This window comes from Fundulus heteroclitus, unplaced genomic scaffold, assembly GCF_011125445.2.
Source record: "Fundulus heteroclitus isolate FHET01 unplaced genomic scaffold, MU-UCD_Fhet_4.1 scaffold_58, whole genome shotgun sequence".
In the NCBI taxonomy this organism is placed as follows: Eukaryota; Metazoa; Chordata; class Actinopteri; order Cyprinodontiformes; family Fundulidae; genus Fundulus; species Fundulus heteroclitus.
Genome location: NW_023397011.1, coordinates 1574887 through 1719065, shown reverse-complemented (window position 1 = coordinate 1719065; position 144179 = coordinate 1574887). Strand labels below are relative to the sequence as shown.

The window sequence follows — 144179 nt, the reverse complement described above, 5'->3', positions numbered from 1 at the left end:
TTGTGGAAATTTCATTAATCCAGTTAATTAAATTTTGGTTTACTGGTACTCTTCCATGAGAGTGCTATGACTCTTTTGGCAAGTTATTATTTTTCTGGAAACACGACGTCTATCAGGATATAGACCTTTAAAAGTTTAGAGTCAAGAGCTAATTTTATACCCAGAATAGCCTCCAAAGCTTGTTTAATCTCCCTCAAGAACTGTTGAACCCTATTGCATTTCTTGACACAGTGAAAGAATGTCCTCTTCTCCTCTCCACATCTGATACACAAATCGGGGATGACACCATTATACTTATCAAGCTTTTCTGGTGTCACATATGTCCTCATTTGCCAATTATAGTGCAGTACTTTGAGGCGTGTATTGTTAGTTTGTGTTTTAACACAAAACTCTCCCCAAATCTTCGGAGGACAAGTTCTCCTGTAATCTTCTTTCCAGGCTTTAAATTTCCTTAAAGACGATTCGGAGGATCGCTCCGCTAACATGCTATATCATTTGGAGATAATTCCTTTTCCTATGGGATCTTTCATTTCGATTTCCAAAGTGGATAGCGGGGTGATTGACACACACTGATTTTGAGATAATCTTGTAAAGTTTTTCACCTATTGATATTTAAAGTAATTTTTACTTGGGATATCATACTTGGCAATCAGCTCTTCAAAAGACATTAAAAAGCCACCCTTTGATTCCATGAAATCTTCTATTTTCTTTTTTACTTTTTCAGCCCATTTCCTGAAACCAGGGTCTGCCCTGCCAGGAGGGAAAAATTGTTACCCCGTATCAGGCTGAAACATGACAAAAAGCAGGTTTCGCCTAAATCTCTTAACCTGATACCAAATGAATATCATATTTATGACTATAGGATTTTTTGTCCTTTTTTTCAGCATTTTTTCTTTTATTGAGTATATGTACTGCGGGAGAGGCAAAGTGACAAAGCAGTTTTCAATACTCATCCAAGGTGGGAGAGACTTGTCTGTAAAATAATGCATCATGGTCCTGAATTGAGCTGCCCAATAGTACCAGAGTGGATTGGGGCATCCGAGGCCTCTTCTATCATACAGAAGATACAAAAGTGATAAACGTAGCCTCAGCAGCCTATTATTCCACAAGAAACGTATGAAGATATTATTTAGGAATGGAAATACATCGGAATGGGGATATTCTGAAATAAATACAGAAGTTAGATAAGATAAGATAGGGCTTTATTGATCTCACAGTGGATAAATTTACTTAATATAGCATTATATTTAATTTAAGAACATTAATTCTTGCTATGCCCTGCGATAGATTGGCGACCTGTCCAGAGTGTACCCCGCCTCTCGCCCATTGACAGCTGGAGATAGGCACCAGCACCACTTGCGACCCGAATAGGGATAAGTGTGTTGGTAAATAGATGGATGGATAATTCTTGCAATAAGCAATAAGGGCAAGTGGTTCCATCTATCAGTGGTGTGAGGAACACTTTCTGACTCTTAATGTCCAAAAAACACAAGAACTGATCTTTGACCCTAGAGCGGTTGGAGACCACTCTCCATTGGTCATCCATAATCAATTAATTGCCCAAGCAGATTCATATAAATATCTTGGATTAATAATCGACAGTAAATTATCATGGATTGCTCAAGTTGATTATGTCTGCAACAGGGTCCAGCAGCGGCTACATTTTCTGCGCAGGCTGAGGGCCTTTGGTGTCAGTCAGAAAGTCATGCTGCTCTTTTACCGTGCTGTTATAGAGAGCATCGTTAGGTATGGCATTTCTGCCTGGTTTTGTAACCTGTCTGTCCAAATGAAGGCCAAACTTACCTGTCTGACCCAAAGAGCAATGAAGTTGATGGGAGTCAAGTAACACCCCTCACTTCAGACCATCTTCAATGATACAATAACCAGACAGGCCCAGAAAATCATGTCAGACCCCACTCATATTCTTTATTCAGAATATCAGTTCCCTCCATCAGGTCGACGTCTTAGAGTCCCTGCCTGTAGATTAAACCACTATAAGAACTCATTTGTTCTGCTTTCCATTAAAACAACAAATAGCATTAAGCAGTAAATTGTGGAATAGGCAACGGTATTCAACATTTAAACTGACATGCTCTTTTTTTTGTATTTATTATCTCTTAAAACTGATTTTTTTTAAAGAACAGTTTTTATACATCTTTACTTATTTATTATCATCATTGTTATTATTTTTTTTGAATTTTTTTTCCCCTTCAAATTTTTATTGTGAATATAATGTAACATGCTTCTTTATGTATCTATTTATTGTCTTATAATGGAATTTTTATAGTAGTGTTTTATGTGTGAATGCAGTGTGACGCATAGTTTGGACTATGTAGCAGCCAGAGTCTGTAACCCAAATCAAATTTCCTTTGGGACAATAAAGTTAATCTAAATCTAAATCTAATCTAAATCTAAATCTATCTATAGAGGAAAAGTTGAGTTTGCCATTGGGTTATAATTAACCCGAACACTGTCATTTATATAAGGCACTATTCTAATCCCCAAATATGTAAAACCTTCTAAATTTTGAATTGGAAAGGATTCTCTGTACTGTTTCTTTCTTCTAAATTAAGTAACATTAATGAGGATTTATCTTTATTGACTTTATATCCTGATATCCTTCCAAATGTGTTTATTAAGTCTAACAAGGCTAGGATAGAACTTTCCTGTTTTTCCAAAAAGAGAATGACATCATCAGCAAATAAGGCAATTTTGTGTTCGTTGGCCTATTGTCAAACCAGTTATGTTTTTGTGAGACTGCACCGCCATGGCCAACAGCTTAATTGCTAAAATAAATAATAAAGGGACAAGGGGCACCCCTGCCTACATCCTCACTTGATTTTAAATGATTTAGATACAACTCCATTTGTTAATATTTCAGCATAGGGCTCATTATACAAAAGTTTAATCCACCGACAGAAATAATCCCCACAGCCAAATCTTTTTAATATTTCAAATAAATTGGACCATTCAACTCTATCAAAGGCCTTATCAGCACCCAATGACAACAAAGCAGTGCCTGGTTTTTCTTCCAGACTGTGAAGAATGTCCATCATTTGTCTCACATTGTGAAATCCCTGTCTACCTACAATAAACACATTCTGGTCACAAGAAATTATGTCAGGTAATATATTCTTTAATGTTCGAGCCTGAATTTTGCAAAGTATCTTTAAGTCCGCATTAAGACGGACTGAGATTTTCACATTTGTTACACCTTTCAGTAGGTTTGGGTGATAAAAATTATCAGCGCTTCTCTTAATGAAGCAGGGAGAATTCCCCTTTCAAATGAGTCGGAGTACACGTCAGAGGGGCTAGCAATTTAGCTTTAAATTTTTTATAGAATATTGTTGGCAGTCCATCTGGGCCTGTGGCTTTACTTGATTTCAAGTGATTTATTGCTGTAGATATTTCCTCCCTAGATATAGCCGCACCAAGTTTTGCACTCATTCATTCTGGAATCGTGGTTATTTGGAGGTTATCTAAGAACATATCCTGCTCTTGCTCCTGTTATGTCAGAGCAGTATAATTTTTCAAAACATACCTTAAAAGCTTCATGGATTTCTAAAGGGTCAGTAAAAATCTGTTGTTCACCATTTTCAACTAATGTAATACTTTTTTTATTTTATAGGTGTTTGAGGTGCCAGGCTAATAGTTTTCCGGGCTTTTCCCCTTGATCATAAAATTCCTGCTTAAGACGCAAACGCTGTGAACCTGCTCTAGAGGCAGAAAGTTTGTTATACTGTGTTCTTAATAACAAAGTTTTTGATGGATGTTTGGACATTGTTTTTGATAATATTCCCTCTCAAGCAGTTCAATCTCTGCTACCAACTCTTTTTTTCTGGTAGGTTTGTTTTTCCCTATAACTTGTAAAGCTAATTATCTGAGCTCTTAGGTAGGCCTTAAAGGCTTCCCACCTTGAAGAGGGTGGTGTTTCATCTGTATTGGTTTCGAAAAAGATGTTAATGTGATTATCTATGAAAGATATGAATTCTGAATCTAGGAGCCATTTTTGTTTAAATGTCCACCTAGGAGGGTCTCTCCTTAGTCTTGAGTCTTCATATATTAATGAATTTAGTGCATGGTCAGAAATTAAGATGCTATCATATTGATAGTACTTTATTTTATGTCTCAGATTGGTAGAAAATAACAAGTCATGAATACATGAATATGATTTATGTGTATTTGAATAACAGTATTTTAAGCTCTTGAGATTCATATCCCTCCAGATGTCCATTAAATTAGGTTCCTTCATAAAGTATTTAACTGTTTGTCTAGTTTAAGAATGAGAGTTGTCAGTACCTGAGCTTCTATCCAATACTGGGTTGATTGTGCTGTTAAAATCTCCTGCTATAATATAGCTACCAGACAGAGATGAGATTGTAAGAAAGAGATTCTGGAAAAACTTTGGGTCAACAATGTTTGGAGCATAAATATTTATCAGGTTTATTTTCTCTGTGATCAGTGTGCCCTGTAGAATAATATACCTCCCAGCCTAATCTTAAACAACCTTTGTAACATGATTTATGAATCAAGATCATAACCCCTCTAGCCTGAGAAGTAAAGGGTGCTGAATATATACTGCCCTGCTACCTCCTCCCAATCCTCATCTCTTGACCAGACAACAGATGAGTTTCCTGAAATAGCATGATCTCAGAAAGTGTACATTTCACCATAGTCATTATATGTTTGGTATGTCTGGTGGGTTAATTCCTAACCCAACAGACATACCATGTAACATGAAATGGGCTTCCCAATGTTTTCAACTTATTTACAGGCAAAGAAACCAAAAGCACCTGGATGTTAAAAACTACATCCATAACCATAACCATGAACTATTCTCTACTACATACCCTCCCTCCCCCTGAATATACTGGTACCTATCTAACACCTATCAGCTTCTAAGTGTTAGATAGGTGTTAGATAGGTGTACTGATCCCAGGCTGAACTTATCCATTTAATACGTTATTAAATGTATTCAAAGACTTTGGCTAATAATATTTGTACTAGCTGTGGCACTGCATGAAAAGTGTGATTTTCGTCACTATGCGGCACTGTAGATTGTTGTGGAAGTTCAGGTTAACGGCTGTTCACGGTAATTTGCAGTCAACACCGAAAACTGCCATGAATTGTCATAAATTGACGTGGCAGTTGTCCCCCCATGACCCCCCCTCCTCCTAATTCTAGGGGAGGCTTTAACATGTAAATGAAAATGCTGTGAGCTATACAAACGCAAATCAGTGTTGCAGGGGGAGGTTTCGCCTTTAGCAAGACAGAGCCACATTTCACAGACTTGATGCACAGAAGAAGTGATGTGATGGCATTGTCAGAAATCTTGAAGGTTGATTGCCATGACAAAAGCATCATGGCCTAAAGTTTCATCAACAAGTCTCCTGGTTTTTCACTTGTGGACTGATCACTTCGTAAAATGTGTTATTTAGTTAGAAGTTATAAATTTACTGAAGGCTGTGGCTGGAAATAATTGGGGTGCAGATAGACAATCATTATTAAACATATATAAGGCTCTCATGAGATCAATAATACATTATGGCAGTTTTATTTATGGAGCAGCAGCTAAAACAACATTACAAAGAATAGTAAGATTGCAAAGTAGGGCTTTACGTATATGCACAGGAGCAGTGAAAACAACACCTATCAACGCTCTTTTAGTAGAGACTGGGGAAACTCCACTGGAATTCAGAAGAATTAAATTAGGTTTAGTATATTGGATGAAAATTAAAAGTAGTATGGATGAAAATGTAACTTCAACAATTTTACAAACTTGTTGGGAATAAAAGGACATGCCAAGAATGGTGTCTTAAAGGATAATTGGGAAATAAAGGAAATATAAAGGATATTTATAGATTAAGGAAAGCATTATTTATTTATTATTTATTATCTTCAGAATACAAAATTAACAAATAGAATTTAATAGATGTAAAACAGTGTTGCTACACACTCATTGACAGTAGGTGGCGGTATGCACCTTAAAGTTGCTTGCGATCCGCCATGATAGAAGAGAAGAAGAAGACGAAGAAGAAGACGAAGAAGAAGACTTTTTTTTTACTTTTAACAAAACTTTAATTACAAAAGGCCAAACAATTAAACAATTGAGTTAAAACCAAGTCATTTACATAAAATTCTTACATAAGAAGCTTGTTAAATTGAAGTTCTTTTCTTTCAGACACTTCACATAAAATCTTTTTAAAACCCCACAACTGCATAAAATCATACCTCTCAACTTTTATCAAAAGTTAGGAGTGAGATTATGCTAATTTGGGGGCGGGACTTGTTTGGGGGCGGGGCTAACCGGACCCTGGAAAAGCCGGTGGAGTCATCTCCATCTCATTTTTATCCCACCAGACAATGAAGTAGACATGTATTACTTGTGTTAAAAAGAGGAAGAGACATATTAATACTTAATAATAATAATAATACTTAATTAATTGTTCAGTTAATGGATTAAAACATAAATAATACACAATTGTTCAAATAATACTGAATAAAATTAAGTAGATTTTAATTATTGACCGAATTATTATACTGTTACACATTCATCTATGGGTTGTTTATCATTGTAAATCTATATAACCTGATTGGTGAATCAGGCTGAGTTTCATCAAGCCTTTATGGTCAACAATTTCCTCTCAGCAGCAACACTGAAGCACACAGAGGTTCCCGCTGCGTCTTTACGCACGATCCAGCTGCTGATGTCTCCCTCTTTTCAGCTCAATGCACTTCTAGACTGTTACAGTTTATAACCATTATCACCTTTCACAGCGACAGGTTTCTCAGTCAGTCGCCGCGCTGACCAGACAAATCTCTATTGACCAGCGGCGAACCCAAACCTCTCCATAGTTTTCCACAGGAAGCCGTGTTCGACGCGATCAAACGCCTTTTCTTGATCTAATGCGATCAAGCCCGTTCTTAAACCCAATGAACCGGAGACCTCCAAAACATCCCGAATTAGGTAGACGTTATCTACCATGGACCTGCCGGGGACGCAGTAGGTCTGGTCCCGGTGGATGACCTGCTCCATAGCTTCTCTCAGCCGCGTTGCCAAGGCTTTGGAGAGGATCTTGTAGTCGGTGCAGAGGAGAGACACAGGGCGCCAGTTCTTAATGTCTTGCAGGTTCCCTTTCTTGGGCAGGAGGGTGATGACTGCCCTGCGGCACGAAAGTGGGAGTGAACCAGCGGCCAAACTCTCATTATAGACCTCCAGTAGGTCTTCTGCCAGGATGTCCCAGTAGGCTTTGAAAAACTCTACTGTAAGACCATCGATGCCTGGGGCCTTCTGGCCCTGCATATTCATGAGGGCTGTATGGAGCTCTTGTACCCCCAGGGGGCGCTCCAGCTGTAGGTTGGTCTCCTCAGAGACCTGGGGCAGCCCACCACAGAACTCCCCAAACAGCTAATCATTCTCCTTATACTCACTCTCAAACAGAGAGGAGTAAAACTCAACAGCCCTCCTCCTGATCTGGCCCGGTTCACTCACCTGCTGCCCTGTGTCAGATAGTAAGGAATGGATCACCTTCCTCTGCCCGCGTTTCCAAGCTGAAGAAGAAGCTAGAGGGAGCATCCATCTCTGTGATGTTCTGAACCCGAGACCTGACCAACACACCTTGGACTTTAGACTCCAGCAGGTTGGCTAAAACTAGCCTTTTGGATTTGAGAGCTTCAATATGTTCTCGATTTCCTGTGGACTCACTTAAATGTTCTAGTTCCACTATATTCATCTCCAGATCTCTGATAGATCTGGTGACGTCACGAGTGACATTAAGAGTATGCTGTTGACAAAGTTGTTTTATTTGAACTTTTCCATGGTCCCACCACTTCTAATTGATTTCTCGGTAAAACAACTCATATAATCATGTCAAGGTTGTAACAGTCAGTTTAATCGGCAGCTGTTTACAAAATTGTAAAATAAAAATAAATAAACGAGGTCTTCTTACGCTGTTTTGTTTTATTTTACAATTTTGTAAACAGTTGCCGATTAAACTGAATGTTACAACCTCGACATGATTATAGGACTTCTTTTACCGAGAAATCAACTAGAAGCGCCGGGAAAACCTGCTGCAAAGCGCGCTCCCGACACGGGGGAAACAGATTTTCACGGGGGAACAGAATTGCGCACAACACCGGATTTCTCTGAACTCTGTGTGAAGCTGCAGTCCCGGTTAGAGGCGACGCCGAAGTACAGAGCCACGCGCAGTAGGCGTCTGCACATCGGACCTGCCTCGGAGAAAATGCTGCCAGCATTTACCTACAACCCCGAGGAGGCAAACGGACAGTTCACGGAGTTGTAGTTTTTGGATACACATGTGTGGGCAGATCCTCGCGTTGTATATAGTTGTTTGTTTTAATAAAGCTCTTTCTTTGCATAAACATCTTCCTGGCAAATGTTCATTTCCTGTATAAATTCATTCATGTCTTTGATGGTAGCCTAATAATAGTGTAGTAGTGTAGGATAACATGAATATACAGCATAATATGAATATATATATATACATATATATATATATATATATATATATATATATATATATATAAAAATATATATATATATATATATATATATATATATATATATATATATGAATAAATATATATGAATATGTATGCCAAAAAAACACGAGTAAGAACATTCAAGCCTGGCCTGGCCACGTGTGGTTTTGCTGCCAATCACGAGCGATTTTACTTGTTTGAAAATAGTGGTTTCAGCCAATACTGAGTAGGTTATTCAAGCCAGACCTGGCCAGCCGCGCGGGTTCGCTGCATTCATATGCTAATTAGGGCCATTAGTACATCTGATCGCTCTCCACATACGTCAGAGTCCGGTTCCGACAATTTGTGGCACTGACAAACGGCAACAAGCGCGGGTTGCAATTTGTCGTTAACTGCCAAAAATGAGGGAGATCTGCGGTAGTTTACGGGGACGAAAATCTCACTTTTCGTGCAGTGTGGGCACCTTATCCACCAGAACTTAAACATATAGGTAAATGATTTAAACTTTTTTGTTTTTACTTGATTTAAGGCTAAGTGATCCCTATCAAAGCAATGCAGTGTGATGATGTATTCATTGTCTCACCCAGGTCCACTTTCTGCTTTCAGAGTCCTTACAAAGTTCTCTGCTTCTGCTGGTTGGTTAAAGATGCGAGACTGACCATTGTATGTCACAAGCAGCCGTATCGTATGGCACAAAGTTGGTGTCTTACACCATCAGACTCTGTTTTTTGTGCACACTGGTTGCAAGGTCCTTGTAGAATCTCACTGGATGGTTCTTGAATAGAAGTTGTCCTTATTGCGGTTGTTTTAACTATATAACGACTGTGTTTTTTAAGAACTTCATGATAAGTCTTTGGTACTGTGGTTTTTGATTTTTTTTTAGGTTTTTAACGGCACTAGTGACTCGTTTTTTGTACAGTGGGCTGACAGGAAAGGAGGTATGAGAGAGGGGAGAGACATGCTGCAAAGGACCATAGGTCAGAGTTGAACCCGCATCGAGGGCTTAGCCCTCCGTACATGGGTTGTGCTCGCTAACCACTGCACCACCAAAGCACGCCTGATTGGACTTTTCTGACCAACCCAGTGCACTCGTTCCAGTGTCAGAGAGGTGTGTAACGATGGCTGGTTCAGAGCCTCCAGCAGCCACTTTTCCAGGAAGGCACACGCGTCCTCTCCCTCCGCTCTCTCGGGTAAATTAAGCAGTCTTAGATCATCGTAATCTGGCTTCCAAGTCCAGTACTTTCACCTCAAGATTTTTATTTTTATTTTCGAGGGCCTGAACCCTAGACTGGTGATACTATCCTCTGCTGTAGATTTCCAGACCTCTGCCTCACCGACCCACTCAGCGCACTCATTAATATGTTTTTTTACACTGTCTATTGCTGACAGAATGCCATCTAGTCTGGAGGACAAATCACACTTCAAACTTGCAATTGCAGCCAGTATTGCGTCTGAACCAGCTACAACCGTCTTTTCCTACTCATTCATCTCACAGTTTTCCTCCTCCATTGCCTGGTCTGCACTTGGATTAGCCTCATTATTGTCACCGCTAGCTTCAGCGCTCACCTTAAAAGTTAAGTTGGATAACTTCGACTGAGTCGGTTTCCTAGTATTTCTACTGGACTTCCTTTGTGAGAGAGGCATCATTGGTATCTTGAGACGTTCAATATCTCGAGTAATATAACAAGTATTTTCCTGGATTTTACAGAAGCACATCTTCTCAGCAAGCCGCCATTACCGGAACCCCACACATAACATTTAGCCCTGTTCTCAAGGGAGAACTCCTGGAGGAAAACCACAGAACAGAACAAGTTCTTATAACAAGCCTGCAGTTGGCACACTGTGGATTGGCTTCCGATCGCCATCTCATTGGAATGCTGGCTAATAGGAAAACTGTGCATCACGTTCTCATGTAGTGCAGCAAGTTTAATGAGCATTTGGGATTTAAATCAGTGTCAATTAAAATATTTTTTGATCCAGCTTTATTCAAGCAAGATGTGTAAAAAAAATCTTATGAGCTTTGCTTTTGATACAGGAAATCTGATTTGTCAGGAAGCTGATGATTCACTGATAGATGGAGTGTCATGATTTGTTTGATGAACCCGAACACAGCCACACACAGAGCTTAGTTAAAGAGTTTTTTATTGAAGGTTGAGGGTTGTGGAGGATGTGACCAATAGTTCATAACAGGCTGGAGCAGGTGAGTGGTGATGGCAGGAGCAGGTGGACGTGCAGGAGCTGGAGAGCTGCGGGTGCTGTGCTGTTGAGCGAGGCAGACACTGGGAGTCAGGAAACATGCAGAACAGACGAAGGAGTGCTGAGGTCCAGAAGGAGCAGGTAGCTCAACGGAGTGAGTCCTCAGAGCGCTGTGGTAGAGGAACAGCCAGCAGCACAGCAGAGGGAGAGTTCTTGGAGTGCAGGGGTTGCAACAGAAACAGCAGCACAGCAGAGAGAGTTACCGGCAGGCGGGCAGGCAGACGAAAGAAAAACTGGCAGGACGAGGACTGAATGAAGAGAGCAGAGGTGAGCAATAATGTGCAGGAATGAGCGGCACGATCCAACAGGGAAGAGCTGACTGAAGGGAGCTTATATAGGGAGAATGACAGGTGTGCTGAGTTCTGGCTTGATTGGGGATATCAGAATCGGAATCAGAATCAGAAAAAAAGTTTATTGCCAAGTACGTTTGCACTTACAAGGAATTTGACTTGGTGTTGAAGGTGCAGACAGGATAAAATAAAACAGAATATAAATATACAGAGCTATATAGACACAGACTGTGCGTTAATGTAACGCAGAAGCTTGTAAGTCCTGGGCGGGGGAGAGAGGCAGTGTCCAGTGTCATGGGCCTTGTTGATAAGGCTGGTAGCTGGGAAGAAATCGTTCTTGTGGCGTGAGGTTTTGGTCCTGATGGACCGCAGCCTCCTTCCAGAGGGAAGTGACTGAAATAGTGTGTGACTGGGGTGCGAGGGATCAGCCACAATCTTCCCAGCACGCCTCAGAGTCCTGGAGGCGTACAGGTCCTGGAGAGATGGAAGATTGCAGCCAATCACCTTCTCTGCAGACCGGATGACACGCTGCAGTCTGCCCTTGTCCTTGGCGGTGGCACCAGCGTACCAGATGGTGATGGAGGAGGTGAGGATGGACTCAATGATGGAGGAGTAGAAGTGCACCGGTATAGTAGGTGTACAGGGGTTGTAGATCAGTGGAGCATGGAATCAGGAATTCTATGGAAGGAGAACGGTGCCAAAAAATTTCCATGGTGCAGCAGGCAGAGTTGCACCATGACATGGAGGCCAATAATGTTAGCTGGGTGAGCTTCTGGTGGAGAATGACTGGGTTGATGGTGTTGACACGCCCGCTGACAGGGGGGGGACAAACGGGTCAGTTGTCCCGGGCCCAGGACGGGGGGGGGGGGGGGGGGGGGGCAAAACTGACACTGACTGACCATTAAAATCAGTGTCAGTCAGCGTGCAGCAGCTTCACAACGTCTCCGCGTCTGTGTAAAGGCACTCTGCTCCCCCTCCCCTCTCCTACATGGCTCAGCGCCGCCAGACAATCAGCACGCAGGCTCAGCCTGGCCCGCCCACTCTGCTGTCTCTCACAAACAACCGCGGTGCTGCTGATCAGATTCGGAGAGAGAGAGAGACCGCAAGAGTGGAGGAACTTGAAGCGGGAAAGAAGTGCCGTTTTGCTCTATTTTAATACCGTAAATTAAATCAAGCTGTATGTTTTGTAAAAAGCCGCTTATATTCAGTGGAAACACAACAAACTGAAACGTGAAAAACCATGAGCAAGAAAACGTCGAGCAACAAACGGAGAGAGGAGACAAAACTTCTCTCATTGCCCGACAGACCCACAGACTGACGTCACTGACTGAGGCGTTTCAGTCCTCCAGAACATCCAGGTAGATCAGAGCAGCAGTTCATATTAACTTTCAAAGTAGATATTATCTATCCCACACAGAAAATTTAGTTAAGACCTTGAAATAACCCAGTACATATATCCTATTAAAAAGTGTTATTTAAGATAACATTAGCTAATCCTTTATTTATCCCAAAACGGAGAAATTTATAGGATTAAAGCAATAGGCAGGTGCACACAACACAGAGAAAATTACATAAGGATTGAAAGATATAAGAGGTGAATTAGGAAACAAAACACTATGAATAAAACATTATTATTATTATTATTTAATTGTAATGATAAAATAAAAATCACAAAACCCGAAAGGTCAACAGTTTCATGTTACATCAAGCTTAGGGACTGGCTAATATACAGCAGGTGAAAAAAAGCCATATTATGGCTGCAGTGCTGTTCTCTTATGAAGAAAAGATCAACCAGTACACTAAATTCAATAGATAGGTTGAAAATATCCAGTATAAAATACAGAGATTTCCAGGGCATGAAGTATACAGTTAAGTTGACTTTTTTGTGGTGTGTGTGCGTGCGTGCGTGAGTGTTGGCGGCAGGTGTAGAGGGGGGGCCCAAAAAGACTGCGTTGTCCCGGGCCCTGGGAAAGCTGTCAGCTGGCCTGGGTGTTGAAGGCAGAGCTATTTTCAGGTTAAATTTTTTTGTTCTTTTAAACAAACTTTATGGCCCCAATATAGCTCCACAGAGCTGAAGTCCACAAACAGGGGCTCAATCCAAATACCCTTAGATCAAGGACCGATTTCACATTCAACATCCATGAGCATTTCCATCACGTAATGACATGGGAGTTGAAGGCTGTCGGAATTCAGCACAGCGGGCATTTTTGTTGGTTTCTGCACGGTCACTGGATATTTTTTGGTTAGCAGCCTGCGGTGTGACTGAAGACAGCAATGCTTTATTGTGTTAAATTAAGTCATAAAAGAGTAATGTCGTCTCCACCTGCATGAGCAGCCCCCGACCCCATGCAAAACTCGTTCATACACTGGCTTGGTTGAACATCCGTCTTGATGTACACCAAATCCTCATGTTTGTGTATCAGCACACATCCGACGGGATTAGTTTTCCCCATGGACCACATATGATTTGTAATAATTGCGGAGATTCTCTGTGTTGTTAATCCCGTGCGAATCGGCCATGTCAGTAATTTGTAAAGTAAAATTCCCCCTACTATACCTACTATATCTTGCTGAACTCCGAGGTCATGTGATAAAATAGGCATCTCTGTGATTTGGACATAAATGGGCTTGATCCAATACGTGAATATGCAGTTTTTTTGTTTGTTTCTTGGGCGCATTTTTATTTGTGTTTGGTGAAGAATGGAGGCTGCATTGGAGTGTCTAGAAAACCCTGGGTCACAGGCCAGCAAAACCCTATCGAAAACAAGCCCAGTAAGCAACCTGCCACACAGTAATACAGAGCCCCTTTCTATGTTGTATAAATGCATGCATTTAATCTTGAATTCCTACTCACTGCGACTTTTCCTGTCCATAAAATTATCGGGTTGTGGGGGGGTGGGTATGTATGGGGACAGACATTAACCGACTCTCACTGTCTGTAAAATGCAACAACGGTGCAACAGACAGGAGAAGGGGTTCAGTTAGAGAAAAATCAAAAAAACAAACCCAAATAAGTGACTGCACATTAAAACCAGCCCGAAAATCACGACTCACGAAATCTACTGCTGACTTTAGAAAGAAAGAGAGCCAGCCCAGAGACGCCTATAAGAGGAGTGTTGCACTGCACTGCTTCTATTACACAGCCGCCATTAGCAGCAGAAATGTCCGTAAATTTCAGCAAATCTCAGGCGTCGGTTATCCCGTGCAAATGCGCTACATAAAAATATGAAGTAGGGGGGTAACTTATCTACTACATAGGGTGTTTAACCCCTGCAAATAGGGCTTTTGTCGCTATGCAAGTACTGATAAGCTTCAGAGCTTTTCAGGTTGTATAGTGTTCCTGTCTACGGACTCAAAGTACAAAACTATTTATCCTTGTTGTAACATAAGGCCATTTGTCATATTATCCTCCCAGATCAATATTGTAGCAGGGTAGATGTTTTATAAACCACCTTTCATGAGAACTAAATGACAATGCACCTGTTTTAGAGCCATCACCATCGAATGTAAATAAACACTGAAGTTACTTAAATGGAAATGACTAGCAGAATTAGCTGAATTGCGGAAGTAAAACCCAAAATACCCTTGAAACTTGTCTATAGCTTGTCTTGTAATGTTCTTCAAGTTCCTAAAGACTGAAACAGAATTGTTGGATGAGGAGTTGTATTTAACATATCTTCTCTTGGCTCTTCTGGTCTCCAATTTGTTGAGATTGTTCCTTGCCTGGCTATTCAGTGCCCTGTCTGTATCTTTTGTGCATATTTTAACATTATGTCTTGTTTTGTGTATGTGTTTTATGAGTGAATCTGTGTGAATTCTGAGCAGATGTCTTACCAAAATAATGACAAAGATTCTTGATTCTTTAAAGCTGTGGAACAGTCATCTAAAGTGTATTCATCCCAAGTGGGACGAAGCTGGTGTCCTCACAGACATTTTTAACACCTCACTGGATCAAGCCACAGTGCCAGCATGCTTTAAATCTGCCTCCATCATTCCGGTGCCATAGAAACCTCCCATCATGATGAAGTGCTTTGAAAGGCTGGTAAAAGAACCTATCATCTCCATCATGGCCATAACTGAACTTTATGGCCATTTCGGATCATTATTTTGCACTGCCAACATTGCTGAACTTTTATAATCCATTTGAATATAAAAGTACACAACTAAACGTTTACTGCATTTTTGCACCATTATTATTTTGCACTATAAACATAGTGGCAGATTCTTCTGCACACTTTTTGTTTTTTAAAAAACGTCTTTTCTCCTGCACTGTTACATTCTTATCACTGCTTCACTTTATATTGTAATGTTATTTTATTTCAATTGCAATCTCATTACATTGTCATAGACTGTATGGAACGAATTTTTGTTTTGTATGCACTCTGTACATGCAAAATGACAATAAAGTTTGCCTAAGTCTAAGTCTCAGCCACCACCCACTTTCCTATCAGCTCAGCCCCCAGTTAAATAGCCCACCTCAACTCCACCTGCTGCCAGTAATTACGTTCAACTCTGGTCACCTGTTCACCAGCCTACTTGCCTCAGCCAACTCATCCCTGTCAGAACGTTTCTTCTCTTCTCGTCCGGTGAGATGTACCTGCCTCTACCAGATCCTGTGTGCTCAGCCAGCTGGACTCTTTAGTTAAAAGTGCCTGTGTCTACATGCTGCAGTTCTGCCCGGTTTCCCTGTTAGTCTCGGCCGCTTGATCTGCCCATTCTGGTGGTTACCCGATCTACATTGCCTGTTCTGGTTTTTCACTACCTACACCTACACCTACCTGGTCTCCTGCTCATCCCTGCCTGCCTGCACCTTCAGCCAAAATTCATCTGCCTAGTCTGGCTCTGTTTGCCTGCCTCACCTGCCATTACTCATCATCTTCACATTCAACTTTTTAAACGTAACTCTGTGTCCCGCTGAATATTGGGTTCACCAGCTTCATTCATAACAAATATCCTTGGTAAAATGTTTGTTTCTATGCAATGTGCATTATGACTTTGCCTTGTACAATCTCTCTCAACAACCCATAATCGGACTGTGCACATCATAGCCTATAGGTTTACTTTTACATAAGATACATAAATCTTGGCAGAACTGTTCCTCTACGTCTGTGATACGCTCACATAACGCCAGTGTGCGTTCTCATTCCTTGTTAGTTTCCGCTTGCTGGCTGCGCACTCCTGGTGTTTCTGTGTCCAGTTAGTTTCGAGTTTAGCTTTGGTGTTAGCCATTAATTGTAGCTCCACTGCTCTCACTGTATACTTAACCGTGAGAGCGGTTAACATGTTTATGAGAACAAGAAGGCCTCAGTAAAAAGATTTTTTTTTTTTACGCAATCCCCCTGAGGGCGAGAAGAGCAAGGTAAGACGGTGTTGCGCATGCGCAGTTATTCAAAAAGAGACTCCAGGAAACTTCTGGAAAAAATGCAGATTCTACTTTAAATTATCTCACATTAAGAGACGTTTTGAGTTACGAATCAGTTGTTGTGCAGAGGTTAGAATTATCACACAATAATTTTTTCAGTAATGTGTTGATCATCCCATATCTGGCAATGCTGGCCAGGATGGAACGTTTGGTCAGTGACTCATTTGACAAAAAAGGGCCAATTAAATGGATCAAATTAATTTGTGTCTTCATTCTGGCTACAATGAAACCCCAAAAACATAATGAGAGATTTTAAAAATACTTTTGGATGAGAGGTGAAACGTCTTCCAGAAAATAGAGAGGTCCAATTGCCTTGTATTGAGCCACTTATGAGTAGACAGTTTAGAGCTACTTTGAGTGCTAACTTAAAGCAGGTTTTATGTCTTCAGCCACTGAATTCTTGACACACATAAAAACTGTAAACATCCCATTCAGTTTGACTTAAAAAAAAACATATTACTTCATCTCTATAGATGAAAGAAGGATAAGGCAATCAAATTAAAAAGCAACCAGTGTGTAAATTACCCAAAACAGAATGCTGAAACTATAAGGATCTTATGCTTGGGGCCGATCAGTCTATAATGTCTATCAAAGAACTCGGAAAAAAATTATAAATGATACCCACTTGTTGGTCAAAATAACGGAAAGTTGTGCATGTAAAGGCCCATTCATACCCTATGTTTGGCCTACACGTCCGTATTTCTGTCCGTACGTTCTATCCGTTGACTCCTTCATACCTCCGTCCGTTGAGGTGCGCAATAACCAATATTTCCTCTAGGCGGCAGTGCTGGGCGCCAATGATTCGTCACTGATCAAACATGGCGACGGTCCAAGACATGATTTTGTTGTATTTGCTCCGTAAGTAAACTTTTTGTTTGTCCCTGTGCCCCGGCCACGACACATCATATGTGTGGGTAGTTGCGGACAAGCTCCGCAAGTCGTTCCTCGAATCCCGCCATTGTTTTAAAGCCCAGAATTCTAACCGTCTTCGTGATTTTGTTGACATTTTGTACTACAAACTCAATAGCGCCCCCACCGTTTCCGGTAGTATTGCTCTGTATTGATCCGTTTCGTCCGTAATCGTAAGCTCCCAATTTTCGTGTCAAAATACGGACGAAATCGACGGTTAGAACGTATGAAACACTCCACACGTATCCGTATCCGTCTTTTACGTGAGGTATGAATGGGCCTTAACAGGTTGATTTTTAAAGGGGTTAATTCAATTCAGTTTGTACAATTCCTTGCATTAAAACTAAATCCAGCTTTGGTCTAATGTGGAACAGATTACTGGATCAATGTGTGCTTCTGTGCTTTTTTTTCTGTCTTGTTGTGTCTCTGCTCTTTCTTCTGTAACTCCCAGTCGGTCGAGGCAGATGACCGTTCATACTGAGCCCGGTTTTGCTGGAGGTTTTTCCTTCCTGCTAATGGGTGATTTTTCTTTCCACTGTCGCTTCATGCTTGCTCAGTATGAGAGATTGCTGCAAAGCCATGGACAATGCAGACAACGCTTCTCCAGGAGTGAATGCTGCTTGTCGGGACTTTGAAGCAATCAACTGGTTCCCTAATATAGAAAATTTTTGACCAATCTGTATAATATGATTGATTTTGACTTTGTAAAGTGCCTTGAGATGACATGTTTCATGAATTGGCACTATATAAATAAAATTGAATCGAACTGATTTACATTACAGCAATTTTAAGGCCTTTTTTGTTGTTGTTCCTAAACTGTAAACATTACCTTCTAAAAAATAAAATACAATAACATTTTGTTTAGACCAAGGAAAACCGCTGTTTCTGAATCCATGCTCGTGGTTGACCAGTTTACCCATAGACATATATAAAGAGTAGACCCCGCATCGACCGCTCTCGCCTATAGGCGCGGACGAGATTTAGGGGCGCCATCTTGGGGCGGTCGAGAACTCTGCTCAGTGTAATGTGTTAACCAGGTGCAGAATCAATTTAAGTCAACTATACTTGCTGATTATCGAACTAATTTTCACGTTGTTTTTTTTCTGAAAACTTTAAAGCTATAGCTATTATAACAAATGGTTCAGTGCAGTTAAATGTTCTTAGTGTGGTTAAAAGTAATTGAATATTCTGACAGAATTTATGTATGCTGCAAAACACAGCCACTCATACACTTTAATAATTTTTTGTTATTACTATATACAAAAACATACATATATATACACACACACACACACATACATATATATACACACACACACACACATATATATATATATATATATATATATATATATATATATATATATATATACGTTCCAAAAAGAACCAGTGGTAGGCGAAATCCGTGAAGTAGTAACCTTTATTTTATTTACAGTTATTATACAATGAAATACTCCATAGTACATTGAAACCAAAGAACAAAACCTTTTTACAGGCCCAAGTATTTGTTTAACAAATAAAAGTACTGTATAAACGTTTTTTTTTTTTTTTTTTTTTTTTTTTTTTTTTTTTTTTTTTTTTTTTTTTTTTTTTTACAAATAACTACTGTGCTGTAAAATACTAATTTGATCATCAATACGAACTGAATGCTTCAAATTGCGGAGATCAGCACCGCCCCACCGCGACCCGAGTCATTGTATTAGAACGGGAGAAAATGAAAAATGATTATGAAAAAAATACAAAGTACAGTAAGACAAATAGTGACTCACATGTATTTCACTGCTCTTCTCACTGAGCCGCTTCATCCCGACTCCGCTCTGTAGCGTTTGTTTTTTTCTTCTAAAGCCCGCGGAGTATGGAGGACCAAGTCTTCCATAGCTAAAAATAAATACAGAAATAAATAAATGCTCAATAAATAAATATGCATACAATTATGTGCCACCAAAATATAATAAACAAATAAATGTAGGTAGAAAATAAATTATACAGTAAGACAAAATGTATATATCTCCTTTAATTAGCCACTTTATTTATTAATTACTTTTTTTAAGTATTTATTTATGTGCATGTTATAATATTTTTTTCTGTTTTATTCTTTCTTTGTATTTTTTTTGCCCTATTTATTTCTCCGATGCTATTTATTTCTGCCTGTCCTTTTTACATTTCTGTTTGTCCTTTTTACATTTCTGTCTGTCCTTTTTACATTTCTGTTTGTTGTTTTTACATTTCTGTCTGTCCTTTTTACATTTCTGTTTGTCGTTTTTACATTTCTGTCTGTACTTTTTACATTTCTGTTTCTCGTTTTTACATTTCTGTCTGTCCTTTTTACATTTCTGTTTGCCGTTTTTACATTTCTGTCTCTCCTTTTTACATTTCTGCCTGTCCCTTTTACATTTCTGTATGCATTTCTGCCTCATTATGCAAATGAGGAGGGGCTGTGTCTTAAGGGCTCAACTTCTTCCCATTGGTTGGTTAGCATTTTTACTGCATCGGTCAATCTACATGGCTTTTCCCCGCACTAAAGAATTGTTTAGTAATTTCAAACTCAGCAGGCAGACGTTCAGTGTCCGACCTCTTAAGGAAAGCTGCTAATAGACTGGAAGAATTAGAATGCTGTACGTTTGGGATCTGAAATGTTTTTCGGTGGTTTCAGATTCGGCTTTCCAGATCAATAACTCATCGGCGGATGATTTATTCTACAAAACAGACACCTCTCCGCAACCACCGCAAGGCAGACACTGAGCTACAACCGTAGTTTCCTCAAAACGAGTCTTAGTCTGTGGGCCAGAATCTGTGGGACGTCTCCTTAAAAAGTTTCGTATGAACTGTCAGACGGCAACTTTCTTGCACTTGGACAAGTTGCTACACATAGCAGTGATCTCAAAACACCAATGTTCCCACGTTTTCACTTGCACATTAATAAGTTATTGCTGATAAAAAATCTAAACGGTTGCGCTCCGGTCCGAGAGGTCACGTGATTCGATTTTTGCTGCTCAGCCAATCAGATCGCTGTATTGTCAGCAGAGTGCGTTCAATGTGTAAGGTCTTTTAAACATTTGTTTCCGGGACTTCCTGTTCCGCTGTTGAGGGGATGGCAGCCTAACACGTCTAGCTCCCGAAAGGTTTTATAATTTAACCCCAAAAAACCTTGATTTTGTCAATCCTGGTGGGTACTTTTAAAAACAATGAAAAAGGGGGTTACTACTAGAAGAGGACTAAGCATGGCTCTGGCAGAAGAAAACCCAAACGGGAGCCACAGCAGAAGTAGCTCTCCAGAACATGCAAACCCAAGTGAGGAACAGCGCGCCGAAGCTAGCTTGAGTAGCATTCTCAGCGAAATCCGTGCATTTAGGAGAGACAACGGGGCGCAACTCCACGACATAAAACAGGAATTAAAGAGGGCAAACGACAGACTGGAAGAAGTGGAGGGAAGAATAAATGAAACGGAGACCGTGCTTCAAGCAACATCGACGTTGGTCAAACGGCTAACCCTGCGCCAGGCAAGTTTGGAAGCGAGGCTGATTGACCAGGAGGCTCGAGCACGGAGAAACAACTTGCGGATATACGGAATACCCGAAAACAAAGAAGGCTCTGATATGGCTGCCTTCTTGGAGGAGATGCTAAAAACTTCGCTCAATCTACCGCATGACCATGACCTAAAAATTGAACGTGCTCACCGAGCTCTGGCCCCGAAACCCACCGGTTCACAGGCAAGACCTCGCTCTATTGTGGCCCGGTTTGGCAGCTGGCGGATCAAAGAGGATGTAATAAAGAGAGCATGGCAGAAAAAGGAAGTGTTCTGCGACAACATTCGTTTCTACGTCGACCATGATTTCCCCCCTGAAGTGCTGAAGAAGCGCGGCGAATACACCGAGGCCAAAAAAGTGTTGAAAGCAAAACGAATAAAGTTCCAGACGCCGTACCCTGCGAAGATGCGGATCTTTTATGATGACGGGACCCGGTTATTCGAGAATGCTGCGGAAGCTACGAGAGATATGTCGGTGCGGGGGCTCCCAGTTACGGTGGTAAAGACCTCCCCCACGCCGGACCAAGAGGAGATCCAGCTCCTGTCCACCTGGCAGATGGCGGGGAGGCGGAGAGACCAGCTCGGCAGTCAGGATCACGCCGCTGAGGAAGGCAGTGCGCAACGTAAACATCAAAACTCCCACTTTAAAGACAGACTCAAGGAGTTCAGAAGACAGCCCCCCCAAGACCAGATAAGCCTTATTTGCAACATTTAGCTTACACCTCATATACCCATTTCACAGCAAAAGCCCGCCATAACAAATCTGCCTCACCTGGTCCAGATTTATGTCTCAACTCTGTCTAAACTTCTATTTCTCATTTACTGCTTAATTAGATGAGCGGGACTTGTTGGGCCAGTCATCCTCGATTTCACTCACTTATTTTCTTTATTATTTACTTTATTTGGACTCTGGCTGAAGTCCGGCCACATTTTAGGGCCCCACCATCACAACGTGGGATGTTCCCTTTTGAGGACCTTGACTTTTCAGGGTCCCGCAGGGCTTCTTGGAGGCGAGCCCCTGCACCGGAAGCAGTGGTTCTGAACTGCTCCGGTGATGTTCTGTTTCAGACTGTTCTACATTGTTCTCTGTTCGTGTTTGTCGGGAAGGATAGGTTTAGTATTCTGTGTCCAGGTTTACTAGGAGAGATTTGTGGGTGTGTAATGATAAGTCATTACAGTAATAGACAATGAACAGGCAAACCCTTAAAGTGATTTCTTTTAATGTAAATGGGGTTTTAAATCCAGTTAAGAGGAGACAGATATTAACAAAAATGAAAAGGGAGAATGCACAGATTGTGCTACTACAAGAGACACATCTCACTCCTCTGGAGCATGAAAAACTTAAAAGTATGGGCTTTTCAAGAGTATATTATTCATCTTATAAATCAGGCCACAGGAGAGGTGTAGCAACCTTGATTTCACAACGCATACCATTTGAACAGGTCTCAGAGATCTCTGATAAAGAAGGGAGATATGTAATAGTCTCAGGGAAAATACATGATAAAGTTATAACAATTTGTAATGTTTATGCCCCCCCTGGAAGTAATTTTGCTTTCTATAGAAACATATTTGACTTGGTTATAAAGGACACTGGGGTTGTCATATGTGGGGGTGACTTTAATATCCGTCTCAATCCAAAACAAGATTCGTCCAAAAACCTAGCAACTACGCTGTTGCATAAGAAAATTAATGCCTTAATGACAGAACTTGGTATTTTAGATTTGTGGAGAGATTTTTATCCGACCGGCCGGGACTATACCTTTTATTCACATCCACATGATGTTTATTCCAGGATAGATTATTTTTTTATACTGAAGAGAGATCGTCATCGAATTCGCGATTGTGATATTGGAAGCATTGACCTATCGGACCACGCTCCCCTCTCCTGCACTGTAGACATTATCGATAACCCGGGTAGAACTTTATGGAGGTTGAATACAGGTATCTTAAATAATCCAAGATTTAAAACGCAAGTAAAAGAGGAAATAAAAAGGTTTCTTGAAGAAAATGAAAATGGCGAGGTTGATTCAGCAACAGTATGGGATACTTTAAAAGCTGTTATGCGAGGGAGAATAATATCATTCTGTGCCTATGAAAAGAAACAAAAACAATTACGATTAATAGATCTTAATAAAACACTGAAAAATCTTGAGACACAACATAAAAGAGATCAAAAACCTGAAACACTAAGTAAAATAAAAACAGTTAGAGAAGAAATAAATCTAATATACACACAGGAAATTGATAAAAAGATGATACTCACAAGACAAACTTATTATGAGTCTGGAGCTAAATCACTTAAAATCCTGTCAAGAAAATTACAAAAACAACGAACAGACAGCACAATTTACAAAATAAGGGATATGGACTCTAAAACTGTACAATATAAACAAGAGGATATACAAAAAACTTTCAGGAAATACTACAAGCGGTTGTATACACAACCCCAATTAGCAGGTGAACAGCAAATTGATGACTTTTTAAAATCTCTCAAATTACCATCTATAACGCAAGAGCAAAACAAATTATTAACAGCCCCTATTACTGAGATGGAGTTAACTAAGGCCATCTCCAACCTAAAAACAAACAAATCACCTGGCCCAGATGGCTACTGTTCAGAGTGGTATAAGGCATTTAAAGCTGAACTAATGCCAACCCTTCTCCAAGCTTGTAACACAACATTAACAGATGCTAAAATGCCTCGCTCTTGGAGTGAGGCGGTGATTTCCATTATCCCTAAGGAGGGAAAAAATAAATTAGAGTGTAGTTCTTACAGGCCAATCTCAGTGCTGAACGTGGACTACAAACTTTACGCAACTATCCTCGCCAGGAGACTGGACAAAGTTCTTCCTCATCTTATACACAACGATCAGACTGGATTTATTTCACAAAGACAGACTCATGACAACATTAGGCGATCTTTACACATATTACATCATATCCAAAACAATAATATTGAAGCCTGTTTAGTTAGTGTGGATGCCGAGAAGGCCTTTGATTCGGTAAGCTGGCCTTTCTTATATAAAGTCTTGGAAAGATTTGGCCTGGATAACATTTTTATTAAAGGGATCGGTACATTATATAACAAACCATCGGCTCGGATAAAAATAAATGGATACCTCTCTGACAGCATAACACTGGAACGGGGTTCGAGACAGGGATGTCCAATTTCACCCCTGTTATTTGCACTTTACATAGAGCCCCTAGCCTTATGGATAAGACAGACTCAGAATATTAAAGGCATCTGCATTAATGGAGAAGACCATAAGGTGGCGCTATATGCAGACGATGTACTGGTTTATTTAAGTAATCCTCAAGATTCGCTCCCCAAATTAATGTCAGTCCTAGAAAACTTTGGTAACTACTCAGGATATAAATTAAATGTACAAAAGACACAAATTTTGACTATTAACTATAAACCCACAAAGCAACTTAGAGAGAAATACCATTTTAATTGGGACCAAAAGTCATTGAAATATCTTGGAATAAACTTGCCAAAAATAATTCGAACATTAGCAGAGATAAATTACGGCCCCCTTTTGGTGAAAATTAAAGACGACATACACAGATGGAACTCAATTTCTTTTCTTAGTCTTAGTCACAGAATTGATTCTGTAAGAATGAATATTCTCCCGCGATATCTCTACTTATTTCAGGCACTCCCTGTGGAAATTCCCCCAAAACAATTCTCTGAACTACATAAGATTATCTCTAGATTTATTTGGTAGGGTAAAAAACCCAGGGTTAGACTTAAGACCTTGCAACTTCCAAAAGAGCAAGGGGGAATGTCACTACCTAATTTTAAAGATTACTTTTATGCAGCTCAGATTCGCCCCCTAGTTAACCTGTGTAATCCATCCTTTCAAGCTAGATGGAAAAATATAGAACTCTTAAGTCAAACTGACCCCCCAATACAAGCAGTACTAGCTCATAAACACCTTGGAGGACTAATAGATAATGTACAGAATCCATGGATTAAAGTGCAGTTAAAGATTTGGAAGATGATAAAGGATGAGTATAAGCTAAATGACAGGTTACAAGTAATTCAATGGTGTGCCTATGATCCGGAATTCAGGGCTAATGCAATAGATAAAGGATTCAAATCGTGGATTTCGAAAGGGATAACGACATACTATTCTCTTACAGAAAAGGGACAATTTAAAAGTTTTGATAGATTGAGGGAAGATCATAATCTGGACCGAACTGAATTTTTTAGGCTCCTCCAGGTGCGTAGTCGCTTTGAACATATCAGAAAAGAAACAGACCTCAATGACCCCATATTAAATTTTTTTATTGATGCTTATCAAGGAAAATCAAACAAGGGCGTCATCTCCAGAATTTATAAAGGTCTATTGTCCAAAAAAACTCACAATACAGATTATGTTAGGAGAAAGTGGGAGAGGGAGGGTAACCTGACAATATCTAAGGAGGATTGGCTTGACGTCTGCCAATCCCAGTGGAAATGCACCAGCTCTCATTCATGGCGCGAGTTTGGTTGGAAGTGTATGATCCGATTCTTTCTTACACCAAAACAAGACACATTTCACTGGAGGGGAAGCTGTGTGTTGGAGGCAATGCGGACACCTGGAAGGCAATCACTGGCATATCTTTTGGGAATGCCCAGTGATCAAACCCTTTTGGACAGAGCTTCATAAAGTATTAAGTGGTATATTTAACACCAATCTACCTATGCAATTTTCTACATTATTTTTAGGAAATTTTGATTTACAGGTCAGGAAAGCTGATGAATACTTATTTGATATTTTGATAACGGCTGGTAAAAAAACACTCACAAGACGTTGGTCCACCCCCAACCCACCCACAATACAGGAGTGGATAAGTATTGTAAATGACATTTACCTTATGGAAAGGATCACCTACTCCCTTCGACTTCAAAAAACCATATTCACTAAGAGGTGGGCCAAATGGGTTAAATATGCTGGTCTTGAACAGACAGAAGCACGGAATAGGTGAACATGTAAGGCCGTTATTTATTTTATCTTACTTGAATGCTTAGTTGTATTTAAGGCATACTGTATCTTACACACTTTATTTCAAAACTGCTTTGTAGACATTTTATTTATTTACTTTTTTCTGCTTTTTCATGTAGACCTAACCTTCCCAGTGTGTTCAGTTGGTTGTAATTTATTCAACTTGGTATATTCTTGTAAAAAAAAATAAAAAAAAAAATAAATAAAAATTGTGAGTGCCAGTAGTAACATTGTACATCCCATCAAAGAATCTACCCTGTATTGAAATGCTCACTTAATAAAAATAAAAAATGTAAAAAAAAAAAAATAAACATTTGTTTCCAGAGGAAGAAAGCCCAATAATAGTATTTTCTGGCGCCAGTTGGCAAAGATCTTGATGGCAAGGAAAAAGAAATAGCCCAGACCATCCATCATCCATTTTCTAACACGCTTATCCCTGCTGGGTTCGGACCGGTGCCGATCTCCAGCTGTCAATGGGCGAGAGGCGGGGTATAAACTGGACAGGTCGCCAGTCTATCGCTGGGCAGAAATAGCCCAGACTTTTGCTCATTTTGCTGTGATATCACCAAGACCTGCTGCGCTAGGATAGCACAGCCAAACGACTTATCCCCGGCAGAATTTGGATCCCCTGCGTCGGGAGCGCATTCAGCTGGAAGAATAAATCCAGTCAACTCTGCCTCATCTCCAACCGGCGTGGAAATGAAGATGTTTTACTTTTCTTAACGAAATATAGCAATGGTGTCGTTACATTATCGTTCAGTTAGTGGGTTAAAACTGAAAATGTAACACTTGTTAGTACGATCGTAAGGGATTGCTATGTCGGTTAAAACTCGATTGATCACTCAATATAACACGTTATGAGAAAGAAAACGGCTCTGTGGTCATTTCCACATGTGTCACAAAAATATTAGCTTTGTTATTAGATTGTCGCATGTCTGTCTGCTTAAAAAAGACGAACTTGTTCGTCTTTTTTCTTTTTCTTTTTTGGTAGCTAGACCCGCATGAATAGATCATATAAAGCGGATTTCACGTGTGATCAAATAAACACTGAATAAAGGTACAGCCAAAATTATCAGATTTAATAAGATTTTAATTCAACCAAGAACCATATAGAGATATTAACTATATTAAGAAAACGAGATATGTCGATTTTAAAAACAGAACAATGTATTAGGAGTTTAAAAAATCAATTTCATTTTATTAGAATGTGATGTTTAAAAATATTTAGACTTCACAAAGCTGAAGGTTAAAACTTTTATTGATTTCAAACACTCTCCCGACGCAGGGGATCCAAATTCTGCCGGGGATAAGTCGTTTGCCTGTGCTATCCTAGCGCAGCAGGTCTTGGTGATATCACAGCAAAATGAGCAAAAGTCTGGGCTATTTCTGCCCTGCGATGGACTGGCGACCTGTCCAGTTTATACCCCGCCTCTCGCCCATTGACAGCTGGAGATCGGCACCGGTCCGAACCCAGCAGGGATAAACGTGTTAGAAAATGGATGATGGATGGTCTGGGCTATTTCTTTTCCCTTGCCATCAAGATCTTTGCCACCTGGCGCCAGAAAATGCTATCATTGGGCTTTCTTCGCCTGGAAACAAATGTTTAAAAGACCTTACACATTGAACGCACTCAGCTGACAATACAGCGATCTGATTGGCTGAGCAGCAAAAATCGAATCACGTGACCTCTCGGACCGGAGCGCAACCGTTTAGATTTTTTATCAGCAATAACTTATTAATGTGCAAGTGAAAACGTGGGAACATTGGTGTTTTGAGATCACTGCTATGTGTAGCAACTTTTCTCGGTGGAAGAAAGTTGCCGTCTGACAGTTCATACGAAACTTTTTAAGGAGACGTCCCACAGATTCTGGCCCACGGACTAAGACTCGTTTTGAGGAAACTACGGTTGTAGCTCAGTGTCTGCCTTGCGGTGGTTGCGGAGAGGTGTCTGTTTTGTAGAATAAATCATCCGCCGATGAGTTATTGATCTGGAAAGCCGAATCTGAAACCACCGAAAAACATTTCAGATCCCAAATGTACAGCGTTCTAATTCTTCCAGTCTATTAGCAGCTTTCCTTAAGAGGTCGGCCACTGAACGTCTGCCTGCTGAGTTTGAAATTACTAAACAATTCTTTAGTGCTTGGAAAAGCCATGTAGATTGACCGATGCAGTAAAAATGCTAACCAACCAATGGGAAGAAGTGGAGCCCTTAAGACACAGCCCATCCTCATTTGCATAATGAGGCAGAAATGCATACAGAAATGTAAAAGGGACAGGCAGAAATGTAAAAAGGAGAGACAGAAATGTAAAAACGGCAAACAGAAATGTAAAAAGGACAGACAGAAATGTAAAAACGAGAAACAGAAATGTAAAAAGGACAGGCAGAAATGTAAAAAGGACAAACAGAAATGTAAAAACAACAAACAGAAATGTAAAAAGGACAGGCAGAAATGTAAAAAGGACAAACAGAAATGTAAAAAGGACAGGCAGAAATAAATAGCATCGGAGAAATAAATAGGGCAAAAAAATACAAAGAAAGAATAAAACAGACAAAAATATTATAACATGCACATAAATAAATACTTCAAAAAATAAGTAATTAATAAATAAAGTGGCTAATTAAAGGAGATATATACATTTTGTCTTACTGTATAATTTATTTTCTACCTACATTTATTTGTTTATTATATTTTTGGTGGCACATAATTGTATGCATATTTATTTATTGAGCATTTATTTATTTCTGTATTTATTTTTAATTATGGAAGACTTGGTCCTCCATACGCGGTGCAGGTGTGTGTTTTAGGGAGAAAAAACATAGTTATCGGTAGTTGTTGTTCTTCTGGGCAAAAAGAATCTTATAAACTGACATGCTGGTGAAGATTCTCATTTTTGGAATAAACCGACATGCCACCATTATGTTTGAGAACTGTAATGAACGGCTCATCAATGCAAATCCATGAAGCAGCGAGACCGTGAAAGGGGAACCGCGATATAGCGAGGGTTCAATATATGAAGAGTTCATTTGCAAAAACAGATAACTCCGTTTTTAGCCAAATAAACTAAAATGTAAGTGTGTGTGTGTGTGTGTGTGTGTGTGTGTGTGTATGTGTAGGGGGGGGGGGGGTCCTTTTAATGAAGGTGTATTTTTGAGATGCCATTATTTTGTTATGTCGCTCTTACCTGATCAAATTCATCAGGTAGGTTAGTTTGACTGGTATCACCTTAACTAAATAATAAAAAGTATGTTTTTTTAATTTATAAAAACGGAGTTATCTGTTTTTGCAAATTAACTCTCTCTCTCTCTCTCTCTCTCTCTCTCTCTCTCTCTCTCTCTCTCTCTCTCTCTCTCTCTCTCTCTCTCTATATATATATATATATATATATATATATATATATATATATATATATATATACTGTTTATTCACTAATGTCTAACAAAGCTCTGATGCCTTCACGGAGCAGATGCGGTTTTGGAGAGACTAAGTCACAAAGACTTGGACGTGTAGACCTGTATCTCTCTGCCTAATTTTAGAAAAATCACATTCTAATCAAAAATATAAACGATATCTGTTCATCTTACTTGTGAAAAGTTATTCCTCGAGCCCTGACGTAAATAGTCCCTCGATTTAAACAAAAATGAGCCGCACAGTGCTGAGGCATCATTAGTGTGTTCAGCTTGAATCAGCAGGTTAGGGTAGCAAGTCGACCGCACCAAGATGGCTGTCGTAATTCCTGCGCAGCGACAGTCAATGCGGGGTCTACTCTTATATTATGTCTATGAGTTTACCTTTCACTCCCGGTTTCTCATGGTCCCATTGGGTTGACGCCTGTTTTGTGGGCGGAGGTTTGTTTACGCACTCGCCGGGGCGGGACTGTTGTGTCCAACAGGAAAACTACAGAAAGGCGAGTATCTCACCGAAAAGCTCCGATCTTTTATGAACTGATTGATCAGAAACGCTCTTTGCTCAGGCGTTGTGTATATCAGGACAATAGCTAGACTTACATGCGTTCAAATTAGTTTGTTCCCACTAGAGCAAAAGGCCATCTCCTCCCGGACAACTGTTCAAAGTTAACAAGCTAACAGTTAGCTTCGTGTGATTGTCTGATACTTCCGTAAAGAACACACTTCAGAAACGTTATTGAAAGTTAAATTCGCATTCAAGGTTGGTTAGAACCTTTTACTAAAATATTAGCTGATGATCCAGCTGTCCTTCACGACAGAGGCAAAGTCGTCAGGAAGCTCTAATTCAAAGAAAGATAGCTAACTTACACTTTCTGTTGCGCCAGACGGTTTCATGTTGTTACAACCATAGACATAATATAAGAGTAGACCCCGCATTGACGGTCGCGGGGCAGCAATTACGGCCGCCATCTTGGGACGGTCAACCTGCTACCCTAACCTGCTGATTCAAGCTGAACACACTAATGATACCTCAGCACTGTGCGGCGTATTTTTGTTTAAATCGACGGACTATTGACGTCAGGGCTCGAGGGATAACTTTTCAAAAGATATTGTTTATATTAGAATGTGATTCTTCTAATATTAGATAGAGAGATACAGGTCTACATGTCCAAGTTTTTGTGACTTAGTCTCTCCAAAACTGCATCGACTCCGTGAGGGCATCAGAGCTATAGACATTGGGGAATAATTATATATATATATATATATATATATATATATATATATATATATATATATATATATATATATATATATATAAATATATATATATATATATATATATATATATATATATATATATATATATATATATATATATATATATATATATAGAGAGAGAGAGAGAGAGAGATTATTTTGTTATGGCATGGCTCATGGACCATAACAAATCAAAGGGAAGCCCCTAAATGGGATTTATTTAACTGGTTGGAGAGGAGAGGGAAAGAGAGATGTAGGTGGCAGAGAGAGAGAGAGAGAGAGAAAGAATGAGCTGAGCTCCTCCGAGCTGATCTGAGCTGCTCCCAGCTGGGGTTGATCATCTGGTGCTTGGGCTGGAGTGGAGCTTGGGCTGTCAGGTGAGGAAGTTTGTGGCCGTCAGTCTGGCCAGCTGCCTCCACTTCCAATCAGCACCAATTAGAAGCTCTACACAGGTACTGTAGGATATATATTTAAGTCAAGACGTAAACGTTCGTTTCGTAATAATATACGTACATGTACAATGTATGCAAACCCTCTGACATGAGTCTGTGAAAAGGATTAATAAGACAAAACCACCAAAATAATCCTTTGTGAACAATGTTTTTTTTATGAATTAAATGCTTATTGTGGAATCGTAGTAATTTTCCGACTTTTAATTTAAATGCATGTACTGGGTTAGGCAGGGAAATCTATTGGCCAGCCCCACCAAGATTTCTTTTCACCAGCCGCCACTGAGGTACTATATGAAAATGGTGAAATATATGAAAAAGCTGAAGATAGCTGAAGGTTATTTGAACATTTTAAAGGTTGAATGCTATACAGCAGGGGTCACTAATTAAAAATCAGTGGGGTCCGAATTAAGAAAATCAACAACCAGTAAAGGTCCGGAAACATTTTTAATTAAAATCCGTTACTTTAAACAGCATTTAACACTGAACTAAAATGCAGGTGTTTATGCATCCATGTTATACATTTACTTTTTAAATAACAAAAAATAACAAAAAAAGAAAGTTTTTCCATTTTAAAATCTACAGTGCTTTTTGAACTAGAGAACAATCTTTCGCAGTTTGATATATTGATAATTTCCTGACTTTTCACATCTTTAATAAAACACGTAAGGCTGAAGCAAGCGGATATGTTTGGGAAAAGGAGCTGTGCTTCATTTCGTAATGTCGCTTGATGTTGCTGCTTTTGATGAGAGCGACTGTCTCAGAACAAATGAGACAGGTTTTGTGCTCCCACCTGGCAAGACGAACAGGTACGCGTCAGTCCATTCTTCCTTAATAGACCTGTTTTCTGTGTCTACTTTCCTAATCTTTGAGCACGACATTTCCCTTTTCTTTCACCAGTTCACCGCTTTTTTCCAGCAGTCCAAACTTTCCCTGCTCTCTTTTTCTCTTCGTCACTTTTTTTCCTCCGCCCGGCTTTCCTCAGGTTTGCCTGCTGTGTCTAAAAATACCTAGCAACAGCAACCCTGACTGACACAGCTCATTGGCTAATTTGCGTCACGTGCAGCCTGGTGCCAGGTGTTTCTTCTTCTTCTTCTTCTTCTTCTTCTTCTTCTTCTTCTTCTGTCTACGTTCGGACGTACAGTGTTAGCACTCCGGTCGCGTCCAAACGTTGCGCCGTACACATATCGTGAGCGGTGAACTTTTAAACCCCGCGGTTCCGTCGCACAGTTTGAGATGTATATAAGTACCACGACTGAAAAACTCGTACAGTGTATGCCCGGCTTAACAGGAGAAGCGGCGCAAGTGAAGTTAGATACTGTCGACAACATGCAGTAATTTACAAATGTTTTAAATCAGGTTGGGTCCGGATTAGCTAGCAGGTGGGTCCGGATCCGGACCGCGGTCCGCTAATCCGTAACCTCTGCTATACAGCATTCTCACTTATTACGTTCCTTCAGGTCTTGATTATTATTCCGTACGTTTTTCGGCATCTAACTACTCCTGCATACTTCAACCGATTTAAACAATTTTCGTATCAAAACGTTCAGCTCGTTCACGACATTACTGCTGTGTCTTTTGGTAATTATAACTTTTATAATATTTAAAATATTCAACTTTTTGTGAGTTTTTGCTCTCATTGAAAATGAATGGAGAATCCTTCAAATTCTTCAAATTTTTCAGCTTTTTCACAGCTTACTGCTTCAGCCTACTTTCAGCTAGAAACACCATTCAACTTTTAAAATGTTCAAATAACCTTCAGCTATATTCAGCTACTTCAGCTTTTTCATATCTTTTCCCATTTTCATATAGTACCTCCTTAAAATAATTTTGGCATTTCAAGAAATTCAGAGAAATGAATGCGTTGCTATGGTTGCTAGGGAGTTTATTTAGAGTGGCCTAAATGAACGATTCTATAGATTTTCCTTCTCTGAACAACTTCTTCCCACTCACTTAATTTTCACTCTATTCACATAAATTATACATCAAAACGTAGGAATTTTTGTCTGGGTTCTTGAAATGTAACCATCATCGATGTAGCATTTATAGATTTTTCGCAAATCACCCCAGAGCACCACGAAGCCGGAAAGCTCTCTATTGATTTTCTATGGAGATGTGGTGAAAAATCACACCTGACATTTCCAAGCGACACATGTTTTCACATCGTCGCAACTCCTAAACAGTTTTATGTACAGGCATGAGACTTTCACACATTCATGTCCAGACCCTTCTGGCGCTCACAAAAAAGGAATTTTGTCGATGAATGTTACGGTTTTGCCGCAGGAACAATTTGTTCGGGAGTAGCGTTTTGGGAAAATGCTAAAACAGGATCAAACTTCCATCTCCCCAAATAAGGCACTTTTCTACATCGTCGCTACTCCTAAACCGTTTCATGTACAGGCATCACACTTTCACACATTCATGTCTCGACCCTTCTGGCACTCACTAAAAAAGAATTTTGTCGATAACTTTTACGGTTTTGCTGCAGGAACAATTTGTTTGGGAGTAGCGAATGTGCAACATCCTGAAAACGCTTTGGAGCTTCATTCTTCCACATCATCCACTTTTTTACATCATCGCTGTGCCTACACCGATTTTTGTACAAACATAAAAATGAGCTCCATAGTCCTCAAAAGCCTGCTGATACTCACAGTGAAATAATTATTTTAATATCTCTTATACTTTTTCAGCTAGAGCGATTTGTTCGGGAACCTTTTTAGAGGATTTCTGAAATTCCATAAAAATCCCCTTTATATCATAATTTTTTACGCCTAAATTAAAATATTTTTTAGCAAATACCGATAGTTTGTCTTGTTCTCCTATCCGTTACGAAATAAACGCTGAAAAAATTACGTCTCTACCATTTACGGATCAGGAGATATAAAGTGTTGTGCGAGGCAAAGTTCTCCTTATAATCCAATGGGACTTATTTTGAGCAAAGTGTCTGTACTTCAGTAGAATGGCCCGCTGCAGGTGTCAGCGAGTTTCCATGATGACAACGGAACTCTGAGGGCCAGAGGGACAGGCTGCATTGGGATAGAATGGCAACTTTTGACATCCAGTGCAGTGTCTGTGATTAATGTAGGAATCTGAAATTCGCACAGTCACTTCCCCTTGACATTTTAAAATTTTCAAGTGACTTTCAGCCATGTGTCACTTTTCTGCCCCATTTTGGATTTCACATGCTTTCCTATTGGGCCTTTGCTTCCAACAGGACCTGGCATGATAACCAGACACGACCCAATGGCGTACCGCGAGCGAGCTATTTTTAGAAACGTAACGTCACGATGACGTCACATCACGTGGTACGCAGTAGGGCAAGCTTGCATAGTCCGCCGCTGTGTCGCTGTAAAAGATACGTGCGTTACCCTTGGTTTTACTCGGTAAACGACTGCTTTTTCCAAATCTAAAACCATGTTTTTTAAACATTGTTGCTATGGAACGTGCAACAGCGACTCGAGGTACGCTGATCGGCCGCATATGAAGGATGTTTTCTTCAAGACTGCCAAGGAGAAATGTGTGCGCTGGGTACACCGGTGCGGTCGCCCTACACAACAGTTCAACCCGGAAAAAGTTACCAAATTCACGTACATATGTAGCAAGCATTTTCTTGGAGGAAAGGGCCCAACCGAAGAACATCCTGACCCAGTTCCAGCGACATCAAGTAGTGAACAGGTAAGAGTATTTTGGTGGCCTACATGTTAATAATGAAGCGCCTGCTACCATGATAGCATATAGGCTATCATGGTAGCAGGCGCTAACATGATACCCTGCTACCAGGGTAGCTTACTCAAAAACATTTCAAATAAGACAAACATTAAACATATACCGATCCCTGGACGGTGATTACAAACAAAAAAAACGGGCGATGACGCCATGATCGCCGCGCAGGAAAAAAAACAACAAAGCTTTCCGTTTGATCAACTCGGCCCGTTTTCCGTTTTTTTTAAGCCCTCGACACTCAAGCCATCGTTTGAGCTGAAGGTTGGTGTGTTCTTCGACAGTGCGACCAGTAAACAGTGCGCCTGGAACATCGTCTTGGGAAAGTTTAACGGCTGTAAAGTCAGTCATATCGCTGGTTCTGTTGTGCGTGTAATAGCTGGTTGCTACAGGCGTTCTCTACCTGTATGTCCTACCTAAGCGGCAAAAGGGGCGTTGCTCTTGAGTCGGTGACGTCACGTGCGCGGTACGCCATTGGCCAATACAGCACCACCCACCTGTGGGAAAGAGCACTACACACCATTTTGGTAAAATGTTGAGTTCTGGGCCCAGATTTGGTAAGGCTGAGTTGCTAAAGGAGGCCAATCTGACCCATGAACTTTGGTCACGTTTGGTGACATTAAGTATTGGCACCCCTATTTGAGGCACTTCCCAGTACAGGATTTGGACCAAACTAACAGAGTACAATCACCCGGTGATACTGAACACAACCATGTTAGCGGCTAACTGTTAGCATGTTGCTAACCGGATGTAGCTCTAGGAAGCTCGTACAAACTTCTGCTTCACAGAGTCTGTACTTCATTTAGAGAGAAAGCTCCACAAGAAATTTGGCCTACGTCGCATAAAGCATCTCCAAGCTATGAGGTGTCAAACATCCAATGCTTTTCAATGGGGGACCAAGGCCCTTATGTTCCCAGAAATGAATGCCCACATATGGCTACAGTATAGCTCAGATGGAAAGTGCAGGCTTTTCATGCAAGAGGTCATCGGATCGAATCCCGGTGTGGGAGACTTAGAGTTTTAGATTATAATCCCCACAGTGTGTATAACAAAACATGTGTGCTGATCCCAAGATGGAACTGCGCTGGCAGCAGCCAGTCACATCGGCGGTATCCCTTCTTTTCCTACTTTCTCCTTTTTATTGTGTTTTCTGGATTGCTTGTATATTATTTAATACCGGATCGGGTATTCTGAGCCTAGATGCCCTGAAGAAACAAACTTTTTGAACTCTAGTGATTATATTTTTGTTACTTTCGGCACATTTCGATGCCGCAAGTGGAGATCCCTTTGTCCGCAACTCCGAGCGTCCCTTGATCTACACGAGGAACCAGCTTCTCGGACTACGTGACTCCTCGCGCTGCGGCCCTGTTCATCACCACGCTGAGAAACTACACATCCCCGCAGAAATACGGAGGAGGCGGAGAGGATGTTGGGGCGGGAGGACGAAGCGGAGGAAAGGTTATTTACCATCGGTTGTCACGGGAAACGTTAGATCTTTACGGAACAAGACCGAGGAACTCACAGCACTAAACCGTTTCCAAAGTAAGTACAGAGATGCTAGCATTATGTGCTTCACGGAGACGTGGTTAGATGGATCTGTCCCGGACTCAGTGATCTCCCTGGACGGCTTTAAACTTATCCGCGCGGACAGAACTTTTGCGGGGAGCGGAAAAAAGAGAGGGGGAGGGCTGGCGGTGTTTGTGAATGAGAGGTGGTGTAGCGCGGCGCATGTTCACGTGAAGCATCAGATATGCTGCTCGGATGTTGAACTTCTCGCAGTGAGTTTGAGACCTTATTACTTGCCGAGAGAGTTCAGTCCTGTGATCATGCTCTGTGTTTACATCCCTCCCTCCGCGGACGCCGCCGCCGCGTGTGAGCGGATCCACGCCGCTGTAAACAATCTGCAAACACAGCACCCCCGCTCTCTACTGCTGATCACAGGGGACTTCAACCATGCCTCCCTCTGCTCCACCCTCCCCACGCTCACCCAGTACGTCACGTGTAAAACAAGGGACAATAAAACGCTGGACCTTTTTTATGCTAACGTTAAGGACACCTACACCTCCGCCCCCCTCCCCCCTCTGGGACGCTCAGACCACAACCTCGTCTACCTGCTCCCCCATTAAATTCCACTGGTGAGGAGACAAAAAGCACAGAAGAAGTCAGTGAAAGTTTGGTCAGACGAAGCCAGTGAGAAGCTGAGGGACTGTTTCAGAACCACAGACTGGAGCATGTTCCAAAGCTCTCATGGAGATGACATCAACAGCCTGACTGAATGCATCACTGACTACATGAACTTCTGTGTGGAGAGCATCGTGCCAACACGACGGCTACGATGCTTTCCAAACAACCCCCGCTGGGTGACCCCTGAGCTGAAAGTCCTCCTGAACCAGAAGAAGAGGGCTTTCTACTCAGGGGACAGACAGGAGCAGCGTAGAGTCCAGCGGGAGCTCCAGTGGAAGATCAGGGCAGCAAAGAAGGATTATGGGAAGAAGATGGAGGAGCAGCTGGCGCAGAACAATGTCAGGGATGTGTGGAGAGGTCTGAAGAACATCTCCGGCTTCGGGCAGAGGACCAGCAGGGCTGCAGACGGTGACACCAAGTCTGCAGATGAGTTGAACACATTCTTCACTCCGTTCGACTCCCCCCACACTGGCCCCCTCCCTGCCGTCAACTCTCCACACGTCTCCAATCACCAGCCCTCCAGAGACCTACCATCCCCCCCACCGCCACTCCTATCAACGACTGACCTATCCACACCTTCAGCCCTATCTTCCTCCCCCCTCACAGTGACACCAATATAGGTCAGCTGATGAAGTTGAAACAGAGGAAAGCCTCAGGACCGGACGGCATCCACCCCAGGCTGCTGAGGACCTGTGCAGCTGAGGACCTCACAGGAGCTCTGTGAGGTCCTCAGCTACATCTACAACCTGAGCCTCAGCCTGGGGGTGGTGCCCACCCTGTGGAAGACCTCCTGTGTGGTACCGGTTCCCAAAACACCGCACGCCAAAGAACCGGCCCACTTCAGACCAGTTACTCTGACCTCCCACCTGATGAAGACCATGGAGCGCCTCATCCTAGCTCACCTGCGCACTGTGGTGAGCCCCACCCTGGACTTGCTGCAGTTTGCCTACCAGCCAACATCAGAGTAGAGGATGCCATCATCTACTTGCTGTAACGGGCGCTCGCCCACCTGGAGACCACTGGGAGCGCTGTGAGAGTCATGTTCTTTGACTTCTCCAGCGCTTTCAACACCATCAGACCGGTGCTGCTGAGGGGGAAGCTGGAGGACGCTGGGGTGGACAAACATCTAGCTGACTGGACCATGGACTACCTCACTAACCGCCCTCAGTACGTGCGGCTGCACAGCTGTCAGTCAGGGGTGGCACTCTGCAGCACCGGGGCCCCCCAGGGCACCGTTCTGTCTCTGTTTCTTTTCACCCTCTACACCTCGGACTTCACCTACAACACGGACAGCTGCCACCTTCAGAAGTTCTCTGATGACTTGGCCATTGTGGGCTGTGTGTCTGAAGGGAACGAGCTGGAGTACCGGTCGGTCATCATGGACTTTGTGGACTGGTGTGAGAAAAACCATCTGTGCTTAAACACCAGTAAGACCAAGGAGATGGTGATCGACTTCAGGAGAAGACCCCCACCTCACTCACCTGTGAACATCCAGGGGCAGGACATAGAAACTGTGGAGAGTTTCAAATACCTGGGTGTTCACGTCAACAATAAGCTGGACTGGACTCACAACACAGACGCCCTGTATAAGAAGGGCCAGAGCCGGCTCCACCTCCTCAGGAGGCTGAGGTCCTTTGGAGTGAGCAGGCCTCTGCTAAAAAACTTTCTATGACTCTGTGGTGGCCTCAGCCCTCCTCTACGCTGTCGTCTGCTGGGCTCCTGGCAGCACAGAGCGGGACAGAAAGAGGCTGAACAAGCTGGTGAGGAAGGCCACTTCTGTCCTGGGCTGCTCTCTGGACTCTGTGGAGGAAGTAGCTGAGAGGAGGGTGTTGTCCAAGTTCACATCCATCATGGACAACACCTTCCACCCCCTGCACCAGACTGTAGAGGAGCTGAGCAGCTCCTTTAGTGCAAGACTTAGACATCCTGGCTGTAAAAAGGAGCGCTACCGCAGGTCATTCATTCCTGCTGCTACCAGATTATACAATGCTACACTGTAACTGCAGCATTGTAAAATCTGACCGGTGCAATAACTAATGTGCAATAAAATAATTAATACACTGTCCTACAACCCGTGCAATAATCCTGATGTAGTGACTTCTGCTGCTATCAACACCTGAACATAAGTCAGTACATATGTATGTATGTATGTACAAATGTATACAATGTATATGCACATATATACGGGTAGGTACGTATGTATGTAAGCGCATAGATATATGTATATATTTAAGTATATAGATATGTTTATATATATATATATGTAGACCACTAAGAATGTAAATGAGACATCCTATGCCCATTCCTATTTCCTTTTTTGTATTTTTTTGGTATTCTTTTTGATCCGTTGTATATATGAAAATTCACTGTATATAACTGAATGCACCTTCCCTACTATGCACCTTCTTGTATGAGCCGATGTGACGAGTGAATTTCTCCATTGTGAGATCAATAAAGACTATCTTATCTTATTTTTGTTATGATATTTTTCTGGGATGAACCCGGACAAGGCACGCACACACAGAGTCAGTTCTTATGAGTGAGTTTTATTGAATGGTGTGGAAGATGGATGATGAGACCAGAGTCTTTCAGCAGACGGAGGTGTAGGGTGTAGAAGCTGGCCGGCAGGAGGAGTGTGGAGAGACTGACCGGGAGGAACTCTGGAGCCGAACACTGGAGAGCAGAACATCTGAGCCGAGTGCTGGAGAGCAGAACATCTGAGCCGAGTGCTGGAGAGCAGAGCATCAGAGCAGAGCACTGGAGAGCAACACATCTGAGCAGAGCACTGGAGAGCAGAACGTCTGAACCGTGCAGTGGAGAGCCGAACATCAGAGCCGTGTATTGGAGGGCAGAACGTCTGAGCCGTGCAGTGGAGAGCTGAACATCAGAGCCGTGCACTGGAGGGCAGAACATCAGAGCCGTGCAGTGGAGAGCTGAACATCAGAGCCTTGCACTGGAGAGCAGAACGTCTGAGCCGTGCAGTGGAGAGCTGAACATCGGAGCCGTGTTCTGGAGAGCAGAACGTCTCGGAGCCGTGTTCTGAAGAAAACAAACTGACGGAAAGTCTATGGGCTGACTGTAGCAAAAACCAGGTTGACAGGAGTCTTCAAGCTGACGGTAACAAAACGGCGCAGACAAGGATACTGGCAGAGACTGAGCGGGAGTGAACGCTATGGACCGGCGACGGGAACAGAAAGAGGTGAGTCTTATAAAGTGGTGGAAACAGGTGGAAGCAGTTGCGGGTTAATTGCAGCCTGTCAGGCTGCGCAGGAACAAGAGAGAGGGAGAGAGGCTCAGCATGCAGCCAATAAGCTGCATCCTGACAGTACACCCCCCCCCCCCCCAAGGCCGGACACCGGACGGCCCAGAATCCCCCACGCCGGGCGGGTGGAGGGGGCCCAGGAAGGCGGGCAAGCGTCGAAACCGAACACTGAGGGACCAAAGAGCCAGCAAACACGAGGAACCAAAAGGGGCCAGAGAACACCGGGAACCAAAGGGGCCAGAGAACACCGGAACCAAAGGGGCCAGAGAACACCGGAACCAAAGGGGCCAGAGGACACCGGGGAACCAAGGAACTAGAGAACACTGGGGAACCAAGGAACTAGAGAACAGCGGGGAATCAAGGAGCCAAAGAACACGGGGGAACCAAGGAGCTAGAGAACACTGATGTGCCAAAGCACAACCAGGGCGCGGCACATCAGGGAAAGGCACGAACGCTTGACTGCTCCGGGGGAAAGGGCGAGCGCTTGACAGCGCCGGGGGAAAGAGCGAGCGCAACACAGCGCCAAAGGGAAGGAACGGGCGCAACACAGTGCCAAAGGGAAGGATCGGGCGTACACAACGCCAAAAGGGAAGGATCGGGCGTACACAACGCCAAAAGGGAAGGATCGGGCGTATGGAAACGCCAAAAGGGAAGGATCGGGCGTATGGAAACGCCAAAAAGGATCGGGCGTATGGAAACGCCAAGGGGAAGGATCGGGCGTATGGAAACGCCAAGGGGAAGGAACGGGCGTATGGAAACGCCAAGGGGAAGGAACGGGCGTATGGAAACGCCAAAGGGAAGAACGGGCGTACTTAACGCCAAAGAGAAGGAACGGGCACAGACAGCGACTTAAGCACCGGAGGAAGATGGATGATGAGACCAGAGTCTTTCAACATACGGAGGTGTAGGGTGTAGAAGCTGGCCGGCAGGAGGAGTGTGGAGAGACTGACCGGGAGGAACTCTGGAGCCGAACACTAGAGAGCAGAACATCTGAGCCGAGTGCTGGAGAGCAGAACATCTGAGCCGAGTACTGGAGAGCAGAGCATCAGAGCCGAGCACTGGAGAGCAACACATCTGAGCAGAGCACCGGAGAGCAGAACGTCTGAACCGTGCAGTGGAGAGCCGAACATCAGAGCCGTGTACTGGAGGGCAGAACGTCTGAGCCGTGCAGTGGAGAGCTGAACATCAGAGCCGTGCACTGGAGGGCAGAACATCAGAGCCGTGCAGTGGAGAGCTGAACATCAGAGCCTTGCACTGGAGAGCAGAACGTCTGAGCCGTGCAGTGGAGAGCTGAACATCGGAGCCGTGTTCTGGAGAGCAGAACGTCTCGGAGCCGTGTTCTGAAGAAAACAAACTGACGGAAAGTCTATGGGCTGACTGTAACAAAAACCAGGTTGACAGGAGTCTTCAAGCTGACGGTAACAAAACGGCGCAGACAAGGATACTGGCAGAGACTGAGCGGGAGTGAACGCTATGGACCGGCGACAGGAACAGAAAGAGGTGAGTCTTATAAAGTGGTGGAAACAGGTGGAAGCAGTTGCGGGTTAATTGCAGCCTACCAGGTGAAACCGATCAGGCTGCGCAGGAACAAGAGAGAGGGAGAGAGGCTCAGCATGCAGCCAATAAGCTGCATCCTGACAATTTTATGAAGTACTTTTTTGTACCACCCACCATTTTGAGTTACCATGGCAACGTTATAAACAACATATTTTCTCCCTATTTGAGGCACATCCCAGTACAGGATTTTGACCAAACTGACAGAGTACAATCTCCCGGTGATATTGAACACAACCATGCTAGCGGCTAATGGTTAGCATGTTGCTAACTGGAAGTAGCTTTAGGAAGGTCCTACCAACTTCTGCTTAGCCAGCGTTCTTCTGCCTTTACAGACAGAGGGCTAGAGTTGTGAGGGAGTTTCCATGACAACACTGCTAGCCAGAGGCTCCTAAGAGGTCCATTGACTTAACATGGCACTTTTCAACGGCCGCTGCGGAGATGTTAAGACCGTAGGAAGCTGAAATTTGCAGTGTTACTTATTGTTGCTATTTTTGACGGTACCACGAGGCAGGCGCCTTGCTAAATTTCTTCAGAAATTTTCTAGTTGTTCTTAATCTTCAAATTCTTAAATTTTTTTTTATTTTTCAAATTTTTAAAATTCCTTCAAATTTCTTCAAAATTTTCAAATTCTTCAAACTTGTCAAATTCAAATTTTTCAAATTACTTCAAATTTTCTGAAAATTTTCAAATATTTCAAATTCTTCAAATTTTTCAAATTCCTTCAAATTTTTTCAAATTCTCCAAATTACTTCAAATGTTTCAAATTCTTCGAATTTTTCAATTTCCTTCAAATTTTTCAAATTTCTTTAAATTTTTCAAATTCTTGAATTTTTTCAAATTCTTCAAATTTTTCAAATTCATTCAAATATTTTCAAATTTTTCAAATTCATTCAAATTTTTTTCAAATTTTTTTCAAATTTTCAAATTTTTCAAATTTCTTTAAATATTTCAAATTCTCCAAATTTCTTCAAATTCTTCAAAATTTTCAAATTCCTTCAAATATTTAAATTCTCCAAATTTATTAAAAATTTTTAAATTCTTTAAATTTCTTCCAATATTTCAAACCTCAATTTTATTAAAATTTTTCAAATTCTTCAAATTCCTAATTTTTTTCAAATTCTTCAAGTCTAATTTCAATGTTTTCTGCATCTTCTGCTCAATCATTCTGCAGATTAGCATTCTCACTCGATGTTACGCAGGAACAGCTTTTTCTAGTTATTATTATTATTCCGTCGGCGTCTACTCCCGCATACTTCAACCAATTTCAACAATTTTGGTGTCAAAACGTTCGGCTCGTTCCCGGCATGCCTGCTATGACTCATGGTTATGCTAACTTTTATACTTTTTAAAATATTTCACTTTTTGTGCGTTTTTGGTTGCTCCCATTGAAATCAATGCAAATTCCTTCAACTTCTAAGTTCTTCAAATCCTTCAAATTCCTTCAAATTCTTCACATTCTTCAAATAATTTATAGGGCTGGGCAAGTTAACGCGTTAAGTTCGCGTTAATTCATTAGACTATTAACGGCGATATTTACTTTAATGCGTGTTAACACATGTTGCTCACATGCTTTTATTTTGTGAAGGTCTGTTGCTGCGGTGTAGAGGTTTGAATCAGAACAGTAGGTGGCGATAATGCGGCAATTACCTCGCCGTCAGCCCAGCCGCGGATTCAAAGAGGAAGAAAGGTGCTGGCCGGAAAAAAACAAAGCCGACATGGGGAAGGCGGTGTTTCCCGCAGAAATTTGCTTAGGCGAGGCGGTGAGTTGGCTGCCGGAACAAGTTTTGTGCGGAGCGGAGCGGGGTCTGCATCGACGTCGTCGGTGAAGTCGCTTCTCGCTTCAAAGTATCCATGTATTTTTGCCTGTTTTTCCCCTGCCATTCACTATATGCACGCGAGAAAGCAACAACAAAAACTGCGTGTTAACGTCAAATAAACATGAAAGCATATCGAGTTAGCAAGCATTTCAGTTTAAAGTTCTTCCAGCAACGAATATGACAGAAACAAGTTAGTTGAAACCACTGCCAAGTTAAACTTTGGTATTGAACATAAAATGGTAATGCTGCTCCCTGCGGTTACCTCAGAAATTGCCTGTTTTTGGTAGATTTTTCCACCATAAATTGTCAGTAGCAATAAGCTTTAATTTATTATTATTGCTATTTTTTGTTTTACATGTTTAAGTTGAGCTTTACACTAAATATGTGTTACTGATAAGTGTTACAAATGTTACAACACTTTTATTGATATGGCAGCAGAACATTAAAATAAAAGTGCTCTTTTACACTACTTTTGAATTAATTCTTGGAGTTTGTAAATACAATGCGATTAATCATGATTAATCAGGCAAATTATGCGATTAATCGCGATTAAATATTTTAATCGTTGCCCAGCCCTAATAATTTAAATACTTAAAATATTTCAAATTCTTCAAATATTTCAAATTTTTGTCATTTTTGAAACTGTTCAGGTAGTCCAAACTGTTCGAAGTCTTCAGATGTTGACCATATTTCTATGTCTACTGTTTAGTACAGTGGTTAAAATGCCTGCCTTTCACTCTGAGGCGCTAGGTTCGAATTCCCGTTATGATAATAATTTTTTTTTCAACCAATTTCAACAATTTTGGTATCAAAATGTTCGGCTCGCTTCTGGCATGCCTGCTATATCTCATGGTTATGCTACCTTTTACACTTTTTAAAATATTTCACTTTTTGTGCAATTTTTTTTTGGCTGTTCCCATTGAAATCAATGCAAATTGCTTCAAATTGCTTCAAATTCTTCACATTCTTCAAATTCTTCACATTCTTCCTATACTTCCAATTCTTCTAATTGTTCCTAATCTTCAAATTCTTCAAATCCTTCTGTCATGGTTGAGTTTTGGTTTGGCTTTGTTTTTCTGTTATTTTCATTTTGTCATCTTTTTTGGGTTAGGTTTGACTTTATTTATTGTTAGTTTTCATTGTCATCAGTTGTTTTCTGTCATCTTCACTTCACCTCCTCAGCAGTCAGTCACACCTGTTAACATTTACTAGTTAATTAGTCAGACTCTTGTTCCACCTGTTAAGTGCTCTATTTAAACCTCCCTCTGCCTTCAGTTCAGCACTGGGTCGTCTTCTGCTATCCACCACTCCATGCCAGTCCCTCTGTAAGTCTTTTTATTCTGCTGTTCGTTCCTGGAGAAGCTCTGCTCTTTGTCCAGGTGTCTTCGGTGAATTTCTAATCTGACAAGCTGCTCTGGAGAAGCTCTGCTCTGTGCCCTGGTGTCTCCTGTGAACGGCTAACCTGACTAGCTGCTCCGGAAAAGCTCTGCTCTGTGCCCTGGTGTCTCCTGAGAACTGCTAACCTGTCAAGCTGCTGTGGTGAAGCTCTGCTCTGTGTCCTGGTGTCTCCTGAGAACTGCTAACCTGTCAAGCTGCTCTGGTGAAGCTCTGCTCTGTGTCCTGGTGTCTCCTGATAACTGCTAACCTGACTAGCCGCCCTGAGTCCTGGTGTTGCTATGAGGCCTGCTAGCCGAGCAGCACCTAGTGATTGTGGACTCTCTCTCTCCGGGCCGTCAGCTCCCGCCATCACCTACATCCCTGACCTTCTGCAGCCCCGAACCTCCGGTCTTCATCATCCGCCATTCAGCACACTTGCTTTAAATAAAAACTCTTAAACTTTAGTCCCATGTGCGCTTCCTGAGTTCTTCGGTAAACAAATCATGACACCTTAAAATTTTTGAAAATTGAAAAAAATTTCAAATTTCTTCAAATTTTTAAAAATTTTCAAATTCTTAAATGTTTTTCAAAGTTTTTCAAATTCTCCAAATTCCTTCAAACAAATTTCAAAATTTTCAAATTCCTTCAGTTTTTGAAAATTTTCAGATTCTTCAAATGTTTTAAATTCTTCAAATTTTTGAAATTCTTCAAATTCTTATTTTTCTTCAAATCTGATTTCAATGTTTTTTGCATCTTCTGCTCAATCATTCTGCAGACTAGCATTCTCACTCGCTGTTACGCAGGAACAGCTTTTTCTAGTTATTCCGTACGTTTTTTGACTTCTAACTAGTTCCGCATTTTTCAACTGATTTCAACCATTCTGGTATCAAAACGTTCAGCTCCTTCAGGACATTACTGCTGTGACTTTTGGTAATTATAACTTTTATAATACTTAAAATATTCAACTTTTTGTGAGTTTTTGCTCTCATTGAAAATTAATGGAGAATCCTTCAATTTTTTCTAATTCTAATTGTTCAAATGGTTCAGATTTTTCCAAATTTTGAAAAATTTTCAAATTCCTTCTAATTCTTCTGATACAATTGATATTAATACTACTACTACAACAGATACTACTCCTACAACAGATCCTACTCCTACTGATACTAATACTACTACTGCTGCTGATACTACTACAACTGTGACTACTACTGATCCTACTGATACTACTATTACTACTACTGATACTACTACTACTACTACTACTACTACTACTGATACTACTACTAATACTACTGCTGCTACTACTACTGATACTACTAATACTACTACTACTATTACTACTGATACTAATACTACTGATGCTACTACTACTACTTCTACTACTATTGATACTACTACTATTGATACTATTACTACTACTTCTACTACTATTGATAATACTACTACAACTACAGGGCAGTAAAAAGTAGCCGGTCAACGGCAGCAAATCGCCGTCTATAGCAGCTTTTGCCGCCGCCTACATTTCCCCGATTATACATCCCAAAAATCACCTTTGCATCTGTGTCCACTGAGAGCAACATTAACGAGTGATTGGGTTCCTTGTTCCAACCAAGATGCTACTTTTCCGATCAAAACACAGACTGGTGTTATGCCGAAAAGTGCATGCCTGCCGAGATAATGCATCCCCTGTCGCGGGAGCGCGCCTCGCTCTGTACAACTGAATATCGACGAAGAAAACAGATTAAAATGTGACCAACGCAGTTACTTGTTCTTAAATGAATGATATCAAAACGTTTTATTAAACCTCTTGTGGGAAAAAAACTGTTGTTATTTTCCCACCGCGAGAGGCGGGGTTCACCCTGGACAGGTCGCCAGTCTGTCGCAGGGCTACGGGTGTTATGAACAACGTTAAATCCAAAGTTTTTATCCGAGGTACGGCTGATTTATTTGTTGTGGTCTCTTGTCATTCACACACAGCAATAAACCGTGAGAGCCGACGTGAGTTTAGAAGCTTTGTCTTAAGCGAAAGCTCAAACGTGCATCTACACAGCACAGCGTTCATAGACCAGTGTGATGCCTTCGCGAGTGTCAGAAAGCTATAGTGCATTCAGGAGCATGGGACATTTCAAACTTACAAAGAAAGAGGCATAAAACGGAATAGAACTTAACTCATACAGTGATGTATTTATCCAGAAACAGTGTAGGCTTTCTTACAATACTGAATGCTCTATAATTGTATTTCTGATATTTTTTAATTATGCACATCTGTTAGCTTTTTATTCTGAAAAATCTATAATATTACATATAATATAATATTACAGCAGCAAATTATCAAAGTTTTTCAGGGGATGCATTTTGTGTTCGTCTCTAGAATCCTCACCGATGATATGATATCGTGTGTGATGAGTGCAAGTGAAATTAAACTGAGATAAGAGATTTCGAAAGAGCGATATGACTGAAATAATTTCAACATGTAAATTCAATTTCAAATTCCAACCCTGTATTTTTATCATAAAAATTTGACTTTGTTCGTGAAGAAATGTTACGGTTGTTTTTAGAACAGAACTGTAATAATAATAAGATGAATAGACCTCACTTAATCTGATCTGTGTTATGTGGTGCTAGTAATTCAAATGAAACTAATTTTATGCAAATGGGGATTACCTTACCTTTTTAAAACATGATGATAACATCATGTGAAAAAATGTTTTAAGAATAATAATAAAAAACAAAGGTTGTTTTTGAAGAATTGATCATTCACATTTTTTGCCTTTTATTCAATTTGAAACATGCACTCTGACTCTATTGTTTAAATAAATCACCTGTCTTGAAAGCTTCCAAAATACGTCAGGGAGACTCTATTTTTCAAAATTCTCCCCTCCGGGGCATAAGGGCACCCTCCTACCTGATAGTGTGTGGTCTGCTACTGTAAAAAAGTTCCCTGCAACTGCTACTACTGATACTACTACTTCTACTACTACTACTGATACTACTACTAATAATAATAATAATACAGGGGTTAAAGTTCTCCGTCGCTGCGACGGATTTCCGTCATTTGGAAAATTAGCACAAATTGTTCCGTCTACACTTTTTATTCAAGGTTTTAAACTGAAGCTGCTCTCAACCAATGAAACCTGGCAAAGCTGGGACATTAGCCAATCAGAAAGAGAGTAGGGCAGGTCTTTGCAAAGCGAGCATTGCCAGACTGAGCTTCATCTGTGCTCATCATTATAACTTTTGGAAGAACATCTCAAACTGGCCACAGATGCATGAATGAAAGTAGCGGTGGTCAAAGGTTTTCTTTGTGTTTACGCAAACCAGCAGGTCAGCAAGTTCAGCGGATAGAACATCTAACAACTTCCATCGGTAAGGGGGCTGTCGCTGCTCCTGCAGTTAATTAATGAATTATTTCCACCTGTGGCCATGTCACCTTTCAGCGTTTATTGCCTGGCTTCCAGCAATTTGGCTGATAAATGCGGTGACCAACCAGGGACCTCCTCATTATTTGCTGTTATGTTTTATTTAACATTTGAAGAGTAAAGCGTTAGCTCAGGCTAATTTAGCATGACACGCTTTTTTTGAAGAAGGGTCGGAATATAAAATAATTTCCTGCATTCGACTGGGTCCGTTAAGGAAAAAGTAATAAAATAAAATAAACTAGAAAAGGCTGTTCCTGCGAAACAGCAGTGAGAATGCTAATCTGCAGAATGCTTGAGCAGAAGATGCAGAAAACATTGAAATCAGATTTGAAGAATTTGAAAAAGTTTGAAGAATTGAAAGAAATAGAAGAATTTGAAGGATTTTGAAGTTTGAAAAATTTGAAGAAATTTGAAGAATTTTAAAAATTTGAAGAATTTGAAACATTTGAAGAAATTTGAAGAATTTGAAAAATTTGAAGAATTTGAAACATTTGAAGAAATTTGGAGAATTTGAAAAAGTTTGAAGGAATTTGAAAAATTTGAAGAATTTGAAGAAATTTGAAATATTTGAAAATTTTCAAAAAATTTGAAGGAATTTGAAAAATTTGAAGAATTTGACAAACTTGAAGAAATTTGGAGAATTTGAACAAATTTGAAGGAATTTGAAAAATTGAAGAATTTGAAGATTAAGAACATCTAAAAAATTCTGAAGAAATTTAGCAAGGCGCCTGCCTCGTGGTACCGTCAAAAATACTAACGGGGAGTAACACTGCAAATTTCTGCTTCCTACGGTCTTCACAGCACCCACAGTGCCCTTCGAAAGGTGCCATGTTAAGTCAATGGACCTCCTAGAAGCCTCTGGCTAAAAGGGTTGTCATGGAGACTCTCTATTTGTAGCCCTCTATTTGTCTGTAAAGGCAGAACAACCCCGGCTAAGCAGAAGTTGGTAGGACCTTTCTAAAGCTACTTCTGGTTAGCAACATGCTAACCGTTAGCCGCTAGCATGGTTGTGTTCAGTATCACCGGGTGATTGTACTCTGTCAGTTTGGTCCAAATCCTGTACTGGGAAGTGCCTCAAAAAGGGGTGCCAATACTTAATGTCACCAAACGTGACCAAAGTTCATGGGTCAGATTGGCCTCCTTTAGCAACTCAGCCTCACCACATTTTGGCCCAGAACTCAACATTTGACCAAAATGGTCAGTAGTGCCATTTCCCACAGGTGGGTGGTGCTGTATTGGCCAATTGGGTTGTGTCTGGGCATCATGCCAGGTCCTGTTGGAAGCAAAGGCCCAATAGGAAAGCATGTGAAATCCAAAATGGGACAGAAAAGTGACATATCGCTGAAAGTCACTTGAAAATTTTAAAATGTCAAGAGGAAGTGACTGTGCGAATTTCAGATTGCTACATTACTCACAGCAACTGCAGTGAGTGTTGAAAGTTGCCATTCTATCCGAATAGAGCCTCTCCCTCTGGCCCTCAGAATTCCATCGTCATGGAAACTCACTGACACACCTGCAGCTGCCCGTCTACAGAAGTGCAGACACTTACCGTTAGAGTCTGCCTATTGGGCTATAATGGAGAACTTTGCCTCGCGCAACGCTCCATATCTCCTGATCCGTATATGGTAGAGACGGAATTTTTTCAGCGTTTAGTTCGTAACGGATAGGAGAACAAGAAAAACTATCGGTTTTTGCTAGAAATATTCTAATTTAGGTGTAAAAAATTATGATATAAAGGGGATTTTTAAGGATTTTAAGAAATCCTACGAAAACGGTCCCGAACAAATCGCTGTAGCTGAAAAAGTATAAGAGATATCAAAATAATTCTTTCACTGTGAGTATCAGCAGGCTTTTGAGGACTATGGAGCTCATTTTTATGTTTGTACAAAAATCGGTGTAGGCACAGCGTCGATGTAAAAAAGTGGATGATGTGGAAGAATGAAGCTCCAAAGCGTTTTAAGCATTTTGCACATTCGCTACTCCCGAACAAATTGTTCCTGTGGAAAAACCGTAACAGGTATCCACAAAATTCCTTTTGTGTGAGTGCCAGAAGGGTTTGGACATTCATGTGTGAAAGTCTCATGCCTGTACATAAAACGGTTTAGGAGTAGCGACAATGTAGAAAAGTGTCTCATTTGCGGGGATGAAAGTTTGATCCTGTTTCAGCATTTTTCCAAAACGCTATTCCCGAACAAATTGGTTCTTCGGCAAAACCGTAACATTTATCGACACAATTCCTTTTTTGTGAGCGCCAGAAGGGTCTGGACATGAAAGTGTGAAAGTCTCATGCCTGTACATAAAACGGTTTAGGAGTAGGGACGATGTAAAAACATGTGTCGCTTGGGAATGTCAGGTGTGATTTTTCACCACACCTCCATAGAAAATCAATGGAGAGCTTTTAGGTTTCGTGGTGCTCTGGGGAGATTTGCAAAAAATCTATAGATCCCACACCAATGATGGTTACATTTCTAGAATCCAGACAAAAATTCCTACGTTTTGATGTATAATTTATGTGGATAGGTTGAAAATTGAGCGAGTGAGAAGAAGTTGTTCGGAGAAGAAGAATTTGTTGAATTTCTAGAGTGCGCACTCTACCAACTGCCACTTGACGACCATAGCAAAGCATGTTATTTGCTGAATTTCTTGAAAAGCCAAAATTATTTTAAGGAGGTACTATATGAAAATGGTAAAAGATATGAAAAAGCTGAAATATACCATAATAGCCAAAAGATATCACTACGTTTTAAAAGTTGAATGGCGTTTATAGGTGAAAGTAGGCTGAAGCAGTAAGATGACAAAAAGTTGAAATATTTGAAGAATTTGAAGGATTTTCCATTCATTTTCAATGAGAGCAAAAAACGCACAAAAAGTTAAATATTTTAAATATTATAAAAGTTATAATTACAAAAAGACATAGCTGTAATGTCGTGAACGAGCTGAACGTTTTGATACGAAAATTGTTTAAATCGGTTGAAGTATGCAGGAGTAGTTAGATGCCAAAAAACGTACGGAATAATAATCAAGACCTGAAGGAACTTAATAAGTGAGAATTCTGTATAGCATTCTCACTGATAAAGAAAAACAGGAAAACAATAAGTGAGAATGCTGTATAGCATTCTCACTGATAACTAGAAAAAGCTGTTCCTACGCAACAGCGAGTGAGAATGCTAATCTGCAGAATGATTTGAGAAGAAGATGCAGAAAACATTGAAATCAGATTTGAAGAATTTGAAAAAATGTAAAAATTTAAAGAATTTGAAAAAGTTTGAAGAATTGAAACAGAAGAATTTGAAAGAATTTGAAGAATTTGAAAAAGTTTGGAGAATTGAAACAAATAGAAGAATTTGAAAAAAATTTGAAGAGTTTTAAAAATTTTTGAAGAAATTTGTAAAATTTGAAATATTTGAAAAAATGTAAGAATTTGAAAAATTTGAAAAAATTATCTGAAAAATTTGAAGGAATTCAAAAAATTTGAAAAAATTTGAAGAAATTAGAAGAATTTGAAGAATTTTTAAGAAATGTGAAAAATTGGAAAAAGTGGAAAATTTTGAAAATTTAGAAGAAATTTGAAGAATTTGAAAATTTTGAAGAAATTTGAAGAATTTAAGAAATTTGAAGAATTTAAAAATTTTTAAGAATTTGAAAAAAATGAAGAATTTGAAGAAATTTTAAGAATTTGAAAAATTTGAAGAATTTGAAAAATTTGAAGGAATTTGAAAAATTTGAAGAAATTTGAAAAATTTGAAGAAATTTGAAAAAAATTCAAGAAATTTGAAAATTGTCATGAATTTGAAAAATTTGAAGAATTTGAAAATTTTGAAGAAATTTGGAGAATTTGAAAAATTTGAACAATTTAAAAAAATGGAGGAATTTGAAGATTAAGAACAACTAGAAAATTTCTCTCTAAAGGAAGTACAGACTCTGTGAAGCAGAAGTTTGTACGAGCTTCCTAGAGCTACTTCCGGTTAGCAACATGCTAACCATTAGCCGCTAACAAGGTTGTGTTCAGTATCACCTGGTGATTGTTCTCTGTCAGTTTGGTCCAAATCCTGTACTGGGAAGTGCCTCAAAAAGGGGTGCCAATACTTAATGTCACCAAACGTGACCAAAGATCCGCCTCCTTTAGCAACTCAGCCTCACCACATCTGGGCCCAGAACTCAACATTTGACCAAAATGGTCAGTAGCGCCATTTCCCACAGGTGGGTGGTGCTGTATTGGCCAATTGGGTCGTGTCTGGGCATCTTGCCAGGTCCTGTTGGAAGCAAAGGCCCAATAGGAAAGCATGTGACATCCAAAATGGGACAGAAAAGTGACATATTGCTGAAAGTCACTTGAAAATTTTAAAATGTTAAGAGGAAGTGACTGTGCGAATTTCAGGCTCCTACATTAATCACAGCCATTGCAGGGGATGTTGAAAGTTGCCATTCTATCCGAATGGAGCGTCTCCCTCTGGCCATCAGAGTTCCGTCGTCATGGAAACTCACTCACACAGCTGCAGCGGGCCTTCTACCGAAGTGCAGAGACTTTGTGTCAGAGGCTGCTATTGGATTATAAGGAGAACTTTGCCTCAAACAACGCTCCATATCTCCTGTTCCGTAAATGGTAGAGACGTAATTTTTTCAGCATTTTTTTCGTAACGGATAGGGGAAGAAGATAAGCTATCGGTTTTTGCTGAAAAAAGTTTAATAAAGGCGTAAAAAATTATGATATAAAAGGAATTTTTAGCAAATTTCAGAAATCCTCTAAAAAGGTTCCCGAACAAATCGCTCTAGCTGAAAAAGTATAAGAGATATCAAAATAATTCTTTCACTCTGAGTATCAGCAGGCTTTTGAGGACTATGGAGTTCATTTTTAGGTTTGTACAAAAATCGGTGTAGGCACAGCAAAGATGTAAAAAGTGGATGATGTGGAAGAATGAAGCTCCAAAGCGTTTTAAGGATTTTGCACATTCGCTACTCCCGAACAAATTGTTCCTGCGGAAAAACCGTAACAGTTATCCACAAAATTCCTTTTTTATGAGTGCCAGAAGGGTTGGGACATGAATGTGTGAAAGTCTCATGCCTGTACATAAAACGGTTTAGGAGTAGCGACGATGTAGAAAAGTGCCTCATTTGGGGAGATTGAAGTCTGATCCTGTTTTAGCATTTTCCCAAAACGCTACTCCCGAACAAATTGTTCCTGCGGCAAAACCGTAACATTTATCGACAAAATTTCTCTTTTGTGAGCGCCAGAAGGGTTGGGACATGAATGTGTGAAAGTCTCATGCCTCTACATGAAACGGTTTAGGAGTAGCGACGATGCGAAAACATGTGATGTTTTGGAATTCCAGGTGTCATTTTTGAAAACCGCTCCATAGGAAATGAATGGGGAAGGTTTCGGGTTAGTGTCGCTCTGAGGTGATTTGCGAAAAATCTATAAATCCCACACCAATGATGGTTACATTTTCCGAATCCAGACAAAAATTCCTACGTTTTGATGTATAATTTGTGTGGATAGAGTGAAATTTGAGCGAGTGAGAAGAAGTTGTTCGGAGAAGAAGAATTTGTTGAATTTCTAGAGTGCGCACTCTAAAAGAGCCTCCTTGACGACCATAGCAACGCATGTTATTTGCTGAATTTCTTGAAAAGCCAAAATTATTTTAAAGACGTACTATACGAAAATGGTGAAAGATATGAAAAAGCTGAAACATACCATAATAGCCAAAAGATATCACTACGTTTTAAAAGTTGAATGGCGTTTATAGGTGAAAGTAGGCTGAAGCAGTAAGATGACAAAAAGTTGAAATATTTGAAGAATTTGAAGGATTTTCCATTCATTTTCAATGAGAGCAAAAAACGCACAAAAAGTTAAATATTTTAAATATTATAAAAGTTATAATTACAAAAAGACATAGCAGTAATGTCGTGAACGAGCTGAACGTTTTGATACGAAATTTTTTTAAATCGGTTGAAGTATGCAGGAGTAGTTAGATGCCAAAAAACGTACGGAATAATAATCAAGACCTGAAGGAACTTAATAAGTGAGAATGCTGTATAGCATTCTCACTGATAATAATAAAGAAAAACAGGAAAACAATAAGTGAGAATGCTGTATAGCATTCTCACTGATAACTAGAAAAAGCTGTTCCTACGCAACAGCGAGTGAGAATGCTAATCTGCAGAATGATTTGAGGAGAAGATGCAGAAGTGTCATGCAGAAGAGAAAAAAAAGCTGAAAAACATTTAAGAATTTGAAAAATTTGAAGAAATTGAACAATTTGAAGTAATTTGTAGTAGTAGTATCAGTAGTAGTATTAGTAGTAGTAGTATCAGTAGTATTAGTAGTAGTAGTATCAGTAGTATCAGTAGTAGTAGTAGTGGTAGTATCAGTAGTAGTAGTAGTTGTATCTGTTTTTAAAGAATTTGAAGGAATTTGAATGAATTTGTAGTAGTAGTAGTTGTATTATTAGTAGTAATAGTAGTAGTATCAGTAGTTGTAGGAGTAGTATCAGTAGTAGTAGTAGTAGTATCAGTTTTTAAAGAATTTTAAGGAATTTGAAGAATTTGAAGGAATTTGTAGTAGTAGAAGTAGTAGTAGTAGTACCAGTAGTACTACTAGTAGTAGTTGTTGTATTAGTAGTAGTAATAGTAGTAGTATCAGTAGTAGTAGTAATAGTATCAGTAGTAGTAGTAGTATCAGTTTTTAAAGAATTTGAAGGAATTTGAAGAATTTGAAGGAATTTGTAGTAGTAGTAGTAGTAGTATCAGTAGTACTAGTAGTAGTAGTTGTTGTATTAGTAGTAGTAGGAGTAGTATCAGTAGTAGTAGTAGTATCAGTTTTTAAAGAATTTGAAGGAATTTGAAGAATTTGAAGGAATTTCTAGTAGTAGTAGTAGTAGTATCAGTAGTACTAGTAAAAGTATTTGTTGTATTAGTAGTAGTAATAGTAGTAGTATAAGTAGTAGTAGTAGTAGTATCAGTAGTAGTAGTAGTATCAGTTTTTAAAGAATTTGAAGGAATTTTGTAGTAGTAGTACTAGTAGTAGTAGTAGTAGTATCAGTAGTACTACTACTACTAATAGTTGTATTAGTAATAGTAGTAGTAGTAGTAGTATCAGTTTTTAAAGAATTTGAAGGAATTTTATAGTAGTAGTACTAGTAGTAGTATCAGTAGTACTAGTAGTAGTAATAGTAGTAGTAGCAGTAGTAGTAGTTGTTGTATTAGTAGTAGTAGTAGTAGTAATAGTATCAGTAGTAGTAGTAGTATCAGTTTTTAAAGAATTTGAAGGAATTTGAAGGAATTTGAAGAATTTGAAGGAATTTGTAGTAGTAGTAGTAGTAGTAGTATCAGTAGTACTAGTAGTAGTAGTTGTTGTATTAGTAGTAGTAGGAGTAGTATCAGTAGTAGTAGTAGTAGTATCAGTTTTTAAAGAATTTGAAGGAATTTGAAGAATTTGAAGGAATTTCTAGTAGTAGTAGTAGTAGTATCAGTAGTACTAGTAAAAGTATTTGTTGTATTAGTAGTAGTAATAGTAGTAGTATAAGTAGTAGTAGTAGTATCAGTTTTTAAAGAATTTGAAGGAATTTTGTAGTAGTAGTACTAGTAGTAGTAGTAGTAGTAGTATCGGTAGTACTACTACTACTAATAGTTGTATTAGTAATAGTAGTAGTAGTAGTAGTATCAGTTTTTAAAGAATTTGAAGGAATTTTATAGTAGTAGTACTAGTAGTAGTATCAGTAGTACTAGTAGTAGTAATAGTAGTAGTAGCAGTAGTAGTTTTTGTAGTAGTAGTAGTAGCAGTAGCAGCAGTAGTATCATTAGTAGTAGTAGTAGTATCAGTAGTAGTAGTATCAGTAGTTGTAGGAGTAGTATCAGTAGTAGTAGTAGTATCAGTTTTTAAAGAATTTGAAGGAATTTGAAGAATTTGAAGGAATTTGTAGTAGTAGAAGTAGTAGTAGTAGTACCAGTAGTAGTTGTTGTATTAGTAGTAGTAATAGTAGTAGTATCAGTAGTAGTAGTAGTAGTATCAGTAGTAGTAGTAGTAGTATCAGTTTTTAAAGAATTTGAAGGAATTTGTAGTAGTAATAATAGTAGTAGCAGTAGTAGTTGTTGTAGTAGCAGTAGTAGTAGCAGCAGTAGTATCATTAGTAGTAGTAGTAGTATCAGTAGTAGTAGTAGTATCAGTAGTAGTAGTCGTAGAAGTATCAGTAGTAGTAGTAGAAGTATCAGTAGTAGTAGGAGTAGTATCAGTAGTAGTAGTAGTATCGTTTTTTAAAAGATTTGAAGGAATTTGAAGGAATTTGTAGTAGTAGTAGTAGTAGTATCAGTAGTACTAGTAGTAGTAGTTGTTGTATTAGTAGTAGTAATAGTAGTAGTATCAGTAGTACTTGTTGTAGTATCAGCAGTAGCATCAGTAGTAGTAGCAGTAGCAGCAGTAGTATCATTAGTAGTAGTAGTAGCAGCAATAGTATTATTATTATTAGTAGTAGTGGTAGTAGTATCAGTAGTAGTAGTATCAGTAGTAGTAGTATCAGTTGTAGTAGTAGTAGGAGTAGTATCTGTTGTTGTAGTAGTATTAATATCAGTTGTATCAGAAGAATTAGAAGGAATTTGAAAAATTTGAAGAATTTGTAAAAAATGAAGAATTTGAAGTATTTGAAGTATTTGAAAACTTTGAAAAAACTTGAAAATTTTGAAAAAAATTGAAAAATTTGAAAGATTTGAACCATTTGAACAATTTGAACAATAAGAACGATTACAAGAATTTGAAGGAATTTGAAGGAATATGAAAAATTTGAAGAATTTAAAGGAATTTGCATTCATTTCAAGGGGAGCAAAAAACGCACAAAAAGTACAAATACTTTAAAAAGTATAAAAGGTACCATAACCATGAGATATAGCAGTGATGTCGAGAACGAGCCGAACGTTTTGGTACGAAAATCGTTGAAATCAGTTGAAGTATGCAGGAGTAGTAAGACGCACAAAAACGTGCGGAATAATAATAATAATAAAGAAAAACAGGAAAACAATAAGTGAGAATGCTGTATAGCATTCTCACTTGATAATTTCACCTTTGCTTTTCTGAACCAAAGAAGGCAGAGCTGCAGTCAGAGCGGCTGTCAGTCAATATACAGCAGCGTCCATCTAATGAGCCGCTGCGCACCAGGGCACTCTTAATAAAATGACAAGTATTTTGATTTTGATTATTAAGGAAACTACATCAAAAAAATAAACTGCAGTTACAACATGGACTGGAGAGCGGGTTCTAACTGGGTGAGGCCAGAGGTGATTCTCAGAGAGCTTTTATGAAGTTATTTTTTTATTTTTACACAGAGTAGAGCGCAATGTAATTTTCTCTGGTCCCCTGCCTGATTTGACCAGTGATGACATGTTTAGCCGCATGTCATCATTCAACCGCTGGTTGTCTAGGTGGTGTCCTGAAAACGACGTGGGCTACATTGATAACTGGAGAACTTTCTGGGGAAAACCTGGTCTGATCCGGAGAGACGGCATCCATCCTACTTTGGATGGTGCAGCTCTTCTTTCTAGAAATCTGGCCGGATTTATTAGTCCTCCTAAATGCTGACAATCCAGGGTCCAGACCAGGAAGCAGAGCCGTAGTTTAACACACCTCTCTGCAGCTTCTGTACTGTTACCCATCCATTATCCTATTGAGACGGTGTCTTTCCCACGGCCAAAACTTAACAGATCAAAAACTTATCTAAAAGTAACAAATCATAAAAACCTAATAAAAATCAATACGGTTCACCTTGAACCTAAAAATAAAACAATTAAATGTGGTCTATTAAATATAAGGTCTCTCCCTCCAAAGACTTTGTTAGTTAACGAATTGATTTCTGATAAACAGATTGATTTGTTTTGTCTCACAGAAACCTGGCTACAAGAGGACTACGTTAGTATAAATGAGTCAACTCCCTCCAATTATTCAAATTTCCACATTCCCAGATCTGTGGGAAGAGGAGGAGGAGTGGCAACTATCTTTCAGTCTGATTTATTAATTAGTCCCAGGCCAATTAATAACTACAGTTCTTTTGAACATTTAACCCTCAGTTTCCCTCATCCAAGCTGCAAAGCAATAAAACCTCTTCTGTTTGTTGTTTTGTATCGTCCACCAGGCCCTTACACTCAGTTTTTGGATGAGTTGTCAGATTTCTTATCTGATTTGGTGTTAAATACTGATAAGGCTATTATAGTGGGTGATTTTAACATCCATGTTGACACAGAATGTGATAACCTTAGTGTAGCCTTTAAAACTATCCTAGATTCAATTGGTTTTGCTCAAAATGTGCATGAACCGACGCACTCTCGGCTCCATACTTTAGACCTTGTTCTGACATATGGCATTGATTGTGAAGAATTAACAGTATTTCCTCACAACCCTGTCCTATCTGATCATTTTTTAATAACATTTGAGTTTAATCTAACCGAGTTCTCCACCCCCAAAAGAGGGTTCCATTATAGTAGATCTTTATCGGATAATGCTGTATCAAAACTTAAAGAGTCTGTTCCCTTTTTAATATCCTCCGTATTGCAGAAATGCCCTGCATATAGCAGCAATGTTGTTTCTTCCAATTCACAAATAGATGTCTTTGTAAACGGTATGACTTCGTCATTGCGTTCTGCATTAGACAATGTAGCTCTCTTGAAAAAGAAGGTGATTATTCATAGGAAGCTGGTTCCTTGGTTTAATTCAGAGCTGCGTTCCTTGAAGCACAATGTTAGGAAATTGGAGAGAAAATGGCGCTCTACACACCAAGAGGAATCCTACCTAATCTGGAAGAACAGTCTATTGTTGTATAACAAGACCCTTCGCAGAGCTAGAGCAGCATATTTTTCATCATTAATTGAGGAGAATAAGAATAATCCTAGATTTCTCTTCAGTACAGTTGCCAAACTTACTCAGAGCCACAGCTCTGTTGATCCATCCATTCCCTTAGCTCTTAGCAGTAATGATTTTATGGGATTCTTCATAAATAAAATTGATTCCATTAAAAATAAAATAATTGGCATCCTCCCAAACATGATTACCTCATCCTCAGTAAGTGAGGCAGCATTGGAGGAATCCTTAGAACCTGCGCAGTGTCTGAACTGTTTAAAAGCAGTAGAGCTTTCTGAGCTATCTAAAATTTTAGCTTCATCTAAACCTTCTACCTGTATGTTAGACCCAATCCCAACCAAGTTGTTTAAGGAGGTATTCCCTCTGATCAGTGGTCCTATTTTAGACATGATTAATCTATCCTTGGTAAATGGATATGTACCACAGGCTTTTAAAGTAGCTGTTATTAAACCTTTACTTAAGAAACCATCTCTTGATCAAGATGAGTTAGTAAATTACAGACCTATATCTAATCTTCTTTTCTTATCTAAAATTCTTGAGAAAGTAGTTGCTAATCAACTATGTGAACATTTACAAAGTAATGACCTACTTGAGGAGTTTCAGTCAGGCTTCAGAGCTCATAATAGCACTGAAACAGCTCTGGTGAAGGTCACTAATGATATTCTCATGGCCTCAGATAATGGACTTGTGTCTATACTTGTCCTGTTAGATCTCAGTGCTGCATTTGATACAGTTGATCACAATATTCTCCTACAAAGACTTGAGCATACTGTAGGGATTAAGGGAAAAGCATTAGGCTGGTTTAAATCTTATCTGTCGGACAGATTCCAGTTTGTTCATGTTAATAATAAATCTTCCTCAAACTCTAGGGTCACTTGTGGAGTACCACAGGGTTCAGTCCTTGGACCAATTCTATTTACTATATATATGCTTCCGATTGGCAAAATTATCAGACAGCATGGGATTAATTTCCACTGTTATGCTGATGACACTCAGCTATATTTATCCATAAATCCTGATGAATCCAATCAGTTACTTCGACTGCAGTCATGTCTTGATGACATCAAAAGCTGGATGACTTTAAATTTCCTGCATTTAAATTCTGACAAGACAGAAGTTGTAATCTTTGGGCCAGAGTCTTCAAAAAATAAAGTTCTTAATCAATCCCTTAATCTGGATGGCATTAACTTGGCCTCTGGTAATAAAGTAAAAAATCTTGGTGTTGTTTTCGACCAAGACATGTCATTTAAATCCCATATTAAACAGGTTTCCAGAGTTTCCTTTTTTCACCTGCGGAATATCGCCAAAATTAGAAACATTCTGTCCAGGAGTGATGCTGAAAAACTAGTCCATGCATTTGTTACTTCAAGGCTGGACTATTGTAATTCTTTACTATCAGGAAGTCCACAAAATGCAGTTCGAAGTCTTCAGCTGATTCAAAATGCTGCGGCAAGAGTTCTGATGAAAATCAACAAGAGGGATCATATTTCTCCAATTTTAGCTTCCCTTCATTGGCTTCCTGTTAAATCAAGAATAGAATTTAAAATTCTCCTTCTAACGTATAAAGCCCTTAATAATCAAGCTCCACCATATATCAGAGCTCTGATTACCCCGTATGTTCCTAACAGAGCACTTCGCTCTCAGACTGCAGGTCTGCTGCTGGTTCCTAGAGTCTCTAAAAGTAGAATGGGAGGCAGATCCTTTAGCTATCAGGCTCCTCTCCTGTGGAACCAACTCCCAGTTTTGGTCCGTGAGGCAGACACCCTATCTATTTTTAAGACTAATGTTAAAACTTTCCTTTTTGACAAAGCTTATAGTTAGAGTGGCTCATACCCTGAGCTATCTCTATAGTTGTGCTGTGATAGGCCTAGGCTGCTGGAGGACATCAGGGTCTAATTTTCTCACTCTACTGATTTCTACTGTTCTTCAGTCTACTGTTCTCCAGTTTTGCATTGTATTACATTGAAATGACTGTCGTCATTTCAGCTTTTAACTTTTTGCTCTCTCTCTTTTTCTTCATAGTAGGTACACCTGGTCTGGCGTTCTGTTAACTGTGACATCATCCAGAGAAGACGGCTCACCCGCTACTACCATCTAATGTAGAACAGATTACTAGATCAATGTGTGCTTCTGTGCTTTTTTGTTTCTCTTGTTGTGTCTCTGTTCTGTCTTCTGTAACCCCAGTCGGTCGAGGCAGATGACCGTTCATACTGAGCCCGGTTCTGCCGGAGGTTTTTCCTTCCCGTTAATGGGTGGTTTTTCTTCCCACTGTCGCTTCATGCTTGCTCAGTATGAGGGATTGCAGCAAAGCCATGTACAATGCAGACGACTCTCCCTGTGGCTCTACGGTTCCCCAGGAGTGACTGCTGCTTGTCGGGACTTTGATGCAATCAACTGGTTTCCTTATATAGGACATTTTTGACCAATCTGTATAATCTGACCCAATCTGTATAATATGATTGAACTTGACTTTGTAAAGTGCCTCGAGATGACATGTTTCATGATTTGGCGCTATATAAATAAAATTGAATTGAATTGAATTGAATGTGAAGCTTCACTGTAGAAGCAAGTCGTACTAGAAACAGCTGAGAAAGCCTCCTGTCTGTGGATCTATGGACTCATTTTACTCCGACCCCAAAACACCTGCCAGACAGACAGTACTGCAGCCAAGATTACCTTCAACAATATTTAACTTTACGAAATACATTAATAACATTTTGCTAATTAAAAATGTTCATATTTAAAAGCAAGTTATGTTTTTTTCTGATAAACCTTGAGCAATTTTATTAAACTTTTTAAAAATGTCACATCCCATCCTTTATTGATTTTCTATACTGACTTTTCCCTACAGGTGTGACATTAAGCCGTATCTGATGGGGAAACGTGGCTTGACGTCACACAGGGTCGTGGGGGGTGGGGGCTTGTCCATCCTGGACACATCTCCAGTCACAGGGCTAAGGTCTAACAGTTTTATTACACTTCAAAAAAGCTAAATAATGCCTTCTTATAAACTCGTGAGTTGTGATAATTGTTGAGCAATAACGGGAAAAGCAGAGACTGATTATTGTAATGTGCAATCTGTTTTAAACTAAAATGTATGACATCATAGCGTTGGTTATGTGTCCTGAATTGTCCAGGTTGTGGTTGGCCTTGTATGATTATAGGATTAATTTATACTGAATGTGACAGGGAGCCAGTGGAGTTAATGTTTAGGTGTGAAGTAGATGATGTAATGATGCAAGCTGCTGTCTTTTGTACTAGATGTAGCTTTTGGAGGTTTTCTGGAGGACAGGGAGGTAAGGGAGCTGAAACTGTAAGTGGACTGTGGACCAGTTTGGCTAAAGTGTGAAGGAAGAACTTGATGCTGCAAATACGAAAGTTAACCATGTGATGTTCTGGATGTGGAAAATGAAGGAGATGATGGCGAGGCTGTCCAAGATGACGCCAATACTGCTACTACTACTACTACTACTACTACTACTGATACAACTACTACTGATACTACTACTACTACTAATACTAATGCTAAATTTCAAATATCTATAACTTTTCAAATATAAAAATCTGATCTATCTTCAATTAGTTTAGCTTTTTCATAACATTCTTCTAATCCTTCAGCTGTTGTCCTTTCATGTTAAAATTGGTTCTTCTTTCATTTCATTTCTGCTAGTTTTTCTCTTCTGCAGGGTTCTTCTGCATCTTCTGCTCAAATCATTATGCCGATTAGCATTCTCACTCGCTGTTACGCAGGAACAGCTTTTTCTAGTTTCTTTCTATATCCTTCCAAGCAGCCACAAAAGCCTATAGTGTTGGAATTAATACTTCCCCTGGCTTCTTGAAGCTTTTCAAAACAAAAGTTTCACTTTCACAAGTTTTACATGATGGAAGCCCTGTCATTGTAAACAATGAAAAATATAATGAAATGTTTGCTGCTAGTGGTTTTACACAATGAGCTAAGAACAAGCTTCACTTGTGTAACTTCAAACTAACTTTGAAAATAATTTACTAAAAAAGGTTCCTCTTTAAAATATTTTGACAATATATTTCCCTATACATATATTAATATGATGGAATTAAGACTAATTGAGAGCAAAAGAAAAGGTCATCCAGAAAACTATACTGGACTTAAGAGTGAAACTTTTGTAAGTGATCCTGATCTTGGTTATTGTAACCGTCTTTGAACTGTTGTCTTTCAGATGGCTGCAATCAGAAAGAAACTGGTGATAGTGGGTGATGGAGCCTGTGGAAAAACATGTTTGCTTATAGTGTTTAGCAAAGATCAGTTCCCAGAGGTCTACGTTCCCACTGTGTTTGAGAACTATGTTGCAGATATTGAGGTGGATGGAAAACAGGTGAGTTGATTATTTGCAGATGTGGTTGTGTTCATGTATCTTTAATTTAAAAAAACTCAATCCGGAAGGGAAAGAAAATTTCTTTGTTACTCATAATTAGGAATGGATACCAAATTCAGTACATTTATAGGTACCGACCAAATCCCTGTGGTACTATCAAGTACTACCAAGTACCTACCTGGTAGTACCGACGGGTAGGTACTTGGCAAGGATGACCTACCCCCCTTGCCATAAAACTCATGTTTATCTTACCCTTAAAGGGAGAGACAGTCAAAACTCATGCATTCCTCAGCATTCCCATATTAATACAACTAAGATGTTTAATTTACTCAACAGTGAGTATACTCACAAAAACTGGTGAAGATTCCCAGTCATCCAAGTCATTGTGATTCCAAAAAACAGTTAAGAAACAAAACAACTGGACATTTTTCCGAAGTTTGAAGAAGTTTCACTTCTGTTTTATGAAAGATTTATACAGGATCGGGAATGATCGGCAATAACACAAAATAATGACTCAAACACTGATTCTGCTAGAATTGTACTCTTTAACCCTCCTGTTATGTTACGGGTCAAATTGACCCGTTTTAAAGTTCGAAGGCTCAACGTGGCAGGGCGTCCGTACGCGACCCACAGCAGACTCTGATGCCTTGCTCTGCTTGGACTGACCGGCTCTCCAGTCCCGTGCCAACGGTAAAAGCGATTTTGGAAACTGTATGCATCACGTCCGTTTGAAATGCTTGCTACTTTGCTATATTCTGTGGGGAATAAAGGGGACATTTATTCTAGCAGAATTAGTGTTTGAGAAGTGCTTGCTGTTTTGCTGTATTCTGTCGGGAATAAAAGGGCACAATTATTCTAGCAGAATCAGTGTTTGAGCTACTTTACTGTTTTCTGTGGCGGAATTAAAGAGTACAATTCTAGCAGAATTGTACTGGTAATAGTGGGTGATGGAGCAAACACTGATTCTAGCAGAATCAGTGTTTGAGTAATTATTTTGTGTCATTGCCGATCACTCCCGATCCTGTATAAATCTTTCATAAAACAGCTTCCTATACAGAAAGCTTTCTCAATTTAAAATGTCTGGAGTAATGTGGAAGGGAAAGAAAATTTTGTTATTGGCCTGGCTATATGAGTGATCAAAGCATGGCCCTTGTAAGCCAGGCAAATAACGACCCTAACGACTTCCCATTGCAGAGGCGTGGACCAGTTTCGTTTTAATTTGGATAAAATTAAAACTAAAGAGTCCGCCTTGAGTATGTCTCGAGTATGTGGGGGCCTTTACTAGTTTTGACATGACAGTCAGGCAGTCTTCAATTGCTCAGGAGTCCGATCAAGTAAGGCAAGGCAAGGCAAGGCAAAGCAAATTTATTTATATAGCACAATTCAGTACAGAGACAATGCAAAGTGCTTTACATGATTAAAATATAGGAAAATAAAACAGAATAAAAGCAAGTATGGATAGAATGTAGAAACAAAAAACATTAAAAACAGTAAAACAGTTTAACTAGAACAGTCAAAGGCAATTTTAAACAAATGTGTTTTTAATCTTGATTTAAAAGAACTCAGGCTTTCCACACTTTTACAGTTTTCTGGAAGTTTGTTCCAGATAAGTGGAGCATAGGAACTAAATGCTGCTTCTCCATGTTTGGTTCATGTTCTAGGTATGCAGAGCAGGCTAGAGCCAGAAGACCTTAGTGGTCTGGAGGGTTGACACACTGATAACAAGTCTGTAATGTATTTAGGTGCTAAGCCATTTAGGGATTTATAGACTAACAGAAGTATTTTAAAGTATATTCTCTGAGATACAGGGAGCCAGTGTAATGACTTTAGAACCGGGTTTTTGTGCTCTTCTTTCTTGGTCTTAGTGAGGACGCGGGCAGCAGCATTCTGGATCAGCTGCAGCTGTCTGATCCACTTTTTAGACAGGCCTGTGAAAACACTGTTGCAGTAATCAATTCTACTAAATATAAATGCATGGATTAGTTTTTCCAGATCCTTTTGAGACATTAGTCCTTTAATCCTGGAAATGTTCCTTAGGTGATAGAAAGCCGACCTTGTAATTGTCTTTAAATGCTTTTGGAGGTTCAGGTCTGAGTCCATCACTACTCCCCGATTTCGGGCCTGATCAGTGGTTCCTAGCTGAAGCGACTGAAGCTGTGAGCTAACTTTTGATCTCTCCTCTATTTGTCCAGAGATTATTACTTCAGTTTTGTTTTTATTCAATTGAAGAAAGGCATTGATTTCTTTTAGGCATTTACTCAGTGCCTGAACTGGTTCATAGTCACCTGGTGACATGGTGATTTAAAGCTGTGTGTCATATGCGTAGTTATAGTAGCTGATGTTGTTTTTTATGATCTGAGCTAGAGGGAGCATGTCGATATTGAAGAGGAGGGGACCCAGGATGGACCCTTGGAGAACCCCACATGTGATTTGTGTCGTCTTTGATCTAAAGTTACCTACTGATACAAAAAAGTCCCTGTCCTTTAAGTAGGATTTAAACCAGTTGAGAGCTGTACCACAGAGGCCGACCCAGTTCTCCAGGCGCTCTAACAGGATGGAGTGATCGACAGTATCAAATGCTGCACTGAGATCCAGTACTAACAGCACGGTGGTTTTTCCGCAGTCTGTATTTATATGAATGTCATTAAACACCTTGATAAGGGCGGTCTCTGTACTGTGGTGAGCACGGAAGCCAGATTGGAAAACATCAAAGCGGCTGGTCGTTGTTAAGAAGATGTTTAATTGTTGAAACACAGCTTTTTCAATAATCTTACTGATAAAGGGGACGTTTGAGATGGGCTTGTAGTTCTGCAGTAGACGTTTGTCTAAATTGTTCTTTTTCAGCAGTGGTTTGATAATTGCTGTTTTTAGGGCATGGGGGAAAACACCTGACAGAAGGGACGTGTTTATTATCTGAGTCAAATCAGACTCTATGATAGGTAAAACTTAAACAAAACTGTGGGTAGAACATCAAGGCAGCAGGAGGAGGAACTTAGCTGCTGAATGATCTCCTCTAAGCTTCTGTGGTTTATTTGGCTGAATTGGGACATTTTGTCAAAAATAGTTCCAGCTGAATACAGCATTGGTTCTGGTGTTGATATGGAAGTACAAAGTGATCCTCAAATTTTTAGGATTTTCTCAGTAAAGAAGTTAGCCAATTCATTGCAGGCCCTGGTGGAGTGGAGTTCGGAAGTCACAGACACAGGAGGATTTGTTAACCTGTCAACTTTGGCAAATAAGACACAAGCATTATTAATGTTTTTCTTGATGATCTCAGAGAAGAAAGATTCCCTTGCATTTTTCAGTTGTAAGTTATATCTGTAAAGTCTCTCTTTGTAGATGTCATAGTGAACCTGCAGTCTGTTCTTACTTCACCTGCATTCAACTTTTCGACACTCCCTTTTATTCACCTCTAACTGCTGGAGCATTTCTCCAAGGAGATTTTTTCTTTCCAGAAAGAACTTTCACTTTAACTGGAGCAATGCAGTCAATGATGCCTGAGACTTTAGAATGAAAGTTATTTACGAGCTCATCTACTGAGTTGCAGCCCAAGGTTGAAGTAGCAGAGTAAGCTTGAATAAAGGTTTCCGTGGCATTGTCCTTAAAGGTGCGTTGTCTTACGATGTCCCTTTGGCTAAATGAGTCACTGGAAATGATGCTTTCAAAGGTAACAGTGATCAGATAGGGCAACATCAGTTACATTGACCTTGGAAATCTTTAGACCTTTAGTGATGATCAAGTCTAAAATATGTCCCTGTTTGTGTGTTGGCTGTTTAACATGTTGAGTTAAACCAAAGTTTCTAAGTGTGTCACACAGTTCTTTTGCACTTCTGTCTTCAGGGTTGTCAACGTGAAAGTTGAAGTCTCCCATAATAATTAAACAGTCATAATCAACACATATCACAGACAGGAGGTCACTAAAATGATTAAAAAAGTTTGATGTGGACATAGGAGGCCTGTAGACATTCAGAAACATAGTTCGTACCGGGCTCTTTACCTGGAGAGCCAAATGTTCAAAAGAGTCGAATTTTTCCAAAAACACCTTTTTACACTTTAGTGAATCATTAAACAATGTTGCTACTCCTCCACCTTTCCTTTGCTGTCTGCTCTCACAAAGAAAATTGTAGTTTGGAAGTGTTGACTCTATCATTATAACTTCTTCATTAGATTCTTGTAACCATGTTTCTGTTAAAAACATTACATCAAGATTATTGTCAATAATGAAGTCATTAATTAAAAGGGATTTTCCTGACAGATATCTAATGTTTAATAAACCCAGTTTATATCACTTAGTGGTTGATGATGTCTCTGTGACAGGTTGCATCTGACAGTTTATGACTTAAGTATTTGTTCCTGTTTATCCTTTTGTTTTTCTTATTTCTGCCACGTATCATCACAGATATTCAATAATCTCCGGCGAAAGGCCCAAGCTGATGCTGGAAACTGTCATGTCTGCTAAACGTGCGGCCAGGGCCTGATCTGTATCACAGCGAAGTAATCTGCACCTCAGTACCAGAATGTTCTGTGATACGTAGAGGAGGAGGATGTGAGGCTCTGAGGCCTTTGGAAAATGCTGGTTTAGTCACAGCAGAATGGCTATGTGGACAGGATGTCATCTGTAGGCCAATCTTAAATACTTTGTTCATGTTGTGAGAAAATTCCAGAAAAGGAACTTCTGGGCTTTGTGGAGAAGAAGGGGAGGCGGGTCCAGTCTGGACCTGTGTTCGTGACGATGGAGGTTCTTGGTCCTCTCTTTAGTAGTGACACAGTGTACCGTAATGCTCTGGTACACTGTGAGAGAGTGTTTTTCTGTGGTCACGGGGCTTTATACAGTGGGCCCTCTTGCTGTGAGAACAGTCACTTGGGATGGTGACTGCAGCAGTCCCTTACATTTATTGGGGCCTGATCTTTATTTTCCTGTTGGCTGATTTCACAACAGAGGAGGTGCACTCTGTTTACATATAGCAAATGTATGGATTACAAAGCTGGATAAAAGATGTTTTTAAAGTAGTATTTTTGTTCTGAAACTGTTAAACTAAAATACAGTAGTTCCCTGAATTTGATTCAAACACAGTTTCAATCACTTATTCACCTAGTTCGCTGTGTGTCCCTCTGATAACTGTCCTTTTGGTAAGATTTTGTCTTATGTATGTGGTGTGGATCAAAGCAATGTAGTAAAATTCACAAGTTATTTCACAAGTGTTTTGTATATTGATAAATAAATGTTAAACTGAAAAAGTTTTATTTTTAAATAACCTTTATTAAAAAATTTTTACCACACAAACACATAAAAAAGTAATTAAAATAGAAGCCGTTGAGTACCGTATTGGTTCCCAGGTACTGGGTATCGGTACCGTATTAGTACAAATGTGAAAGGTACCCATCCCTACTCATACTATACAATTTTCTTCAATGTGTTATTGTTGGCGATTGTTTTTTTTGTTGACAACTTCACTGTTGCATTTCCAGTATAGTTTGTTTTACTGGTGACCACTGAGGTATTTATACCATCTCAAGTTCTTCTCAAATGATTGAAGTATCCTGAGAAATCTACATAATCTTCTTTGTTGGGTTTAGAATAAAATTCAACTTTATTGTCATTGCATTGTCAGAAGTACAGAGCAACGAAATGTGGTTTCTCTGCTTTTAACCCATCCCCTAGGGGAGCAGTGGGCTGCCATGTGCGGCGTCCGGGGAGCGTTCTGGGGTTAAGGGTCTTGCTCAGGGACCCAGAGTGCAGGCACTGGGGATCGAACCGGGTACTTGCATCTTTCTCTGAGTGCAAGCGCGCTGCTCTAACCACTAGGCCAGCACTCCCCTTATTAGGCCAGCACTCCCCTTACATTCAAGACATTCAAGATACATTCAAGATAACATGCTTTTCTCCTCATCATGACCCAAAGCTGTCTGCCAGCTCTCTGTACTCAGATTCTGGTCAATTTCTGATACACTAGAAAACTCCAGAATCATCTGAGTATTTCTGCCGATGACAGGAGTCTGTCTTGTCCTGGAAGTCTGAAGTGTATGGGGTGAAAAGGAATGGTGAGAATACACTCTCTTGTGGTGCTCCTGTGCTGCTGACTACCTGGTTTGGACCCTTCAGTCTCACACATTGTGGTCTGTTTGTCAGGAAGTTGTTGATTCAGTCAATTGTTGAGGTCTCCAGCAGTGTCTTCTAGAGTTTCTTATAAAGCAAATCAGCCTGAATTGTGTAAAAAGCACTGGAGAAATCAAAGACCAGGATCCTCACAGTGCTGCCTGCTTTGTACAGAAGACTATAGGCCCGTTTACACTACACTTTTTTAACCGAGCCGAGACCAGTCCGAGCTCGGTAACCGACATAACTCTTGTGTGTAAATGGTCAGCAGACTGAACTGAACGGCGCTAGACATTTCCGGACCGCGCTAACTGCAGACCAGTTCCTGAGTAGGTCTCAGACTGTTTTTTTTTTTTATCCCGGTTATCTGATAACGAAGAGCGCATGAGCAGACCGCGTCATCCCCTTACAGTCAGCTGACTGTCCACGTTTTTTCCGGCGTGTCTGGCTGCATGTCCCGATTCGCACTCCATTCAGACAAATTTCAGACATTCATAATAATGCTAGCTTCCTTACCATGCCACACGATTTCCAGAGATGATTCTGCTTAGCAGTGTGATGAACCTCAGCGTCTGTTGTTGTTTCCTGCGTCTGTAAATCCTTATTAGACGTTCGTTTGTCTTATTCACGTCCCAAAAGCCGACTCTGTCTAACCATAACATCCTGAATGTTACGGGCGCCGCCATTTTGATTTGCTCGGTCCTGCCTTCAATCCCAGAGAGCAGCAGTACCGCAGATCGTCACTAGGAGGCGAGGAGAAACCAAGGAACCGGGATAGTGTGGTGTTTAAACGGTCGTCTCAGCTTGGTTAACTGATCCATGCTCGGACTGGGCTCGGCTCACTTCGGCTCGGCTCGGTTTAACAAGGGTAGTGTAAATTGGGCTAATGGGTTTGTTGAAGAAGATGAGTGATGGCGTCCTCAACTCTAACTCCATGGTGATAAGCAAACTGCAGGGGGCCCTGATTTGTGCTTGTTTGCTTACTCTGGTAGGATGGCAGGAGTACCTTTTGGACCTTCATGATGGGAGATGTCAGGGCAACAGGGCTGTAGTAGCATGATAACTATAGATGAGAACCAGGCCGAAATCAAGAAGTCACGTCATTATATCTGTTTAATATCATAATAAATTGCATGGATAATGTACATGCTTGTCAGCACAGCGGTGTGTATTTTTTTTTAAATCAAGCACTCACCCCTGCACACGGACTGCCCTGCATGCATCCAAGGCACATGGTAATTGGAGAAAACTTTCTGGCTGAAAAAACATAATTAGAATACTTCCTCATCCTGGAAAACAACTCAGTTACAATTTTAATAATTGTTAATATTTTACCAATGACCACAATATTTTGCACACAGACTATATAAATATAAACATAAAACGGTTGTAAGAGAAAATCCAAAAGATTAGAGGGCCAGTCTGTACATCCATGTCAAGTTTAGTACCAACGTTGTCTCCAACTAGACCTAATTTTATCAAAATGTCTCAATTCTGACAAACTACAAAAGCTTCGTACACCGCACACGTACAAGTTCCTCCTCCTGCTGTCTCGGTGTTCTAATCACAGGTTCTATCCTTTAACAAACAATAAGTAAAATTGGTTAAAATCGGAACAACACATACATACAGCTTGCAGTTTCAAAACGGTCCGTTACTGCTGCTGATTTTTTATTTACACAGGATAGGTATATGATGTTGGATTCTGATCTATTTCTGGTCCGCTTCTCTTACTGGCTTCCATATTTGCAGGCTGCTGCTCTTTTGCCAAAATAAAATATCAAATACTGTGCTCTGTTTTGGGAACCCTGAGAACTCTCATATGATTGGCTCAGGAACCAGGAAGTAAATAACGGCTACACTCTGAACCAAAGTAGTTCCGGACCGTACCTCCAGGTTTGAAAGGAGAAACACTTGACTTAAACATTGTTGATGGAGAGGACTGATTGTTTATAGGGAATGTTACTTCCATCTCAGGGAACAAATGAGAATGCTTTTGGTTGATGTTACTGTAAATATCTTAAGATAAGATAAGATAGGCTTTATTGATCTCACATTGGAGAAATTCACTAGAGACACACATTTACATTCTGTCAGGTGTATTTCCCCAGGATTTAAAAAGCAATTATCAAGCCGCTGTTAAAATATTACAATTTTTACAAACTCCTACTGAAGAACTTCAGGCCCATCTCAAACCTATTCTTAATCAGTAAGATTATTGAAAAAGTGTTTCAACAATTAAATACGCTTTTAACCATGATGCGTTGGTGTTTTCTAGTCTGATTTCCGTGTTCACCACAGTTCAGAGACCGCCCTTATGGCAAGCCGTTTTAACATAAATTCGGTTGTACCGCCCTTACATTCCAGATATCTCAAATTGTTTTATGACTAGACGTTTTAGCGATTTAAGATATCTCTAATTATATTTTGACTAGTCAAAATACCTATTCAAGATATCTCTAATTACATTCTGACTAGTTGAAATGACATCAGATTTACCATTGAGTTGTATGGAGACGTCAATTCAAGATATCTACAATGAATTACTATCTGAAATACATATTTCAGATATCTACAATTAAATTACGACTAGGCATAAAGTAAATTCAAGATATCTCAATTTTAGTTTTGACTAGTCATAATTCTAATTAAAGATATCTCAAATGCCACCACAATTCAAGATATCTTAAATGTATTTTTGGATAGGAGATATGCAGTTTTGACTAGTGAAAACTAAATTATAGATATCTTAAAAGCAAATAATGACTAGACAAAACTAAATTAAAGATATCTTGAATTGCAATTTTCACTAGTCAAAATACCTTTTAAGATATCTGAATTAGAATGAATCTGAATTAAATGAATTAGAGATATGTTGAATTATTCAGCTTTTCCATTAAAGATATTTTAAATTGGCATTCTGACTAGTCAAAATGACGTTACTGATATCTTGAATTATGAAACGGCTTGCCATATCTCATCACACATGAACCGGAGGTGCGCTTTTATTTTCAGAGGAGGTGCTGTAATGCCTTGTGCCGTCTAGCATGTCAAAATCAAGAGCTAGCTGGCTTTACCATAATTTCCGAAGAGGCAGATAGCTTTACCAAAAGTATAAAAACTGTATCTGGTTATTAACTGAACTGGCCCGGGCTGCGGAATATTCCTTATTTCCAGCTTGGACATGGGTCGATAGTAGTAGCTTTCAGCTGCCCTAAGCCGTTTTTCAGTGCATTGTGTGTGTCGGCAGAAAGTAAATCCCAAATTCTTTGCAAATTTCTTAAGCATTCTTCAAGTACACGATTTTGCGCTCTCCACATATCCCATTCTGAAAAAGCTCTTTCTATATTGTGGCATTTGTTAAAAAGGCTTGCCATACCGCCCTTCTTAAGGTGTTCAATGACAACCATAAAAATGCTGACTGCGGAAGAACCACAGCGCTGGTATTATTGGACCTGAGTGCAGCATTCGACAGAGCTGATCACTCCATTCTATGGGGCTTTTCTCAAATGACTTCACATTTGGCAGGATAAAGCTTGATTTTCCTGGATGTACAAACTAATACAAACTAGAATGGCAACAACTGCAATACCAATAATTTTGGAAGATGACAGCATCCCGGGAGTTTCATTTTAACATGCTTCAATCAAGAAACACAGCATAGAACAGCTTTAGCGTTGGTTGAATTTAGAGATGCACCGATCCGAAATCCGGATCGGATATCACCTCTGATATTGACTAATTAGCTGGATCGGAGTTTGCATGTTCTCCCTGTGCATGTGTGGGTTCTCTCCGGGTACTCCGGCTTCCTCCCACAGTCCAAAAACATGACTGTTAGGTTAATTGGCTTCTCAAATATGTCCTTAGGTGTGAGTGTGTGCGTGAATGGTTGTTTGTCCTGTCTGTCTATGTGTTGCCCTGCGACAGACTGGCGACCTGTCCAGGTTGTACCCCGCCTCTCGCCCTGTGAACGCTGGAGATAGGCACCAGCAACCCCCGCGACCCCATGAGGGATTAAGCGAGTCAGAAAATGGATGGATGGATGGATGGATATCGGATGAATGACGCTGATCCAGCATTCCGATCCAGTCATTTTCTTTTGTATCAATATCATACACAGCAATACAATTACAGCAATCTAGTCACTTTAATTCTATGGCTGCAACGCCGGTTATGTCACCATGCAGGTCACACACAACATAGTGATGAGCGCTTGCTCCATGTTTGGAGCAGGACCAAGCCAAGTCTGCTATTCAGAAGCATTTCAAACCTGAAATGCCAATAAGTTAAATTGCAATATCTACAACGCGAAAATTGTGAAGGGTTGTGATAAAATTGGTAAAATTAACACTACAATCATGGGAAAATTCTATACCGTTCATTCATTTAACATTAGTATCGGCTTGGTATCAGGAATCAGCAGATATCCTCAGCTGAGGTGTTGGATCGGATCTGATTGGATCGGGAAAAAAATTGACTGTGCATCTGTACTTGAAATGTAGAGGCCTCAAAATGAGCAGAAACAGAGCATTATTAATAGAAAGGTAGGAGAGGCTGTCTTCCTCTCGCACTGTAGATTAAACATGAGAGAGAAATCCATGTAGAATTACAACTAATACAAAGAATATATATATATATATATATATATATATATATATATATATATATATATATATATATATATATATACACACAGGGGTTGGACAATGAAACTGAAACACCTCTCATTTTAGTGTGGGAGGTTTCATGGCTAAATTGGACCAGCCTGGTGGCCAGTCTTCATTAATTGCACATTGAACCAATAAGAGCAGAGTGTGAAGGTCCAATTACAATGCACACAACATTATGGGTGACATACCAGAGTTCAAAAAAGGACAGATTGTTGGTGCACGTCTTGCTGGCGCATCTGTGACCAAGACAGCAAGTCTTTGTGATGTATCAAGAATACCACCAAGAAGGACGAACCACATCCAACAGGATTAACTGTGGACGCACGAGGAAGCTGTCTGAAAGGGATGTTCGGGTGCTAACCCGGATTGTATCCAAAAAACATAAAACCACGGCTGCCCAAATCACGGCTGAATTAAATGTGCACCTCAACTCTCCTGTTTCCACCAAAACTGTCCGTCCGGAGCTCCACAGGGTCAATATACACGGCCGGGCTGCTATAGCCAAACCTTTGGTCACTCATGCCAATGCCAAACGTCGGTTTCAATGGTGCAAGGAGCGCAAATCTTGGGCTGTGGACAATGTGAAACATGTATTGTTCTCTGATGAGTCCACCTTTACTGTTTTCCCCACACCCGGGAGAGTTACGGTGTGGAGAAGCCCCGAAGAAACGTACCACTCAGACTGTTGCATGCCCAGAGCGAAGCATGGGGGTGGATCAGTGATGGTTTGGGCTGCCATATCATGGCATTCCCTTTGCCCCATACTTGTGCTAGATGGGCGCGTCACTGCCAAGGACTACCGAACCATTCTGGAGGACCACAAGCATCCAATGGTTCAAACATTGTATCCTGAAGGAGGTGCCGTGTATCAGGATGACAATGCACCAATACACACAGCAAGACTGGTGAAAGATTGGTTTGATGAACATGAAAGTGAAGTTGAACATCTCCCATGGCCTGCACAGTCACCAGATCTAAATATTATTGAGCCACTTCGGGGTGTTTTGGAGGAGCGAGTCAGGAAACATTTTCCTCCACCAGCATCACGTCGTGACCTGGCCACTATCCTGCAAGAAGAATGGCTTAAAATCCCTCTGACCACTGTGCAGGACTTGTATATGTCATTCCCAAGACGAATTGACTTTGTATTGGCCGCAAAAGAAGGCCCTATACCAGGGGTGTCAAACTCTTTTTGGTCTAGGGGCCACATTCAGCTTAATCTGAAGTCAAGGGGACCACACATGTAAACTCATTGCAAGATTAAATAGAACTAATAAAAGTGGATTTGTTGTTAATTTTTATCATAAACAAATTTCCCTTTTACAAAACAATTATGAATAACCTCAGAGTTTAAGAAAAGTATTTGCAATTTCATCAATACTTTTAATCAGTTAAACATTTATTTAAGTGCATTATGCATAGCAGACCTCTTAACTTTGATCAAAAGTTAAGTGAGATTATGCTAATTTTGGGGGCGGGGCTTGTTAGGGGCGTGGCTAACCGGGCCCTGGAAGAGCCGTTGGAGTCAACTCCATCTCATTTTTATCCCACCAGACATTGAAGTAGACATGTATTACTTTTGTTAAAAAGAGAAAGAGACATATTAATACTTTATTGTTCGGTCAATGGATTAAAACATAAAAAACACACAAATGTTCAAACAATACTGAATAAAATTAAGTAGTTTTAAGTTATTGACCGAATTATTACACTGTTACACATTCATCTATGGGTTTGTTTATCATTGTAAATCTATAACCTGATTGGTGAATCAGGCTGAGTTTCATCAAGCCTTTATGATCCCCTCAGCAGCAACACTGAAGCACACAGAGGTTCCCGCTGCGTCATTACGCACAATCCAGCTGCTGATGTGTCCCTGTTTTCAGCTCAATGCACTTCTAGACTATTACAGTTTATAACCATTATCATCACCTTTCACAGCGACATGTTTCTTAGTCAGTCGCCGCGCTGACCAGACAAATCTCTATTGCTCTCGTCAGTGCGCACTGGGCGCAGAGGTGGGCAGATTTTACTCCCGTTGGTGCGCTGCGTGCGAGGGATAAACAGTGGGGAAAATGCATAACTAAATACTCTAAAGGGAACAGGGGTACTGACAGATCTGAGATAAAGCCCCTGATGTTACAAGTTAGTTGGTTGGTTGGTTGGTTGTTGTTTATTTTGGAACATGATATGATTTAACAATGTTTACATTTAATACTTCATAAACATACATCATGTTTCACAAAGGAGTAGGATGAAGCATACGCTTATTAAGCCCTACCCCTCAGTTACATGTGTCATGGGGGTAAAGGACAAATATTTACAGTAAAACAAACAGTATACCAACTTTTTATATATTACTCTTTTTTGTATTCATCAAAAATACTTTTCTTATATTCTTTTTTGAATTGCTGGATGCTTTTACATTGTTTGATGTTTTCAGGCAAGCTGTTCCAGAGCTTCACTCCGCTAATTGATAAACTAAAACTTCTTTTTGTTGTTCGAACATACTTAGTTTTAAAATTTAATTTTCCTCTTAAATTATACCTTCCATCTCTATCAGAAAACACTTGTTGTATGTGTGCAGGAAGTAAGTTATTTTTTGCTTTATAAAGGATTTGAGCAGTTCTGAAATTGATCAGATCTACAAATTTGAGAACTCTTAAATCAAGGAAGAAACAGTGGGTGTGATCTCTAAAATGTTTGTTATTCGTTACTCGTATTGCTTTCTTTTGCATAATAATCAATGGTTAAATGTTTGTTTTGTAAGTGTGACCTCACACTTGAACGCAATAGGTTAGACAAGGCTGAAATAATGAGCAGTATAATGTGTGTAAAGCTTGTTTTGTTAGAATTTGCCGGACTTTATTATTTTCCAAGATGGCGCTGCGCAGGCAGCAGCCAGTCACATCGGCGGTATCCCTTCTTTTCCTACTTTCTCCTTTTTATTGTGTTTTCTGGATTGCTTGTATATTTTTGAATACCGGATCGGGTATTCTGAGCCTAGATGCCCTGAAGAAACCAACTTTTGGGACTCTAGTGATTATATTTTTGTTACTTTCGGCACATTTCGATGCCGCGAGTGGAGATTCCTTTGTCCGCAACTCCGAGCGTCCCTTGATCTACACGAGGAACCAGCTTCTCGGACTACGTGACTCCTCGCGCTGCGGCCCTGTTCATCACCACGCTGAGAAACTATACATCCCCGCAGAAATACGGAGGAGGCGGAGAGGATGTCGGGGCAGGAGGACGAAGCGGAGGAAAGGTTATTTACCATTGGTTGTCACTGGAAACGTTAGATCTTTACGGAACAAGACCGAGGAACTCACAGCACTAACCTGTTTCCAAAGTAAGTACAGAGACGCTAGCATTATGTGCTTCACGGAGACGTGGTTAGATGGATCTGTCCCGGACTCAGTGATCTCCCTGGATGGCTTTAAACTTATCCGCGCGGACAGAACTTTTGCGGGGAGCGGAAAAAAGAGAGGGGGAGGGCTGGCGGTGTTTGTGAACGAGAGGTGGTGTAACGCGGCGCATGTTCACGTGAAGCAGCAGATATGCTGCTCGGATGTTGAACTTCTCGCAGTGAGCTTAAGACCTTATTACTTGCCGAGAGAGTTCGGCCACGTGATCATGCTCTGCGTTTACATCCCTTCCTCCGCGGACCCTGCCGCCGCGTGTGAGCGGATCCACGCCGCTGTAAACAATCTGCAAACACAGCACCCCCGCGCTCTCCTGCTTATCACAGGGGATTACAACCATGCCTCCCTCCGTTCCACCCTCCCCACGCTGACCCAGTACTTCACATGTAAAACAAGGGACAATAAAACGCTGGACCTTTTTTATGCTAACGTTAAGGACGCTTACACCTCCGCCCCCCCTCCCCCCTCTGGGACGCTCAGACCACAACCTCGTCTATCTGCTCCCCCATTACATTCCACTGGTGAGGAGACAAAAGGCACAGAAGAAGTCAGTGAAAGTTTGGTCAGACGAAGCCAGTGAGAAACTGAAGGACTGTTTCAGAACCACAGACTGGAGCATGTTCCAAAGCTCTCATGGAGATGACATCAACAGCCTGACTGAATGCATCACTGACTACATGAACTTCTGTGTGGAGAGCATCGTGCCAACACGACCGCTACGATGCTTTCCAAACAACCCCCGCTGGGTGACCCCTGAGCTGAAAGTCCTCCTGAACCAGAAGAAGAGGGCTTTCTACTCAGGGGACAGAAAGGAGCAGCGTAGAGTCCAGCGGGAGCTCCAGTGGAAGATCAGGGCAGCAAAGAAGGACTATGGGAAGAAGATGGAGGAGCAGCTGGCACAGAACAACGTCAGGGATGTGTGGAGAGGTCTGAAGAACATCTCTGGCTTCGGGCAGAGGACCAGCAGGGCTGCAAATGGAGACACCAAGTCTGCAGATGAGTTGAACACATTCTTCACTCGGTTTGACTCCCCCCACACTGGCCCCCTCCCTGCCGTCAACTCTCTACATGTCTCCAACCACCAGCCCTCCAGAGACCTACCATCCCCCCCACCGCCACTCCTATCAACGACTGACCCATCCACACCTTCAGCCCTACCTTCCTCCCCCCTCACAGTCACACCAATGCAGGTGAGAGGACAGCTGACGAGGCTGAAACAAAGGAAAGCCTCAGGACCGGACGGCACCCCCCCAGGCTGCTGAGGACCTGTGCAGACGAGCTCTGTGAGGTCCTCAGCTACATCTACAACCTGAGCCTCAGCCTGGGGGTGGTGCCCACCCTGTGGAAGACCTCCTGTGTGGTACCGGTTCCCAAAACGCCGCACACCAGGGAACCGGCCGACTTCAGACCAGTCTCCCTGACCTCCCACCTGATGAAGACCGTGGAGCGCCTCATCCTAGCTCACCTACGCACCGTGGTGAGCCCCACCCTGGACCCACTGCAGTTTGCCTACCAGCCCAACATCGGAGTAGAGGATGCCATCATCTACCTGCTGCAGGGGGCGCTCGCCCACCTGGAGACCACCGGGAGCGCTGTGAGAGTCATGTTCTTTGACTTCTCCAGCGCTTTCAACACCATGAGACCAGTGCTGCTGAGGGGGAAGCTGGAGGACGCTGGGGTGGACAAACATCTAGCTGACTGGACCATGGACTACCTCACTAACCGCCCTCAGTACGTGCGGCTGCACGGCTGTCAGTCAGGGGTGGCACTCTGCAGCACCGGGGCCCCCCAGGGCACCGTTCTGTCTCCGTTTCTCTTCACCCTTTACACCTCGGACTTCACCTACAACACGGACAGCTGCCACCTCCAGAAGTTCTCTGATGACTCGGCCATTGTGGGCTGTGTGTCTGAGGGGAACGAGTTGGAGTACCGGTCGGTCATCATGGACTTTGTGGACTGGTGTGAGAAGAACCACCTGTGCTTAAACACCAGTAAGACCAAGGAGATGGTGATCGACTTCAGGAGAAGACCCCCACCTCACTCACCTGTGAACATCCAGGGGCAGGACATAGAAACTGTGGAGAGTTTCAAATACCTGGGTGTTCACGTCAACAATAAGCTGGACTGGACTCACAACACCGACGCTCTGTATAAGAAGGGCCAGAGCCGCCTCCACCTCCTAAGGAGGCTGAGGTCCTTTGGAGTGAGCAGGCCTCTGCTAAAAAACTTTCTATGACTCTGTGGTGGCCTCAGCCCTCCTCTACGCTGTCGCCTGCTGGGCTCCTGGCAGTGCAGAGCGGGACAGAAAGAGGCTGAACAAGCTGGTGAGGAATGCCACTTCTATCCTGGGCTGCACTCTGGACTCTGTGGAGGAAGTAGCTGAGAGGAGGGTGTTGTCCAAGTTCACATCCATCATGGACAACACCTTCCACCCACTGCACCAGACTGTAGAGGAGCTGAGATGCTCCTTTAGTGCCAGACTTAGACATCCTGTCTGTAAAAAGGAGCGCTACCGCAGGTCATTTATTCCTGCTGCTATCAGATTTTACAATGCTGCACTGTAACTGCAACTGTGACCATAACTGTAATAATTAATGTGCAATAACCAAGGTGCAATAATCTATTTAGTACACTGTGCTACAACCCGTGCAATAATCCTGATGTAGTGACTTCTGCTGCTATCAACACCTGAACATAAGTCAGTACACATGTATGTATGTATGTACAAATGTATACAATGTATATGCACGTATATACGCGTAGGTACGTATGTATGTAGGCACATAGATATATGTATATATTTAAGTATATATATATATATATATATATATATATATATATATATATATATATATATATATATATATATAGACCACTAAGAATGTAAATGAGTATTTTTATTTTTTTGGTATTCTTTTTGACCCATTGTATATATGAAGACTCACTGTATATAACTGAATGCACCTTCCCTACTCTGCACCTTCTGTATGAGCCGATGTGACGAATTAATTTCTCCATTGTGAGATCAATAATGACTATCTTATCTTATCTTATCTTATAACAGCCAAACATCTGGCCAGCTTTGACCGGACGTGCTGTATATGTCCCTTCCAACTAATTTCATTATCTAAAATGACACCTAAAAATTTTATTTCATCAACTACTTCTAATTCTACATCATCAATACTTAACCTGATCTCATTACTTTTTTAATGTTTCCAAATATCATGAACTTTGTTTTTTTCAAATTTAACGATAGTTTATTTATATCACACCATCTCTTTATTTTAATTAATTCTTGTGTGACTAGCGCAAATGTCTGTTTAAGATTTTTACCAGATGCAAATACATTTGTATCATCTGCAAATGATACAATTTTCACTTTTAAGATGTTGTTCAAGTCATTTGCATACATTAAAGACAATATCGGTCCCAGCACCGAGCCTTGCGGTACCCCACTCTTTATTTCTAGTAAATCTGATCTGATTTCATTTAATTGCACAAATTGCTTTCTGTGATCCATATAGCTTTTAATCCATGATAACACTATACCTCTAATTCCATATCGCTCCATTTTTTTGATGAGTAAGTTATGTTTAATGGTGTCAAACGCTTTACTAAAATCCAAAAATACACCTATTACACATTTCTTATTATCCACACATTCTGTAATTTCTTCTACCAAGTCAAGGAGAGCTAATGATGTAGATCTACCTACCCTAAAACCATACTGACTCTCAGCTAATAAATTATGTTTGTCAATAAAACTATTTAATCTTTTTACAAATAACTTCTCCAAGATCTTTGAAAATTGTGATAAAATGCTCACAGGACGGTAATTTGTAAAACAATGTTTTTCGCCAGCTTTATATAATGGAACCACTTTGGCAGTTTTCATTTCCTGTGGAAATATTCCTGTTTGGAAAGATAAATTGAAAACATACCTCAGTGGTTTTACATTTGCTCTTATCAATTTTTTTATAGATTCCATGTCAATGTTAGTAAAATCTGCAAGTTCTTTAAAATGACTGTTAAAAGTGCGCACCTGAATTAGTGCAAGGCAGCATGCCCACCGAAGCGCCACTGATTCTATGTTGTTAAAAACAAAAGAGCATAAAACACAGCTACTAACTCTCCTATTGACTTTAACTGGCACATGTTGCTACCGATGTGAGGACATTAAACGTAGTGATTCACGTTTTGAATGGTGAATGGTGATAAAAGCACCTGGTCCGAGGGAAGGGGGGGGGGGGGGGGAGGAAGCGCTGAGGCACAGAAAAACGGTGCATGTAGTTAAAAAATGCAGAATTAATAAAAACGAAACTTATAAACAGACCAAGTGCCATTTTAAACTGCATCTGGTTAGCAGAACTGTTATGATCCAGCGTGCAGCCATGCAGCAGCTCCACCCCTCCCCTCCTGCGCATGCGGTACAGGACCTTACCGGCTTACTCTCACCACTGGTTAGGACTAAAATTATTCATAACTCTGATCACTCTTCATGCTGCTCTGTTAACACGAACTGCAGCAGGAATTACTGATGGCCACAAGCTGTGAAAGAAGCCGAAACAGCTCAGCAGAAGGCAGAGTTTTGTCGTCCGCAGCCCAGATGGGCTTTGTGATTTTTATGCGTGAGAAATGCCATGTTTGCGTGTGAAATGCCATGTGATGCGTGTGAGCGTGTGAAGTCAGTGAAATGCGTGTGTCACACGGTCAATGCGTGAGAATTGAGAGCCCTGTGCATAGGAACTGGTCACAGTGATTGTTAGATGTTGAAAAACATTTATTCACAGTTTTTGGGACTTAAAAACACTGTCCTGCATGACAAAATACATCAAACAGATAAAAAATTAAGAAATTATTTAAAATCAATGTTCCACATCTGAAGCTCAGTGCTGCTGTTAGTTGGGATTGTAACCCTTATTAAAGCTTGGTGCCTGACTACAGCCATATATGGTAAGAGGTTCGGCTGAGGAGCCTGTGTGTGAATAACAGACAAGTACTTATTGTATTCAAATTTATATTTTTACATACATTTTGGGAGGTATTCAATAATAGTATTAATATTTTCCTATGAATATAAACAAACACAACAGGAAAACAACAAAAAATAACCCTAACAACACCCAAGAGTTTCTTTCTCTTATTTAAGTCTGTCCTTTTGTTTGCAGGATGATTAATGGTCCATCAATCAATGATCCGTTTTTTTTTTTTTAGTCTATGATCCACGGCAATAGGTCCGGGAAAATGAAATAGCCCGGTTCAATTAAATCCTACCGCACAGCTGCGGTCATCAGGTAGCTCCCATCCGGGTCGGAACAGGGGGTGGAAAAACACCCTGACATAAATAAAAACAAAAGTTAGCACTTGAGCAGGGTTGAACTGCCATCCTTCCAGAGTTCCATAGGCCATTGACAAATTTAATGAAAACTTAAAATTATCCTTAAAAGACAAAATTTAGAAAAATCAAAGGGCTTATTTAATGGTTTGAGAACATATCTTCTATTCTGCCACAAAATCAACAAAAATAGAATGATTTTTTTAAGCTATAAGACCATTTTAAGATGCCAATACATAGATTTTAAGCGGGCGTGTAGCCACCGCATTTATACTATAATATAAAAGCGACATAAAATAAACGACTCACCGTCGAGTGGTTGCAAGGACCCAATGGAATCCTTCGTCTGGGTTAATTGGACTTGATTCAACAATATCCTTCAGTAATTTAGGAAAAACGGCAGCACTAGCACTGCTAGCACTAGCAGCAACAAGATGGAGGAGTTCACCTCTGACCGGGAACTCAAAGAGTACTGCTTGTTGTCTGCTCTGAATAATACACAGCGCCACTCGTGGACAATATAGAAACTGCACGTTTTCAGTTGAACAAAATACGTCTTTTTCAGTAATCATTGTTGAAAGATGATAATGCATTTGGCCGCCGTGTTTGACACCCCTGCCCTATACCATACTAATAAATGATTGTGGTCTAAAACCAGGTGTTTCAGTTTCATTGTCCAACCCCTGTAGATGGCTTATTTTCTAGCGATGATTTCTGTAATGCGGACATAATGCAGTGTTGTGTTGGCAGCCATCCTAACGAATAAAAATAAGATTTAAGATTAAAATAGTACATTATAGTAGTAAAATAAATACAATCATTGTGGTTTAAGGACAAGTTTGGTACCTGCATTAACGATAATTTCAAAAGGTACATGTCATTTTCAGACTAAAAAACATTCTAAAAAGATGTTCTAATTCAGTGAATATGACTGGATATTTAAACAGAAAATAATAATGAAAATAATTATTCTTGCAACCAGCGGTTTTTTGAGTATGACAAAAATTTGAGGCAGTGAAGGAGGGTAACTGATAACTTACGGCTGATGGTAGAGAGCTTGCAGGCCTGGCTTCGGTGGAGAAGCAGCAAACAACTGTGGCAGGAAATGTGACTTGACAAACAATCAAGTTTTGAGGAGGCATTTCACAGAGAAGCCCATGCTGGACCTGGGTACAGATATCAACAGAGGAAGCCAGAGACACAAGGAGTATTAATTCTAAACAAAACAGATTTCTCACAAAATTCAGAGGACTTGACTCTACCAATTCAATTCAATTTTATTTATATAGCACCAATTCATGAAACATGTCATCGCAAGGCACTTTACAAAGTCAGATTCAATCATATTATACAGATTGGGTCAGATTAAACAGATTGCTTAAAAAACATTCCTATATAAGGGAACCAGTTGATTGCCAGTTAAAGTCCCGACAAGCAGCATTCCCTCCTGGAGAAGGGGAGAGCCACAGGGAGAGTCGTCTGCATTGTCCATGGCTTTGCAGCAATCCCTCATACTGAGCAAGCATGAAGCGACAGCAGAAATAAAAACTCCCCATTAACAGGAAGGAAAACCTCCATCAGAACCAGGCTCAGTATCTGCCTCGACCAACTGGGGGTTACAGAAGACAGAGCAGAGACACATCAAGAGAGACAAACAAGCACAGAAGCACACATTGATCCAGTAATCTGTTCTACATTAGATGGTAATAGCGGGTGATCTGTCTTTCCTGGATGATGTCACAGCTAACAGAATGCCAGACCAGGTGTACCTGCTATGAAAAAGAGAGAGAGAGAGCAAAAACTTAAAAGCTGAAATTGCATTGAAAAACAGTCATTTCAATGCAATGCCATGCAAAACTGGAGAACAGTAGAAATTAGTAGAGTGAGAAAAACCGGCCCTGATGTCCTCCAGTAGCCTAAGCCTGATTGTTACCACATGGGTTAACAATCAGGCAAAGCTTTTTTTAATAAGCAGCAGAACCAACAAACACCACATGTACATTCATCACAGCCAATGCAGTGGGTGTCAAAAGGTGCCATTCTATCCCAATGGAGGATGTCCCTGAGCTCTCGTTACATTACAAAGTTTTCAATAATAAGGAGAGGCAGCGAAATGATTGTGGCAGGATTTGACAGGAAAAGGAGGAGGTTATGTATTAATATAAAATAAATTAATAAATAATACATAAAATACTTTAATGTTTTCTTAAAACTTCGGAATACAAACAGTCACAAAACATGTTAAATAAATTCCTTTATCATCATTCATTTATATCAGTTGTTGAAGTTATTTAATTGTTACTTGTTAAAAAAAATTGGAAAATTTGGGGGGCCCCCCTTTGCACCAGTGGGCCCAAGCGGCCCCTTAGTTCGCCTATGGCTGGGACCGGCCCTGGCTTTTTGTCTGCAGCACACAGAGACATGAGTTAGAGTGTATGTCATTGGATTAGAATGGAATACTTTGCCTCGAGCAGCGCTCGATCTTTCGGGAACCGTTAATGGTAGAGACGTAATTTTTTCTGCGTTTATTTCGTAACGGATAGGGGGACCGGATAAGCTATGGGTTTTTGCTGGAAATATTTTAATTTAGGCACCAAAAATCATGAAAAAAGGTAATTTCGAGGAAAATTGAACAATCTCAGGAACATTGTCCCGAACAAATAGCTGTAGCTGAAAAAGTATATGAGATATCAAAATAATTCTTTCACCATGAGTATCAGCAGGCTTTTGAGGACTATGGTGCTCGATTTTATGTTTGTACAAAAATCGGTGTAGGCACAGGGATGATGTAAAAAAGTGCATAATTTGGTGGGAAGCAAGTCTGATGCTCTTTGATGATTTGGCTATTTGCTACTCCCAAACAAATTGTTCCTGCGGCAAAACCGTAACAGTTATCCACAAAATTCCTTTTTTGTGAGTGCTAGAAGGGTCTGGAAATGCATGTGTGAAAGTCTCATGTCTGTACATCAAACGGTTTAGGAGTAGCGGCGATGCGAAAACGTGTTGTTTGGGATGTTAATGTGTGATTTTTCAAAACAGCTCCATAGGAAATGAATGAGGAGGGTTTTAACTTGGTGTCACTCTCAGGTAATTTGCGAAAGATCTATAAATGCTACACCAATGAGGATTACATTTCCTGAATCCAGATCAAAATACCTATGTTTGATATAACTTGTGTACGTAGAGTGAAAATTGAGCAAGTATGCTCAAGTTGTTCGGTGTTTTTTAGATTATTTTGTCACCAGGGTAACTGAAAATAGTGTGATGAGAAAAATCTATAAGACCTACACCAATAAGGGTTACATTTCTTGAATCCAGACAAAAAGAACCTACGTTTTGATGTATAATTTGTGTACGTAGAGTGAAAATTAAGCAAGTAGGCCAAAGTTGTTTGGTGTTTTTTGGATAATTTTGTAACCATGGTAACTTGAAACGGCGTGATGAGAAAACGATAAAAGATACCCACATACCGTTTTCACTTCTGAATAGTTCAAAGATATATCTACAAACTGGAAGTTAAACGGTGTTCGTAGGTGAAAGCATGACGACACAGTAGAGCGTTGAAAATGGCAATTTTTCTGTGCTTTTTTGCAAATAATGTTCCAACCGTAACTCGAAAAGGCGTCAAGTACAAAAAGCCCGCTTCGCGGCGTCGAGACGAACGTTTCGATATATAGTATGTGGGGGTAGACCCTGCGGTTCGGCCTGTATTAACAGTGACGAAAAAATAATACACAAGTATAATGGGAACCCTTATTAGGTGGATAGTACTAGGCCTCCACCATGCATTTTCAATGCATAGGCGGGCGCCTAATAATTTTAAAGAAACCCTTATTAGGTGCATAGTATAAGGCCTCCGCCATGCATTTTCAATGCATAGGCGGGCGCCTAATAATAACTAGAATCGTTCAACTTCTGAAGAAGTTGAAGAAGGCGCCCGCCTGGTGGTGGGCATGACCGTTAAAGGCAAAGCTTCCGAGTTCCTTGGTCGTAGGCTCTCATCGCTTGGGGATTTTAAATCAAACCTTCTGAGTGAAAAGGATTTGTCTTCATCAAAACCTGCCGACCAGGAAAACTTTGCGTCTGCAGAGCTGCAAACTGTGTATTTCGATCTGAGACGCAGCTAATGAGCTAATTAGCGACAGCCGACGGTCAACGTTTCCCATTCATTTGCTACGGTAGTCCTAAACCACTACTGACGTAATACACTTTTTGGCCACAAGCATCATTTTGGGGGCGTTGTTTCCACTTCTTTTCGTAGAGCCGTTTTTAATAGAAAGAAGAAAAGGCAAAAACGGTCCAAACAAAAGGTTGTAACGTTTACATTTGTAACTTCTGCCTTACATAAACACTAGAATTAAACCTTAATAAATAAAAGTATAGACAATTATTTCAGTAACTCAATTCAGTAAGTGAAATACACTATATACAGGGGTTGGACAATGAAACTGAAACACCTCTCATTTTAGTGTGGGAGGTTTCATAGCTAAATTGGACCAGCTTGGTGGCCAATCTTCATTAATTGCACATTGAACCAATAAGAGCAGAGTGTGAAGGTCCAATTAAGCAGGGTAAGAGCAGAGTTTTGCTCAAAATATTGCAACGCACACAAAATTATGGGTGACTTCAAAGGAGGACAAATTGTTGGTGCACATCTTGCTGGATGTGTCAAAACCTTCTTCAATTGAATAAAAACAAAACTGAAGTAATAATATTTGGACCAATAGAGGAGAGATCAAAAGTTAACACACAGCTTCAGTCGCTTCAGCTAGAAACCACTGATCAGGCCCGAAACCTGGGTGTAGTGATGGACTCAAACCTGAACCTCCAAAGGCATTTACAGACAGTAACAAGGTCGGCTTTCTATCACCTGAGGAACATTTCCAGGATTAAAGGACTAATGTCTCAAAAGGATCTTCACTGGCTCCTCTCTTCACTGAGAATAGACTTTAAACTACTTCTGTTAGTCTATAAATCCCTAAATGGCTTAGCACCTAAATACATTACAGACTAGTTATCAGTGTATCAACTTTCCAGACAACTAAGGTCTTCTGGCTCCAGCCTACTCTGCATACCTAGAACCAGAACTAAACAAGGAGAAGCAGCATTCAGTTCCTATGCTCCACTTATCTGGAACAAACTTCCAGAAAACTGTAAAAGTGCGGAAAGCCTGAGTTCTTTAAAATCAAGATTAAAAACACATTTGTTTAATATTGCCTTTGACTGTTCTAGTTAAACTGTTTTACTGTTTTTAATGTTCTTCTTTGTTTCTACATTCTATCTCTACTTGCTTTTATTCTATTTTCTATCTACATTTTATTCCTACTTGTGTTTATTTTGCTATATTTTAATCATGTAAAGCACTTTGTATTGTCTCTGTACTGAATTGTGCTATATAAATAAATTTCCCTTGCCTTGCCTTGCATCTGTGACCAAGACAGCAAGTGTTCGTGATGTATCAAGAGCCACGGTGTCCAGGGTAATGTGGACGAACCACATCCAACAGGATTAACTGTGGACGCACGAGGAAGCTGTCTGAAAGGGATGTTCGGGTGCTAACCCGGATTGTATCCAAAAAACAAAAAAACCACATAACTCTACTTATAACTAACTTTCTGAAATATAAACTAAAGGCCACCAATCAGTTCTAAAACATCTTTAGATGAACTCTTGTTGAGCCCTGGAGTATGGAGGACCAAGTCTTCCATATTTAATAATAAATACAGAAATAAATAAATGCTCAATAAATAAATATGCATACAATTATGTGCCACCCAAAAATACAATGCACAGATAAATGTAGATAGAAAATGAATTATACAGTGAGACAAAATGTATATATTTCCTTTAATTAGCCACTTTATTTATTTCTGCCTGTCCTTTTTACATTTCTGTTTGTCGTTTTTACATTTCTGTTTGTCGTTTTTACATTTCTATCTGTCCTTTTTACATTTCTGTATGCATTTCTGCCTCATTATGCAAATGAGGAGGGCTGTGTCTTAAGGGCTCAACTTCTTCCCATTGGTTGGTTAGCACTTTACTGCGTCGGTCAAATCTACATGGCTTTTCCCCGCACTAAAGCTTAAGTAATGTCAAACTCAGCAGGCAGACGTTCAGTGGCCGACCTCTTACGGGAAGCTGCTTATAGACTGGAAGAATTAGAACGCTGTACATTTGGGATCTGAAATGTTTTTCGGTGGTTTCAGATTCGGCTTTCCAGATCAATAACTCATCGGCAGATGATTTATTCTACAAAACAGACTCCTCTCCGCAACCACCGCAAGGCAGACACTGAGCTACAACCGTAGTTTCCTCAAAACGAGTCGCAACGCGGTGCAGTTTTGGAAGAAAAAGTCCGGTGAAAAATAGATTAAAAAAAACTTCAGGAAAACTGTTGTTTTTTGATGTGAGACGGTGCAGAGCTGAAAAGTCCATATTGCGCCTGCTAATGAGCAGTAGTTCTTGCTGTTGCAATTTTTTCATCATTCATTGATTTATATCAGTTGTTCAAATTATTTATTTGTTACTTTTAAAAATATATATATATATTGGGTACCCCCCAGTGGGTTGCAAACCTGCGGCCTTTGGTGCACCAGCCCAACACCTAAACCACTTTACCGAAAAAAGTGCCATGCTAAGCTCTGCATTTTTGTGAGGTCAACTGTGTCTAGGAAGTGGTTTTGAGAAGTGGTTTTTGGTTAATTTTGTCACCACGGTAGCTTTAAATGGCGTCAAGTACAAATAGCACACTTCGCGGCGTCGAGACGCACGTTTTGATATATAGTTTGTGGGGGTACAGCCTACGGTTCGGGCTGTATAAACGGTGACGGAAGAATAAAAAACAATAAAGAAACCCTTATTAGGTGCAAAACATAAGGCCTCCGCCATGCATTTTCAATGCATAGGCGGGCGCCTAATAATACTTTTTATTTCAAGCACCTTTTAAACACTCAAGGACAAGTAAAAACAATAAGTGGTGAAAGCAACATCGTCATAATTAAAAGAAACAACACAAACTACACACAGCAAAGTAACAGAAAAATCATAGTAAAAATGCAATCTTGAACATGTGGGTTTTGAGTTTTGATTTGAAAAAGGATAAAGACTCGGTATTGCAGATGTCTGGGGGGAGTGAATGTGTGTGAGTTAGGGCGCAGACCGAGAAAAAGCTCTGCTCCCCATGGTGGTAAGACGGGCGGAAGGAACAACGAGGTGAGTGGTTGAAGAGGATCTGAGTATGCGAGAGGGAGTTGAAATTTTAAGTAAATCAGAGAGCTAGGGAGGGGAGAGATTGTGAATAACTTTAAAAGTAAGTAGGAGGATTTTGAACTGAATTCTGAACTTGACAGGTAGCCAGTGGAGCTGCTGTAGGACTGGGGTGATGTGATGGAAAGCTGTTAGAACTGCCTGAAGCTTGTGAAGGGACTTTTGAGGAAGACCAAAAAGAAGAACGTTACAGTAATCAATGTGGGAAGTGACAAGAACCAGGGGAAAGAGAGCGGCGAAGGCAATTGAGGAGTAAGTGAAAGTAAGCAGAGCGCGTGAGGTTGTTAATGTGAGAGGAGAAGGACAACAACAATTTAAGAAAGTTGGAGGTGAACCAGGATTTTATTTTGGTTAAGCAGGAGGTTAATGAAGGAGATGAGAGTGAAGAATTTGGCTTACCGGAAAGATAGAGCTGAGTGTCACGTGCATAGCAGTGAAAATTAATGTTGAATTTCCTGAAGATATTGCCAAGGGAGAGAATGTAAATGATAAAGAGTAGGGGTACCAGGACAGAGCCTTGGGGAACACCGGTGGTAACTGGAGAGGAGTTGGAACGATAGGACTTAATCTGAACAAACTGAGTGCAGCCAGAAAGGTAGGAATGAAACCAAGCTAGGGGAGTATGAGTGATGCCAGTTGTGTATAGTTGATGGAGTAGGGTAGAGTGAGAAACTGTGTCAAAGGCTGTGCTTAAATCAAGAAGAATCAGAAAGGAAATTATACCACAGTTAGCTGCTATTAAAAGATTATTGGTTATTCTTACAAGGGCGGTTTCAGTACTACGGAGTCCAGACTGGAACTGTTCATAAAGGTTGTTGTAAGTTAAGTCAGAGGTGAAGTTGAGAAGCGACCATTTTTTCCAGTATTTTTGAGATAAAATGTAAGTTTGAAATTGGAGGGAGATTATTGTAATTGTTGGGATCTGATCCAGGTTTCTTCACAATAGGAGCGATAATAGCAGTTTTAAAAAGAGAGGGAAGAATTCCAGAGCAAAGCGAGGAATGGATGATGGCAGTCATGAAGGGTACGAGAGATTGAAGGCAGGATTTAACCAGTGCAGACGGAATGGGATCAATTTCAATTCAATTCAATTTTATTTATATAGCGCCATTTCATGAAACATGTCATGTCAAGGCACTTTACAAAGTCAAATTTAGTCATATTATACAGATTGGTCAAAAATGTCCTATATAAGGGAACCAGTTGATTGCTTCAAAGTTCCGACAAGCAGCATTCACTCCTGGAGAAGCGTAGAGCTACAGGGAGAGTCGTCTGCATTGTCCATGGCTTTGCAGCAATCCCTCATACTGAGCAAGCATGGAGCGACAGCGAAAAGAAAAACTCCCATTAACGGGAAGGAAAACCTCCAGCAGAACCGGGCTCAGTATGAACGGTCATCTGCCTCGACCGACTGGGGGGTTACAGAAGACAGAGCAGAGACACAACAAGACAGACAAAAAACACAGAAGAAGCACACATTGATCCAGTTTGTTCTACATTAGATGGTAATAGCGGGTGATCTGTCTTCCCTGGATGATGTCACAGTTAACAGAACGTCAGACCAGGTGTACCTACTATGAAGAAAAATTAGAGAGAGCAAAAAGTTAAAAGCTGAAATAACAACAGTCATTTCAATATAATGCAATGCAAAACTAGAGAACAGTAGACCGGTAGAACTGTAGAAATCAGTGATGTGAGGAAAATAGGCCCTGATGTCCTCCAGTAGCCCAAGCCTATAGCAGCATAATATAGAGGTAGCTCAGGGTAACACTCTAGCTATAAGCTTTGTCAAAAAGGAAAGTTTTAAGATTAGTCTTAAAAGTAGACAGGGTGTCTGCCTCACGGACCAAAACTGGGAGCTGGTTACATGTTAGTAACTAAAGCTAGATACATGTTAATTTTATCTGTTCAAATTTATTTATATAGCGCCAATTCATGAAACATGTCATATAAAGGCACTTTCCAAAATCAAATTCAATCAGATTATAGAGATTGGTCAAAAAGTTTCCAATCTAAGGAAACCAAGCAGAGTGCATCAAAGTCTTGACAAGCAGCATTCACTCCTCCTGGAGAAGCATAGAGCCACAGGGAAAGTAGTCTGCATTGTCCATGGCTTTGCAGCAATCCCTACTGCATACTGAGCAAGCATAAGGTGACAGTGAAGAGGAAAACTCGCCTTTAATGGGAAGGAGAACCTCTAGCAGAAACAGGCTCAATGTGAACTGTCACCTGCCTCGACTGACTGGGGGTTAGAGAAGATAGAACAGAGACAATGAGACGAAAAAGCACACATTGATTTCTATGTTATATGATAATAGCTTCCGTCTTCCCTGGATGATGGAAGGTAAAAGGTAAAAGATGAAATAACAAGCAATGCAAATTGGAGAGCAGTAGGAGAACTCCGCAGAGTAAGGAAAAATAGGCCCTGATGTCCTCCAGCAGCCTAAGCCTATAGCAGCATACCTATAAGGTAGCTCAGGGTAACATAAACCACTCTAACTATAAGGTTTGTCAAAAAGGAAATTTTCAAGCCTAGTCTTAAAAATAGACAGGGTGTCTGCCTCACGGACCAAAACTGGGAGTTGGTTCCACAAGAGAGGAGCCTGATAGCTAAAGGATCTGCCTCCCATTCTACTTTTAGAGACTCTAGGAACCACCAGCAGACCTGCAGCCTGAGAGCGAAGTGCTCTGTTAGGAACATACGGGGTAATCAGAGCTCTGATATATGATGGAGCTTGATTATTAAGGGTTTTATACATTAGAAGAAGAATTTTAAATTATATTCTTGATTTAATAGGAAGCCAATAAAGGGAAGCTAAAATTGGAGAAATATGATCCCTCCTGTTGATTTTCATCAGAACTCTTGCTGCAGCATTTTGGATCAGCTGAAGACTTTAAACTGCATTTTGTGGACTTCCTGATAGTAGAGAATTACAATAGTCCAGCCTTGAAGTAACAAATGCATGGACTAATTTTTCTGCATCAACGCTGGACAGAATGTTTCTAATTTTGGCGATATTCCTGAGGTGAAAAAAGGAAACTCTGGAAACCTTTTTAATATGGGATTTAAATGACATGTCTTGGTCTAAAATAACACCAAGATTGTTTACTTTATTACCAGAGGCCAAGTTAATGCCACCCAGATTAAGTGATTAAGAAGTTTATTTTTTGAGAACTCTGGTCCAAAGATCACAACTTCTGTCTTGTCAGAATTTAAGTGCAGGAAATTTCGATCCTGCAACCTCTTGTTTTGCAGCCAAACACCTAACCCACTGTACCAAAGACCAGTGCCATGCACAGCTCCGAATTATGGAGAGGTCAACTGTATTGAAGAAGTGGTTTTTGGTTAATGTTGTCACCAGGGTAACTAGAAATGGTGTCAAGTACAAAAAGCCCGCTTCATAGCGTTGAGATGAACGTTTTTATGTATAGTATGTGGGGGTAGACCCTACGGTTCGGCCTGTATTAACGGTAATGGACCCTTATTAGGTGGATAGTATTAGGCTCCGCCATGCATTTTCAATGCATAGGCGGGCGCCTAATAAAGAAACTTTTATTAGGTGGATAGTATAAGGCTCCGCCATGCATTTTCAATCCATAGGCAGGCGCCTAATAACTAATGTCTGTCTTTGAACCTGAGACTTGGAGTTTGAAGTATAGAACAAAGCTTTGTTTAAATAATCCTGTTTGTTGTGTTGTCTTAGGTGGAGCTGGCTCTGTGGGACACTGCAGGTCAGGAGGACTACGACCGTCTGAGACCTCTCTCATATCCAGACACAGACGTCATTCTCATGTGCTTCTCCATTGACAGCCCTGACAGCTTAGGTATAATTTCTTTCTCCTTATTTTTTTTTACAAGTTAACTGGTTGCTTCTGTTCCAATAAAGCACATTCAACTTGTTTCTGATATAGAGAATATTCCTGAGAAATGGACTCCAGAGGTAAAGCACTTCTGTCCAAATGTGCCCATAATCCTGGTGGGAAATAAGAAAGACCTGCGACATGACGAGCACACCCGCAGAGAGTTGGCCAAGATGAAACAGGTCAATGAAGTTTTAAGTTCAAGTAAAAGGTTTTTGACAAGCTTAAATTATATGTTCTAAACTACAAACATATTCCACTTAATGGGGATTGTTTAATCACCAAATTTTAATTAGATCTAAGTGCAGAAACAAAATGTACTCCACTTCATGTGTCAAACATTATTGAAGTCATTTCCTGAAGAAAAGAAGTACCACATGAATAAAAGATAGTGAAATAATGACACTACATACACAATTCTGAGACTAGACTCAATGTTCTTGGAGAGTGTGCAGCTTCCATACTAAAAGTTGCCGATGGCAAGACATTTTTAAACTTGCAGCAAACAAAAACTATTGCCCGCTCTTTTGTCGCTCCCAACACAACTGATCACATTTGGAAATCAGCTCCTCACTGTAAATGAGAGTCACAGATCAGGGAACTTATATTTCCCTGATCGAACATCTGAGAACAACTTCCTTGGTAAACGTGTATATCGCTGCTTGTCCTTCTTGTCGTTAAATTAATCAGTGGTATTTCCACCTGTGGCCATATCATGTGTCAGCGTTTATTCCCTTGCTTCCAGTAACGTAGCTGATAAATGCAGGTGACCAACCAGGGATCTCCTCGTGATTTGCTATTTTATCTAAAACACGAAGAAGAGTAACGCACTAGATCAGGCTAATTTAGCATGAAAGCGCTTTTTTCTGGAAGACGGGTTGGATATGTCAACTGTTGAAGGTGGTGTTAACAATACATAGACATGGGCTTGGCTCAGAGAAATGGACAAGAATGGGAAGATTGTCAGGTTGTGGTGCAAAAAGCTTAACCTGCAAGGCGTGTTTATGTGCATTATATGCCACTAAATACTGCACATTTTCTGCAACACGTATCCTCTTACCTGTGAAACAGCTACAAAACTGAGGCACCTTTATCCATGGCCGATTGTGTGTGTAACCAGAAAGTTTGCATATGTGCATTTATAGCCGAGCATGACCAGTCCCTCAACATGTCTCAGCATCTTGTTTACCTGATCAAGTTGGTTGCTGAAGATCATAGCACTTTCAAGACTGTCAGCATCAAATACACATGCCTCGTATCTCTGCGCTCTACGGCATTTCTGCCCAGTATAAAACAGAATTGTCGGCCAAACTGCAAAAAAAGTTTTGTTTAAATACAGATGAGTCAACAAATGTGAAGAGAATTATTAATGTTCTCCTGCGATACTATAATGATGATTGGGGTAAAGTGTTGACTCAGCATCTGACCTCCAGAAAGGTCAATATTGCAGATGCAGTAACTGTCACACATTGAATAAAAAGGAATATAAACCTACACAGAATAAAATTATAGTCATTTGTATGATAAATGATCAACTCTGCCAAACTAGGAAATATAAAAAAAAATTGAACATGGTAAGGGCAAAATTAGATTTAAATCACTTCCCTGTTGTATATCAGTAGAGTAGTTTGTCTGTATTCACCTTTTATTGTAAAATAACATTTTATTTCTAACCACCTTAAGATCACCCTATGGATAAATATGGTACTATATATAATAACTAGAATCGTTCAACTTCTGAAGAAGTTGAAGAAGGCGCCCGCCTGGTGGTGCGCGTAACCGTCAAAGGCAAAGCTTTCGTGTTCCTTGGTCGTAGGCTTTTATCACTTGGGGATTTTAAATCAAATCTAAGTGTGAAAAGGATTTGTCTTCGTAAAAACCAGCCGACAGGAGAAGGTCTGCATCCAAGCAGCATGGAAAATTGGTGTTATTAAAACTTACTGCTACTTCAGTGTAGCATGAAAAAATGAACAATGTGAAAAATGTTAAAGGCATTACAAACTACTAAAGGAAGTACAAACTCTGTGAAGCAGAAGTTGGTGAGACCTTCCTAGAGCTACTTCCGGTTAGCAACATGCTAAGCGTTAGCCGCTAACATGGTTGTGTCCAGTATCACCGGGTGATTGTACTCTGTTAGTTTGGTTCAAATCCTGTACTGGGAAGTTCCTCAAAAAGGGTGCCAATACTTAATGTCACCAAAGCTCACCAAAGGCCATGTGTCAGATCGGCCTCCTTTAGCAACTAAGCCTCACCAAATCTGGGCCCAGAACTCAACATTTGACAAAAATGGTGTGTAGTGCCATTTCCCACAGGTGAGTGGTGCTGTATTGGCTGGGGGGGGGGGGGTCATGTCTGGGCATCCTGCCAGATCCTCTTGGAGTCCAAGAGGATCTAGCATGTGAAATCCAAAATGGGACAGAAAAGTGATTCACGGCTGATAATCACTGGAAAATTTAAAAATGTTAAGAGGAAGTGACTGTGTGAATTTCAGATTTCTACATTCATCACAGCCAATGCAGTGGGTGGCAAAAGGTGCCATTCAATCCCGATGAAGGATGTCCCTGAGCTCTCGTTACATTACAAAGTTTTCAATATTAAGGAGAACCAGCGAAATGCTTGTGGCAGGATTTGACAGGAAAAGGAGGTGGTTATGTATTAATATAAAATAAATTAATAAACAATACATAAAATACTTTAATCTTTTCTTAAAACTTCTGAATACAAAATAAATTAAATAAATTAAACAAATTCCTTTATTTTCATTCATTTAGATCAGTTGAAGTTATTTAATTGTTACTTGTAAAAAGAAGAAAAAAAGTTTGTGGTGCAGCTCCTTAAATCCCCAGCAAGTGAAAAAGCAAAACCAAGACAGGTGCGGTTCCTGCTGCACCTCAGCCATGGCTTCCAGTATATGTCCGCTATTTGGAAAAAGCAGTGACAACATGCACACAGAGACCAGGAACATGACAGTAATAATCCTCCCAGCATTAAGTCCAAGAATGCCCTATAACAAACACAGAAGCTTCTTTATAAGCAGCAGAAGCAACAAACACCAAATGCAAAAATGTTAACCAGAAACTGTCTTCTTAGTGGTTGACAAAATCCACGTTTCCAGAGGGATGGATCCACTGTTTCTTTTTTAATCTGTCTAGTGAGGTGAAATATATTGACTGTTCCATATATGTATAGATATTTACTGTTCCATATGTACATACATACATGCATACATACATGAATACATACATATAAATGATCATGAAAGGGCTTGAGTACCAGAGTAATAGAGGCCTGGATCTACCATAACAGGTGAGATCCCAGGTGCAGGATATGCATAGAGGTGCAGGATTTGACAGGAAAAGGAGGAGGTTATGTATTAATATGAAATAAATTAATAAACAATACATAAAATACTTTAATGTTTTCTTAAAATTTCTGAATACAAAATAAATTACATAAATTAAACAAGTTCCTTTATCATCACTCATTTATATCAAGGTATTTAATTACTTGTAATTAAATACCTTGAACAACCCCCCCCCCCCCCCCCATCGCACCAGTGGGCCCAAGCGGCCCCTTAGTACGCCTATGGCTGGACCGGCCCTGGCTGGCTGTCTGCAGCATGGAACAGTAAACTGCAGCTTACTTGCTCAATTTGGGGAGGATCTGGGGTTGCTTCCGGTCTGAGGTGATTTGCGAAAAATCTATAAATCGTACACCAATGAGGGATACATTTCCTGAAACCAGACAAAAAGACCTACGTTTTGATGTATAATTTGTCTAGGTTGAGTGAAAATTGAGCGAATAGGCTGAAGTTGTTTGTTCTTTTTTGCATAATTTTGACTTTGGGGTTGTTGCCGGTCTGAGGTGATTTGCGAAAAATCTATAAGACATACACCAATGAGGGTTAGATTTCCTGAATCCAGACAGGATATGTAACTTGTTACTTGTAAAAAAAATTATAAAATATTGGGTACCCCCAGCGGGTTGCGAACCTGCGACCTTTGGTGCACCAGCCCAACACCTAAACCACTGTACCAAAAAAAAGTGCCATGCTGAGCGCTGCATTATGGTGAGGTCAACTGTGTCTAGGAAGTGGTTTTGAGAAGTGGTTTTTGGTTAATTTTGTCGCCAGGGTAACTGGAAATGGCGTCAAGTACAAAAAGCCTGCTTCACGGTGTCGAGACGAACGTTTTGATATATAGTTTGTGGTAGACCCTACACTTCGGCCTGTATTAACGGTGACGGAAGAAAAATAAGTAATAACTAGAAACGTTCAACTTCTGAAGAAGTTGAAGAAGGCGCCCGCCTGGTGGTGCGCGTAACCGTCAAAGGCAAAGCTTCCGAGTTCCTTGGTCGTAGGCTTTTATCGCTTGGGGATTTTAAATCAAATCTTCTGAGTGTGAAAAGGATTTGTCTTCGTCAAAACCAGCCGACAGGAGAAGGTCTGCATCCAAGCAGCATGGAAAATTGGTGTTATTAAAACATGATTAAATACTTCAATGTAACATGAAAAAAATAAATATGTGAATAAAAATGTTAAAGGCATTACAAACTACTAAAGGAAGTACAAACTCTGTGAAGCAGAAGTTGGTGAGACCTTCCTAGAGCTACTTCCGGTTAGCAACATGTTAAGCGTTAGCTGCTAACATGGTTGTGTCCAGTATCACCGGGTGATTGTACTCTGTTAGTTTGGTCCAAATCCTGTACTGGGAAGTTCCTCAAAAAGGGTGCCAATACTTAATGTCACCAAAGCTCACCAAAGGCCATGTGTCAGATCGGCCTCCTTTAGCAACTAAGCCTCCCCAAAAAAAACAGTCGACAGGAGAAGGTCTGCATCCAAGCAGCATGGAAAATTGGTGTTATTAAAACATGATTAAATACTTCAATGTAACATGAAAAAATGAAATATGTGAATAAAAATGTTAAAGGCATTACAAACTACTAAAGGAAGTACAAACTCTGTGAAGCAGAAGTTGGTGAGACCTTCCTAGAGCTACTTCCGGTTAGCAACATGCTAAGCGTTAGCCGCTAACATGGTTGTGTCCATAGACATAATATAAGAGTAGACCCCGCATTGACTGTCGCTGCGCAGGAATTACGGGCGCCACCTTGGGGCGGTCGACTTGATACCTAATCCTGATGATTCAAGCTGACACACTAATGATGCCTCAGCACTGTGCGGCTCATTTTTGTTTAAATCGAGGGATTATTTATGTCAGGGCTCGAGGGATAACTTTTCACAAGCAAGATGAAAAGACATTGTTTATATTTTTGATCAGAATGTAAGTTTTCTAATACTAGGAGATACAAAGTTGTTGTTAGACATCAGTGAATAAACACTATATATATATATATATATATATATATATATAGAGAGAGAGAGAGAGAGAGAGAGAGAGAGCGAGAGAGATAGTGAACCCTCGCTATATTGCGGTTCACCTTTCACGGTCTCGCTGCTTCACGGATTTGCATTGATGAGCCGTTCATTACAGTTCTCATCAGGTGGCGTGTCGGTTTATAAGAATCTTTTTTGAAAAAAGAGTGACAACTACCGATAAAAATGTGTTCTTCTCCCAAAAAAAAACTCACCTGCACCGCAGGCTTTAGAAGAAAAAAAACGCTACAGAGCGGAGTCACGGATGCAGCGCCTCAGTCAAAAGAGCAGTGAAATACACACGAGTCACTATTTGTCCTACTGTACTTTGTATTTTTTTTATAATAATTTTTAATTTTCTCCCGTTCTAATCCAATGACTCGGGTCGCGGTGGGCCACGCTGATCTCAGTCAATATATTCATAGTTGAACAATATTTCCCACTTCATGCATAAAGCCAATAAAAAGTGGAATGGTCCTTCAGCCTTATTAAAGGTTTAGCTTAGGTGGACAAAGGAACGTTTTAGGAGATCGTTCCTTACAGTGTTATACTTTATAGGCTGACCAGTGTGATTTATTTTTTGCAGTTTTTCTGTTATTGATTTTAGTTTGGGTATGTTTTCTGCGTTATATAAGCATGTATACTTTAATTGCCCTTTTGTTAGGTGCAGACACCCTCAAATCTCCCTATTGTAGAGCAATAAAGGTTTGCTATTCTAATTAATTCAGAGGAGTAATGAACTATGACTACTAAGATCAACTATAACCAAGTTATTGTTTGAAAATGTTATAAACATTATACTCTCGAAGAAGAATAAACCCTTCTGATTAGGAAAAATAGACTTTATGAAAACAGTTGAACATTCTAATAAATGAAATGCCTTTTTTGGCAATGTCACTTGACATTGCTATCTAAAGTAAAGTTCTTTAAATGAGACAAAATAAATCGCAATATCTATTCAGGAATAAAGTACAAAACAATATAACACACATTTTACAATAGCAGCTAAAACAACTTGCATGATAAAAGAAAAATATAAAATTAATAACTGCTTTCTTGAGAAAAGTGTTGAGACCAAACGGTAGATCTGACCAAGTCTTTTTACACAAATGAGGAATATCATTAAGGACGCCAGCCATCCTGCACAGAGACTGTTTCAGCCTCTCCCCTCAGTCAGGAAACTAAAAAAAAACAAACAAAAACATGTGTCCCAAGAGATCTTTGCCAATAAGCAGGAATATATAAATCATTTTATAAGAATGCTGTAGGGGGGGAGGCTCGGTAGATGACACAACTTCATAGTAATGTTACTGATTTATCAGTAGAAATATATTAAAAAGACTTACGTTTTTTCCAGTGACGGCAATAACATATGATTTACCGTAGCACTTTATTTTGAAGCGGCGGGCTGGGATGACGTCATCGGTTGAAATTAAAATTCATAATATCTCCGAAACCAAAGCAGCACAAACGATAATTTTAACGGCACAAACCTGCACAAACGAAGCACTAAAAAAAGTAGCCCAGTTTGATCGGATTCGAAGCAAAATGGGGAGATGGTGAATTCTGGATGACCTTAACAAATATTCTTTAATATCTTCAAAACCAAAACAGCACAAACGCTAATTTTAACGGCACAAACCTTCACAAGCGAAGCACTAACCATTCCGTATATTTAACGGAGTTCTTTCTGTGGGTGGGGTGTCAGCTTCATGCAGCTCTTCCATCCCTCAGTGCCGTGTAGCCTAGCCACCGCATTTCTACCATAATATAAAACCGACATTAAATAAACGACTCACCGTCACGTAGTTGCAAGGAAAACACCCAATGGAACACCCTTCGTCTGGGTAAATTGGACTTCATTCAACAATATCCTTCAGTAATTTAGGAAAAACGGCAGCACAGCACAGCACAGCACAGCACAGCACAGCAAGCCACAAGATGGAGGAGTTCACCTCTGACCCGGAACTCAAAGAGTACTGCTTGTCTGCTCTGAATAATACACAGCGCCCCTCGAATTACGGCCGCCATCTTGGGGCGGTCCACCTGCTACCCTAACCTGCTGATTCAAGCTGAACACACTAACCATACCCCGGCACTGTGCGGCGTATTTTTGTTTAAATCGACGGACTATTGACGTCAAGCCTCGAGGGATAACTTTTCATATGTAAGATTAAAGAGATTGTTATGAATTTGAATACGGCCGCCATCTTGGGGCGGTCGACCTGCTACCCTAACCTGCTGATTCAAGCTGAACACACCAACGATACCCCAGCACTGTGCGGCGTATTTTTGTTTAAATCGACGGACTATTGACGTCAGGGCTCGAGGGATAACTTTTCATATGTAAGATTAAAGAGATTGTGATGAATTTGATTGTTTTATTGTACTATTTGGTATATTTAAGATATATGCTGGATAAATTAATCTGGCTATTGATTTAAATGAAAAAAATAGTTTTTTAAAGCCAAAGGGAAATGAAATATTGTATTTGGTATATTTAAGATATATGCTGGATAAATTAATCTGGCTATTGATTTAAATGAAAAAATCGTTTTTTTAAAGCCAAAGGGAAATGAAATATTGTATTTGGTATATTTAAGATATATGCTGAATAAATTAATCTGGCTAATGATTTAAATGAAAAAATCGTTTTTTAAAGCCAAAGGGAAATTAAATATTGGGTGAAAATGTAATTCTCTGAAATTGGCACAGCTTGGAGTCGAACCTACGATCTACTGCTTTGCAGCCCGACACCTAACCCACTCGACCAAAACACCAGTGTCGTGCTCAGCCGAGCATTATTGAGAGGTCAATTGTGTTAAGAAGTGTTTTTTGCGAATTCTGTTCCAACTGTAAGTCAAAACGGCGTCAAGTACAAAAAGCCCTGATCGCGGCGTCGAGACGCATGTTTTGATATATAGTTTGTGGGGGTACAGCCTACGGTTCGGGCTGTATTAGCGGTACTATAATAATAATAATAATAAAGAAACCCTTATTAGGTGCATAGCATAAGGCCTCCGCCATGCATTTTCAATGCATAGGCGGGCGCCTAACTAGAAACGTTCAACTTCTGAAGAAGTTGAAGACGGCGCCCGCCTGGTGGTGTGCAGAACCGTTAAAGGCAAAGCTTCTGAGTGTTGGTTAGGCTGAGCTTTTGTAGGGTGTAAGGTATATCTGTTAAGAGCTTGTAAGAAATATAAATGTGTCTCTCTCTGTATGTGGTGGAAAGGAAATTGTAAGCTGTTCAGATCGGATGCTGCTTATTTCAAATATGTTTGGTTGTTTAAAAATTATCCTAGGTTGTAGGCTTTTATTGCTTGGGGATTTTAAATCAAATGTTTTTAGAGGTTCTTCTTAAGCAGAGGTTTGATACAAGTGTTTGAAAAAAGATTTGTGTGCAGGAAGGCAAAATGTCTGTCTTCTATGTAAACTGTTGTCATTAAAGAAACATCAGAAAACAACACAGGGAAGACACTAAAACCAATTGAATCAGTGTGCTGACACTGTGGAAGGTAAGACAAACACCCCAAGATTTTCCAATATTTTAGTATTTAACCTTTTGCCACGGGTCAAAACTTAAGACAGGGCCTTACCTCCATTAGCACTCAGAGTCTCATTGGATTAGGCACTGGACAGCACCTGTGGTGACTACAGAGCCCAGCCCGGAAAGTCTGCAGCCATTTCAGCACTGGACATTTCTGTACCAGATTCAATGAGTTTATGGGTAACATATGACAAAAAGGTGTGCTCAACATAATATTTAAATATGTTCATGTGACACAAACAAAACCTACACCTTCTGGAAGTTGTAGCAACCAGATACTTAGCAACAACAAGCTTATGTTTCCATTTTCAATGTTTGCTGTCTTTATCTGCATGGGTGGTTCTCCCTTGCATTGCTAGGAATTGTGGGGCCCTAGAATGAAACCATTACAAGCACTGTTCCAAAGTTGGCAACATTTTTAAAAGAAGCCTTTTTCTATCATTGTGCACTTGTGAAATAAACTCCTAGTTTACTTAGACGCTTGCACTGCTTTTTCTGTTTTGTTACATTTGTTGTTTATTTGGATTTTTTAAGTTGCTTTCCTTGTGGTTTTCCCATAATTTAGCATGTATATTGTAATATATAACTTTTTGCAATGGAGTACTGTCGATCACAGGTCAACAGCTTTGGTTATTTCGTCTTTAGCCCCAAAAAGGCACTTCTGACATTGACTTTGGTTTGGAGGGTCCTGACACAGAGTACTCCACATTATAAGTCCATACCTGGTATGTAGGTGGTCTTTATCCACCAACTCTGTGTTTAGTCTTCTCATTGGGAAGCTTTCCCCAATTTATTGAATATATTCTTGCCAATTCTCACAAAGAATCTAGTTCTTGCTGTTGCTGGGGCACTGTTTAGGAGTAAATGTTTTCCTTTTGCTCAATTTTCTTTAACATGTTTGTATGTTTATACATTTTGCATGTTAAACCTTGTACTAGTTACCATTGTCATGTATACAAATAAACAGACATCAGTATACTGACAATAAACATATTTATTAACTGAAAAAAACAGAACAAACTTTAAACAGGCAATAGTGGTTTTTCGCTAATTTCGTTGCCATGGTAACTGGAAATGGCGTGAAGTACAAATAGCACACTTCACGGCACCGAGACGCACGTTTTGATATATAGTTTGTGTGGGTAGACCCTACGGTTCGGGCTCTGTTTGGTTTTATGTGCCTTTCCTTGTAAATTAGAAATGTCCCATGCTCCTGAATGCACCATAGCTTTCTGACGCTCGCGAACGCATCACACTGGTATGAGAACCAGCGCTGAGTAGAGGCACATTTCTGCTTAAAGGAGAAGTCCGGTCAAAATCAGAAATCAAACTGCTGAAAGTACTTTAAATATAAAACTACTACATACTGTGCAATTAATTATAGGTTTTTTTAATTAAGAATAATTTTCTTTTAATCATGTTTATGTGGAGGAACCCATCTTGTTCAAGAATAGTACTGTCACCTCCCATTTTGTGATGTCACTCAGCGGACCCGCTGTTGAGCAAGTCCCAACGCTCTGTTTGTCACGATGCACTATAGACCAGTTCACGTGTGACGTCATGCGTGACGTCCGCGCTACATCCGGGTCCCGCAGGTAGGCAAAAGCAGAACTGTTCCCGTCTACTCTCATTACAAAACGGGTGATTTAGAACGTACTTTTAGTTAGTTTATTTTTGGAATCTAAACAATGTCTACGACTTGTTGTGCTCCCGGTTGCACACAGAGGCATTCCAAATCGTCAGATCTACGTTTCTGTCGTTTACCAAAGGACGAGGAAAGAAGAAAGAAATGAATAATATCCATGAAAAGGATGCAGGCAGACAATCTCAATGGACTGTGGGAGCCATCATACTACGACAGAATGTGCAGTCTACACTGCATCTTCGGTAAATAGAACTTAATTTGCACTGGTCATTGTTCTACTTAAATAGCGGCGGAGGGGAGGTGGTGATCGCTAGACGGTGCCGGGAGAAGCAGAGTCAATGTGCTGTAGCAGCAGCACGCCGCATCCTTTTAGTTTTCTTCGCGCTATCAGTGTGCAATAATTTTCACCCGACAGCGGCTGCATTACGCCCCTGTTTACGCTGCAACGTCGCCGACACCCCCACCAATTTTAATACGAAAAAAACACCAAAATAAAGAAAAAATTATTTAATCTGTTGATGTGGTTGCAAAATTAATTTCATATAGGCCTTTACATATCTTAAAGTTTAATCTGCTGTTCTTTAATAGTCTTACTAGTATATCCCAATAGTATATTAATATGTTCTAATTTCAATGATGAAATGGACAACCACTCATGTAACAGATCAGTTTTAGTGTCATTAATCTTACTTAAAGTACAGTATTGGGTCCTCCATGCTCCTTATGTATTAAGATTTGCTGCACATTTAAACATAGAAATCTCACTATTGTTAGGGAAATAATTAGTTGTCTGAGAGGATGTAGGTAAGGAGAAGCTGTTATCTACACTTCAGATATATGATGTAAGAAATGTGTTTGGAATGTTAAGATAAATTACATGAAATGGGCTAAAGAGAGTAACTACAGTGCAGTTGTACATTTGTTGAAGTTTGAATTTAAAATTTGAAATGCTGTCAGTGTCAGTGACACTTCTACTTCCAGTGCAAAGTAAATACAATACATTTATTTGCAGTCCCTTGAATGTATAATTTTGCTGTGTTTTATGATGCTGACAGAGACAGAGAATAAGGGTGGGGTTTATCTCTGCACATTTCTATATCTTCAAAATAAAATACAGGATATATCTAGACAACAGACATATTTTGAATATATTTGGTTTAATAGGCACGTATTTACCATCTGTCTCTGTTGCTGGTAAGTTCAAATGCAAACTTTTTCAAAGTGGGAAAAAGTCCCAATTCGACATTGATCAGATCCTGTGATGCTTTAAAGATAAACAAACAGCATCTAGTGAGTGTCGTGCTTATAAAATTTGTATAAATGTAGCAAATAATGCTGCCTTTTCTTTTTAGACAGGCAAAACGCATCCTAATGCTCAAATCAAGCATCAAAAAATAGGAGCATGCATATTGTGTAGGACCAATAGTGTCCCTACCAAAGTTCAAATCAAACCTACGCCCTTGATTCCATGTTACATTCTTTATAGTAAGGGTTGGTACAGTTCAGCCAGTTGTATAGCAAGGTATGTTTCTGTATCGTGTTTTAAATCCGTGCCCCATGTGCCCTCTTTTAACTTTGAGCACCTGCCCCTCCAACAGTCTCTTCACGTTCTTGCGTGGAGCTATAATCGTCTGATAGAGATATGGATTTTTTAGAAGAGTTTCTTGACAGAAACCGGACTTTTGACGGAATCCAGCCGTACTTATTTCCAGGGCAAACTCTGTCAGGTCCTACAGTTTATATGTATACGCGCGCGTGTGTGTGTATGTGTGCGCGCGCGCTCCGCTGCAGCGCGGCTTTACTGGCGCTGCAGCGGAGGAGAAATCAACTTACCGAAAATCCTCACTCTCATGTCATGTTCAAAACATTCTTCTTCGAAATGGTCACTGCGTGTTGAAAAAGTAGCCCACTGTGGTTTGCTTTGGATCCAGCTCAGCACCAGCAAAGAAAGAAAAACGTAGCACTTTATTTTGAAGCGGCGGTCTGGGATGACGTCATCGGCTGAAATTAAAATTCATAATATCTCCGAAACCAAAGTAGCACAAACGTTAATTTTAACGGCACAAACGAAGCACTAAAAGAGTAGCCCAGTTTGATCGGATTCGAAGGAAAATGGGGAGATGGTGAACTCTGGATGACCTTAACAAATATTCTTTAATATCTTCAAAACCAAAACAGCACAAACGCTAATTTTAACGGCACAAACGAAGCACTAACCATTCCGTCTATTTAACTGAGTTTTTTCTGTGGGTGGGGTGTCAGCTTCACGCAGCTCTTTACCAGCGCTGCAGCGGAGGAGAGATCGCACTGCTGTTAGGCTTATACTGCCATCCCTCCAGACTTCCATAGGCCATTGACAAATTTAATGAAAAGTAACTTAAAATTATCCTTAAAAGACAAAATGTTGAAAAATCAAAGGGCTTATTTAACGCTTTGAGAACATATCTTGTATTCGGCCACAAAGTCAACAATAGTAGAATGATCTTTTAAGCTTATAAGACCATTTTTAAGATGCCAATACATGTAGCATATAGCTCAGTGGCGTGCAGCCTAGCCACCGCATTTCTACCATAATATAAAACCGACATTAAATAAACGACTCACCGTCACGTAGTTGCAAGGAAAACACCCAATGGAACCCTTCGTCTGGGTTAATGGACTTTATTCAACAATATCCTTCAGTAATTTAGGAAAAACGGCAGCACAGCACAGCAAGCAATAGCAGCAACAAGACGGAGGAGTTCACCTCTGACCCGGAACTCAAAGAGTACTGCTTGTTGTCTGCTCTGAATAATACACAGCGCCACTCGTGGACAGTATAGGAACTGCAGGAACGAAGTACGTCTTTTTCAGTAATCATTGTTGAATGATGATAATGCATTTGGCTGCCGCGTTTGACACCTCTGCTCTATACCATAATAATAAATGATTGTGGTCAAAAACCAGGTGTTTCAGTTTCATTGTCCAACCCCTGTAGATGACTTATTTTCTAGCGATGATTTCTGTCACTAGGACATAATGCAGTGTTGTGCTGGCAGCCATCCCAACTAATAAAAATAAGATTTAAGATTAAAATAGTACATTATTGTAGTAAAATAAATACAATTATTGTGGTTTAAGGACAAGTTTGGTACCTGCATTAAGGTTAATTTCAAAAGGTACTTGTAATTTTCAGACTAAAAAACATTCTAAAAAGATGTTCTAATTCAGTGAATATGACTGGATATTTAAACAGAAAATAATAATGAAATTAATTATTCTTTCAACTAGCAGTTTTTGAGTATGACTAAAATTCGAGGCAGTGAAGGAGGGTAACTGATAAGTGATGGCTGATGGTGGAGAGCTTGCAGGCCTGGCTTCGGTGGAGAAGCAGCAAACAACTGTGGCAGGAAATGTGACTTTCATTTCAATGCAATGCAATGCAAAACTGGAGAACAGTAAAAATCAGTAGAGTGAGAAAAACTGGCCCTGATGTCCTCCAGTAGCTTAAGCCTTAATTTCAAACCTTCTGAGTGAAAATGATTTGTCTTCATCAAAACCTGCCGACCAGGAAAACTTTGCGTCTGCAGAGCTGCAAACTGCGTATTTCGATCTGAGACGCAGCTAATGAGCTAATTGGCGACAGCCGACAGTCAAAGTTTGCCATTCATTTGCTACGGTAGTCCTAAACCACTACTGACGTAATACACTTTTTGGCCACAAGCGTCATTTTGGGGGCGTTGTTTCCACCTCTTCTCTTAGAGCCGTTTTTAATATAAAGAAGAAAAGGCAAAAACGGTCCAGACAAAAGGTCGTAATTTGTAACCTCTGCCTTACATAAACACTACAATTAAATCTTAATAAATAAAAGTATAGACAATTATTTCAGTAACTCAATTCAGTAAGTGAAATACACTATATACAGGAGTTGGACAATGAAACTGAAACACCTCTCATTTTAATGTGGGAGTTTTCATGGCAAAATTGGACCAGCCTGGTGGCCAATCATCATTAATTGCACATTGAACCAATAAGAGCAGAGTGTGAAGGTCCAATTAGCAGGGTAAGAGCATAGTTTTGCTCAAAATATTGCAATGCACACAACATTATGGGTGATATAACAGAGTTCAAAAGAGGACAAATTGTTGGTGCACATTTTGCTGGATGTGTCAAAACTTTCTTCAATTGAATAAAAACAAAACTGAAGTAATAATATTTGGACCAATAGAGGAGAGATCAAAAGTTAGCACAGCTTCAGTCGCTTCAGCTAGAAACCACTGATCAAGCCCGAAATCTGGGTGTAGTGATGGACTCAGACCTGAACCTCCAAAAGCATTTACAGACAGTGACAAGGTCGGCGTTCTATCACCTGAGGAACATTTCCAGGATTAAAGGACTAATGTCTCAGCAGGATCAGGAAAAACTAATCCATGCGTTTATATTTAGTAGAATTGATTACTGCAAAGGTGTTTTCACAGGTCTGCCTAAAAAGTGGATCAGACAGCTACAGCTGATCCAGAACGCTGCTGCACGCGTCCTCACTAAGACCAAGAAAGTAGAGCACATCCCCCCAGTTCTAAAGTCCTTACACTGGCTCCCTGTATCTCAGAGAATAGACTTTAGAATACTTCTGTTAGTTTATAAATCACTAAATGGCTTAGCACCCAAATACATTACAGACTTGTTATCAGTGTATCAACCTTCCAGACCACTAAGGTCTTCTGGCTCCAGCCTACTCTGCATACCTAGAACCAGAACTAAACAAGGAGAAGCAGCATTCAGTTCCTATGCTCCACTTATCTGGAACAAACTTCCAGAAAACTGTAAAAGTGCGGAAAGCCTGAGTTCTTTAAAATCAAGATTAAAAACACATTTGTTTAATATTGCCTTTGACTGTTCTAGTTAAACTGTTTTACTGTTTTTAATGTTCTTCTTTGTTTCTACATTCTATCTCTACTTGCTTTTATTCTATTTTCTATCTACATTTTATTCCTACTTGTGTTTATTTTGCTATATTTTAATCATGTAAAGCACTTTGTATTGTCTCTGTACTGAATTGTGCTATATAAATAAATTTCCCTTGCCTTGCCTTGCATCTGTGACCAAGACAGCAAGTGTTCGTGATGTATCAAGAGCCACGGTGTCCAGGGTAATGTGGACGAACCACATCCAACAGGATTAACTGTGGACGCACGAGGAAGCTGTCTGAAAGGGATGTTCGGGTGCTAACCCGGATTGTATCCAAAAAACAAAAAAACCACATAACTCTACTTATAACTAACTTTCTGAAATATAAACTAAAGGCCACCAATCAGTTCTAAAACATCTTTAGATGAACTCTTGTTGAGCCCTGGAGTATGGAGGACCAAGTCTTCCATATTTAATAATAAATACAGAAATAAATAAATGCTCAATAAATAAATATGCATACAATTATGTGCCACCCAAAAATACAATGCACAGATAAATGTAGATAGAAAATGAATTATACAGTGAGACAAAATGTATATATTTCCTTTAATTAGCCACTTTATTTATTTCTGCCTGTCCTTTTTACATTTCTGTTTGTCGTTTTTACATTTCTGTTTGTCGTTTTTACATTTCTATCTGTCCTTTTTACATTTCTGTATGCATTTCTGCCTCATTATGCAAATGAGGAGGGCTGTGTCTTAAGGGCTCAACTTCTTCCCATTGGTTGGTTAGCACTTTACTGCGTCGGTCAAATCTACATGGCTTTTCCCCGCACTAAAGCTTAAGTAATGTCAAACTCAGCAGGCAGACGTTCAGTGGCCGACCTCTTACGGGAAGCTGCTTATAGACTGGAAGAATTAGAACGCTGTACATTTGGGATCTGAAATGTTTTTCGGTGGTTTCAGATTCGGCTTTCCAGATCAATAACTCATCGGCAGATGATTTATTCTACAAAACAGACTCCTCTCCGCAACCACCGCAAGGCAGACACTGAGCTACAACCGTAGTTTCCTCAAAACGAGTCGCAACGCGGTGCAGTTTTGGAAGAAAAAGTCCGGTGAAAAATAGATAAAAAAAAACTTCAGGAAAACTGTTGTTTTTTGATGTGAGACGGTGCAGAGCTGAAAAGTCCATATTGCGCCTGCTAATGAGCAGTAGTTCTTGCTGTTGCAATTTTTTCATCATTCATTGATTTATATCAGTTGTTCAAATTATTTATTTGTTACTTTTAAAAATATATATATATATTGGGTACCCCCCAGTGGGTTGCAAACCTGCGGCCTTTGGTGCACCAGCCCAACACCTAAACCACTTTACCGAAAAAAGTGCCATGCTAAGCTCTGCATTTTTGTGAGGTCAACTGTGTCTAGGAAGTGGTTTTGAGAAGTGGTTTTTGGTTAATTTTGTCACCACGGTAGCTTTAAATGGCGTCAAGTACAAATAGCACACTTCGCGGCGTCGAGACGCACGTTTTGATATATAGTTTGTGGGGGTACAGCCTACGGTTCGGGCTGTATAAACGGTGACGGAAGAATAAAAAACAATAAAGAAACCCTTATTAGGTGCAAAACATAAGGCCTCCGCCATGCATTTTCAATGCATAGGCGGGCGCCTAATAATACTTTTTATTTCAAGCACCTTTTAAACACTCAAGGACAAGTAAAAACAATAAGTGGTGAAAGCAACATCGTCATAATTAAAAGAAACAACACAAACTACACACAGCAAAGTAACAGAAAAATCATAGTAAAAATGCAATCTTGAACATGTGGGTTTTGAGTTTTGATTTGAAAAAGGATAAAGACTCGGTATTGCAGATGTCTGGGGGGAGTGAATGTGTGTGAGTTAGGGCGCAGACCGAGAAAAAGCTCTGCTCCCCATGGTGGTAAGACGGGCGGAAGGAACAACGAGGTGAGTGGTTGAAGAGGATCTGAGTATGCGAGAGGGAGTTGAAATTTTAAGTAAATCAGAGAGCTAGGGAGGGGAGAGATTGTGAATAACTTTAAAAGTAAGTAGGAGGATTTTGAACTGAATTCTGAACTTGACAGGTAGCCAGTGGAGCTGCTGTAGGACTGGGGTGATGTGATGGAAAGCTGTTAGAACTGCCTGAAGCTTGTGAAGGGACTTTTGAGGAAGACCAAAAAGAAGAACGTTACAGTAATCAATGTGGGAAGTGACAAGAACCAGGGGAAAGAGAGCGGCGAAGGCAATTGAGGAGTAAGTGAAAGTAAGCAGAGCGCGTGAGGTTGTTAATGTGAGAGGAGAAGGACAACAACAATTTAAGAAAGTTGGAGGTGAACCAGGATTTTATTTTGGTTAAGCAGGAGGTTAATGAAGGAGGTGAGAGTGAAGAATTTGGCTTACCGGAAAGATAGAGCTGAGTGTCACGTGCATAGCAGTGAAAATTAATGTTGAATTTCCTGAAGATATTGCCAAGGGAGAGAATGTAAATGATAAAGAGTAGGGGTACCAGGACAGAGCCTTGGGGAACACCGGTGGTAACTGGAGAGGAGTTGGAACGATAGGACTTAATCTGAACAAACTGAGTGCAGCCAGAAAGGTAGGAATGAAACCAAGCTAGGGGAGTATGAGTGATGCCAGTTGTGTATAGTTGATGGAGTAGGGTAGAGTGAGAAACTGTGTCAAAGGCTGTGCTTAAATCAAGAAGAATCAGAAAGGAAATTATACCACAGTTAGCTGCTATTAAAAGATTATTGGTTATTCTTACAAGGGCGGTTTCAGTACTACGGAGTCCAGACTGGAACTGTTCATAAAGGTTGTTGTAAGTTAAGTCAGAGGTGAAGTTGAGAAGCGACCATTTTTTCCAGTATTTTTGAGATAAAATGTAAGTTTGAAATTGGAGGGAGATTATAGTAATTGTTGGGATCTGATCCAGGTTTCTTCACAATAGGAGCGATAATAGCAGTTTTAAAAAGAGAGGGAAGAATTCCAGAGCAAAGCGAGGAATGGATGATGGCAGTCATGAAGGGTACGAGAGATTGAAGGCAGGATTTAACCAGTGCAGACGGAATGGGATCAATTTCAATTCAATTCAATTTTATTTATATAGCGCCATTTCATGAAACATGTCATGTCAAGGCACTTTACAAAGTCAAATTTAGTCATATTATACAGATTGGTCAAAAATGTCCTATATACGGGAACCAGTTGATTGCTTCAAAGTTCCGACAAGCAGCATTCACTCCTGGAGAAGCGTAGAGCTACAGGGAGAGTCGTCTGCATTGTCCATGGCTTTGCAGCAATCCCTCATACTGAGCAAGCATGGAGCGACAGCGAAAAGAAAAACTCCCATTAACGGGAAGGAAAACCTCCAGCAGAACCGGGCTCAGTATGAACGGTCATCTGCCTCGACCGACTGGGGGGTTACAGAAGACAGAGCAGAGACACAACAAGACAGACAAAAAACACAGAAGAAGCACACATTGATCCAGTTTGTTCTACATTAGATGGTAATAGCGGGTGATCTGTCTTCCCTGGATGATGTCACAGTTAACAGAACGTCAGACCAGGTGTACCTACTATGAAGAAAAATTAGAGAGAGCAAAAAGTTAAAAGCTGAAATAACAACAGTCATTTCAATATAATGCAATGCAAAACTAGAGAACAGTAGACCGGTAGAACTGTAGAAATCAGTGATGTGAGGAAAATAGGCCCTGATGTCCTCCAGTAGCCCAAGCCTATAGCAGCATAATATAGAGGTAGCTCAGGGTAACACTCTAGCTATAAGCTTTGTCAAAAAGGAAAGTTTTAAGATTAGTCTTAAAAGTAGACAGGGTGTCTGCCTCACGGACCAAAACTGGGAGCTGGTTACATGTTAGTAACTAAAGCTAGATACATGTTAATTTTATCTGTTCAAATTTATTTATATAGCGCCAATTCATGAAACATGTCATATAAAGGCACTTTCCAAAATCAAATTCAATCAGATTATAGAGATTGGTCAAAAAGTTTCCAATCTAAGGAAACCAAGCAGAGTGCATCAAAGTCTTGACAAGCAGCATTCACTCCTCCTGGAGAAGCATAGAGCCACAGGGAAAGTAGTCTGCATTGTCCATGGCTTTGCAGCAATCCCTACTGCATACTGAGCAAGCATAAGGTGACAGTGAAGAGGAAAACTCGCCTTTAATGGGAAGGAGAACCTCTAGCAGAAACAGGCTCAATGTGAACTGTCACCTGCCTCGACTGACTGGGGGTTAGAGAAGATAGAACAGAGACAATGAGACGAAAAAGCACACATTGATTTCTATGTTATATGATAATAGCTTCCGTCTTCCCTGGATGATGGAAGGTAAAAGGTAAAAGATGAAATAACAAGCAATGCAAATTGGAGAGCAGTAGGAGAACTCCGCAGAGTAAGGAAAAATAGGCCCTGATGTCCTCCAGCAGCCTAAGCCTATAGCAGCATACCTATAAGGTAGCTCAGGGTAACATAAACCACTCTAACTATAAGGTTTGTCAAAAAGGAAATTTTCAAGCCTAGTCTTAAAAATAGACAGGGTGTCTGCCTCACGGACCAAAACTGGGAGTTGGTTCCACAAGAGAGGAGCCTGATAGCTAAAGGATCTGCCTCCCATTCTACTTTTAGAGACTCTAGGAACCACCAGCAGACCTGCAGCCTGAGAGCGAAGTGCTCTGTTAGGAACATACGGGGTAATCAGAGCTCTGATATATGATGGAGCTTGATTATTAAGGGTTTTATACATTAGAAGAAGAATTTTAAATTATATTCTTGATTTAATAGGAAGCCAATAAAGGGAAGCTAAAATTGGAGAAATATGATCCCTCCTGTTGATTTTCATCAGAACTCTTGCTGCAGCATTTTGGATCAGCTGAAGACTTTAAACTGCATTTTGTGGACTTCCTGATAGTAGAGAATTACAATAGTCCAGCCTTGAAGTAACAAATGCATGGACTAATTTTTCTGCATCAACGCTGGACAGAATGTTTCTAATTTTGGCGATATTCCTGAGGTGAAAAAAGGAAACTCTGGAAACCTTTTTAATATGGGATTTAAATGACATGTCTTGGTCTAAAATAACACCAAGATTGTTTACTTTATTACCAGAGGCCAAGTTAATGCCACCCAGATTAAGTGATTAAGAAGTTTATTTTTTGAGAACTCTGGTCCAAAGATCACAACTTCTGTCTTGTCAGAATTTAAGTGCAGGAAACTTAAAGTCATCCAGCTTTTGATGTCATCAAGACATGACTGCAGTCAAAGTGATTGATTGGATTCATCAGGATTTATTGATAAATATAGCTGAGTGTCATCAGCATAACAGTGGAAATTAATCCCATGCTGTCTTATTTTGCCAATCTGAAGCAAATGTAAAGTAAAGAGAATTGGTCCAAGGACTGAACCCTGTGGTACTTCACAAGTGACCCTAGAGTTTGAAGAAGATTTATTATTAACATGAACAAACTGAAATCTGTACAACCGATACGATTTAAACCAGCCTAATGCTTTCCCCTTAATCCCTACAGTATGTTCAAGTCTTCCTAGGAGAATATAGTGATCAACTACTGTAATGGAGGTTCCACGTTTTAAACTTGAGGCTGGTGAAGAATTTACACTCGCCACTGTGTGTCGATCAGGACAAACTGAGGAGGGGATTTTCTGGTTTGAGTCTCTCTTTAATTGCAGTTCAGCAGCAGTACAAACATGCAGTATGAGGTAGGCTTGGAGATGGAGAGGTGGGTAGGGTAAGTGGTCTAAATATAACAGAAATAAGCGCACATTAAGTCAAGTCATACATTAAGTCATACATCTAACAAATGCTACAACTGAGAGCTAACAGGCTTACTCACATGGAGTAATTAAAAGTCGCAATAAACCTGCAACTAGTACAATACAACATCAGCATGTAATACTGACCGAACTACAAAGTAAACCGCCTCAATACATTTAACAACAAACACTTACATTAAGTCAGGAACGGACATTGACCCCAGCCGGAGCTGTCAGCAGCAGCTGCTCGTCTCCTCCCTCAGAGCTACAGTGCTTCTGCAGCTGCTGCATGTACTATTGGAACTTGCCACTGGGTGGCGCACCTCCCTTTCCCAAACCAAAGTTCAGGGAAACTTGTACAAAACTCTTGTCTTTTTCTGTACGGCTGCCATTCATCTGAATAGTGTATGTACGGCACGAGACATACAAAGTGGTTGGTTGTGTCTGTTACTGTTGAGCGGGCGTATGCAAATTCCTACGATTCGCCCGTTTGGTTCCGGTCGACCTTGCGTACGGGCGTGCTGCCTTCCGTGCACCATGTGATGGCGCTCTCTTCTCGATTTGGCAAATCGGGGGGGGGGGGGGGGGGGGTCGGATTAGGGGGACGTGTACAAAAGGAAGGATCGTTGTACGGGCCTGGTTACAATGGCTTATTAGCCCACCCAGGATAGCGTCACCAACGTGTCGGAAAGTGCACTGCACGAACACAACTACGGGCGGGAGGGGAAAAGTGGGAAAGCTTTTGCTATTGGCCGAGACCGTGGCTTATTTTATTATGCACGTTTAGGAGGGGCCAAGGTGTACGGAAAGAGGGATGCTGTACGGGCCTGGTTCCATTGCTTTACAATGGCTTATAACCCCACCCAGGATAGCGCCAGCAACGTGTTGGAAAGTGCACTGCATGAACGCAACTACGGGCGGGAGGGGAAAAATGGGGAAGCTTTTGCTATTGCAAAATAGCAAAAGCTATTTTGCAATAGCAAAAGCAGAGTGGAACTCTGAGCCCATTTTGTTTCTGGAGCTATGCCACCAGCCAGGCAATATTTGATAAAATCTTGCCTGGCTGAGTTGGAGCTGGAACAGACAAACCGTGTGTGAGCTGTGTGCCATAAAAGGTTGCACATTTTCACCTTCTAAGAAGCAGTGCGTTTTGTGCCACCGTTCGGCATAGGAGCGACGTAGCCTCACAAACTTGGTACCAAACGAAAGAGTCAATCAAGACGATCGAAACAGGCCCACTCGAGCCCATGTAGCTCTGTCTTTTGTCTGCCAGCAGCTGGTTTTTGACCTTAATGAGGCCTTAATCGGAGCCGCCTAGAAAGCAGTGTGTTTTGTGCCACCGTTTGGTCTACAAGCAACGTAGGCTCACAAACATGGTACCAAACAAAAGAGTAAATCGAGACGATCGAAACAAGCCCACTCGAGCCCATGTAGCTCTTTCTTTTGTTTCTTTTGTTCACCTTGATGAGGCCTTAATCGGAGCCTCCTAATTAAAAAGAAGTGTGTTTTTTCCCACCGGTTGGCATGGAAGCGGCGCAGGCTCACAAACTTGGTACCAAACCAAAGTTTAAAGTAAGATCGATCGAAACAAGCCCACTTGAGAATGCGTAGCCCCCTCCTATGTCCTGCAGTATCTGTTTTTTTAACCTTACTATGGAAAAAATTAGGCGTACGGAAAAAGTGATGCTGTACGGGCCTGTTTTCCATTGATTAATGGCTTATTTGCCCACCCAGCATAGTGCCAACGTGTCTGAAACTGCACTACACGACCGCAACTACTATCGGCCGAGACCGTGGCTTATTTAATTATGCGTGTTTAGGAGGGGCCAAGGTGTACGGAAGAAGGGAGGCTGTACAGGCAACACTGAAGTTTAAATCGGCTATCTGTCCTTTCTGTGTAGCAGAGTGGATAACAACATTGCCTTCCACCTAACAGAGCAGGGTTCAAATTCCACCTCAGCCATCACATTCTCATTTACAACATTAAAGTAAATATATATCTGAGAATTTAAATATTTTTCTAATTTCTTAATAAGACTCTGGAAGGAACATTTGGAATCAGATTTATTAACATTATCTTTTAAAAAGTGGCATTTTCTTGAGGTCCTAAATGTACATATTGCGGTAGGTGACGTACCTATAAAACATACATATCGCGGTAGGTTACGGGCCGATGTTGGGACTTATTGGAAATTAATTTTAAATAATTATCTTAGACTTTGAAATATTTTTCTAATTTCTTAATAGGACTCTGGAAGCTATATTTGCAAACAGTTTTAATAATAATTTTAACATTATATTATAAAAAGTGGCATTTCTTTGGTGAAAAATGTACATATCGCGGTAGGTGACGTACATATGAAGTGTACATATCACGGTAGGTTACGGGCCAATGGGACTTATTGAAAATAAATTTTTAGTAAATATAACATTGTTTTGTGAATGTGCATGTGGCTACCACTGTTACAAACTGTAACCTGCCCAACAAAATGTTTAGAAAAAGGGGGGGCATCATTCCAGCACTCTTAACCAACGAGAGGCACTCTTCCTGGGGAGAGGTCTCTGACTGAGACCCCCCCCAGCCTGGAAGTGGGAGATTGAAAGTTTTATTTCTAATTTGACATTAGGAGTCTGGAAGCTATATTTGCAAACTGTTTTAATAATAATTTTAACATAATATTATAATAAGTGGCATTTTGTTTGAGGTGAAAAATGTACATATCGTGGTAGGTGATGTACATAAAAAATGTACATATCGTGGTAGGTAACGTACATATAAAATTTACATATCGCGGAAGGTTATGGGCCGATATTGGGACTTATTGGAACTTAATTTGTAATCAATATAACATTGTTTTATGAAGTTCAGCATGTGGCTACCACTGTTACAAGCTGTAACCTGCCCTACCAAACATTTAGAGATGTTGCCTAATGTTTGTCAGAGCTCCAGAAGGGGGGCTCCAGTCAAGCATTCTGACCCAGAAAGAGGCACTCTTCCTGGGGAGAGTTCGATCCAAAACGCGCCAATTCGATGGACGCGCGGGTTTGGCCAATGGGCGAACCTTTCCCGTTTTTCGCCTCCGCGACGGGCGCCATCCTCTCTCTGACAGGTTGGTGGTGCCGAAGGCCGGACGCCAGAGGCAATGAAACGTACAGGCAATGAAACGTATGAGCCCTGTACAGCCGGTCCACGTTTCGGCCGCCTGGCCCCTCCCAAAACGCGGCAATTCGATGGACGCGCGGCTTCGGCCAGTGGGCGAACCTTTCCCGTTTTTCCCCTCCCACCCACCGTAGGCCGTACGGCCCTCCCCCACCGCACGGCGGTACGCCTCGCGACCCTTCCCACGGGCGCCACACTGTGGATGGAGCCAGTGCTGCGAGTGGAGAGGGGTGGGCGGGGATCCGCGCGGCGCCGCGCATTGCTCGGCATTAGGGCCATACGGCCTGGAGGGTCTCGTTACGCCCGCCCGCTCTGAAAAATCCAGTTTTGGCCCTAGGGGGGTAATAACTCGAGCCTTTGTAACAGCCGCCCCAAATGTATGAAGTACATTTGTTTCAAACAAAGGCGATGAACTAACCCTTTATATTGCTGCTGATGGCGACAGCATGTTCCCGAAACCGAATCAACACCCCCAGAATAGATGCACTGAGGGTAGGTCCAGGCAGTAGGAAGTCGTTGAGGTTAAGGACCATCCGAACCTGGTTCTGACTGTAGCTGGCGCACCTTGTGGACCCAACCCAACTGACTCAATCGGGGTAATGAGGTAAGGGGTTGTCTGTACCAATGAGGATCAGAGGCTGCGCATTCTTAAAAGAATGTAGAGGCAGATCGGACAGATACCTGAACTGCTTCTGGAGTCTGTCAATTGGGTAGGACTGTTCTGTTAGGACCAGACAATCGGCAGTGAAGGCTCCATTCACCGTGAAGCGGCTGCTACCGCTGAAGGAAGGAGATATGTGGAAAGAAACTGAAGCGCCTCTCAAAATTTGAGTATCCTGCCTTATGGTTCTTAAATGCAGAGTCTCTGGGGTTCCCTGTAGACCAAGCTTGTGAGCGGCAGGGGGCAGGAGCATGGTGCGCTCAGAATCATCATCGAGAATGGCATATGTTTTGAGACTCTGATTTCCATGATGCAAAGTGACTTGGACCACCTTCAGTAAGACTATGCCGCCCTCTAGTGGTCGATCCAGGTACAGCATATCAGTGGCGGTACTGATGAGGCAACTCTCCTCTTTATTCATCTCCTTTATATCTCTGGTGTTCACATCATGAAGCACCTGAAGGTGTCTCCCCTGATACAGGTTACAGGGTTTCCGAAGATCACATTGGGCTGCATGATGAGATCTCGCACAGCGCCAGCACCTATTGTGGTTCTTTATCCACTGCGACAGTTGGTCCTTGGACAACTTCTGAATGTCCGCACATTGGCTGAGATAATGATGAGTACTTCCGCAGTATGGGCAATAACGGTTTGATTTAATGCCTTTGTTCCCCAAATTCCTGGAAACGGTACCGTCTTTGGTTCCGTGCAGCACCGTCGTGACTCTCTTCTTCTGAGTTCCTAATTTGTCTTTATTTCCTGTTCCGGAATCATAATTGTCTGAATTATGACACCAGGTCTCATACTGACGCCATTCAGCGAAATCCACTAAAGTGTAGACTGCATTGGGATGGCGGAACATGGCTCGACGGAAGTCTGCACGCTGCTCTGCAGGTAATTAACTCAGCAAGCGGGCCACATGAGATCCACATCTGAGCTCGGCGTCACCCTCTGAACCCAAGGTTCTGAGTAACCCAACCAGCGACTGAACTTCTAGGGCAAACCTCTGAAATGCTGCTGAGTCACCTCGGCGGACGTCTGGTGCATCCATTACCCCAGCAATCCTATTTAATGCCATTTGGTGCGGCTGGCCAAACTTTTCACTTAGAGCAGTGATCACCAACCCATCAATCGCGATCGACTGGTAGATCTTTGAAACATTCCCTGTAGATCCCGATGATAGAATAGACCAGGGATGCGTGAGCAGCCACTAGAGGGTGCGCGAGCTGAAATCTGTAATAGCGTCTGATGGTGTTTTTTTCCCACACCATAAAGCCGTGTAAATAAACATTTCCTTTGTCAAAATTAAAATCAAAAACTGCAAATTTGATAAATAAATAAAATGTATTGACATGAAAATTATTTATTTTAAGTCTTGTTCTACGCTTAATTTTAAGATGAAGTTATCTCCTTCTACGCATTGTGCTTCAAATATGCGCACCCAGCTTGTGCCCTCTACTTCATTCATTCTCGCAAATATGCTCAATTGGCTGAAACCAGGGAATCAGAGGCAACAGAGGAGAGAATTGCAACAGATCTGGGAGAAGACAAATCTCTCTCCATCTCTTTCCCCGCTTCACGTCGTGTTCGTCATTAAAGGGAAAATTTAATTTGTGCCGAAAGTTTTATTTACAAGATTAAATTGAACAACCCAGTCTCTCTTTCGATCGCACAGCACTGCTCATGGTGTGGTGACTCTGGACCTCTACCAGCATTGACGCGCATGATGACAAACCGGCGGTGGGGCTGAAGGGAGCTGAGATGTGTTGCCATGGGCGTGTCTACCTGCTGAATGTAACCGCTGTAAAAGTTTTTATTTCTCTGATTAATAACATCTATGGACCGCTCTGTTATTGACACTCTGGTCTGCTCTGCCAAAGCGCTCTCTCTCTCTCTTTCTCTCTCTCTCTCTCTCTCTCTGACACATATCAAATTAAAGTTCTTCGTGCAACATAAATTTTGAGTCAGACTCAGAATAAGAAGCTGATGTACGAAATAAACAAAGTGAGAACACACGGGTAGAACATCAGAGTTTATTCCGTGAATGCACCAGGATAGCCGGGTTAGAGAAGTTTCAGGTTGTGGTGGTGTGGCCGATCTGAGCGTCTCTTTCTTTCTCTCGCTCCAGGCTGAGCCACCTGAAAAAGTTTGGGAACCCCTGAAAAAGGAAATAGGCCACACTGCACCTATAGTTGCATTGAGAATTGTGTTAAAATAAGAGTTCTGTTTGGTAAAATGTTGATTCTAATGTGACTTTAATGATGCTTCAGGAGATAAGCATAACACTTGATAAGACGTTACTTTACTTTTGTGTTGAGATTAACTGAAGTTGATGTGAAGCTATAGCCAGTTTGATATGCTACTTACAATGTTTTCTTTGTTGCATTAATTTGTCCAGTTGGACCAAAACATTTTATGTAATTCAAAAACAGTTGATTTATGAGTTCATTCATGAATAAAAGGCTTCAAGTTTGAAGTAGAATCTGGCCTTTTTTTCTTGCAACGCCTCTCCAGGTAGATCTTGCTTCCCACCAAAGTGGAGGTCGGGGATCTTGGGCTTAAAAAGGTTGGAGACCACTGACTTAGAGCCTCCATCGTGTCTGAGTATGGGGTGGCGGAGTTCAGATAAGAATCTGCTATGAGTTTGGCTTCTGCGAGTTTGAGGTGGTCCACCAGGATCTGATACTTGAACAGCTCTGTTCCATCAGGTGGTAATAGATTAGTCAGAGCTATCTTCAACCGAGCAAAGTCACTTGTGTCTCGTCTAGCAAAAGTAGGGAATACACGGTCTAGGTCCTTGATAGGTTTGCTCCGTGAGAACTGGCAACGTTGAAGGGGGGTGCAAACTCGTTCGATCCCAGCCTCCTGCCCTCGACGATGCCTGAAGATCTGTCGACACCTTCTCTCGTGGCGTGGCGGGCCTACAGAACCGTGGCTTTCTGGCTTGTGTTGCCATGCTCTGATCCTTTATGAGCTGTAAATTACTCATCAGCTTTTCCAACATGATCAAGACAAGCTGGGTTGATGGAGAAGATTCAGCCTCCTCTTCTGTCTCGGGCCTTGGTGGAGGATCAGGCCATTCTTCCTCCTCCTCTCTGTTGCCCCACCGGGTCGAAGAGGGTGGCGGTGCATATATTGGTGGTGGGATTTCGAGCTGTTGTTGGAACGTAGCTGTGCTTTGTGAAGAATATTCCAAACCTCCTTCTCATCTCTTCCTTTAATTCTCTGTGAGTTCGGCCAACTCAGAACGTACTGCTTCTTTAGACCGTTCATATTCGGCTCCCTGCCTCCTTAACATCTCCAGCTCTGAGCGATATGTTGAGAAGGTCGGTGTCAACTGCCTGTGATGCGATGATAGTGTAGAATAATCTTTGCTGTCCTCTTCTGCCACGCTTTTCCGCCGTTGTGGTTCGGTAATCGTCTGTTCTGGGGAACCAACCCACTCATCTACTGTAATTTCCCACTGACTACTGGGCCATCCGGCTTTAATACATGGGGGGGGGGGGGGGTCATCTTGGCAGCTCCGTCCTCTGACGGCGAATACAAGCTATCATCACATCTCGTCTCAACTCGTACTCCTCTATAATCAAATAGAGGCTGAAGCCAGTGTCCCATCTCGCTGGTTTCATAATCCTTTAAGTATGAAGGTGGGCGGGTTTGCTGCTTCGGTCTGACTGCTGCATCACGGCTGAACTGCATGCTGAAACAGGGGTAAGTGTCCCAATCCGGCTCGAAGGACCAAATTGTAGTGGAGGTTTCATGTTTTAAACTTGAGGCTGGTGAAGAATTTACACTCGCCACTGTGTGTCAATCAGGACAAACTGAGGAGGGGATTTTCTGGTTTGAGTCTCTCTTTAATTGCAGTTCAGCAGCAGTACAAACATGCAGTATGAGGTAGGCTTGGAGATGGAGAGGTGGGTAGGGTAATGGTACGATTGGGTATGTGTGTGGTCTAAACATAACAGAAATAAGCCCACATTGTCACCTCATACATCTAACAAATGCTACAACCGAGAGCTAACAGGCTTACTCACATTAAGTCGCAATAAACCGGCAACTAGTACAATACAACATCAGCATGTAATACAGACCGAACTACAAAGTAAACTGCCTTAATACATTTAACAACAAACACTTACATTAAGTCAGGAACGCAAATTGACCCCAACCGGAGCCGTCAGGCTGACGTCTCCTCCCTCAGAGCAACAGTGCTTCTGCAGTTGCTGCATGTACTATTGGAACTTGCCACCAGGTGGCGCACCTTCCCAAACCAAAGTAATAAACACTCGAGCCTTTGTAACAACTACATTTCTCTGTGAAATGTTAAGCCGGTTTTCTTTTTAGGGGCTGCAAAGTGGCACAGAGGGTAGCGCTGTTGCCTTGCAGCAAGAAGGTTCCGGGTTTGAGTCCAACCCTGGGTCTTTCTGCATGGAGTTTGCATGTTCTCTCTGTGCATGCGTGGGTTCTCTCCGGGTACTCCGACTTCTTTCTATTTGGATGTCAGTTCATCTGGTTAGGAAGAAGGATTAAAGTTCTTAGGATATGCAAAGAGAGTGTGTCCAAGTTAATGTTCTTAATGTTCCGGAATGAAAGGAGCCGTGGGGTCTTTGCTGAGAAAAGACGAGGGGAAATGTTAAATGAGGTTGTTTCCATAATTTTTTGAGGTCAGTAACGTCATTTTTTTGGGGCCAAGTATATTTTTATTTCTTCTTCCAGATTTATATTTTAAAAGCTGCAACTCATGAAAATACAGCAGGTTCAATAAATTAAGTTATATTCTGATGTATTTGGGTGAGTTTTCGAAGCTTGTTTGTTATTGTTGACAGAAAAAGTTTTCATGACTGCCACACATTTTCACAGCAGGGTAAAGGTTTAATGGTTAAAAGGTGTTAAATGACAATAGTTTGTCTAAGTCTAAGTTTACGCGAATTACTGCACTTTTCACGCAACGCTCATTTTTATAAATCCAGATGTGGGGGTTGAACTTTGTGCGCAGACATACTTATAAATGTGTCCCCTAATGTAGGATATGTCCCTGGAAAATAGGAAGAAACTAGACAAAAGTACAAATCTTAGGTCTCATCTCTCTCCAGCGGATTGTCAGTATCTAAACGTCATTTGTAAAAAAAAAAAAAAAAGTCATGACAAAGACCTGGTACAGGACCTGAGAGATGCATCAACTTTCAGCTGATTATTTACTATATGTCAGTGGTGAGATGCACTCTGTTGAGGCTGTTTCATTACAGGGAGGACAATATCGTACTCTATTTAAAGAATATAAAGTAATTTTTTTAAGACTGTTTCATAATCAGACCTCTCAACTTTTATCAAAAGTTAGGAGTGAGATTATGCTAATTTGGGGGCGGGGCTTGTTTGGGGGCGGGGCTAACCGGACCCTGGAAGAGCCGGTGGAGTCAACTCCATCTCATTTTTATCCCACCAGACAATGAAGTAGACATGTATTACTTATTTTAAAAAGAGAAAGAGACATATTAATACTTTATTGTTCAGTTAATGGATTAAAACATAAATAATACACAATTGTTCAAATAATACTGAATAAAATTAAGTAGATTTTAATTATTGACCGAATTATTATACTGTTACACATTCATCTATGGGTTGTTTATCATTGTAAATCTATAACCTGATTGGTGAATCAGGCTGAGTTTCATCAAGCCTTTATGATCCCCTCAGCAGCAACACTGAAGCACACAGAGGTTCCCGCTGCGTCTTTACGCACGATCCAGCTGCTGATGTCTCCCTCTCTTCAGCTCAATGCACTTCTAGACTAGTTACAGTTTATAACATTCTCATCACCTTTCACAGCGACAGGTTTCTCAGTCAGTCGCCGCGCTGACCAGAGAAATCTCTATTGCTCTCAGTGCGCACTGACGCCCAGAAAGCACCCGCTCCGAGGGAAAGGAGGGGGGAGAGGAGCAAGCGCGGAGGCACAGAAATACGGTGCATGTAGTTAAAAAATGAAGAATTGATAAAAACGAAACTTATAAACTGACCAAGTGGCGTTTTAAACTGCATCTGGTTAGCAGAACTGTTTTTATGATCCAGCGTGCAGCCATGACTTGTTCTGAATGAACCGGTCATCTCGCAGCAGCTCCCCCCGCCCCCTCCCTTCCTCCTGTGTACGCGGTACAGGACCTTACCGGCTCACTTTCACCACTGTTAAGACTAAAATTATTCATAACTCTGATCACTCTTCCTGCTGCTCTGTTAACATGAACTGCAGCAGGAATTACTGATGGCCACAAGTTGTGAAAGACGCTGAAACATCTCAGCAGAAGGCGGAGTTTTGTCGTCCGCAGCCCAGATGGGCTTTGTGATTTTTATGATTGAGAAATTCCATGTTTGCGTGTGAAATGCCATGTGTTGCGTGTGAGCGTGTGAAGTTAGTGAAATGCGTGTGTCACACGGTGAATGCGTGAGAGTTGAGAGCTATGTTCTAGTGATGTTACGTGATGTGCCGAGGCTTCGAGGCGTGTGTCGAGTAATGGAGGGGGCGTTTCCGTGAAGCGCGTATCGAGGCTTGCTTCATTTAGGGGAGGAGCCGAAAACGATGACGTCCGAAGCCTCGCTGGCCGGCTGTACCACGTGACTGCTTCGGGAAGTGGCTCAGATGTTGGCGCGGCTTCGACAGCTTTTAGAAAGCCCACAGGCTCCATTCAAAATGTGGGTTGTTGTAGGCGAGTTGCGGTCAGTTGAGAGAGTGGATAGAGTTTTGATAGTTTGGATAGCAGAGTTTGGATAGTGGTTATTTAGTTTGAGACAGTTAGTTTGGTGTTTGGAGAGTTTAGGAGAGAGATAGATAGATAGGAGATCAGTGCTCTCAACTATCACGCATTGACCGTCACTGACTTCACACGGTCACACGCAAACATGCATTTTTCACGCATAAAAATCCCAACGCCCATCTGGGCAGCGGACGATAACAACTCCGCCTTCTGCTGAGATGTTTCAGCTTCTTTCACAGCTTGTGGCCATCAGTAATTCCTGCTACAGTTCATGTTAACAGAGCAGCAGGAGGAGCGATCAGAGTTATGAATAATTTTAGTCTTAACCAGCGGTTGAAAGTGTGCCGGTAAGGTCCTGTACTACGTACGCAGGAGGGGAGGGGGCGGGGGAAGAGAGCTGCTGCCAGATATTGCCTTCATTCAGAACCAGTTATGGCTGCACTCTGGATCATAAAACAGTTCTGCTCACCAGATGCAGTTTAAAACGCTACGTCTGGTTATAAGTTGTTTTTATTAATTCTGCATTTTTTAACTACATGCACCGTATTTCTGTGCCTCGGCGCTTCGATGCGCTTCTGCCGTGCGCTTTTTTCAGGTGCGCAAAATTACGTTACTTGTAATTTGGGTGCGCGCTTTCATTTTAAAGAACTTGTAACATCAGGAGGCTGATCTCAGACCGGTCAGCTCCTATGATCACTGTATAGGAGCCCTTTACAGTTTTTATTTATGCATTTTCACCCTGTTTATCCCTCACACGCAGCGCACCATCGGGTAAAATCCTCCCACCTCACCGCCCAGAGCGCACTGAGGAGAGCAATAGAGATTTGTCTGGTCGACTGAGATGAGAAACCTGTTGCTGTGAAAGGTGATATAGGTTATAAACTGTTACTGTCTAGAATTGCATTGAGCTGAAAAGAGGGACACATCAGCAGCTGGATCGTGCGTAAAGACGCAGCGGGAACCTCTGTGTGCTTCAGTGTTGCTGCTGAGGGTAAACTGTGGGACCGTATAGTACTGGGCTAATCATTGGTCACAGTACCCCAATCTGTACATACTTGCACTTATTTATTTATGCACCCCGGCATCATCTGTGCCATGTGAGCGTGTCTTTTCAAAGGTTGGAGAAGTAGTATCAAAAAAGAGAAATCATTTGAAACCAAAAACTGTGGAGAAATTGTTGTTTCTTAATAAAAATGCATGAAATTATCCAAGTTACACAAGCATTAGCCTATTCACTACCCCCTGCCTAGTTCCACAAGCACTTTCATTGTCCTCTGCCTGATTAAGCCCATGCCATTTTTCTAGAGTCACAAAAAAACATTATTACACAACATGCCATATCATGTCACTACTATTTTGGGAATAATTACACACAGAGAATACATTCAAACAATATTTTATTGTACACATGTGTTTACAAAATTTATGTAGACAAATTATTTCGTCCTACACCTTCTGTGAAGTCATTCCCAAGAGCCATAATAGACAAAAATGATATGCATCACACGTGTTAAGATACAGCTGGCTGTGATTATACAACTTGCCAGTAGTTGGTGCTGTGTGCACATGAACCGTCAAGAAATGAACCTTTTCTCGAACCAGTTGGCTGAGTGGTTCAATGCCTCATGAGGCTTCATCTCGCCATCACTACTATGTTCATAATTAATTTATGGGTTTCCAATATTGGGACCCTGATTTGTTTCAATATATAAATTCTTTCCATGATAACTTAACAGCAAGGTAAGTGACGTGCTTCGTCACAGCAAACCTTCACTGGAATATGAAAAAGAGACCTGTTTCTCTTGTCTCTAAAAGCTGAAAGCATTAAAAAAAAAGTTTAATATGACACTGAAACATCACATCTCATGTAAGCCAGGTTTTTAGAAGTACAGTCATGATGACCACAAGCAGGAAAAGCTTCAATGAAGAAGGAAGCTTCTGACAGGGCTGGGTGATAAATTGATTTGATCGATTAGTTTGAATCTGCAATTTAAGGTTTCATTTTTAGTAAATCTGAATTTTATTTTGCTATTGCAGTCATTGGGCTTACATTAAGAGAATAGCGTGCAATACTGAATATGTTTAGTGTCAGGATTTGCCTACGGATGAACTCAGAACCACACACACGGGACTAAAATTGAGAGTCTTTATTTCAAGGTTGATGGAAGGTTTGATGAGGCTAGAGGAGCAGGTAGCACAGGAACCGGAGTGAAGATGATGGCAGGAGCTGACGGCCCGGAGCGAGAGTCCATACTAATTGAGGTGACCGGGAAGCTCAGTGCTGCAGGGCTAGCAGACCCTGTGGCAACACCAGGGCACAGATCAGAACTTCTCCAGGGCGGCTAGTCAGGTTAGCCGTTCTCTGGAGACACCAGGGCACAGAGCAGAGCTTCTCCAGGGCGGCTAGTCAGGTTAGCAGTTCTCTGGAGACACCAGGGCACAGAGCAGAGCTTCTCCGGGAACAAACAGCAGAGTACAGAGTTTTTAGAGAGACTGGCAGGACTAACCTTAAACAAGAGAGCAGAAACAAAACTTCCAAGGCAAAAACGAGGACTTGCATGGAGAGGTGGATGACTGAAGACGGACCGGCACAAGAGTGAGACAAAGGGAGGCTTAAATAGGGAGACTAGCAGGTGAAATGCATCTGACTGAATAATTACCAACAGGTGTGACTGACTGCAAAGAGAGTGAAGGGAAAGCTTAAGTGAGGGGAAGGGAGGAGCTAAGACTAACAGAAATAAAGGTCAAATCATAACTACAACCTAAAAGAGATGAAAACTGAAATATAATATTAAACAGAAAGCTAAGTCAAAACTCTACCATGACATTTAGGAAAATATATTTTCAAAATATTGTAGAAGAAACTCTTTTTTTGCCATAATACAAGGCACTTTTTTAAAGTTATTTTGAAGTAACACAAGTGAAGTGAAGCCTGTCTTTAGCTCATTGTGTAAAACCACTAGCAGCAAACATGTAATATTTTAATTGTTTACATCTTGTTTTACAAGCATGTTTCACAGCTTGTATTTAGTTGCACGTTGAATTCAGGTCAACTCCTGGACAAAATGCTTGACATAAAAGCAAGTTTTTAAAATATTTTCTTGAATTTATTTTTGTGGGGAAAAATCAGATTTGGTATAATAAAATTGGAGATTTTATTTTTAAGGCTCATCACCCAGCCCCAAAATCTGAACTGAACTTTGTTCCTTTGTGGTGTGTATTTGTTTTTTGATATATCCAGTAAAATTTGATTCCATGCAGACAGTGATGTGAAATTAAGTGTTTCTAGAAATTTGTTGGGTTTTTTTCCACATATTTGCTTTGTAGTTCTAAAAAGAGAGCATGTTTGGTTTTCCATTTTTTAAGAAACGAAGGGTGATAAAGCAGTCCACATTATTTTTACTGTAGTACTCCTACTTGTTTCTGTCTTTATTAAAAAACATTATTTTGAAGAAGAAAATGCCACAAAAACTACTTCAAACCTTTTACACAAATAGCAAAATAATTAGAAATGCTATGCAAATGTAAAATTTTCCCCCTAAAATTTAGCCATTTCTTTTTGGGTTGGGGGAGTTTCTTTTGGGGGGAAGGAGGTTAGGAGGCTGTCTAAAAGGTTAAAGAACAACAAATACTGAATTTTCTGCTTGTAGGAGCAAGACATTTTATTTTCTGTCTAGGATATTTTGCATATTCAACTACAGATAGGTGGATAAAGTGTCATGGTAACACGCTGCTTGTAACGAAGAACTTAAAGATCCAATTTAATATTGCTTCTTTGTCACCTTGTTTTGTTATGTGTAATGGTACATCCTTTAGGAGACTTTAGTCTCTTTAATGTCTAAAGTAGGTCAGAGCAAGGCAGACAAGTTTATTATGCACTTTTCAGTAACAAAGTTCTGTACATTAACAGAAAAACATTACAGAGGGAAATATTACATAGGAAAAGAAAAAAAGAACATGGTCAGAACTAAGTATTTTAATAAACACAAACATTGTTCTGAAAATCTTTAAGCACTGGTTTCAAAATAGAAATTCAAACCCACCTTTTAATTGCAGTATAATTATTATTGTGACTTCCTCATTCATTTTCTTTTGACTGAATTGAGTTTTGTTTCATCCAATCAGGAACCGGTGAAGTCAGAAGAGGGGAGGGACATGGCAAATCGCATCACTGCTTTTGGTTACCTGGAGTGCTCTGCCAAGACAAAAGATGGTGTTCGGGAGGTTTTTGAGATGGCCACCAGAGCAGCACTGCAGGCTAAGAGAAGAGGAAAGAAGGGCGGCTGCCTTTTGCTATAGAGGGTCCATTGCAGGGTTCAGGGTGCGAAGGCTAAGGACAAGCATTCCTTTTGGGTCTGCTTTGTCACCACAGCAGGCACATTTAATTTCTGTGTAAGTTGGATGAGTCAAAAATATGTCAGGGAAAACCTAATGTAGAAAAAAAATGAAAAAGTAGAATTTTGCGTTTAGCTATAAATGACCACCATAAACTTAAGGATTCATTATAATTAAATATAAAAGAAAACAGATCTCATACTCAGATTACTTCCTTTTTTGTTTGGCTTTCAGGTTATCTGAAAGAAAATGCGTAATTATGACATGAAGCATCTATAAAGAAGGTCCTCATTATATTCACACTTGATATGAACGGCTTAATTTCCTTTTGTTCTGTAGGTTTCTTTATTTGGACCTGACCTTCTCTTTTATGAAGCTGTATTTGATAACATAAGTAGCATTTGATCAACATAAGTAACTAGAGAGTCTAACTAAGTTGGTTGAAATTACACAATGAGCAATGTATGTTTTTATTTTTGTAGACTTCAGAGTATAAAAGGGTTTTTGTTACAATTTAGTTGTAAATGTTTTGAACCAGCCTGGATCTCTGAAGAAAACAAAAGACCTTCCTCTGAAAATGTACTGGTAGTCGAGTGAAAAAAAGGTGAAATAAAAGCCAAAGACCAAATATGTGGACTTCAGAAAACCTGGAGTACTGTTGATCAGGACCACTTTGGCTGCTTAGGTTGGGGAAGTTAAAGGAATCATCTAGACTAAAGCCCCAGTTCCACCACCTTGGTTTGGCCGTGCACCACTAGGCTCAGCCCACTTGCCAGCACTTGAGGAGCAGTTTTTTCCAGAGGTAGCCGGGGTTTCTTCGGCCCTGCTCAACAGCAGGGTCAAACGAGCTGACTCGAGAGGAATTTTGACGTGAACACACTTCTTTTCAGTGATTGGCTGAGGGGCCAAGAGACATTAGGTTTTTCTCCGAGGACGTCCAGAACAACTGAAGAGCGATGACTTTAATATTAAGAACAACCAAGGACAAAGTGGGTTGAACCCAAATATAATTTTATTATTTACTGTTATGGGAGTTTTGGGTGGAATTCTAAGCAATAGTAACTGAGTTCCCATCTTTACTAAATGACGAGACGGTGGTATGACGTTCCAGCACTTTTATTGAGAAACAGAGCAGAGATTCACATAGTTGGAAAGTAATCGCACCCCACGGTTCCGCTGCAGTCTCTGTCTGCCCTGTCTCTGCCTGCCTCGCTTTTCGGGCTTCCCCTAATACTGCACCGTGGCCTTCCCATGAGACAAAACAAAGACAGTCTATCGTAAACAATCAGTATCCCTCAGCAGCTGCAGCTTTTGGCCTTGCAATCAGAAAACAGTGGATCTTATATACAGACATCAGGTCTCCAGGCCTCCTCTGTCCGAGTGGTGTGAGGCCATAGTGACTTAAGAATAATAATTCTTATAACATTCCTCTCTTTTTTTTTTTTTTTTTTTTGATGATGGCGTTGTCAGCATCAAGACAAAAAAAGATGACCCATCACTTGAAAATGTGAACAAAGCACAGAGGAACCATTTCTGTAAACTCGTAAAGTGGGACCTAAAGGGTTCCCGTGTTCGAACCGGGTAGTGCTGGAACTTTTAGTACAGATCAACATGAATGCTTCATAGAGCTCTAACACACAAGATTAAAGGTTTAGCTTTTGTACACAATTTAGGATTCATCTAATTAGGTAAGGCCTGTTTTAGGTACCTATGCGCACATTATTTTAAAATTGCATTAGACTATGGTAAGCTAAACCTGTTCAGTAACCAAGGTCGAATCCGTCTATTCTGACCCACCCTGAATACCCTCCTACTCCTTTCTCCACTCACCCCTACGATGGACAATAATCCACCACTCCAAACTTACAACACCAGGAGCAAAGGCAGGAGAGGTTCAGTGCAGGCAGGGGAACACCAGAAAAAGCTACCACTAGGGGGCAGTAAAAACTGGCAAGGCCCCCCTCCCAGGGAGATCTGCTCTCGGCCAATCTGAGCCTGAAAACCCTGTATTGAATCTATGTGTTATCATTACCAGCTAATATTAAAGGATCTTTAGAGCCAATCTGACCCTGGTTCTTCCTATATCAAATCAAAAGGTGAATAAACCATAGATCCTTGTGTGTCTGAAGCAAACAGTTTCCATTTTTTACCATAAAACCATATTGATCAACATGATGTAATATTAAAGTGTAGATCTCATAACACAAAAAAATCAAACATGTGAGTCAGTGGAACAGAGCAGTTAAACAAACAGCAACAGAATATGAGAAGAGTTCTAAACGTCAAGAACGCAAAGTTAAGGAACCCTTCAGGCCATTCAGGCACAAGGCAGAAAATAATCTAATCGCGCTTAGGGTCTCTTCAGGCAACTCCTCCCGTTAAAGAATAAGGAATCAGAGTTCTCTGGCTTCTTCATCCCCAGTCCTCTTCTTGGTTCCTCCTCTCAGGCTGGATGATTGAGCTGGATGGTAATAAGTGTTCAGTTCTGGATGGGCACTGAGCATTTTATTTTGCATTTCTCTCTAATAAAACACTTTGTGAAGATGGTCTGCAGACACGAGTCCTTGTTCCCACTAGAGAACAGAAACAAGGTGTAATTAGTGTTCTTATCAAAACCCCTTTCATGTGTCATTTATTAAAACATCCTCCAAGCACTTTCACATTCAAGATATTTCTGTGCACAATTATTTAGCTTTCAGAATTCTGCAATTTAATTATTAATTAAAATAGTAATCTTTAAGTTCAAATGTATATGCAGTAAATTCATAATAATTCTTAACAGAATGCTTTTAATGTGTGTCTTAACTGTTGTTGTCTGACAGTTGAAGTTCTCTGCAACATAATTTCATCAACATATTTGTTTCATGTCATTTCCCAATTATTTTGAAAACCCAACTGAGAAAAAGAAAGCCTTTCCATGTGAAAGCTTTTCCCTCTCTCTCTACTTTTTTTTTTTAAGTGAGGTGCTGTTCTGCACAGAAAAGACAAAATATTTATACCATGCTGTTACTGTTCAAGGATGCCAAATTGTTATGGGAGTTTTGGGTGGAATTCTAAGCAATAGTAACTGAGTTCCCATCTTTACTAAATGATGAGACGGTGGTATGACTTTCCAGCACTTTTATTGAGAAACAGAGCAGAGATTCACATAGTTGGAAAGTAATAGCACCCCACGGTTCCGCTGCAGTCTCTGTCTGCCCTGTCTCTGCCTGCCTCGCTTTTTGGGCATCCCCTAATACTGCACCATGGCCTTCCCATGAGACAAAACAAAGACAGTCTATCGTAAACAATCAGTATCCCTCAGCAGCTGCAGCATTTGGCCTTGCAATCAGAAAACAGTGGATCTTATACACAGACATCAGGTCTCCAGGCCTCCTCTGTCCGAGTGGTGTGAGGCCATAGTGACTTAAGAATAATAATTCTTATAACATTTACAAACAATGAACCATGGCAGAAGAATAAAAAAAGGAAAGAAAAAGGACACTTCAGGTTTCCATAGACACATGCGCTTTATCAGATCGACGGATTGATCTCTCATTTTACTCACAGTGAAAGTTATTACGTTTTGTCTCTGAAGAGTCTTTTGTTCAAAAATGTGTTCACAGCCACTGACCCATCCACCGTGTACAGGAGAGTCAGGCTGCTGTCTGCTTTACAGACTAAGAGCAGCCAGTGGGGAACAAGCTGAGAGCAACTCACAGCTGGGGAGTCCCTGCGCCTTTGACCAAAGAAAGCACAAATACATAAAATCCAACCTAGAAAAATAGAATTCATTGAAGTTATAAATCTTCTGCGCTTCTTCGTGCACTCTCTTCGCTCCTGCCATGGCAAAGATATCATACGGCTGCAAATTTTAAGTTTGTGAGGCAAACTTTGAAGTTTCTGTCTCTCTCTCAAACACACACACTGTTTTACCATTACAAGCAGACAGAAGCAGTGCAGAGAAGAGCTGTGCCTTATTTTTTTACTAGTTTAAGCTGGTGTGTGTGTTTTATTTATCCTGGTCAATTATTTTATCCTTAAAAAATATCCAAGACAATCTTATATACAAATGTGCAGACAAAATTTGGATTTTTTTTTTTACTTTTATTTAGGTTTTTATTATTGTTTTTTTAATTATTATTTTACAGTTAACCATTTCTTTAAAGTTTCAATGCCGCAAACAAGACGTGGGGTGGGGGCTAAAACCACCCCCAGGAGGCGTTTCCCTCTTCCAAGCATTTCTAGGGCAGTCAGAACACAAACTGTGGAGTTAAACCGAGCGGCAAGGAGCCGAACTGGGCGAGCCGAACAGAGTAGGGTTGGTGGATCTGGGGCTTAAAGCTCTGTGCACAGACCAGTCAGTTCAGCTGTTTTCACGCAAAATGTAGCATTTAGTGCAGAAATAAAGTTCAGTTTTGCTTCCAGAATTTACTGATTGCCTCTAGATACCCCTCATGCAAGTAGCCAATTGTCAACCCCTAAGTATTGGAAAAACTCCAAAAGTCACACACACACACACACACACACACACACACACACACACACACACACACACACACACACACACACACACACACACATATACATATATATATATATATATATATATACATATATATATATATATATATATATATATATGTATATATATATATAAAGTTGTACTGACATATTTCTATGTGTATATTTCTATAAAAAGGGAAATAATTATAAATATACTGCAATCAAATATATAAAAAATAGTAAGCAGGTACTCTGAACAGTATAGTGACAGCGTTTGAATATTCTTCAGCTTCGCCTGTATTTAAACAAGTCTGTGAAAAATGGATATCATCTAACCCATGTATTAACCCATTTTTTTTGCTTGAAAATTATTTAATTATTAAACTGCTTTTTAAGACAGAGCTTTGTTTCCTTCCAGAGTGGAGTGCAAGATCGTTGTCTGTGTAAAACAAATCTGTCCTTGTTCTCTATGTATGGCTGTTGTCTCATTACTTTCAGTAAATTCCAAAGTCAGCTGTTGTGTTCATATTCACCAGCAGGGCAGTTTTCTGCCTTTTTCAAAGCTTTAGACATTATCATTGTGGGTTTTTAGTTTGCAACAATGGTAGAAAGAGTTCAACTTTTTCAAGAACAAAGTGACAAATAGGTCAGTATTTCTCAGGATTGTTTCACTGATGTGACTACTGCTGTTTAGTGATATATTTGCTGAATTACTGAGACAAATCTGCTATAGACCCCTCCACCGCCCCAATTTAAAATAAACCATAACACCATAACTTCCTGTCTGCAAGCTGACTCCTTTTATATTTTCCGTTACTTTATGTGATATTCTACTGGCTTGCCTTGTACTTTGCACAAATATTAAGCTTTAGGTCAGTGTCGTGTACTCTCGGGAAACATTTTAAAGTAAATTCTGAAATGCACGCAGCTTCTGAAGGATTTGTAAGACAATTGTTCCTTTATACACAAACCTTTCTTGAAACTTCTTCAGTTTTTATTGTATTTTAAAATAAATAAAGTAAAAAAGAAAATACAATGTTGTTCTTTCTCATGTTTTGTTCATATTTCAAGTGTTTTACATTTGAACAAAGTTTACTAAAATGTAATTCAGAGCTTTTTCATAAAAAAGGATCAAAATGTATCAGCAATCAAATCAAATGTGAGAAAGCAGTTTAAATAGTGATTCAAGTGAAGATAACATAATTTTATTAGTGCAAAAGTGAGAACAAACAAGCACAGTTATCCTTGGGGGTACAATATTTGAAATAATGTATCTTTACTTACAAACAAACTGCCAAATATAACTGTTCTTTTTGTTATGAATATTTAACATATATCTACCCATTTGTCCCTGTGTCCAACTGAAATGTTAATGTTTACAGAAGAAGTAACTGGTTTTATGCTGTAAATCTCTTCAACCATTTCCCCCCGTTAGCTGTTTTGCGTCCAGATGATTGCTGGAGAGGTGGATAGGAAAACTCCCCTTCTAAAGGAAGAATAACCTCCAGCAGAACCAGCCTCAGTGTAAGCAGTCTGCTACGACTGACTTGGGGTTTTAGAAAACAGAGCATACACAAAAAAGCACAGAAGCACACATTAATGCAGCAATATTTGGAAAATGGCAGATGATCTGATGTTGTCACAGACAACCAGAACCCCAGACAAGATGTACCTACTATAAAGAGAAAAAAGACAAAGCGAGCATAAAGTTAAAAGTTGAAATAACAAATAAGGCGAAATTGGAGAACAGTAAGAAAACTCAGCAGAGTGAGAGAAATAGACCCTGATGTCCTCCAGCAACCTAAGCCTATAGCAGCATAACTAAAAAGATTGTTCAGGAAAACCTAAGCCACTCTTACTATAAGCTCTGTCAAAAAGGAAAGGTTTAACCCTAGTCTTCAAAGTAGACCAACCAATTCCCAGTTTTAGTCCGTCATGCAGACACCCTGCATGACGGACTAAAACTGGGAGTTGGTTCCACAGGAGAGGAGCCTGATAGCTAAAGGATCTGCCTCCCATTCTACTTTTAGAGACTTTAGGAACCACCAGCAGACCTGCAGTTTGAGAGCAAAGGGCTCTGTTAGGAAGATATAGGGAAATAAGATCTCTGATGTATGATGGAGATTGATTATTAAGGGCTTTATATGCGAGAAGGAGAATTTTAAATACTATTCTGGATTTAACAGGAATCCAAAGAAAGGAAGCAAAAATAGGATTTTCATCAGAACTCTTTCTGCAGTGTTTTGAAACAGCTAAAGGCCTTCAACTTCCTGAGAAAAAAAAAGAAACCCTAAAAACCTGTTTAATTATTTAAATTAAATGTCCTGGTCAAAAATAACACCAAGGTTTTTTACTTTATTATCAGAGGCCAATTTAATGTCACCCAGCTTAAGTGATTGATTAAGAAGTTTATTTAAAATCTTTTATAAAGAATTTAACAAATAGCATTGGAGATTAATCCTCAAGGTAATGAACTGACTTTAAGATGAATGTATAACATTAAACATGGAGTAAAGGATGTAGAATGGTTTCTGCAAGACAATAAAATATACAAATAATTTTACAATATGTTTAAATGCTGAGTGCACCTTGGTTACAACTCTAGTAGCAAAATACAAGTTCTACATACAGAAACAGAAATTTCGTGGATCAAAAGCAACGTGTGTGCAGCATGTGCTCATTAGGGGAGTGCTGGCCTAGTGGTTAGAGCAGTGTGCTTGCACTCAGAGAAGGATCCAAGCACCCGGTTTGATCCCCAGTGCCTGCACTCTGGGTCCCTTAAGCAAGACCCTTAAACCCGAACGCTTCCCGGGCGCCGCACAGTGGCAGCCCACTGCTCCCCTAGGGGATGGGTTAAAAGCAGAGATACCACATTTCGTTGCTTTGTACTTGTGACAAGCAACGAAATGTAGTGCAATGACAATAATGTTGAATTCTATTTTATTACTACATAACACCTTAGCTGTCCAAAGGTGTCTAACTAAAAGACACAATATCTGGTGGAATGATTTTTATCGTGTTGGACTGCAGTCTCCTATCAGGGAGCGATAGTTTATTTGTTTTGGATTTAATGCTTCTGAAGCATTTACTTGATGGGAGAGGGCAAACAGCGCATTGCCTGGGTGGGTGGGATCAGTGAAGATGCATCTGGCCATAATGGTATGGGAGTGCTGGACTCTCCTGCACTCCCATACCATACAGTTATGCTGATACATGCTGTGCCATTACACACTGTTTTAAGTTATTTAACGTTTAAGAATTATTTGGTCTGTTATTGTCCGGTCAATATCACCAAACAGCTGATATTAGGACAATAGTTGAAAGGGTTATTCGAGCACTGCCATTCTATTAACAGCGAACTCTGCACAAATATGGAATAACATAACTTCTCTTCAAGTTCAAGAATTTATTAACAGATATCAAACGAACATCCAGAGAATACCACTATAGAATGCTGTTTATTTGAATTAGCACTATATTTCAATCAACAAATCCTCTCTACTAGGCAAGTGAAACTTAACTTATCTACTAAGCAAAATTAAGATGCACACAAAGACAACTGAACAGGATGACGCCGCGGATGGCAGCCATGGTGTGTTGGTGTGCACTTTTTTGTTTTGTTTTACAACTAACCGCCCCCATTCCAAATGACAGGCGCCCTTGCCCACTCTCCTCGGAAGTCCCGTCCCTAGCCTCCTCCCACTTACGGTAAGATGTCACCCCATGATCTATGACATCACCACGTGACCTATGATCTATGACTTGTGACCTATGACATGGTATTTAGGGTTCCAAGCCCACAGCGCAGGCGAACGGCTATGCCGTTCGTCTGCACTGTGTGCAGAGAATCCTATTGTTTTTCGACTGTTTTTAAGTTTTTAGGGTTCCAAGCCTGCAGCGCAGGCGAACGGCTATGCCGTTCATCTGCACTGTGTGCAGAGAACCCTATTGTTTTTCGTGTGTTTTTCCAATACTAGGGTTCCAAGCCCGCAGTGCAGGCGAACGGCCATGCCGTTCATCTGCTATGTGAGCAGAGAACACTATTGTTTTTCGTGTGTTTTTAAATTATTAGGGTTCCAAGCCCGCAGCGCAGGCGAACGGCTATGCCGTTCGTCTGCTCTGTGAGCAAAGAACCCTATTGTTTTTCGTGTGTTTTTAAATTATTTATTATTATTATTAGGGTTCCAAGCCCGCAGTGCAGGCGAACGGCTATGCCGTTTGTCTGCTCTGTGAGCAGAGAACCCTATTGTTTTTCGTCTGTTTTTAAATTATTAGGGTTCCAAGCCCGCAGCAGAGAACCCTATTGTTTTTCGTGTGTTTTTCCATTATTTATTAGGGTTCCAAGCCCGCAGCGCAGGCGAACGGCTATGCCATTCGTCTGCTCTGTGAGCAGAGAACCCTATTGTTTTTCGTGTGTTTTTAAATTATTTATTATTATAAGGGTTCCAGGCCCGCAGCGCAGGCGAACGGCTATGCCATTCGTCTGCTCCTATGCCATTCGTCTGCTTTGTGAGCAGAGAACCCTATTGTTTTTCGTGTGTTTTTAAATTATTAGGGTTCCAAGCCCGCAGCGCAGGCGAACGGCTATGCCGTTCGTCTGCTCTGTGAGCAGAGAACCCTATTGTTTTTCTCGTGTTTTTAAATTATTTATTATTATTACGGGTAATTATTATTCTCCGCTAAAACGCGTTGGGCGGCCCATGCGGATTTGTAACGAACTTATTGAATCAGGTATCCAAGTACAGAATGTGCACCGCTACTCAAACCCAGAAATTCAGACCCCTCAACAACTAGGGGCCGCTATAACAAAGGACAACGCGTTTCGGCCTATAACCACCAAACTACTGGTCCCACACTTAAAAAACTTGAGATCTCTTTGTTTATTGGATAATTCTGCATCAAAAAGGGAATTGGCGCACCTTTCGTTTCCCACCTACTTTTCGCGCTACATGGCTATAAAGGTTAAACCTTTCTTGTTAAACTCCTCCTACATTTTTTGTGCAATCCACGCAAAACTTTATATATAAGCGTGTCATGTTCAAATAAAAAAAGTTAACGCGGCGGATTTTTGAGTTTTGACTTTTTCGAAGAATAATGCTAAAATAAGTGATTGTTAGCTAGCTAGGTCTAAATGTAATTGCTGATTATTCTAAAACCCTAACAGATTTTAACATGTGCTTCATAACCCATACTCCAAATAAGATTTTGCACACGTGTCCCGCGTTTGAGGATCGTGCATCACTAGGGGACGCTGTGACGTCAAGAAATCTACTACGCAAGAATGGCTGATCGGATTTTTACAAAACCTTCTTCATCCCCTTCCAGTCATAGCCCTGAACTCAGAATTTAAATATGGTAATGATTGAAACAAGTGGGCAGGGCCTATTTCTAAAAGTGTGAAAAAACCTGGAGAATAATAAATACAATTAAGAAAAGAATAAAAAATGCTTTAAAATAAATTTTTTGATCTCAGATTTTCAGGATGTATTCCGTGAGTAAGGTGTAACAATTCTCTCACTGCATGTATTGTGGTTTGTATTGTGCATGTATTGTGGTTTTACACACCATGTGTAAACAAATGTGTAAATAAATACCTGTTTTCATGCCGATATATTTTTTTTGCCTCTTAAACAAAGCTAGACATGGTATTTTGCATCAACATATAAATTAATAAAAATTGTACATTTCAATAAAGTCATAAGTTTTGTTCATTTCTTCACTCTCTCTCTCACACACATCTAATTCTGAGCTTTTACACCAACAACAATACAGGTCATTCCAGTCTTACACTTTGCTTACAACTGGGCAGGAGCTTAATACCCTGAAAGAGACTGTTTAGGAACTGTTTAGTAACTCCAGGTCCTTCGTTTGGCAACGTGATTCAGCCTTAGTTTGTCAAATACAGAGAAAACAAATAAATAAGCATTAAAGTACGGTTTATGGGTTGGGTTTCTGCAATTTTATCAACGTGTAAAAGCTCATCTTCAGAATGTAATCTACTTTCAGCAGTTATCACCGGTTATTGCACCGCAAACTGCAGAAAATACGGGCAGAGTTGCTCTCTCTGCCTTTACTACCGTCGGCTCCTATGGCGGAGGGATATTTCAGCTGGATACACTCAAATGTAGTGCAGGCAGGTCTCATAATAACTGCTGTTTCGTCACTTATTTTAGAGCCCAAATAAGCGATTTCACTTTCAGAAACGTGCCCAAAAAAAACAGCAACCCGTGACTCATGAAATTTAGAAGCGCTTTTAGAAAAAAGAAGCCCAAAGTCGCATGTGTCCGAGGGTAAAAGAAACCCTTCGGGGCGGGTGTGTTTTGCTACAGTTTTCTAGCACTCTTGAAACTACGGAGGGCAGAGGGTAAAAGAAACACAGTCCGGAGAGCGCGGCGGGGGAAAAACATTAGGGAACAGTGTGTGTGTTTTAACGCGCGGCGACAAAAAAATTGTCGGCGTTAAAATGGGTTTGCGTAACTCCGATAATAACGCGTTTAACTGACAGCACTAGTATATATATATATATATATATATATATGTATGTATATATATATATATATATGTGTGTATATATGTGTGTGTGTATATATATATATATACATATATGTATATATGTATATATGTATGTGTGTGTATATATATATATATATATATATATATATATATTATATCTAATATATCTATATGTATTTGTATTGTGTGTGTTATATTAATATCTATTATATCTATAAATAATATATTATATATCTCTCTATCTCTTTACCTATATCCATATATCTATATATTGTATCTATCTGTATACCTAATTACCCTGCCTCGACTGACTGGGGATTAGAGAAGATAGAACAGAGACAATGAGACAAAAAAAAGCACACATTGATTTCTATGTTAGGATAATAGCTTCCGTCTTCCCTGGATGATGGAAGGTAAAAGGTAAAAGATGAAATAACAAGCAAAGCAAATTGGAGAGCAGTAGGAGAACTCCGCAGAGTAAGGAAAAATAGGCCCCGATGTCCTCCAGCAGCCTAAGCCTATAGCAGCATAACTATAAGGTAGCTCAGAGTAACATAAGCCACTCTAACTATAAGGTTTGTCAAAAAGGAAATTTTCAAGCCTAGTCTTAAAAATAGACAGGGTGTGTGCCTCACGGACCAAAACTGGGAGTTGGTTCCACAAGAGAGGAGCCTGATAGCTAAAGGATCTGCCTCCCATTCTACTTTTAGAGACTCTAGGAACCACCAGCAGACCTGCAGCCTGAGAGCGAAGTGCTCTGTTAGGAACATACGGGGTAATCAGAGCTCTGATATATGATGGAGCTTGATTATTAAGGGTTTTATACATTAGAAGAAGAATTTTAAATTATATTCTTGATTTAATAGGAAGCCAATGAAGGGAAGCTAAAATTGGAGAAATATGATCCCTCCTGTTGATTTTCATCAGAACTCTTGCTGCAGCATTTTGGATCAGCTGAAGACTTTAAACTGCATTTTGTGGACTTCCTGATAATAGAGAATTACAATAGTCCAGCCTTGAAGTAACAAATGCATGGACTAAATTTTCTGCATCAACGCTGGACAGAATGTTTCTAATTTTGGCAATATTCCTGAGGTGAAAAAAGGAAACTCTGGAAACCTTTTTAATATGGGATTTAAATGACATGTCTTGGTCAAAAATAACACCAAGGTTTTTTACTTTATTACCAGAGGCCAAGTTAATGCCATCCAGATTAAGTGATTGGTTAAGAAGTTTATTTTTTGAGGACTCTGGCCCAAAGATTACTACTTCGGTCTTGTCAGAATTTAGATGCAGGAAATTTAAAGTCATCCAGCTTTTGATGTCATCAAGACATGATTGCAGTCGAAGTGATTGATTGGATTCATCAGGATTTATGGATAAATATAGCTGAGTGTCATCAGCATAACAGTGGAAATTAATCCCATGCTGTCTGATTTTGCCAATCTGAAGCAAATGTAAAGTAAAGAGAATTGGTCCAAGGACTGAACCCTGTGGTACTTCACAAGTGACCCTAGAGTTTGAAGAAGATTTATTATTAACATGAACAAACTGAAATCTGTACAACCGATACGATTTAAACCAGCCTAATGCTTTCCCCTTAATCCCTACAGTATGTTCAAGTCTTCCTAGGAGAATATAGTGATCAACTACTGTAATGGAGGTTCCACTTTTTAAACTTGAGGCTGGTGAAGAATTTACACTCGCCACTGTGTGTCGATCAGGACAAACTGAGGAGGGGATTTTCTGGTTTGAGTCTCTCTTTAATTGCAGTTCAGCAGCAGTACAAACATGCAGTATGAGGTAGGCTTGGAGATGGAGAGGTGGGTAGGGTAAGTGGTCTAAATATAACAGAAATAAGCGCACATTAAGTCAAGTCATACATTAAGTCATATATCTAACAAATGCTACAACTGAGAGCTAACAGGCTTACTCACATGGAGTAATTAAAAGTCGCAATAAACCTGCAACTAGTACAATACAACATCAGCATGTAATACAGACCGAACTACAAAGTAAACCGCCTCAATACATTTAACAACAAACACTTACATTAAGTCAGGAACGGACATTGACCCCAGCCGGAGCCGTCAGCAGCAGCTGCTCGTCTCCTCCCTCAGAGCTACAGTGCTTCTGCAGCTGCTGCATGTACTATTGGAACTTGCCACTGGGTGGCGCACCTCCCTTTCCCAAACCAAAGTTCAGGGAAACTTGTACAAAACTCTTGTCTTTTTCTGTACGGCTGCCATTCATCTGAATAGTGTACGTACGGCACGAGACATACAAAGTGGTTGGTTGTGTCTGTTACTGTTGAGCGGGCGTACGTACGCTATGCAAATTCCTACGATTCGCCCGTTTGGTTCCGGTCGACCTTTCGTACGGGCGTGCTGCCTTCCGTGCACCATGTGATGGCGCTCTCTTCTCAATTTGGCAAATCGGGGGGGGGGGGGGGCGGGTTAGGGGGACGTGTACAAAAGGAAGGATCGTTGTACGGGCCTGGTTACAATGGCTTATTAGCCCACCCAGGATAGCGTCACCAACGTGTCGGAAAGTGCACTGCACGAACACAACTACGGGCGGGAGGGGAAAAGTGGGAAAGCTTTTGCTATTGGCCGAGACCGTGGCTTATTTTATTATGCACGTTTAGGAGGGGCCAAGGTGTACGGAAAGAGGGATGCTGTACGGGCCTGGTTCCATTGCTTTACAATGGCTTATAACCCCACCCAGGATAGCGCCAGCAACGTGTTGGAAAGTGCACTGCATGAACGCAACTACGGGCGGGAGGGGAAAAGTGGGGAAGCTTTTGCTATTGGCCGAGATAGCA

The 144179-nt window shown here is 40.5% G+C and overlaps 1 protein-coding gene and 1 long non-coding RNA gene across 4 annotated transcripts in view; both read left to right on the top strand.

Annotated features, from left to right (window-relative positions):
* The first annotated feature begins 29655 nt into the window (after positions 1-29655).
* LOC105923198 (rho-related GTP-binding protein RhoA-C) lies at positions 29656-130870 on the top strand. 3 transcript variants are annotated; one of them, XM_036133113.1, is made up of 5 exons: positions 29699-29802; positions 63378-63533; positions 94031-94151; positions 94239-94369; positions 120949-121749. In XM_036133113.1, the coding sequence occupies exons 2-5, from the start codon at positions 63378-63380 to the stop codon at positions 121021-121023; spliced, it is 483 nt and encodes a 160-aa protein (XP_035989006.1). In that variant the 5' UTR covers positions 29699-29802; the 3' UTR covers positions 121024-121749. The 3 variants fall into 3 exon arrangements, with proteins under 3 accessions (XP_035989007.1, XP_035989006.1, XP_035989005.1); XM_036133112.1 differs by lacking the exon at positions 120949-121749 and adding an exon at positions 130148-130870 and having other exon boundaries at positions 29700-29802; XM_036133114.1 differs by lacking the exons at positions 63378-63533; positions 120949-121749 and adding an exon at positions 130148-130870 and having other exon boundaries at positions 29656-29802.
* Positions 130871-142930: 12060 nt separating this feature from the next.
* The window catches only part of LOC118561183, a 9434-nt gene continuing 8185 nt past the window's right edge, over positions 142931-144179 (top strand). Inside the window, exon 1 of the long non-coding RNA XR_004929845.1 lies at positions 142931-143178. This is a non-coding gene — a long non-coding RNA (uncharacterized LOC118561183). The remainder of the gene's footprint in view (positions 143179-144179) is intronic.

What these genes read in the sequence shown, in the direction of transcription:
- LOC105923198 (XM_036133112.1), top strand. Translation starts at nt 63,378, where the DNA reads ATGGCTGCAATCAGAAAGAAACTGGTGATAGTGGGTGATGGAGCCTGT. An exon ending in TTGAGGTGGATGGAAAACAG is followed by an intron (nt 63,534 to 94,030) that starts GTGAGTTGATTA and finishes GTGTTGTCTTAG; the next exon opens with GTGGAGCTGGCTCTGTGGGA. An exon ending in AGTTGGCCAAGATGAAACAG is followed by an intron (nt 94,370 to 130,147) that starts GTCAATGAAGTT and finishes TCATCCAATCAG; the next exon opens with GAACCGGTGAAGTCAGAAGA.